Source organism: Protomyctophum bolini (assembly GCF_963924005.1).
Source record: "Protomyctophum bolini genome assembly, chromosome: 9".
Lineage (NCBI taxonomy): Eukaryota > Metazoa > Chordata > Actinopteri > Myctophiformes > Myctophidae > Protomyctophum > Protomyctophum bolini.
The window spans coordinates 25209318-25353496 of record NC_137870.1 but is presented as its reverse complement, the minus strand read 5'-3'; the positions used below and the strand labels follow the sequence as shown (position 1 = coordinate 25353496).

Below are 144179 nucleotides of genomic sequence, written 5' to 3'. Positions count from 1 at the left end.
TACTCTCGACTTCCGGGGCTCACATGAATGCAGACCAGCCTCTCGTCTTTAGCGTAAATAAAAATAACGTTTTTGCTATTCACCAAAACAAAACAAAGGCGTTGTGTCATTAGAAAGCCTACTTTCCTTATTGGAAGCATTCTGAACCACATGGGATTTTTTTTCACCAGAGGAAAAATATTCTCTATGAGGCAATTCTATAGGCAATATCGGTAGAAGGTGCAGTGGAGTAACTAAAAGTATTTTTCTCCGGTGGAAACAAAATCCCCTTGCAAAAAGGACCGTTTATACGTGTGGTTGGGGGCTCACACGCATGCTTAACAGCACAGCAGCTGTTTGTTTTACTACGGTATCAGTATCAGTGTCATTGAGTGACTATGTTACTGTCTCACTCTTGGGTCACAGTGACAAAGACATAAAGATTGTGGAAACATTCTAAACATTATCGAATGCCAACCACAAGAGCAGCCGTTTGGAAATTATCGCTGTGTTTGAGGAAGCATGTACCTCCTAAATGTGGAAGCTGGGCATTGTTCTGGGCATTGTTCTGTTAGAAGCCTTGTCCACATGGCATATCATTCATCTGGTTGGTTCAGTTTCGTTTGGCAGCTGTCGAATCACACAGGCAGATTATGAGGGGGTTGTAAAAGCCCCCCCCCGACACTGACTTGCTGCCAACAACACAATAACTTTACCTGAACGATAGCTAACAGGATCAACAGTGCGCACATGCACACAATTAACTGCGAAACGTATTAACGAATGCCAATTTATGCTCCGTTGTACGATGGTGTTGCATGCTCACAACCTGTCGTGAATACAATGCGTTTTGAGCTGGTAGATCAGCTAAAGTTCGGCACCGTCATATGACGAAGTATAAATAAGACTTAAGAAACACTCAACTCTCACTTCAATGGTATCATGATTTGTTTCTTGTGACATGTTCAAAGTGAATGTTTAGGCTATTCGGTTTTCAGTAGCTCTGTTATTGAATGACTAAGCCCTTTGACAAGAAATCTATTTAATAACCATGACAATCAGGCAAAGGCTGTGGCTTATAGGGACCCGCTGAACTCTTGGGCCCCTGGGCCAAGGCCCCTTCAGTAATCCACCCCTGGTCTGGATAAACAACCAAGGATTTAGTTACTCTGTACTTTAGTAATCGGGAGTAATGCTTGTTCTTATGTTGGATATCATATTGAAATATTGGCTCTATCCATGATTAGCACAGCTTGCATTACTCAATTCGTTTTTTGAAAAACATTTATTTTGGTGATCATCACAGTTGGGTGCGCTATTTTAAAGTCCACTTCCCCACTATGTCCCCTGTTGTGGTTTAAATCCTTTCAAAAAAACATCTCTGGTCAACAAATGTAAGTTTGTTTCTGCCCCCCAAACATCCCTACAGGAGCTTTAAAGTATCCTCGTCCTCATCTATGAACGAGGCAAGCCCCCCCCAGTCTCATTCATATCATAATCAATAATAATAATCCCTTTAGGAAATATTCAAACAGAAGAAAACAAAAATGAGACAAAGACCAAAAGCACTGTGGCAAAAGATCCTCAACCTATTTTGTTTTGGTTTTGTAGAACACTGTAGGCTAATGCTTTGGAGACGTGCAGACTGCAGAGACATAAACAAAACAAACAAATAAACAAAAAAGATCGTTGGAAGAGCGGGTCTTTAAGAGAGGTAATAAGTATTAATGACACCACCACTGCAAAACCATTTAATTCAATAATCGTGCTGTCCCTGTCTCTTAGGCTTCCTGGGTAGCAGAATGGCTCTAATGTCATTCGTGAACGTAGCAGATTGAATTTGTTGGTCTGTGGGGAGAAGGTGTGGGTCTAGAAGTGGTCAGAGACAACATCCTGTGTAATATAGGTCACCGGTTTGGCGGGTTGACCCACAAGACAGAGCCAATATTATTCATCAACAACAGTTAAAGAATGAAGCGTCCTTGAGCAACACACTGAACCCTGAACCCCTGCGCCCCTGGTGTAGCCTATGTGGCTGGTGTTGATAAGAGCCAGCTTCTGATTAGGCTACTTTACATTTTACACTTTACATTCAGAACAAGTAATGTAATCAGGATGTTTTGTCAATTAAACAATGATGACCATTACTATTACTGGAGTGCCAGAGTTCTCTCAGTAAACATGATGTTTTGACATTTCTTTATACATGTGTAGATTGCATTGCATTGTAATCAGTGAATGAGTGAATCTTGAATGAGGCAACATTAATACACATTGAAAGCTTTCGCTCTAACAGTGAAAATAGCAGATACAGTATATAAGCACATTACATGCCTCAATACGACATGTTGTGAACTTGTAGATTGGCTATTTTATGCACGACACTACAACACAAAGATAGGGGGATAAGTGGTTAATGACCTCTTCATTTCAGTGCAACTTCCTGTGAAGATTAGACACCACCAGCCACAAATGTTTTTAGTCAAAATGTGGCGTTTGTTCACACAGCTGCTGTCTGCACGCACGCCGCTTGTCCTTGTCACGCTCACTCACGTGGTCTCAGAGACACAGGAGTTATGTGGAGAAAGACCTTGAGGTTATGTCAATAGTAAATGCTGTATAGCAGCGCCATGTGCTTCATGTTATACCCTTCCTCCCACATACAATTAGTCGCCTCACTGACGCAACAAACACATTTGTCTGTGTTTTCAAAACATTTCTGTTCGAGCTGTGAGTGCCTTCCTCTGATTATATGTAATACACTAAATGCTTTTTCCTATGGTACAATGCAACTTTCAGACGTTCAGAGTGAACTGTCCTTTTTTAGATGTTTGGCATGCAGGCTGTACGGATCTGTGATGGATTACACTAAACAAAAGCGTGTTGATTTATTGAGCAGACATTAGATGTTACCGTTTTAGTATAGGGAGGACCACACGTGTCAAAGTGGAGATATTAAGTGCAGAACACCCCAGAGAACGCTATGTCCTCGGGAGTGGGGGGGCAGCACACATTAAGTGATGGAATTCTTGTCTAAGTGACTTTGACATGAAGTAGCCTGTTAGTTACTGCAGGGCTTCAGTATAGTGCACTACTAATCTATTGTGTAGGTTTAACACACTTATTTTTTTATCTGCACCGACTGAGCAGTGCCTATACACTCTATCACTGTTCCTAGCTGCCTTAACAAGATTGGGGAGGGACTCGAGAGGTGTCACCGGGAGCTCTTTTACACACAGAGCTCACATTAACACATTGTATTTATATTTCATGCATTTAACCACATGAACATCCCGATGCCTGGGGACCCTGGTCAACAAAGTATACTGTATATGTTAGTATAGTACAGGTATATTCATATCATAGCAATAGGCCTACATGTGTCAGCAAGCGTGACCAGTTTTAGCTGCCTGATAAGCAAGCTGATTATTTGTACTGCTTGCAATGAGATGTTTTTAAAATATGGAACATTGGGTGAGTCAGTGTTGAACTGTTGATAAAGAGGTGGTTGAGTGTGGCTGAAAAGTTTACTTAACTCTTGCATGTGATCTTATGTGTATGTGCAACAAATGCACGCACGCACGCACGCACACACGCGCACACACACACACACACACACACACACACACACACACACACACACACACACACACACACACACACACACACACACACACACACACACACAGTTTTTGAAGGCCTGGCCTGGCCACACAGTACTTTTTACCATATTTATATGTTGGCTATTCAAAAATAGCAGATATACAATCTCATAGTGTGTCACTTCGTGCCGTGCAATGAGGTTGTAGATCTGCTATCTTTGAAAAATTGTGAAAGATTGTGCAAATATTTGACTCTATTTTATTTTTAACTGGAACAAAATATTTTGAGACCCCAAATATATATATTTTTGGGGGGTCCTTGACATGAAAATATTTGAGCACCACTGAATAGCAATACATGTTTTTCAGAAAAACAGTTTGATTGATTTAGAAGATATTTTGTAGAATTGGCCTCGGGATCATGAAGCTGTTGAGTAGACTATTGTACACTACAGTATGATGCCATATATATTTACAACAGTGGTGCAATTATAATAGAACAACAAGAACTTTGGACATGGCCGTCTAAATGGTGAGGTCATTGTCACCCTCTTAAGTAATAGTGCATAATGTATGTCTGTCTGTCAGGCCGGTAGGCTAGGCCATGCAGGACCTCATTTAAGGGCACGTGTTGCACTGTCTGGCAACTGCCACTTTCTCTTTGTGTGTCAGCAATGGTGGACTTGGAAGAAGTACTCAGTAGCAATACCACAATGTACTGTAGAATGTAAAAGTCAAGACTTGAGTAAAAGTACAAAAGTATTGTCCCACTTAAGTTCTGTCAAAGTTATAAATTTGTCAAAATCTTTTGAAAATGTTTTGTTTCACTGTCTATGCTGACACTGCTGCGTCCTGTATTCTTCAGTGATGTGTCTCCATTTTGTATTGTTTATTTATTTTTTGTTCTTGCTATTTTTCTGTGTTTTACATATAGTGTATTTCGTTTTTATTTCACTTGTAAACCTTGAGTTGTAAAATGTACTATATAAATAAAATTGATTATTGGAATGGATTAGATTGTAATAACCAAAGTCTTCTAAGTAATTCTAGAAACTAACATTTTCAAATAACTGTAGTGGAGTTAAAAAAAAGTACAATATGTGCCTCTGAGATGTAGTGGAGTAGAAGTATAAAGTATTGCAATACTCAAGTAAAGTAAAAGTAGACATCTAAATTGTACTTGAGTACAGTACTTGGGTAGATGTACTTGGTTACTTTCCACCACTGTGGGTCACAGACACACAGGAGCTGTGGGATGGTAAGCCTGAGACTGTCGTCCAGTTTGTAGCTCGGCTATTTTAAGCGCGTGACACAGTCGTGTGACGGAGCATAAATGAAGCATATCGTTGCTGTCAGGCAGAAACCTCTTATCTGCATATTCTTACTTTTTGTTTTTGCATAAATGAATACCCCTATATTACTATTAATGCCCTCGATCAAACTACAGCGTCACACAAAAGCACCAAAAGTAGGAGATCCACAAGCTCCAAACATGTGGATCTGCTGAGCTTGTAGATCTGCAATACTGTTGCATTTGAAGCCTGAAACGTTTTGGACATACGGTATTCCCTTCCACCCCGACAGAGACCATATTCAGTATGTGCTCATTTCCATACATACAAATGATAAAGAGTTGCATCTGCATGTTGTGAAAATCCATATTATCAAGATTCCAAAAGGTATGCCAGCAGGATAGCATCTATAACTGACAGTGAAAAAACAACAAGGATTCAGACGGGGTTTATGTTCCTATTTTGCGAAACAAGTCTTTGTTAGGACAATTACATGTTGTGTCTGTCTGTGTTCATCTGATAGTTGGAACAAAGCAGGCTGTTTTTGTCATTAGTTAAAGCCTAAAGGCAGCATGGTGTCATGTTAACCTGACTGTCTTCATGGAATGGAATTTTGTTTTAAGTCATCTGTGTTCTTTCAAGTAGGTTAAGTAACAGTCAGTCCAACATTTAAAATGACTTGTAGCCTATACTTTCCCATTGTAACAGCAATTCTTCATTTGACTGACAAAAGGTCTCATATGCATTATTTCTTTTTTCTTCCAAACAGTATGTGACTTTTATTCATTATTGAAGCATGAGTGCAGCATTTCGTTCTGTCAGTGCATTCAATTGCAAATAAGGATAGGTTCTATAGTTATGTGCACCCTATAGCAAAATAAAGGCACTTCCGAGACCATTCCATTCAAGATTCACAAAGCAAACCGGTATCAGATGTAATAACCTACTGTATAGCTTGATATTACTTTACATTTAAATTAATACATACTGGAGTGAGCACCACAACTTACCACAAAAACGCACAGATACATTGGTACATGACATGATATAGCATTCACTATGATGGAAGTCCTGCTCCTCAGTGTTCACACTCCGTTCCAGTTTTCTGGCACAACACTGCTCAAAACACCATTTTATTCCACCAGGTGTGTTAGTAAGTGGTCATATTAGATCCATTAATGTGAACAAAAAAGAAAAGTCAAAGTACAGTGTGCAGCAGAGCAGGCAGGATCAATAAGACAGATCCGTGCGTTTGCCCTGAGATTGAGATTGGAATCATAATACTTCTTTGGCAGACATGTGCTTTACAAAGCACTCAATAAAAATCCACTTCCGCCTCCATTTGTCCTAAAAGTCCAAACCACTTGGATTTGAATACCCTGTGTACTGTCAATACGAACCCCTAACAGTCAGACTGAGGACTCGTTGTGAAACACCTTGGCTTTCAGAGTCTTCAGGCTGCAATGCAGGTGGGAGTTGTTCTCCGACTGCAAGGCCTCTGAGAACTTGTGGTCGAAGGACCGGTTTCCCTGCTGTGATTGTGACTTCCGCTTGATGGAGTTCTGAATGGTCTCTGAGGTGAAGTAGTACACGATGGGGTCGAAGCAGCAGTTGGAAACAGCGATGCAAAGGGCCACGGGGTAGATCGTCCGCACCACGGACTCTGCGAAGCAGCCCTTGAGGGTCTTGGTCCGGACCAAGGCGTAGAAGACCAGGTTGACGTTGTACGGGATGAAGCAGAAGCAGAAGATGAAGAGGTGCACGATGATCATGCGCAGGATCTTGGTCTTGTCTAGCTTGCTGCCGCGGCTGATGGTCTGCGGCCGCCGGAGGGTCTGCAGCACCATGAAGGAGCAGCCCACGTTGAGCAGCAGCGGGATGAGGAAGCCCACCGTCTCGATGAAGATCACCACCTTGGACAGGTGGGACTTCCACGCGCTGGACGAGAAGTTCTCGAAGCAGAACGTCCTGCTGTGGTTGTTCTGAGGGAAGGTGGTGTCCAGCTTGAATCCCGTAGGGAGGCTGCCGGCCAGCACCAGCACCCACACGGCAGCGCACACGATCTTGGCGTTGCGTTTCGTCCGAATGCACCGCGAGCGCAGCGGGTGCACGATGGCCAGGAAGCGGTCCACGCTGATGCAGGTGAGGAAGAGCATGCTGCCATACATGTTGGTGTAGAAGAGCGACACGGACAGCTTGCAGAGGACGGGGCCGAACGGCCAGTGCTGGTTGATGAAGTAGAAGACACGCAGCGGCAGCGTGAAGACGAACAGCAGGTCGGACACCACCAGGTTAATCATGTACGTGGTGGTCTCGTTCCGCAGCTTCAGCGAGCAGGTGAAGATGTACATGGCTACCAGGTTGGTGATGAGGCCCACCACGAACACGATGCTGAACACCGTGCTGTACAGCGGGTATTTGAACCCGTCGTTTTTGGTGCAGTTGGAGCCGTCCGGAGGGGTGATGTTCCCCAGCAGCGGGGGGAGACTGACGCCGTCCCCCCATCGTGGGGGGAGACTGTAACCGAGGGTGGTCATATTGTACATTATTTGATGGGAACGAGGCGGCAGAGAGGGGCGTCTGTTATGCAACAGCTATACAATGAGAGGCTTGCCCTGCACCATGAATGCACCATGAATGGACAGCGGGACACAGCAGCACGTCCCCCGACACAGGATGCCTTGAAGCCCTGCAAGATGTTCATCCAAGAGCGTGGCCCGTTACACAAGGAGGTTTCAGTCCAATGCTAGGATTCATGATATTGAAGAACACACATTTTCCTTCTCCATCTCTGTTGATGCGTTTGCTGGGGCAAAGTTAAGTTGAGGGTCAGTTGCTCATGTTGAAAGGACCCCCCCTCCCTCCACATGAGGCCCAATACCCTCCCCCTTACTCTCCACCCCAATGTTGCAGAAGCAGCTTTACTTACTCAAAATGTCACTCATTCAGTCAGTCAGTTGTTCCCGTTTTGTCAAACCACAGCACAAAAATACCGGGAAAATCCACAGATTGATATATCCAATTCCACTATGCAGTTTCTTGATGGGAAAACTCTTCTTTTTGAAAAAATAAAAAGCTAAACAATTGAACAACTTAGCTGTATCCTTGAGAGAAAGCCCAGTGCCAAGAAGGTGTTAGTCCTGGAGATGTTGCGTCAGTGCAAGTCACTTAGCAGGATCCATAGGTCCTTTTTCTTTAAGCAAGGGTTGGAGTGAAGCCTCAGCTCTCTGTCTGTCTTGTACTTTGACAATGTGAGAGTGTGTTTCACTGTTTCTGTCCAGCCTCTGTTTCCTGCCCCCGCCCCTCTCTTGACTCATTCAGCATCATGCACTCCTCTCTCTCTCTCTCTTTCTCTCTCTCAACACACACAGACACCACACGCTCTGCACTGACAGCCCCGGGCGTCTCTCACATCCAGGTTGGGGAACACGGTCAGACAGACTGGCTGCTTGTCAGTTTTTATTTTTTATGTTTCTGGCTGGAGAGGAGGAGGAGGAGGAGAGGCCAGTTGTGGGAACTCCTCCCTCTGCTCTGCCTCTCCTTGTAACTCCTCCTTCCCTTTGTCTGTTGCTCCCGAGGAGAAATGAAGCGGGCCACGGGGTAAACAGGCCTGTGTCTGTGTGCAGTCCATATCTGTCATGTATTATGAGCAACTTAGTGAGGCATAACATGCATTCATTATTAAACCAGTTGGTTCTCACACTTTGCCATGTCAAGGACCCCCAAATGAACATGTATTTGGCCGTGTACTGCCATTGGAAAATATTGTGTGCCAGGGGATCCCCATATAAGATTTGTGTTATTGTTAAAAATGTTTCATGAAAAAAGAAAGAGAGGTTGCACAGTTCGTGGTCACGATGCAAAACACTTTTAATATGAAACCAACGTTTCGGCAACAAAATGCCTTCTTTAGGGTATGATAAAATGAAAAGAAACCCATAAAGGGCTTATACATGGTTCTCACCTAAAATAATAAACAAATAGTAAGTATAAATCAATCAGAGGTATATATGTCAAACAACAAATACACTTGTGTGCAGTTGAATGTGGGGGTACGTGAGTGTGGTTAAGTCCCCAGGCAGACGCCACCATTATGGGGGAGACAAAAAGGGAGTTGGGGGGTGGGGGGTTTGTCCGTCAGATCATCCGTCGCTCAGAGACAGTGTTAATTTCATCGACTAAAACTGTGACGAAAAATGTGCATCAATATTTGTTCACTGACGAAAACTATACATAAAAACTAAGCTATGACGATGACAATTTCGTCAACAAATAACGACTAAAATCTTAGGGGGGACTACTGGAGAAGAGAACTAAAAGACAATTAATTGTATGTTTGGTTGCGCTCCGAAAATAGAAGATCTACAAGCTCACAACGTGTTGCGATTCAACACTTTGTGAGCTTGAGGATCGGCTATTTTCAGCATGCAACCAAGTGTAAAATCAACCATTTAGCCGACTAAAACTAGACAAAACCAAAACATTTCAGATCACAAAAATATGACTACAACTAAATGAAATGAGCTCAACCTTTTAAACACTTTTATAACATGTTGTTGTGATGTGGAAGGTTATGCAACGTAACAGCCGGGAAGGGAAAGGGGGGTACAAGTTCACACAGTCCAGACTGCAAATCAATACAATGACAGCCTACTGACAGCTACATTATTTGTGGAGTGAGGTTAAAACATGCAGGAAGAAGTGGCGTAAAGTAACCAAGTACATTTACTCTAGTACTGTTTACTTAAGTACGGTTTTGAGGCACTTTTACTCTACTGGAGTGTTTCAATTCCCTGATGCTTTATAGGCCTACTCTACTCCACTAAGTAAGAGGCAAATGTACTTTTTACGCCAGTACATTAAGTTGGAAGCTTTAGTTAGGTAGGCAAGCCTGTAGGCTGTCACCTCATTGTTTTAGTACAGATTTTTCTTCTACCCGTTACATTATGCATAGGTGTGGTTTGGTTTCATAGGTGGTGGTTAATTCACAATAATGAAACCAATCACTGTGCCACATGCCATTGCCTTTGAGAGAAGACTGCGCAATCCGTTATGCATTACCCATTATCCCCAATGCAATGTTGCCTTACTTACACTATGTCCCAAGGAAGAGCCACACGTGTCGCTGGCTTTGAATAAATGTATATTTGATACAGAGGGTTGTTTTGTGTGTCTAGTAGCTCCTCTATCTATCATCCACTCCGTGACCAACCCCCCCACGAAGGAGAGCGCTGCTGTTTCCTCATGCAGGACGAGACCTGTGAATGTTGTGCCTTCATCACGCACAGAACCATATGGATGCATAACAGCCAAGAACACTCGTTATTTCATTAAGCCATAATTCGGTCAAATCTGACAAGCTCTGTATAATATATAAGGTTTCAGACAGTTTTCATTTTTATTTGGACGGTCTACAGTATACAGATTGTATTGCTTCTCTATGAAACGGCATCAAGCGAAAAGCAAAGTTTGGATTAATTAAACCGACAAATAACATTGGAAATGACACCTGTTGCTTCCTTACCATCTAGCCTTTAATTACCTTTCAATAAAACCACATTTGGTTGACACAAGTATCATCTACGTGTTACTGATTATGGGGAATTTCATATTACTGTAATCCATTAATTATTTGCTGCGCAATGGGTGGAGTGATGAAACTGAACGAGTGAATGGAATCCAGCACAATGCATGGAAGAAATCTAATCACTTTTTTGAATAGACAATGGACACAACGAATTGACACTGCTGATTATAGTAAAATTACTATAATGATGAAGATCAGATTCTCAATAAAGAACGTATTTTTGTACCTGTGGTGTGCAGGCTTTTTTCATCATCTGCAAAAGAAAATATTGAACCAATGACATAACCAGCTAACTCCATTGGATCCTCAAACTGTCTGCTAAACCAGCAGAGGAGTTCCCCCCAGAATATGGCCATTGGTGTTCAAGTGGCTAACTCTAAAGGCCTTGACACACTGAACTTGTCAGTCACTTGCATCATCAAACATTGTTTTTAACGGCCGTATAGCCAGACTGGTGCAGGCGTCGAGTGGACGCGCCAAAACCTGTCGACTGCGCGTCATTTCAGAGCATGGCTGCTATGTGGCACAGACCACCGGCACCAAAACACAATGACGCCGCTTTGCTTTCAGCATGTCAGCTGGTGCTTAACCACCACATCAAGTTGATTACTACAGTATGTGTTTAGAATGTTATGTTCAAAACATGACAACAGTTAATTTCCATTTCATACTCAACCTTTGGTTTGTGTGTGTGTGTGCGTGTGTGTGCGTGTGTGTGTGTGTGTGTGTGTGTGTGTGTGTGTGTGTGTGTGTGTGTGTGTGTGTGTGTGTGTGTGTGTGTGTGTGTGTGCATGTGCGTGCGTGTAAACTCTAGAGAGAGAGAGAGAGAGATGTGTCTAACTGAATAGGATAATGAATCTTTTTAATGACAAGGTTTCTGATAAGATCCTCTTCGCCAGACTTAAAAACAAACACAATATACATTTTAAAATTGTGACATTCACAAGTTCATACAACGCACGACCCCACCCACCCCACACTTTGTCCACAACCCCATACAATCCCACATACATATAAATCCCATACTTTCATCCTGATTCTTCTTTCTTTTTTCTTACACTTGAAAATAAAAAATAATATTCATGTGCACTCGCACACACAATAAATGAATACAATTACAAAATCCCTAATTTACCAATAATTATACAACAAATCTTGTGTTGACCAAAATGTATCAAGCCTGTTCTTAAAAGTATTAACTGTAGGAGCCTGGACCGTTTATTCCATGCTCTGACAGAAAGTGTAAAGAAAGGAATTGCATTTAACGTTATCCTTGTTTTTAACTGGCTTGCTTGGCTGTGCTGGCAACTGCTGGCTTGCAAAAGAGGACACCCCCCCCTCTTTTACTTTTCATCTGAAAGGAACATTTGAAATAATAGAATAAAGAGCATTTCTATTGGGCTCAGTCCTTTGTCAGCCAGTACTCAGTAGCCCACACAGTTCCAGAAGGCCCAGTGAAAACGGCCCGGTAGTGTTCTTCTTAACAGAAAGTGGCTACTTTGCAGTCCGTAAACACATTGGTGTCTTTGTTATGAATGAAGTAGCTTAGGGCCGGAGGGAGGGAGGGGGGAATTCTGGGTTTACAATTAATTAGTCCCTCAGGCCTACTTGAAAGTATCTTCAGCTTCTTGATCTACATACAGTGTGTGACTGTGAGTATACTGTAAATTGTTTGAGCTGTGTTTGTGTTGGATTACATTTTATTTTTGTCACATGGTGAATGAACACTAGCTGCTCTATTCTGCTTCCGAGCAGGAATCAGGCCACAGGGTAAACAGGGCTACATCCTTTAATGTAGCCTACTACTGTATACTGTATAATGTTTAGTAAACAGGATCTGTATTTAGGCACTTTTCTCAACCTACACTGATAATCTTTTCAGCAAAAACAGCCGATCTACAAGCTTGTGACTTGTAAGCTTGTAGATTGACTATTTTTGGCTAATGTTCCTATGGATGTGGCTAATTAAACCAGTAATTATAATACTTTTTCATTTAAAGGTCCTCCAATTTGATATACTTGAGGCCACAGCATTTTTGAATGAAAATCTGAAGTTTTTCAGAAAACTGGTGGTGGATTTAGAAGGCCTCAGGTCTAGATGGGTTAAAGGGTTAAAAAGCCTCTTTCTAATTTTCTTCAAACAAATGTATAGCAGTCCTAAAAGGAGTTGGTTAAATACAGTAACACCACATAATGATGTGTTATGAACCATGAACCCAAATAATTTTGAATGATAAAAAAGGCAAGTATATAAAATTCAACAACAACAATATGACTGCAACTACAAAAGTCCAGCCTCCAAAGAGCGAGGGATGTGATCGGTTTCAGAAGAATGTTCCAGCATTTGGAGGCTGGTATAGTAGTAACATTTGGTTTCTGTGAAGGGGTTGATTTGGACTTCACAGAAAAACAAATGAAGGAACATAATCTGCAGACGATCAAAGAGACAGTGGGTGTTTTATGACCATTGTCCCCCCGGCCGCTTTGTTGCCTGTCTGCACCAAAATAAACATCATCAAGGCCACAGCCAAATGTTCAAGACAAATAGAAAGGCATACACACTATTGTCCCCTCACACACAGAACTCTTCCATCCAGCGCATAAAAAACATGTTCTTGACATGCAAGCATGTGGCCTGCTAAATAAAAACATTATGTCGGAATCCCTGGACTGTTGGAACATCCCACAATGGCAGGAAACTGTCGGTGGAACCCCCTGCCCAAGGCCTTCAAATACCAACATGCATCTCATATGACATAACGTCTTATTATGGGGCTGTCACTGCTGCACCGTGTGGGCCAAAGCAAATCACTTTTATAGATCTGAGACTTCAGCTATCAAGTGTTTCTGATTTGGATTCTGAACAGTGTGAAAGACATGCTTTCGTCTCTCTTGTGGGAATAGATCTGAGAGTGGGATCATCTGACCCACCCAGCCAGATGTACATTGATATATAGTCAGATCAGATTCAATAAAGCTGGGAAAGATGCATGACAAACACAAACTCCCTCGTTACAGCATCTGGGCAGATTAACTGACTGGATATTCATCATAGGCTGAAGCGATCAAACTTAATTATTTTGAGCCACTCTCTTAGTTAAATTATGGATTTCGCTGGGTACCCTCTACTTTTCTTTTTTGCATTCTAATTTGCATAGGCATTTCTAGAATGTTTGTCTTTTATGTTGTATGTATTTCATTCATATGAAGCAAACTGACGTTGTCTGTTTGACTTGGCTGTCCAGGTTGAAAAGGGGCTTGTTTTCATGCAACTGTGACCCTTCCAGCGTCTACCAGGTAGATGCTGAAGTTAGACTCTACGTACAGTAGAGAACTTAATGTGTAAATGTGCAGAGGCAAACGCCGACTGTTTCAATAACACAAGAATACAGAAGTATGGAACTTGAGTCTTACATAAGAAGAGGCTGGTGTGTGTGTTTGTGTGTGTGTCTGTCTGTGTGTGTGTGTGTGTGTGTGTCTGTGTCGTGCAGGCGTGTGTTTGTGTGTCTTTGTGTGTGTGCGTGTGACTGTGTGTGAGAGTGAGAGTGTACATGTCGTGCAGGCGTGCGTGCGCGTGTGTGCAGTTGTGTTTGTGTGTATATGTCATACAGGCGTGCGTGTGTGTTTGTTTGACAGGGGCGACAGGATATGAAAAGAAGAACCCGAACTGAGGCGTTTTCACACGTACATCTTATCACCAACAAAACAAACTCAGCATTTCGAAAGTAAATCGAAGAGAAACAGGAAGATCTGCAGCGCAGAGAGAAAGGTATGCGCCACACAGGCGCATAGTGTGATTATCATGCAGTAACCTGGAGGTAAAGGTGTGTGACGAGGCCCTGAGCTAACATACATGGAAGGAAGTGTGATTTTGTACACTAAGTGCAGTAACCTTTGCGTGATTACAGGCCTTGAGCCACCACATTCACATCACAGGAAGTGGGATTATGCAGTAAATGCAGTGACCTTCGTGGAGAGTACCTTCTTTCAGACACCTACGGGTATTTCAGGGCGTGTCCGAATCAGCCATTGCTTCAAAGGGTGAAAACAAGTATTGTAGTGCAGGTGATTGTAGTGCAACAACCACCAATGCAGTGAAAACTGAAAACGGTCCCGCCAAATATTTTATACTTTCCGTGATTCTGCCAATAATCATATTCTTTGAGCCACACATCCGAGTATCCAAGTATGCCATGTGGTGATAAGCTAACTTGTAAGTTAACAAATGGGGATAAGTACCTTTGAAACTCGACTGTGTGAAAATGTAGGGTTTAAAGTGAACAACTAATTTGAAAGAAACCGATTCAATGCCACTCCAATAGGCGGGATCGTGAGGCGAGGGCCAGTGAAATGAGACAATGAAATAATCAAATAAGAAGAGCCACATCCGCCCGACCCGACCGGAAGTGATAGCCCTCCATATCTGTAGTCTAGCCTCACTCTGTTGTGTATTAAGTCGTGGACAATTTCTTAGCACGAGCTTGGATTAATGATTCATAAGGTCCCAAACATGGTACTTTTTATATTGGTATGGTATTTTTTTAATCAAATCTTGTGTTTCTCATGGATGGCGCAGATGGTAATAGCTTTCCTTGAGATATCTCGTGGATGGCTTGGATTGGGTTATAGAATGAATGGATCAGATGCATTAAAACTTAGTTAGAAGAATGCTGAATAAGCTACATTACACATGGTACCAGTTAGCAAGAACTTGAAGGTGTCAGTTATTAAACTGTACTTTGCATTAGGCTACCATCTGCTGAAATAGTATACTGTAATAAATATAAAATATATTCACTCCAGTAATATAATCAAAACATTCCTGAAATAATGTAGTCCTTTGCCTCAGACCAGTAGATACAGTATTGTAGCCAGAAAAAATAATTTGGGTGTGCATCAGAAAAACAGAGTGTGCCACATAACATTTTCTCTATGATACAAAAACATTCATTTGTATGTGTGCGTGTCTGTGCACGATTATTACAACTATTTGTTACTTTATTTTTTACATTAATGTTTCCCAAGGTCATCGGGGTTTCGGGTCTCCCAACATCATACCCCTCACTCAGGTGACCCAGCCGGGGTGATTAAGTCCCGACTTACGTCCCAGTAGCTACCCTCGATCAGTCCCATTAGGGAAAAACCAGGGCCACACAATTCGTTCCTCCTGAACTACTCTGCCGGGACCAGGTCCGCTCCTGCTCTCACCAGGTCCAGCCCCTGTGCGTTGAACAAGCAGATAATAATGGCCAACTAGAACTGCACTCTGTCGAGTGCCTACTTGCGTGTTGCACACAAGTAGGCCTAGTGCGCAAGCAGAGCGCGCAAGTACTGTCGACCGCTACGAACTTTCAAATCTCAGTCTCTCTGTGAAATATTGGTTTCAATAATGAATTATTAGGTTTAGCTATGTGCTACGTACCTATAACCTGACTCCACCAGATTGCGGCAGTACTGAGTTCACAACTCCTCCTGCCTGCATTTGGGATCTCTCAGGCGGAAACGATTAACCCGGAAGCAGCGGGACAAAAATCTGATATCTCCATAATAATTTTGAGTTGTAGTCTTGTTTACATAAAAATAAATGTTGTGTTTACATTTGCACTGTGGCACAGCTTCAATATGTCATAAGTATCGCGTTGATCCCGCCTCTAGCGGCCCCATACAGCTGCATATAGACCGATTCAGAAACGGGTCTCATGGTCGCAGGCAACGTATTTCCTGTAGGCGGAGACGAGTTTAAACCCTCTTCTACTACAGTGAATAGAAAAGTGACTGATGTTAGTCTGCCTCAAACGTTACTCTTTTACCTGCTTTTCACTAACACTAACACTACAAAGATGCCCAGAACATCGGGATGAACCTGTGTAGTTTATGGCTGCTCCAACAGTAGTGGCAATAAAAAAACAAATAAAAAAAACAAATGTAAAAATATCTACTGCGGTGGCTGAGCCCAGAGCCATAGAGTAATGGTTGAGACAAAGCAGTGAAAGGTCCTGAAAGATACATAACGTCTTACCCAATACCCAATCTTTCTGTCAAAACGTTCCTATGCCTTCCAGTCCCCCTGATGCTCTTGCACTTTTATACATACTGTATAGGATATGTTTGCCGTACTGCTTTTAAACTGCTCTTAACGTCTCTCTTGTCTACTGTACCAAAACTATGCATTGTTTTATTTTATTATTGCTTCATTTTACACTGGTGTATTGTATTGCACTGTATTGTATTGTTTTCTCTGTCCTGTGAAGCACTTTGGTACAATGAGAGTCGTTTTTAAATGTGCTATACAAATAAAATTGATTTGATTTGATTTTCAATGAGTGAGTAACATTTCGTGTATGTTTGTTTGTGTGTGGTGTGGTGTGCGTGCGTGCGGTGTGTTGTTTATGTGTGAAGTCATCAAGGACCTCCTCATGCGTCAGAGATTCACGCCACCACCACCAAAGCCACGCTCACACGTATGAGAGGGAAGTGTGCTGCGTATGAGGTCCACACACGTGGACCGTCTCAGGATGTCATGTATCGTCTCTCTCACCGTCTATATACCAGTGGTTCTCAATCTTTTTCCCAAACACTTTCAATATTTTTTAAAAGCCAATTTATACAATAAATGGATGAAGTGGTTAAAATGATTGTGATGCTATATTACCGGCGGTAAGTAACTAATCTTGCTGGGGACCTCCCAGGCTAACTTTGAGAACCAATGATCTACAGTATGTATGCACTCTTTCTCAGTATAGGATAGGATAAGACTTCATTAATCCTTCAAGGGGGGATTATATTATATAATATACGGTCATATATCGATGACATCAGGGATGTCCATCTATTATTACAACTAGAATTCGACCGGCCTTCGGCCCGTCTCACTCTAGCACTGAGCCTCGCCATCCAGGTGGCCAGTGTTCTGTACCATACTGTACCATACTGTATTGTTCCATACAACTGTACTGTACTGTATTGTTCCACTGTACTGTACTGTACGGAACTGTACCATAATGTACTGTAGCAGACTGTACTGTACTGTGTTGTAGCAGACTGTACCGTAATGTATTGTAGAGCAGACTGTACCGTGCTGTACTGTGCTGTGCTGTACTGTACTGTACTGTACTGTACTGTACTGTACTGTACTGTACTGTACTGTACTGCAGCAGACTGTAATGTGCTGTACTGTATTGTACCATACGGTACTGTACTGCACAATACTGTAGCATACTTTTCCGTACTGTACCATACTGTGCTGTACTGTAGCAGACAGTACTGTACTGTATCATACTGTACTGTACAATACTATACCGTACTGTACTGTACCATACCGTGCCATACTGTGCTGTACTGTACAATACTATACTGCTGCGCCCTGTGTGTGTTTGTGCACAGTGAAATGGGGTGTGGCCTAAAATGTGATGTAATTTGCATCACTGTGAAATGTTTCATGCAAATGCAAACTGTACAGTAATTATGACAGTTGCATGGATGCGTTATGTCTGGACAGGCATGCCGTTGGTGTTGTGCATGGTGAGATGTGGGCAAACGGTGTGGTTTGGTAGGAGTAGGCGGACAAAGGCAGCCAGATAAACGGGGTGCGTGGGTTTTAATTAGGGTGGCAGGATTCCCAGAATTCCACGCCCACAAAAAAGTGCGTCAGTTCAGGTCGCCAAGTCATAGATTGCCAAGTCGTAGGCGAAACTTCCGTTCGCAACTGTGCTTTCTGGTCCATAATGTCACTGGCTTGCACTCTGCATTCTACCAGTTCTATCTCTACACGCGATGGCACTCTGCGTGCCTCCACAGTCCACACCCCTTGCACGACATTGATCTATGCTCTGACACCAACATAGACTCCTTTCACCACCTTTAATGTGCTTGCCTTCTTTTATTTACTTAATTTTCACCAATAGTACCTGCTCCCCCTAGCATCGTGCCAGCTTCCGTTTCTGAAAGCCGCCAGTCAACATTACTCACGCCATCCGTCTACACTCTACAGTATACACGCACATTTCCACTAGGCCGAGGACATTTCCACTTCCGCCAAGGACGACATGCCACTTCGTTTTTTCAAAATCAGCCTCACGGTGGCGCTATAACAGGCCAAATCCTGTTTTTTACCTAACTGCATTTTTGGTACTTGGTACAAAATGCTGCAAATCCCACTAGGCTGAGGAAGCAATGCCACATTTTTTTAAATGAGCCTCATGGTGGCGCTATAACAGCCCAAGTCATGTCTTTACATGCACCGATCTGCATAAAACTTTGCATGCACAAAATGTGTGCACACTCCCTACAGCCTAAGGAAAAACATCTGGCCTTCATTTTTCAATTCTGCCTTTATGTGCAACACTTTATTTTAATTAAATTTACCAGAACAAAGTTGTCTCCCAGTAGGTGCGCTGGATACTTCTTGGAGGAAAACAAGAGCTGAAAGAGAGCTACGCGTCACTGCCTGGGATTCGAACTGGAGTCAATTAGGAATGAGGAATGAGGAAGCTGGTCCTGCCAATTAATTAAGTCTCTGAGATTGGTGGCCCAGTAATAGTGTTGAAATACAGGGAGTGATAGCCCCCCACTTAACTTGGGTTTCTGTGAATGATTATTTGAGATACGGTTGGTCTTATAACCCCAAATAAAAGACAATATCATAGAATCGATGTTTAATTGGGATGTTTTGGAATAAATTCATAAACCTGGGGAGAGAGACCATCTTGATCACATTCACTCGCCCTATCATAGACAGGGGCAATGTTCTCCAGAGTTCGATGTCTGCCTTAAGTTTATCTAATTGCGGAGTAAAATGATATTTAAACAGATACTTTGGGGAAAGTTGCTTTCTTAGGCAGAAAGCGAGCGGTTCAAGCATTCAATTAAACAGTAAAGAGCTCGTGCAAGCCAACAAACCTGCCTAAAGGATTTCAAAACGGTGCAGAAACATGAAGTGGACTGCTGTGTTTGCTTCTTCCGATTGGCTGTGGCTGATCACGTGACATGCACATCGACACAGTGCAAGGCATGTTAGGTTACAGGTGATTTTTGTATTAATTTTTAAAAGAATCGACGCGTGGCGCCAGATGTGTAGTATACAACATTGGCATTAAATATAGACCCATATGGAGATATGGTTGTTCAGAATGATAGCCTGTTGAGGGTGGCTGTGGTGTGGTGTTAGACTCTGTGACGCATGATGATGTCCTTGAAGGCTTCCTTCACACAACAACAACATACCACACACACATTTCTGAAAACTCTTGAAAGTGTGAGAACTACTGATTTAGAAGGCGTTTGTAGAATCGGCCTCACATCTTAATGGGTTAATCTTATGTGAGAACAGCCTCATCATTACAGTATACAGAACCATTAAGGAGGGCATGTGAGCAGGTATCCTTCCTATACCAGAAGTTTATCTTCATTTATTTCTCAGCCACTGTTGTAGCGTTATTATTCAAGTGTAAACACAGCTTCGGCCCCCTGAGCTACCAGACTTGCATCAGGCCAACTCCATGCAGCCACAGTCTTGCAGGCGTTCCATGCAGTCATTCGTGTTCACTTCAGGGTCATCCAGTTTCCTGGCACCACCGGTCCACACAGAATGTGTGGAATTCAACATGACATTCCTCTCATTCTGCCAACGTTCACATTCTCCCTTGTTTTTGTATATTTTTATGATTTTTTCTGTTTGCATTGATATTAGTACTATTTGTTGTATAATACAGTATGGGACGGGTGCTTCATATTCCCCTTGAAGTACACTGAGATTTCCTGAAATATGCCATAGTGTGGGACGCCCTGATAGCTAGTGGTTACGGTACATACTATGGGTTATGGACACAGAATGCCCTGATAGCTAGTGGTTACGGTACATACCATAATGGGTTATGGACACAGAATGTCCTGATCAGCGCATTCCCCGTTTCATGATCCTGGCTGTGAAATTCCCCTACTCTCCAACTACTAAGGCTTAAATTACCTACTCTCCAACTACTAAGGCTTAAATTACCTACTCTCCAACTACTAAGGCTTAAATTACCTACTCTCCAACTACTAAGGCTTAAATTCCCCTACTCTCCAACTACTAAGGCTTAAAAAGAATGCCCTGCCCCCCTTATTCATTAACACATCAACACTGCCATCCTTATTAGATTCAAGATTATTTGAGCTCATATATACTTAGTCAAATTCTTTGAATGATAATAAATGCATATTTTTAAGTGCTTTACAATGTGCATCATGAGCCATTCACACTGTACCATGATCGCTATAGACCTACTGCACCATGTAAACAGAGCTGCTACCTTTAAACACATCTTAAATCTGAGGCTTATTTTGTATATTGTGAAAACTGCTGCTATTTGTTTCAAAAACGCGAGACATGGCATTTTCGGGGGTCCCTGGCGCCAAAAACGTTGAGAACCCCTGGGGTAGCACCCCCCCGCCCCCCCGTCTCTAATTCCATTAAATTGGCAATTATTAGAGCCTATATGACCCCCCACCCCATAGGCTACATGCACCTAATTCCATCAAAATAGCAATATATAGTTCTCTGTTGTTGTTGTTGTTTTTCTTCAAAGGTAGATGGAAATGTACTGTGTAGCTAATCTGTGCATTAATTACAAAATGGTGATATCCGATTTTTCCGATTTCATATTCTTCTCTGTTGCCTGTGCATGTTCATTGACGTGTGCGGAGTCTTCTGTGTGTGTGTGTGTGTGTGTGTGTGTGTGTGTGTGTGTGTGTGTGTGTGTTGACTGGGCAGAAGAGCGGAGAGGCGAAGGGGCAGGGGGTGTGCTGCCTGGTCTAGTGTAGAAACGACTGCTTCACAGCACAAGCAGAGAGCCAGGCCCAACAGCATCAAAAACAATAAATAATTGGCGGCCATCTTTGTTTGTATAGCATTGCAATGACCTGAGCTCTGCCCACACGAAGAACAAGCCGTGCCAATGACTATTCAAGGAATGTGTTCTTTATTGTGGCAACTGCACACAACATGACCACACAAACCAACTGAACTCAACATGAATGGGAAAAGGGAGAAGTGGTGATCAGAAAGAAAATACATCACAGTCACAGTGTTACCAAAACACATACCTGCATGAATAACCATAATACATGGGGGATCATGTTTTCAGGTCGATAATCAAAAGAGAGATTAGACGTTTTCCCGGGACCAAAACTAGTGAAAATAGCATACAAACTTGTAGTTCAGCTATTTTCACAACTTCTTTATTATTATTACTTTTATTTATGGAATTTCTTAGGTTCATTTGTTTTTTTTAAATATATCTATTTTTCTCAATGTAGGAAAAGATAATGGGATTTTTACTCAAGTAATGACCCATAATAATTGGTCTGTGACCCACTGTTTGGGAACCAGAGCTCCAATGCATTCCCATATTCAAAAACACAATAAACACACTTCCTGTGTGCTCCAGTATTACCGTGCTAACATAGTGAGCCATAGCACTGCCTGGTAAGGTAGACATCAATGTTGTAGGGCTTATTTACTAGCCTATTTGACCACTCGAGCCCCAAGTGTCCATATTCTGGGAAGATCTTCGCCGAAAATAGCAGATAAACAGAAATGACACTAGCATAGAGCCCTGAGGAATCTGGTCAGATGGCAGGGGCTGGAACAGTTAGAGCCACTCACACACACACTCATTCATCATTCCACCTCATAGCCTGAGGGGTGGTGGTGCTACAGAAAAGGTCACAGGGTCATCAAAGGCGGTTAGGGTTCATCCTCAGGCAATTCAAAGATGAAATGGGACATTCTACTTTTAGTACTTTACTAAGTACCAAATACATTTTGAATTCCGGACCTTTACTTGTAATAGAGTAGTTTCATATTGCATTATTAATACATTTACTTAAGTAAAAATGAGTACTTTTTCCACCACTGGCACCACCTAAAGTGTGACATGTCCTGTCATGCAGGAACAGTTGTAAAAAATAAAATAATAAAATAAATGCTCTCTCTCTGCTAACTCAGTATTGACAGCAGTGTTGACAGACAAGACCTGTAGGCTATGCACTTCTTTAAATCGATAGGAGTTCACCTGGTTTCACAATGGGACCAGAACTATAAAAGCATTAGTCCACGATGACATGAAACCCTTTTAACCACTTAAACCCTCTATAATCATCAGCTTATGACTGCAACTTGTTCCTGTTCGCAGATGCCTCGGCACTGCTGAAGGACACTTGTTTGACAGCACTACCATCAGTGTTGTGTATTTTCAGACATTTTGACAGTTGGCTCTGTACGGGGTGCATACTTTGCTTAGACATACTAACAGTCCGACAACACTGTCGTTCACGACATGCATGGCCAATTACAACAAACCCGTGGACGGGTTAAAACTCACACGTGGCTCCTGACATGCGTGGCAGGTTAAAAATATTCTATGGCTCCTGACATGCGTGGCATGTCGACATGTTTGAACAGTTCCTCACTTTGCTGAACCCTCCTTCCTTAAGGACACCTGTGGGTCCCCGGACCCCACTTCTGAAAACCACAGGACTAGACCACAGGTCTAATGGGCTTCATCATTTATTAAGAATATTGTCTGGAGAGTGAGACACATGACAAGAGTCATGTGTCAAAATGAGAAGTAACAAAGGCTACAAACACCTCTTCAAACAACTTTCAAAATTCTGTTCTCAGCATAGACTAAACTAGACAGGTTTAACTAGGTCATCTTTGCTCTAGGCCTAGGGGATAAACGTAGGTAGCACAGCATGCCTGAGAAACTTGGCCACAATTCCTTTGCTAAAGTTCCCATGGCAGACACTATAGGATGAAACTATCAACAAAACAAGGCATTTGCCATCATCTGAATCGTTGTCATGTAGGATGTGATGTGATTATAGTCTAGAACAGTGCAGTGGGCCAAGACCCATTGTAGATTTTAAAACATAATCACAACTTATCATCAATTAAATGAATTCCAACATACCGGTATTTCAAAAGTATTGCATGAACAAAATAAAACGAAATCATTTCCATTAATAAAAGAAAAGAAAAGAAGAAGTAGTGAAAATAGTAGCCCTGCTCCTACCTGTGAGAAGTGCAAGAGCGGTGATGCAACTTTGTTCCATCAGTATTGGATGTGTCCCAAATTACAACCATTTTGGGGGAATGTGTTCAATACTCTATCCAACATTCTACACCAAAATCTAGACCCAGATCCCTTAGTGGCTCTCCTTGGCACTGCTGGAAGGGATGACCTTCCTCTAACACGCATAGAGTGTCGTATGGTCGACTTTGCCTTATTGCTCGCTAGGCGTGCCATTCTGCTCAAATGGAAGGATGCTGCCCCGCCCGTGCTCCGTCAGTGGCTTCGTGATATAATGTCCTGTCTCGAGTTGGAGATTTTAAGGTTATCAATTGCCGGCTCTGAAAAAAAGTTTTACAAGACCTGGGGTCCCTTTATGACATTCTACCACAACACACAAACTGTATAGTGTGCCGTGCCTATGCCTCGGCCAACGCCAAACCACAACAGAAACAAAATCTGCTCTGCTATAAAAATCTGCTTTATTTTTAATTTTTTGTAATTATGTATGCATGAATTTCGTTTATATGTGTATATAGATATATGTATTTCATTTTGACTGTTTTTCTGACTATCCTTGGGATTGTGGGTGGGGGGTGGGTGGGATTGAGTTTTATTTTTTATTTTCATATTTGATATGTCTGTTTAATACTTGCCCCTGGGTTTGTCACAAAAACTTGAATAAAAAGATTTGGAAAAGAAAATAGTAGCCCTGAAACATGACTGTCATGATTATCATGACAGTCATGACGGTCATGACGCAACTGAAGCCAGTTTTACGCGATCGCTACATTTACATTGCAAACGTGTATATAAACATTTAGATTTCAAATATACAGTCCTCGCCACATGTGCCACGGGTGTTAGAATTCTGTTGTTACAGCGATGAGCATTGCTGCATCCCGCATTGTTTAATAAAAAGCACCTTTTACTGCATGTTTTTTGTGAGGGTACCTACCCTAGGGGACACGGGGAGAACATGCAAACTCCACACAGAAAGGGCCTTTCACTCTTTGTTCTGCATCTAATCTGTGATTCATAACTGCTGTAATGCCGTGACAATTGAATCTTCCCAGCAGCAGGATCCATAAAAGTCTATCTAAAAATAACTAACCTTGGTGAGAACAGAAACTGCTTGTAAAATCAAACAAGCCAAATAAAGACAGCGGACGAATATAAAAAAAAAGATAAGCACAGACAGTCCTCTTCTATCAAACTGTCAGCTTTATCCAAACAGATGCACTATTAATGGTTAATGTTTCATGCTAAAATCTAAAATGACACAGATGCTTTCCTGGTTATAAATGGGTTTGTACAGTAGTTGAAAATTGGGTGATGAACCACCTTTCTGTCTGTGCTTGTGTAAGCAAAAAACGACTTGTGTGTCATGTAAGGCTGTGTGGAATTGTTCCAATATACTCTGGCATCTCCCTGCGGTTCACCGCTGTCAGTTAACTGTGACCATGTCTACTTCCCTCTGTGGAAAACCGTTGACCAAGTAACAATAAACTGTACCGCTCAATTTTGACAGAACTCGTCTGCTTCAACTAGAGTTCAACCTTTTTCATATCAAGGCCCATTACTGTATTTATTCGGCATTTGAGCCACAGACCACCATGATGATATAGCCTCTCAGACCCAAAACCTAGAATATTTTGTTGTTGTTGTTGGATTGTCCACAATTCCATCCTGTATTGATGTTGGTACCATAGTAGAGAGTTGAACAAAATAACTCTACAGTCTGTAATTGTGTAGACTTATAATAAGTAATTAATGGAGATGTTTAACAATAATTTAACTCTTGGGAGCATAAGGACCAATTGTCATCATTTGCATTTTGCTTCAACTAGAGTTCAACCCGTTTCATATCAATGTCCATTATTTATTCAACATTTGAGCCAGAGACAAAATGCAGAGTTCCAATTCTTCTTGTAAAATACCTGAAGAATTCAATTTTTCTAAAGCCAATTGCCATGTCCAGCTACAATACTACTACTACTACTAATAATAATGGGCTATATCTTGCACCACCCCAAACAAACTCAAATGGCACAATATGTTCCCCTAAGACCTATGGGCCTACATCACAAAACTATCTACACAATAACCATATTATTAGAAAAACCATAGCAATATCCCTCAGTTAATGCAATACAACAATAAGGCCAAATATCCCTCAATGACAGTACAAGTTTGACAAATAAAATTATCACCTTTTTCACCTTCTAGCTCGGCACTAATAAAGTGGCAATAAATGTGCAAGTGGCACTTTGTTCCAAAGTTGGTTTGGGCATCCGTCCTTCCTTCCTTTCCTTTCATTAAGTCATCCTTTCCTTTATCAAACAAAACCTTTCTGTGTATGCCGTTGCTCGCTCTTCTATCTACTGCGATGGGTTGAGATTGAGAGCTTGTAGATTTGCTATTTTCAAATAAATATATACAAAACTTGAAAAGTTGGCACACATTGTGAATAATTGTAAACCATTTTAACAAAACAAATACTCTCCAATGGGGGTCCTCGCCTACTCGGCACAATGTATTTATCCAGAAGGGGGTGTATGACTAAATGCATATCAATCAGGGTGTCCTTGACATGAAAATGTTTGAAAACGACCATGCACTGCCCTCTGATCAAAGAAAAAGAAGATAAATCAGAGGGAATTATCTTTTTGCACAGCCCACACAGGTCGTCAAGTCATTTGTTTTGGGGAGTAAGCATTAGGGAGTAGCAAGAACTAGGATTATCCTCTAGTCTATGCTGCAGATCTGGCATGCATCACAGTGTACCAAAACAAAGTGTTTGGCTCTGGGACTGGCACTGAGCCTTATCATGATCCACAACACACTTACTGCCAACAGAAGCCATTACAGAGATATCAACACACAGTGGTGGAAGAAGTAATCACATCTTTTTTTACTTGGGTAAAAGCAGCAATAAAACAATATAAAAGTACAAAGTATTTCCAGAGAGGACGTATAGGGGCTTAGTCCTACTCCTCCTCCCAGCCAACTCTACCCACTGCCAGGTAGTTACCCCCCTGAGCCCAAACCCACAATTCAACATTTTGGTTTTAAGATGTTGATATTAATTTTGTATTCATCCTTAGGACCCCAAATCACACCTTGGAAAGCATGAGTGTCTATTTCAAACAAAGTGTTTTTTGACTGGGGGGTCATATTTTGACAGCAGGAATTGCCTGTCATAAACCCCCCAGTATTAGGATGTATTAGGATGTTGATATTCATTCATCAGCCAACACTCCCCACTCACAGGTAGTAAAAAACACACGTTTGAAGTGAGGGCACTCGTATAGTCATACATTACATTCCGTGCTCAACCAATCAAATCATCTCAAATTTGGTACACACAAACACAAATACTCAACATGGAAATACTCAAGTTAAGTCAATGTACCTCAAAACTGTACTTACGTAAGTACATACTGTAGATGAGTAAATGTACTCAACAGAACACGTTGCTAAACCTGTGGGCACGGAATAGGTACCACAGAGTGTGGGCTCAAAAACAGATCGAGAAATATATTTGCATCCTGACTTCATGGTTGATAAAGGGTTCTCCCCATGATTCAGATAAGAAGCACTGTCTGCAATATAGACCCAGCACTGAACAGCAAAGTTCTGGGTCTGCACTAGCCCAAGATTTAGACTCTCGTAGAGTTATTTTTTTCAGATTCTGACTAATCTCTCTACGAGAGTATAAATCTTGGGCTAGGTCTGCACACACAGTGCACACATTAAGTGGAATGGCAGGAAACCAATTTGGCTTTCATTATGAAGAAACAAAGGCACGTTGCCTTGCGAAATATTTCTTGGTACATTTTTAGGGAATAGTACCAACTCCAGCGAGTAAATGTCTAAACATTCATATCATCGGTGTCGGGTGGAAACCTTGTCCACATCATTTTTAAAGTAGTGAAAATAGCTGCGCTACAATCTTTAATTGAGCTTGTAGATCTGCTATTTTAAAATTTTAACTTTTGTGACATGTGTGTCCCATGTTTTCTCTAAATGTGCAAATATCTTATGTTCAAAAATCCATGCAAGTCATCACTTACTGTAACCACATCAGATCAATGTTTTTGTGCGTGTGTGTGTTGGGGGCGGGCGGTGGCATAGTGTGTGTGTGTTTGGGGGGGGGGCAGCATAGTGAATGTGTGTTGGGGGGCGGGCAGCGGCATAGTGTGTGTGTGTGTGTGTGTGTGTGTTGGGGGTGCATAGTAAGCGGCAATGTGGAGATATGAGGTTTCTACCTGACAGCAGCGATATGAAATGTTTCTTGACACATTTAGGGAACATCAAATCCAGTAAGACTGTGTCTGTAATAACTTGTTTGAGCAGGCTACTGGAAGCCTATTGCAAAATCTACTAATCAGGAAGCTCTTGAGCAATTTAATTGGAGCATTGCCAATGTAAAAACATGGCAACATGCACACACTGCAAGCTACCACCTGTAAGTCAGAGCTATGCAGCTATATGCATACTGCATAATGCTATGCAGTATGTCTCATCCTCTTTACAGTGGGAAACACTGCCTCTCTGTGGCTCAGAACGGTCGTCCCCCAGCTTCAATGTTTTGTTGTCAAGAGCAAAATATTACATTTACATGTAACTTTGCAGGCATTCAGTTGATGGGAGATGGTGCTTTAGCTGTGGCCTGAGGCAAAAACTCGTTGCAAAATGCAGTTATTGCCTAAATGTTCAACTCCTTATTTTAATCATTTGGTAGACTTGCCTTCAGTCAGTCAAATGCACTACGTGAGGCTAATGTACATAGCATAGGCTATAGCATTTTCAATGAGAATACAAGACAACTTAATATTTACCAAAATATTCAAAATGTTTTAATTGGCCTGTTTAAGTAAATTAAAAGCATATTTTATATACAGTGTGTAGATATATATATCATTTGATTAAGCGAGAGAGAAGCTTATGTGGAATAATTTCTAAACTGGGACAGGACAGCATTCAACAAGTTGGCAATTACAACAGACATGCAGTCATGTGGACTCAGTACAAGGTGATAGCAAGGAGAGTAATACAGTGATACAAAACAACCAGACTTATCCATGTTCCCTCCGCCCTGTTGACCCCAGCCCTAAACGCTCAGCCCCATGTTAACCAACCCTAAATCCACTGCTTGTCAATGTGGGGACGGGGGACCCCAAATGGACGCTTGTGGGTCTGTAACTCTCAGTTAAATTAACATTGTCAGTGTTTATTCAACTCTGAGAGCTGTAAGGGTCGCTGGACCCCTGGCGGTCTAATCCCCAACACTATAAGGGAACAGAGGACGCTAGGAACATAGTGACGACCCTAACATGCTATCCTGTGTAAACAAAGGGCGTGAAACCACAGGTGAACCTCTTTGTAAACATACAGAACTCTCCAAGCACATTGGTTGCATTTGACAGTGAAACATCACAGACAGGTAATACATGAAGACAGTATGCATGTGTCAACATATGGCATTTCCACCTGCACATACAGCAGAGGGTCGATTATGAACGTTGGTAGCCTGCGTCACTCAGAGCACCCGAGAGCATATTACACATAACACCTGGAATTAACCACTTAAGTCTGTACTTGGGCCCCCGTAATTTCCCACCCTCTACAATCTCTTCGCCGACAATAGCTCACAATGTGGCGTGTTCCATTATTGACATGCCCAGAATAGGGACTCTAGGGTTCGTGTGGTTAAAATTCAGGTGTAAAATACACCAAACGGCCTCCCAGGATAATAGGACATTTTGTCCATGTTAAGTGTGAATCACAATACCACATACAGCTACTGTGCGTGCATGGAAAGGGATATTTAGGCAGGAATACATGGTGCATTGCAAAGTCAAAAAGTAGCGAGGCAACTGACCAAAAACTAGGTAAGTCAATATAAAATATAACTCATCACAAACTTTTATGAGAGGACAGTGGGTATGGGATGCATCATCTTTCTACAGGATGTAAATGTGATAGTGAATTGACAGTGGGAGTCTGTTACTCTGTTTTGTGTGGGAAGTCTAATTTCCAGCTATAGGTCAGTCACATTTTAATGCTAGGGACAAAATGTCAGGACATCTTGGGGTGCAGTGTCCCCGAATTATTTTTTATCAGAAGTTCTCAATGACGTCAAAATGTAATAATCTTGCCTCCCTTTCCAAAACAATGTTTAGACATTGGAATAAGCAGTATTGCGCTTAAAGAGGTGACGGATTGACTGCAACGTTTTACTCCCAGCCTGCTGCTAAGAAAACAAAAGTGTGTGAACATTAATGGAAAACGGTGGTAAGGATGGCAAACGCAAATAGTTACACAAAATAAGTGGCTAAATACTAGACAAAAAAAAGTACAATCACATTGGTCAGATAAGACCATAATAACTTTTAAGTAAAAAAAAGAAAAAAAGAAAAATGCAATGATATTATGAAGCATATCCCTATAGTAATGAACCAGCTAGTATCACTTGATCATAAAAATGCTACTTCATTCATGTGTTTGGGAATAAAGGCAGAACAAAGTGAAGGCTCTTCCTCTAGTTCCTGTTCATATTACAGTACACTGTATAATGTACCTCCAGCTCCTGTATGCATTACAGTACAATATACAGTACACAGTACAAATATATAATGTACCCTTTTTGCATTCAAAAGATAGGGCAGTTGATAGAGGACATACAATATTTCTCTCCAATAGACGTAATCACATAAAGGATACACACCATTTCCAAAATAGCCGATCAAGAGGCGTTCTGAGCTTGTACATCTGCCAAGTATAATTTATTCATTTGATTTTTTTAATCATCACCTATGCCCAAAATTGGGATACAAATGGTTAGTGGTTGATAACTTTAACATTGATTGTTCAACATCTTTAAAGTGATTTATAGAAACTCTGAAGTCCAACTATTGTAGTCTATCTAGTATCCATCCATGTGTGGCTTCTGTGCTCTGTGACCAAGGAGTGGTGGTTCCATTCACCCTCATTGCATGGCAAAAACAATCTCAAACATTAATTTTAGCACTTAAACGAAAGAAAAGCATATTCTGACAGTATGTTTTTAAACAAGGCTGGTAAACTTAACCAATCAACCCTATAACGAACAATCTGCAAAAATAGGTGATCTACAAGATTACAATGAGTCACTATGAGAGACGTACATTTGTAGATTGGCTAGTATTTTCCCTGAAGTGATTTGGTGTAGAGGTTAATACTAGCGGTCCCAGTATAGAGCCCTGGGGGACTCCATTCAACCAGTATGTCTATAGGGTTTAAGTGGTAAAGGTCATCATTATTGCTCTTATTTTCAAAGTCTGTATTTTATAGATGTATTGGATTTTGTGGTGGTAGAAGCCAGGGTAATATGTGCAGGATTTAGTTAGACAATCTTTACTGTTAACATGACAATACTACATGTACTGTACGGGCAACTAAACGTGTTCAGAAAAGTTCCGACATCCCAATATTCGTGAGACTATTCAAGCTTTAACCCATTAAAACCGGGGCTGCATCTTTTATTTTTATTTACACATATATATAGCAACATACGTTTTTCAGAAAACTCTTAGGACTTAGCAGGCATTTTGTTGATTTGGGGCAGAAACCTCTTAGAAGAGAGCAGATCCACAAGTTTGAAACTTGTGACTTGTTTTAATTTGAATCTTGAAAAGTAACCGTTTGGACACATTAGGTTTCCACCTGACAGAGACGATATGTTGCATCGGCCTCAGGTCTTAATGGGTTAACAAAATCGCTTTCTGGAAACTAATCAGTTAAAAACTGAAAGACAATACCAAAAATCTGTCAGATGTTGCTGTAGCTTATAAAAACAATATTTTATGTCAAAATCTGGATTTTGGCCTTTGAGGGATTATGGTCCGATTTTAACCGAGTTTTGTCATCATGTGTGTATGCGTGAGAGATGATTCACATAAACAAGGTTGTAAGTTTCCAGATCCAATGACAGAAACAACTATTATTTTAAATCAAAAGCAGAGTTTTGGCCTTTGAGGGATTATGGTCTGCCACATAAGCATTTCTTGCTTGGCAACTCCAGTGACATACCAATGACATTCCAAGTTTTACATTTAGTGCTTGCAAAGTTACCACTATAAAGAAACACCAAGTTTTCCATGATTTTTCATAACTAATTAGCCAAGGTTCTGCATGTACGAGTCAAAACAACTACTTTAATTCATCTGATAATGCAAGATCAACCTTGAGATTTATTTGAAACTCAGGTAATTTGTTAACGAGGATCTAATAATGAGACATTCATGTCCAATTCAAAAAGCTTTTCCAAAATGTCATAGATAATTTATGTCCATCTTCCCAAAAATGTTCTAGGCCCCATTTAAAAATTCCATTAACTTTTCCAGGATTTTCCTGAGACCGTGGGATTCGTGGGAACCCTGCAGCTTATCAAATGTGAATATGGTTGCTGTTTTGTAATGTGGAATGGGCCATGCCTCTTTGAACCCCCTCTGCCCTCCGATGCATAAAGCTCAATTGGTATTTAGTGACATCTGACTGATCTCCATTCATGACAACTAGAACAGAAGGGTGAGTTATACTTAGTCGCATGCCAATGCTGTGCACTGACAATAGCCCATCTACAAGCTCACAACGCATCGCAGCATGTTGTTGACATTACAAAAAAAAAACATTTTGATGAACACACTGTGAGATGAAGGCCAGTCATAGTCTTCTCGGCTTCCTCTCATATTTAATGCTTTGTTTGTCTTCGTTTACAGTCATGGCTGACTGTCGCTCTCACAAGCATCAAGCTATCCACACTAGGTAACAAATAACTTGGCTTGGAGCTGTGTTATTTTCAGTGAGTGACACTGGTGAGCTACCAAGTACGGTATATATGTTACAGTAAAAGTGAGAAACCAGTGAAAGTGAGAAAACCGGTGCGAGGAGCGCTGGGTTTCGGGCCGTGGCTGGACTCCCTTGGGGGTTCCGGCCTCAAAGACCCCGAACACAGCCTCCCGGCACCCCTGTTTTTCTCGCTTTTACTGCATCACCAAAAGCCAATCCGCTGGATGTTTTAGTCTTTGGATGTTGGCTCGGTTTTGTTCCCATCCTGTCCCATGTCTGATCTCACCAGTGCCACTGCTAGTCAGTTTCTGAAGGCGCCGTAGCGGCTAGCTTTACTGATGAAGTTCTTAAGCAGCTCGTGGTCCATGTCTGCGAAAGCCTGGGTCTGGGTGACCGCCGTAAGGTGGTTGACACAGAACTTGAAGCAGAAATCCTCCAGGTCCTAAAAATGAAGAGGGCTGGACTGGTCAATGCTGCGGAGCACAACAACAGAGAGTAGCATTGGCCCATAGAAACAGCTAGTGCACTTAAAGACAACAGGGTTGTGTGTCCCGAAACTGGCCACTAGCTGTGTACATAACTATAATCTACCTGATCTTGAGGCCTACAAAATCGGGAAAAGAAAATCCCCTTATCAACTAGTACCACTACCAACAAGGTCGACTAGTGGATTTACTAGTCGACTAGTAAACTAGTCGACTAGTTGCTTAATGCCCTAAGGTGTACTGTCCAAAAAAGTGTTTCGCACAAAGCGGCCTCCTGGTGTCGCTATAAGAGGCCAATGTGAAAACCTTGGGGCAGAGGTTCAGCTGTGGCATTCAGGGAGTGTGTGTGCAGACTCAGAGTATGGCTGCGATCAAGCCATCGGTGCCAGAGATTAGCTGTCCACAGACAGACGGACAGACACACACACAAACACTGACGGACGGATGGACGGACAGAGTGCAAAACATACTCTCTCCCCAAGCCTTCGCCCTGGTGGAAAAACAGTATGTAGCTGTACCTAGCTTTGAATTGATTTCCGAAAGTGGGGGTGAACTCCTACCAGGACTCTAGGTCACAGGCTCATTTGAAATGGAGTGGGTGTGCACTCATACATGGACTCCAGGTCACAGGCTCATTTGAAATGGAGTGGGTGTGCACTCATACAAGGTCTCCAGGTCACAGGCTCATGATGCTGTCTGGGAATTGTCTTCCACTCTATTGCCTGTTCAAGGCAATGTGTTCCTCAAATAGCGCCTTTTCTTTTCAATGATCCTCCGTTGTTTCTTTAAAAAGACTACCTGCATTTAAAGAATGACTCGGTCATAACTGCCAGGTGCAGAAAGCTTTCTTTTATGAACATCTACACACTATACTGTACATTCTACAGTATAATCAGTTTTTGTGCCGCAGCCTCTGCCTCAGCTCACAGCTTCGTGTTGCGATGTTCAGAGTATGGGATCTATGCCTTCAGACTATGGGTTTTATGGTTAAGTCTCCCATTGGCTTAGAGGCAGCCTAGAGACAAGGCAGCCAATCATGAAAAAGTGTCCACTACGGTTGCTACTAGAGGTAGTAAATGTAGTCCAGGCTCTTTTCAAGCACCTCACAAAAACTCTTCTCCATTTGCTCCGATGGTTACAAACCACATCGCCCCCTTGATATCAGATTGAGCATTATTTTGGTGCATAGTCGAGGGGTGGGATCACATCTTTATGTAGACAATCATTTTGCAAACTGGTGAGCAAATGTAGTATCGCCAGATCATCATTTTAATTTATTTTATGTAAACTCAAAGAATATATAAGCTTCTCAATTTAGAGTAGACATCAGAAGACATCTTGGCATAAACGTATTCAGAGAACACACACATCATCCATTGTCAATGATAAGCTAATATAATAATTTAAAGTTGCACATCAACTTCATTTCAAGTTAGACAATCTAAATTCAGGAAACTATATGTGATGGGTGTAAACAATGTGTGTCTGTGTGTCTCTATGTGCAGGGCGTTGCTGAGCTCAGTATAGAAAGAAAAGTCCAGCCAAATGTATTGATAATGTTTTGGATGTGCCCGTAAGGTTCTTGAGCAGCTAGCCATTATGCCAAGGCTTCTCAAAGTGGGTGCTGTGTCACGCTAGGGTGCCATGATGCAAGTCCAGGGGTAGATTTATAATATATCAATATCCCTTCTGTTTAACCACTTAAACTAGGCTTAGTAAGACGGACCACCAAACTTCCTCGCCAAAACAGCTGATCTACAAACTCACAATCGGCTATTTTTTGGCAATTGCTCCTCCAGAATAGGGATGCTGGGGTTCAAGTGGTTAAATGTCAAGTCTGAAGTTAAGTGAGCACGCTGAGCACTTAATTAGCTTGAACATAAATAGTAGTTAAAACCAGTTTGGATCATGTGCCCATGTCTGATTTCACGCTATTAGAGGGATTATACATCCCATACATTTTCAATGGCACAGATATATTTATCAGATACCCAGCCTTCATTTTCCCTGGGCGAGGTAGTCATTAAAGGACTGAGCATCAGCTTGTGCTGATTGGTCAACTGCCATATCTTCCCTATGGAACACACACACGCCCCCCCCCCCCCCCCCCCCCCCGGGAGCAATTAAGTTCCATCGTATGATGATCGTATCACAGTGACAAAAGCACTTCCATCCGTGTTGTTGTTGACTGCGGTGTGGTGTGCAGGAAGGGAGCAGCAGAGTGACTCACCCGCGCCTCGTACTTGACAGCGGCACAGAGCAGCGTGATGGCGTTCTCCTCAGAGATGCCTCTCTTGATGGTCTCCTGACACAGCCTCTTCAGCCGGTTCTCTCTGTAGTACGTGGCCAGGTCCAGCAGCCCTGCAGTGAGTGCACACACAGCCAGTGGTGGATAAAGTACTCGCTTTTCTTTTTTATTTATATCCCACGATTTTGTAACTTATTTTCACTCCTGTGTCAATTATCTAATGTGATCCTGGGCTCTACACACCCTCCGCCAACCTGGGGAGAGCAACGGACTTGAACTCATAGCGTGCCTTCCACTCTTCCGGCGTACTTCCTTTCCCAGTGTAAATTCTTCCGCCCTCCCGTCAACACACATCGCTCTAACGAACTGGAGCGGCCAATGAGGCATCTATTTTTGAGTGGTGCAACCATTCCAAGAACAGCAACGTGACTATGTTTAGAGTACCAGTAGGGGCAAAAGTGGCACTGTTGTGCCAGAAACAGAGAGAGAGAGATAGTGTTGCACTGTTGCCTGCTAATTAGAGACAGAGAGAGAGAGAGAGAGGCAGGGGGAGAGGAGAGTTGCAACACTCAGTTCACATGCGTGTGATTTTTTTAAATATCTATGATCACATCTGTGATCACACAGGCTGAGGTTACCTATAGCGTCCTCTGGTGGCAGGTTGATGCTGTCAGTGTACAAGTATTCTAGGAAGGCTCTGTACACCAGGTATGAGAACTGGTGGATCTCAATCGATTCCTCATCGCTCTCATTCAGCAGTGCACGGAAATGCTCACACCTGAAACACATCAAGGGAGACTCTGAAGAGGTTATGCTGATATTGATATATAAACATGACATCACATGCATTGCGTTCAAATATGTCCCTCTATTAGAAATGCTTGTAGATTTGTTTTTTTTTGGGGGGGGGGGGGGGTGCAAATCGTTATACACTTTTTAAAGCAAACATGTTTAACTAAAATCTTTGCTTCTGGGGTTCAGATGAGGGGCTGGTGTCCTTGACACATTTTAGAACCACTGACAGAAACATACTTGTACGTTATTTTCAGAAAACTGACGACCCATTTCCAGAATCAGCCTCAGGTCTAAATGGGTTTAAATGTCGCCCGGTGCGTGCTGCTGTTTTCCTCCAACACGCTGCTTGAAGCTGCAAGAAGAATGATTGTCATTCTCCATGATTAATTCTCTGACCAGATCAAAGAGGATCAAGAAGATCATGATTGTGTGTTTGTTTGGACAGAGTGGACTGAGAGCCGGTGTCTGCAGACGGTGAGACTCCTTCCTCCTCGCAGCCGGCCGTGTGTGTTATAAAAAGAAAAAAGGGGAAACTATAGCTCTGTCAACGCATCCTCGTGACATCAACAGGAAAGGGTAGGGCGGCCATAACACCCAAAGCGGGGGCCCTTAACCCGTTAGGACCTCAGGCAGATTCTATATGTCTTCTAAATACTACGTTCTCTGAAAAACCTATGTTGCTATATTAGTGGTGCTAAAACCTATGTTGCTATATTAGTGGTGCTAAAACCTATGTTGCTATATTAGTGGTGCTAAAACCTATGTTGCTATATTAGTGGTGCTAAAACCTATGTTGCTATATTAGTGGTGCTAAAACCTATGTTGCTATATTAGTGGTGCTAAAACCTTTTCATGTCAAGGACCCCCAACATTATATGCATTATTGCATTTGGCTGCAGACCCCCACATCGCAAATATATTTTGTGCCAGAGACCTCCAGAAGCAAATATATATTCAAAAAAAATTAATTTCTTCCCGGATTTATCAACAATTGCAGATCAACGACTTTTGTTTTAAGACAGAAATGCATAAATGTGCGGGATGGTTGGGACACAACAACTAAATTGGGAGAGAAAAGTAGCTGCAACTTAATTGGCTACCTCAGTATCATGGTTTGTGTACCTGATTTTGAGCAGGGCTTTGTGAACATGGATGCATTTCCCATCAACCAGGAACTTCAAGTCTGAAATCTCTGGGCTGTCGAATTCCCTCTTCAGAGACTGAGCCACGGTCAGATAGTCATCGCCATCTGCCACACAGAGAAGGAAGCGTCATCGTTAAAAAATAAAATAAATGAAAATAATCTATTATATGCATGTTTTTTCATGTATAATAAGATGTGGGTATCTGACAAACAGCCAAAGTACAGTATATGAATCTTTCATAATTTTACAAAAGATCTGCCCTCTTTTTATGAAGACTGCAAATACATTAACGCTTATGATGTACCACGGAGAGCAGAATAAATGCAAAGGTTCAGGTTATTACACTAATTAGCACATCTTCAAGCCGAGAAGGGAGAGGGAGAAAGTAATTAGTGGAATCCTCTGAGGTTTTGTTGGAAACCATTATACCATTTAGAAACACACAATGTTTTGAGTGGAAACAATTATCTGATTCAGTGATTTCCCATGAGCAGGTTATAATAAATTATTATTGTATAACCGTTATATAATACCCATTCCAGAAGCCTACCATTTAACTCAACGGTGTCATTTTTGCTTTAAATATGTGAATCCAGTGGTTATGTCTGAAACTCTGAGAGTTGTGGGGGTCTGTGGCCTGGGGGTCCTTGAAATCCAGAACTTTGAGAACCACTGATGAGAATCATCCGCAAAGGATTAGGCCTGTCACATTTATGACATAAATCATCTAATCGCAAATATTTGAGATAAGCGTGATTCTTTTTCATAATCGTTTTCATGTTGAAAAATGCAATTTTTGAATTATTAAATGTTGGCAGTAATTCCTTTGTATATTTAATTTATTTGTAATATCTGCCCTGCGCAATTTGTAAAACCAAACAAATGACCGGTATATTTGTATTTATATATTCAAATGTTCAATGCCAAAACCTCAATTCAATGGCAATCATTTGTGTGACAATTAATCGTCAACTTAAAATTTGTAATGGTGCGACAGCCCTACAAAAGGATGCTGTACTGGACACTGTGCCACTCTTACCCACGGTGAGGAGGTGCCAGGTGACGGCCGGCGTGGCGAAGCAGGCGAACACGTCGTCCGTGCTGCTGAAGTGGGTGAGATGCGGGCTGGCCACGGCCTGGCCTCGGCACTGACCCCACATCAGAACCTGTCCGCTCTGGGTCTTAGCAGCAGATGTGTGGCTGGTGTGACACGCAGCTACCTCCACCATCCTGGGACAAATAATAAAACAGTGGTCGCCGTGTTGAGTTCGTCGACTAAAACCACAACCTTTCATCGACTACCTTTTTTTCACTAAGGAAAACTAAATACAAACTAAGCTATGATGACTAAAACTAAATATATTGACAATTTTGTCAACAAATACTAGACTAAAATGTTAGAGAGGGACTAGTGGAGAAGAGAGCCAGTAGAACAAAAAACAAGTAATTTTATGCTTGGTTCCATGCTGAAAATAGCAGATCTACCAACCAAAATTTGGTTTGTTGGCAACTTGGCATTTAATGCCTGGCCTCCCACACCAAACCTGGGCACAAATCCAAATGCCCGTTTACGCGTACCTCAAACTGAATTCTTAATGCACCATCATGCTTTTCTTCCCAATCCCCATGTTGGTGAATACTGTAAGTCAGTCATACTGTATATTCCCTCAGACACACGTAAGGTCCATATAACTAACCTCTCCTTGTCTGTGTTGATCTGAGTGGGAAGAGCCTGGTTACTCTTGTTGCCGGTCCCCAGCTGCCCGTAGGAGTTGGCACCCCACGTGTAAACAAGCCCCTCATCTGTAAGGGCCAGTGTGTGGGCATAGCCACAAGCAATCTGTATAGTGAACAATACAAATGGAATATGAATAAACAGTTATTACTAATAAACAATTGTTGTGGAATTCATGGACGAATTCACGATTTCGATGAAATAAGTTCCATGTTTTTGAGACTTTCCGGAAGACTTCTAGTTCTAATGGTTTCCGGTACGCTTGTTGATGAAATTGTCATCATAGCTTAGTTTTTATTAGTTTGTCAGTGAAAAAAGGTAGTCGCCGAAAATCATTCGTCGTAGTTTTGGTCGACAGAATCAACATCGTGTGGCACTCACTTGGACAACGTTGACGCCCTGGAGGGCAGCGATCCTGCAGGGTGTCTGCTGATTGCCATTGTTCCCCAGGCCTAGCTGCCCGTTACAGTTGTAGCCCCATCCGTAGGCCTGCAAGTCAAATGCAGCACATGCAAGGTCAGGTGCAATCAATTTAACCGATAATTAAAATAACCGATTTTTATTAATACATTACAGCGTACAAACTCACAAAGCGTCATAATGCAACATGTCGGCTATCTTCACATAGTGCATGCCTTTATTGATAGTATAGTAGTTTGACAGGAAAGGGAGAGACACGCAGCAAAGGCTGTCGGGATCGGACCCGCGACACGCTGTCAGCTTACATTGAGCCTAGGTGGCAGGCCGGTGCCCGCCTGCCCGGACAAAATACAAGAATTTTGGGGGTCCTTGACATGAAAAGGTTTGAGCACCACTGATATAGCAACCGTTTTCAGAAAACGGAAGACATTTGTAGAAATCGGTCTCAGGTCTTAATTTAAGTTGTTGCTGCGGAAGGGGAATCTATGCTAAATGCCTAAATAGTAAATTGGTATTGTAAAGAAGCGGGGTTACCTCTCCATTGTCCAGCACGGCCATGGAGCAGAGTTGGCCGCACGCTATGTTCACCACCACCTTGTTCTGCAGACAGCTGCTGACCCGGCGTGGCGTGGGCTGGTTGGCGGTGGACCCTGAACCCACCTGGCCTGAGTTGTTGTAGCCCCATGCAAACACCTGGAACATGCGCACACGAACGAACGGGAAATTGAGGCCCAATACATTACAATGTCGGCAGTGCAGACATTGCAGTTTCTCCTCCGCTCTGGTGTTGCAATCGCCACTTTGGAATACTTTTCAACACTGCGACAAGAGATTACACCCTTTTAAAGCAGATTTTCATGACAAGCTAGGACAAAGTCGGTGAAGTGGCTCTTCAAAGGTTAATGTAAACTCGGCAGGGAGATCTGGAACACGATTGTTTAATCACAGCAGGGAAACGGCTTAGGAAAGCCAGACAATATTGTTGGCTGCACAGAAAAAGTGAAACCGACAGCACTACCAACTGTGCCACTGTGCCCCCAATCTACACCATTTAATTATAACCAAGATATTCGATAAAAATAATAATATTTGAATGCCATATTTAGCCACTACGACAAATGCCCAACTGCTAGCCTAACATTGCTAACAAGTAGCGAGTGGCGTGTGAGATGAGGCTGAGCGGCAGAGCAGTGTTATCAGACCGTTTTCACTGAGACCACGTGATGTACAGTATGTATCCTATAATATGATATCTTTGGGCCGTGTCATAGTCCCTTTAATAGATTAAAAACAAACACTCATTCGAACTGCAGACTGTACATTGTACAGTCTGCAGTTCATTCTTCCATTAGTTGCGGTGTGACAGGACAGCGGTCACCTCTCCGTCTGCTGTTAGTGCAATAGTGTGATGGGAGCCGCAGGCCACCTCCGTCACTCTCTTGCTGAGGAGGTTTGTGGAGACCAGGGCCGGGGTCATGCCATGGTTGGTGGTCCCATTGCCCAGTTGGCTGTAACCATTGTGGCCCCACGCGTACACCTCTCCATCTGTAAGGGGACAAAGAGCAATCTCTCCTTCAATGTTGATTCAATGATATTTTTCTAAAATGTCATTGGTTCGAATCGCTGGTCTCATCTCCACTACTGTTTTATACCCCTTGAGCAAAGGTATGCTCATGGGCTCACTGGACCAACACAGCTGTGTGAACCTGCATTGGGTTCCACTGGAGCAAATAGGGTTCTAATTCATTTCCAGCCTTCTTAAAGAGTGGATAAACAAAGCAGGGAAAAAAACAATAGAAACTACTTTACAAGATGCAGAGTAGCTTAACACTAATCGCATTATACAACTGCAAAAAACAAAGAAAAACAAGACACTGTCTTGCCTTCAGTACAACAGCACACTATCAATTTATTTCACCTGCTGTAGCGATAACCACATGGGGTCCTGTTCCGTAGCTAAGCGTCACAATCTTTTTCCCACACAGCACATCAATCCTTCGCGGCTCGATGGTGCTCTGAAGGTCCCCAAGTCCCAGGCATCCGCTGCAGTTGGTACCCAGAGCAAAAACCTGAGAATAACAAATAAAATCAATCAATAGTACCACTAATAAAATGTAATACATCCGTTTCAAACTTTACATATATATGGTGGCACAGTCTGTAGCGATGTCGCCTCACTGCTAGAACTAGAAGGTCCCGGGTTAGATTCCTGCCGGGGATGCTGGGGCATGTTCTTTCCTCTATGTCATCAGCAACCAATACCCTAGTTACCCTCACAAAAACATGCAGTAATCCTGGTCTCTATACTGGTCAACCTGGGAGCCTGATAGAGGGGATAGGAAGTGGTTGGAATAATGTGTTCCTTCCGGGGCTACGTCCTACCGGGAAAACTCCCCCCTGTCAGGTGATGAGAATCGGCCTGCTCACTCCTCATGCATTGAAGGAAGCATGAGGTCAGTTCAGGGCTCTCCCAGGTTGGCAGAGGGAGAGTAGCGCCCAGGATTACAGTTTAGGCAATTGGCGTGAAAAAATGGGTTGGAAACACGGAAACACACACACACACACACACACACACAATCCAGCAGTGATGGGCGACAGTCTCTCAACTACGGTGAAAAGCCACTCCGAGTTGTGTTTTGAGAAGCTACTTTTTATTATCCAGGAGGAGGCAGACAGATCTGTAAGCCTGTATGTATGGCTTACATGGTATTAACTCCTGGGGGCTGTAGGAAAGATGAGGAATGTGCAGAATAAATACTAATATGTAGCAGGCTCTACTGGATGATTTAGCAGAAGACAGCACTCCAGAATGCCACAGTAGATTATGGCTGTTGAGGATTTATTGTAAAAACAAGATTAGTCAAGCCCACTTGAGCCAAACCCAGGATACTGCTCGTATCTGTGGCAGGTGCTGGATGGATGCATAGCTAGCTACAGTATGACAAGAGGAAAGCTGTTGTGTTTTGAAACACAGTGGCTCGTAAATATAATTACCCTTGATTATTATTATTGTTTAATTATTTTCAAATCCACCATTCCACCATTTTATCAGGGGAAAAACACTTTGCAATTACATATACTACTACTGCTAATCACATTGTTTTCATCATTACAGTTCTCATGTAGCGCTACAGCCAAAGCGAGCTGGATAAAACAGACTGCTCTACTCCACTGACCACAGTGACTGAATGGATTGTTTTCCTGACCCACACAATGTTGTAAAGGAAGCAGGGGAGTAAGGACACTTCTACTATAGCTTCCTGTGGGACACAAACAAGGCTCACTCGGGTATTAGGCCTCTGACTGTGACTAAATATAGCCTCATTTGATCTGCTTATACCTGTGTTTGTGTGTGTTGTGTTGGAGGGGCAGAATACCATTGAGTGAGATGCCCGTTGCCATGACTTTTCTATTCATTCATAAGTGGAAAGTACAATACAGTTGTGGGCCGTAAGGATTTTGCAAGTGGGCTCCCAAATAATTGACAAAACAGTAAGATGTATTAATATAGCTTTTTTTTATTTTCAAGTGGCCACTGATCCAGAAAAGGATGTGAATCATAGTGAGTGTGATTCACTATGCGAGTACATGGTGATGATAAAGTACTGACTGACTGTTTGTTCCATACCCCTGGTGTGTAACAACCAGTCTCAATATCAGTCACTCATGGGCCTTACCTCATCATTAACAGTGACATAGAGGGCTTCGTTTGCAGCGCTGCCAAACACACACGCCTGGCGGATCAGTCGCAGCTCCTCTGGGAGGAGCAAAGCAAACACTGGCCACTTGCCAATGTCCAGCATGCTCTTCTGCTGCTGCTGGGAGACCAGGAACAGCAACAACTGAGAAGTAATCCCAATGAAAAGAAGAACAGATCGATTGCCCGTCAAATATTTAGGAGGAGACTCGGATCCGACAGCTTACCAGATGCCAGCTGCATCCTTCATGAAATGAAGCAGTGAAAGTGATGGCTAACATTTGTGACCCCAACTTAAACAGTGTTGTCCACTTAAGGAGCAGTTCACCCCAAAAAAATACTTATTTTCTATTAATTTCACACCCCATGAAGGTTTGAATTTGTGGAGGTTTATTTTGTTTTTATCGCATTCCAAAGCCAAATACTTTGATGAACGGGTCATCGGTCTATAGGAGACTTAGTAGGAGACACTTTGAGTCAAACAGTAAAGGGATCTGCCCCCCTTCCTTTTTCTCTCGACAACAAATGTCTTCTGTGAAGGAAGTATTGGGACCGTCCACCAGTGACATCAACCATGAGGAATTCAAGCTAATAGAAACTGCAGGCTTTCTATTCCTGAAAAGTTGCATTGCCATAATGGAAGCAATCGTTCTCACGATAATAAAAAACAAAATATTATCATAAAACTGCCTAATGAAAACAAGCCATAGTGGTTTCAATCCTTTTTGCATTGTAAATGTATTAACTGTACTCTTCTGTGCTTTTTTTTGTAAACTGTTAATAAATTATATGCAATCAATGAATCAGCTCCTGCTAAAGATAAGCGCTGAGTCATGACGCTATACTTCACCCTGCTATACATTTACAAAGCTAACGTGTACATAAACGTTCAGATTTAAAATATAAAGTGCTCCCTCCGGGGCCACAGATGTTAGAATTTTGCATGGGCATGTATAATTATATAGCACCCGTGCATGCCGTATTCTTCAATAAAAAGCATTTTAATCCGACCGCTGGCCAGTTTCTCTCTGTATTTTTCGCCCTGCTTTCAACTACGCGGTTCGGTTGGGATGTGTATTGCACTCAGTGATACATTATAACTTTTTGAGAAATGGCCACCGATTGGACAAAAATGCTTTTTATTTAAGAATACGGAATGCACGGGTGCTTATAATAACTGCCCGTACAACATTCTAACACTAGTGGCCCCGGGGGTGAGCACTTTATATTTGAAATCTGAACGTTTATGAACACTTAGCCATGGTTCACATTATGACGCTCGTAATCATCATGACAGTCATGTTTCAGGGCTAATGCACTTAAATATAGAAAGGTGCCAAAAACAGGGTATACTATAGTTCTGCCATGACGAAGTACGAGCGTCATGTGAAACATGGCTAGCACCCAGGGAACAACACTAATACTTACAATGTGCTGTAAATAACTAGCAGTAGTTGTGTCTACTATACTGCCAACATAATGCATCGAGGTGACGTTTGTTTACCTTGTTCCTCCTCCTAGCTTCCAAAGCTGCTAGCGACGTTGCCGATCTCTCCGTGGCGACATTCTAAATTTATTGTTGTCGTCAAATCAAGTGTGTTACTGATCGCATCATCTGAGCCGTGTGCGCATTATAATCCAGCAGTGTCTTTCTTATGGTTGTTGTGACACAGCAGGAACATCGTGGTATGTGTTTAGTGTTGTCTGTCTCCCTAGCGTAACAGTTTGTGAGCAGCCGCACTAGAGCCTTCTGCTTTACTTCCTGTAATCCTGAACGGAGTGTAGAAGACGCAGAAACGTCCCAGCTTCCACTTAAAATGAACGCACCTGCAGTCAGTGCAACTTGAAGCTGGGAAGTTTCGACTTCTTCCTAGAAAAACTAGATCAGGGGCATACTCAGAGTCAATATACAAATTACACTGGCACTGTGGCACAAACACACACACACATACATTGCATATTATTATAGAAATCAGGTGACAGAAAAAAACATTACAATAAATAAGGCACAAAGTTGCAATAAACACTGACAGCTACACCAAAACCTATCCTATCCTATGTCAACCAGTTTTTGTAGGAGGGTTGACCTTTATCCAAGCAGGGCCGGTTCTAGGCATAGGCGAACTAGGCGAACGCCTAGGGCCTCAACCACTGAGGGTGCCTCGTCACAGGGAGAAGATTTTTTTTTTTCATGTATCCCTTACATGGGCTACTGGCCACATGTGGCCCCCACCTAGCTTCTTAATTTTGATCTCAAAGTGCACCAGATTGAAGCATTTTCATGGCAAATTTACAATTTTTATCCGGCGTGGCAAAGCAGGAGGGGGGGGGCCTCTGTATAATATGTTGCCTAGGGCCTCAAAAGGCCTAGAACCGGCACTGGTCGGGGGGGTAGGACCAAGGGATTTGGGATTTGTTTATAAACATTTTGGTATTTGTTTATAAACATTTGTGATTTGTTTATAAACATTTGTGATTTGTTTATAAACATTTTGGGATTTGTTTATAAACATTTGGGATTTGTTTACAAACATTTGGGATTTGTTTATAAACATTTGGGATTTGTAAGTCTCATGGGGGGGGTAGGACCACTACCAGTTGACCTGTAGTAAGTCTCATGGTCGGGGGGGTAGGACCAAGGGATTTGGGATTTGTTTATAAACATTTTGGGATTTGTTTATAAACATTTGGGATTTGTTTATAAACATTTGGGATTTGTTTATAAACATTTGGGATTTGTTTATAAACATATGTGGCCCCCACCTAGCTTCTTAATTTTGATCTCAAAGTGCACCAGATTGAAGCATTTTCATGGCAAATTTAAAAATTTTATCCGGCGTGGCAAAGCAGGAGGGGGGGGGGGGCTCTGTATAATATGTTGCCTAGGGCCTCAAAAGGCCTAGAACCGGCACTGTATCCAAGACATAAAGATATTATTTCTAACAAATATGCAAAGATGTCATACCTATAGGTGCTAGCAACAATAGTTGCATCTTGAATTGAATGATCCAGACGCAAAGAGACAGAGGGTTCATGTAAGACTACACCATATGTCTAGCAAAATATTCATCCAAGCCTGTATTTTAGACACCAAACACAATGAGTGTACAGTAGGTCCCTATACTGAGATTCTACATTTTAGGTACAGAGGTTGTGGGTTCATTCTGATTTGCATCAGTGCAGGATTTTTAACTGCTGCAGTCTAACATACTTGCACACTGATATTGTCTACACTGCCCCATATGACATCCCATTCATCCTCAACAACATTTATTACAACTATTCATTCATTTTTGACATATCTGGGTACCCTCTGTACATTTGACACATCATCTGTCAAATGTACGTGCATTTTGATATCCGGACCGTGGATATTCTCCTGATGAGGAGGATTCTAAAAGCCAATAGCCAATTATAAAAACGAGTTACGTGGAATTTGAACTTATCAGACTGAAAACCACCAATAAACACTAATAACCAGCACGCCACTGTCTCTCTTGTCTGTCTGCCAAGCGTTTCACCTCTATTTGACACATCTGTTATTGCTGAGAAAGTTGGCTGTCCTGTATACAATATACAATTTGCATAAACTCCAGTAGATGGAGACAGAGAGCAAAATGTCCCTAAAGCTCTGACAATGTCATGCATGATTATGTTCTGTTTGTGTATGTATAACACGCTCTAGCAAATGTGCAATATTGGCTAAGTGATACTTAGAGTACTTTAACGCCATGTCCTTTTCTCATTTATTTTTTTCTGAGAAAATGATTGAAACTGGGAAAATCTATCTATCTATCTAACTTTTATTGAAATTAACAGAATTAACCTTGAACCCTGAGCATAGATTGAATTCTGCCATCCAAATTCCAGTTACAGTCTTTATTAAAAAAATAATCACTGTGTGTGTGTGTGTGTGTGTGTGTGTGTGTGAGAGAGAGAGAGAGAGAGAGAGAGAGAGAGACAGAGAGAGAGAGAGACAGAGAGAGAGAGAGAGAGAAAGAGAGGGGAGTTGCACCACTCAGTTCACACGAGTGTGATTTTTACACAGTACATTGTGCTTCAGTATGTTGACAAGCTTCATGGAGATGTTAATTTTCCTTTCCAGCTAGATTTGGCACCTGCCCACAGAGCCAAAAAACCTACTAGTAACTGGTGTACTGACTGGTATTACTGTGCTTAACTGACCGGCCAACTGGCCTGACCTGGGACCCCACAGAGAATCTAGGTTCTATTGTCAAGAGGAAAGTGTGAGACATGAGACGGCTGTTATCAAAGCAAACATGGGTTTCCATAACACCTCAACAGTGCCACAGGCTGATCACCTCCATGCCACGCCCCATTGATGAACTAATTTCTTCAAAAGTAGCCCAGACCAACTATTAACTGCATACATTAATATACTTTTCAGATGGTCGACATTTCTCGTTTTAAAAAAATCATTTATTTTAGTGGTCTCGTAAAATATTCTAATTAATTGAGATAGTATTTTTGGATTTTCATGAGCTGTACGCTACGCCATAATCATCAAGATTAAAACAAAAAAGATTTAAATACTTCACTTTATGCACAATGAATTGAGAATATATGAAAGTTTCACTTTTTGAATTATATTACAGAAGAAAATGATCTTTTACAAAATATTCTAATTCAGTGAGATGGAGCTGTATGTGGCAAGCGTCTGGAATAGAAGGTCTGAACCATAGACTGTAGGTCTGAACTCTGAACTGAAGGCCAGAACCATACTGTACTTCCTTTGGAATAAGAAGACGTCATGCTGGTTGGTGGTGCGTATAGCGCGCATGCGCGAACAGTTCCTGTAAGTGATGGCGACCGTCCAGCCTTTTATACGCGGTGGTGGATAGAGCAGCAGCAGCAACAACAAGGGGCTAGATGGCTGGAAACAACCGTCTCGATCAAATCGGCGATTAGAAAAAGGAAAAAAAGAAAGAAAAACCTCTCACGTTGTGTATTTGCGTATTTATTTCGGAAGCGTCACGTCTTTAATTAGGAAGGAAGGAGGGAAGGATCCGCTTTTATAGTGTGCGAACTCAAGACGAGCCGCCCGCCAGTCGCCACTGAGCCACTCCGTCCGCAACACGGTTGAGGAAGAAGAACGAGCCGGAGGAAAATAAGCTCCCATCTCGCATTAAAATAAACTATTAAGCTAGGTTAGCATTAGGCTAGCCGCTACAATGTTCCCCCTTCCCGTTGATTTGGCAGGGCTTTAGCTTCTTTGGCTAAACGCTAAGCTAGCTGTCCATATCGGCGGTGCTGAAACTGCAGGCTGCTTATCAGTCTGATCGTCTCGGTGTGTTTGGGGAAGCTCCGCAAGCCCAAGGCAGGCTCGTCCCACACCGTGAGACTGACTGCTGCCGCCGACCGACTGACGAGGTAAGCGGCTGTAACTAAAGTGCCTCTCTCTGTCTTTGCTCTGCTCTAGCTGGTGCTAATGTAATGAGAAATGCTAAAAGCACCGAGCACGGTGTCTGAACGAAAATAAACTTTTCTTTTGCTAGCGTCAACATTGGCTAATTGGGTGTAACATTATGCGTCAGCTAGCATTTAGGACACACACACACACACACACACACACACGACACACACAGAGACAGACATAAGTCTGGACTACAGAGTACGAGCCAGTAACTAGTAAATACCATATGGGACAACAGACCATGGTGGCTGGCTGCTCATCTCACAGTCAAATAATCCATTTCACTCAAACCTGCTGGAGCTATAATATGGATACAATCATATTCATTACTGGTGGATGGATGCTCATGCTTGTACCCGATACCGGATTGAGGTTAACTATGTACGTAGTTAGCCAGAGCAGCCATAACAAGTTAGCCAGGCCCATACAGTATCATCATCACCACCATCATTCATCTCATGATGGAAGGTACTTAAGTCAAAATATGTTTGGATTGTAATGAAGGCAGTGGCAGGAAAGCATTTCTCCACATTTGCTATGTCTCTTACAAGGTTGACGGTTGATGGATGAACACTTATACAACAGTTAAGCCTTGATTTTTAAATCCTTATCATCGCCACGTCCATGGCCATCGATGCTGTTCCAACTCATGATGCTTAACAGTGTAAAAACATGTTGTCTTGTCAGAATGTCCCTGGTGAGATTCTGTCCCAGGTGTCCCCTCTGCTTGCTAAGTGAAATCCGTAACTGAAAAGCACTTGGTTTCAGGTTACTGGCTGCTATCTAAGTGACAGTCAAATGTGAGTTGACTGTCGGAGCAAAAACAGATGTGGCGCAAATTTGGATAGATGCTATTTTGTTTGTTTCAGTGAAACAAAAGTACTGTGCAGTGTTGAGTGAATTCTCATTCCTCATTGGGGAGATGGCACTAAACCGGCCACTGTAGACAATTACAGGTGATACAAAGGTGGTCTATGCAATTCATATTTAATAAATGGACTTTGTATTATAATATGCCCCCCAGAGACCTGTGGATCCATTATACGTCCACAGGAAAATTGTCATTAGACTATAATCCTGAAATCCTCCACCTTCTGTTTCGTTTACCCCAGGGGTCAAAGGTGTGATCCCACTCCCTCTACCAACTGTGTTAATACCGTTTAAAAAAACAGTTTTGGGCTGCAACTGGTTTTTAGCAATTATTATTTCGATTATGTTTTTGAATAGTAGAGTAATACAAAAATAACAGATCTACAAGCTCACAATGCATCAAATCATTCATGATGCGTTGTGAAGTTATAGATCAGCTATTTTCACTATATTTCACTATATTTGGATGTTTTCTTTTAACTTTTCTCCTACAATGACATGCCCAAATACTTTTATCTTTTTTCGATTAGCAATGATTTAAGTTATCAATAAATAGATTGAATCGATTATGTTTTGCTCGCCTATTCCAGTGTGTGACTTGTAGGCCTAAATGGCAGCCGAAGCAGCCTGTCACCACCACCACCACCACCCTCATCTAAAGCCAGCCAGTAATACTAGGCTAATCTCTTGCCATACTTCTACTGTAGCAGTAGCTCTCCTGAACCCAGTTCCTTGACCATCACACTGACTGCAAACTGACTTTGTTTAAGCTTAAGCAGGAGGGGGAGTGGCTAAAGCCAACAGATAAGCCAGATCACTGCAAGGTTTAGGGGCGCATGCGCTACATTATAATTATGTTCAAGGACATATGTTCCGTTTCCCCCTGCGCTTTGCTCCTTGGGACACGTTTGTTTTGCAAAAAACTAAATAAACAGAATCCTGTTGAGTAGCTTTTTGATTGGTTAGTAGTATTTAGTTTTCAGCAGAATCACCCTTTCTCCACCACACAAACTGAACAAACCATCAACATCAGTGTTACTACTAAGTACTAAATGTACTTGGCTACTTCACACAACTGCTTCCCACATGTTTTAACCTCACTCCACGAATATAGCTGTCAGTAGGCTGTCATTGTATTGATTTGTAGTCTGGACTGTGTGAACTTGTACCCCCCTTTCCCTTCCTGGCTGTTATGTTGCATAACCTTCCACATCACAACAACATGTTATAAAAGTGTTTAAGAAGGAATGCAATGGGTCAGGTTGAGCTCTGAGCAGTGTTACATTTGGACAGAAAAGTTTGATTTAGTTTTAGTCATATTCTTTTGAATAAATTTCCATTTAGTCATCTGATGTTCTAGTTTTAGTTGTGGGGTCGCTGAAAAAAATCTGCATAGTCTTTACTTTGAAATGTTTTGTCATTTTGTTAGATATGTAACTTTTAAAACTTAAGTGATGAAACTTTGGACCCTCCCCATTCCTTCATAATTTCACAGTGCAACTATTACCAATTTAAAAAATCCACCTTACTGTGGATGGACATGCACACTTGAAATAATTTGCAGTTTTAAAATATTTAACCTCAAGAGCCTCAAGGTAGCAACAGCAAAGAACACAAGTCTATTTATTTTACAATGCTCTTGTAAGCCAGATTGGGGAGCCCAGGGAGCCAAATTGCTCATATGCTGAGTTGCTTATGCCAGGATTTGATCCCACAACCTTGTGGTTCAGAGAATAGGAAGTGCTCTTCCTATTGAGCTATTCCGACACAGGAAGCAATGTAGATTAACATTCCATGAACGTGCAATTTTTACAGTACAGATATTCTTTTTACATCACCAAGTTCACACGGGTCTGCACTCCGATCTAAACTGTGTAATGTGATGTATACATTTTTAGTTAAGACTGTTAACTACTTAATACTTTGGATATTCGAAACAAGCAATATGACATGCTGTGAGCTTGTAGATCTGCCGTTTGTGTCCAGGTAGCAGTCGGTAGAGCACACTCCATATGGGTCTGGTCCCATGTGGATATTTTAAATATTGCTTTGAACACATGCATTCCATACATTCCATAGGGCTGGACAACACATGGATGACATCCTCAACCTTTGATGCAAGCGGTCCCTATTGCGTGAAAGACAGACTATTAATATAATAAATACAATATTTAAGGTTTTTTTAATTTTAAACTTAATTATTGTTTTGGGGCATTTTTCTGCCTTTATTAGATGGTATACAGTAAGGTTGGGCGATATAGCATATAGCAAAACTTTCCTATCGCCCATCGTCTGGCCCAAACTTTCCGATAGACGATATATTTGTGCAATGTGAATACAGTTTACAGCAGGTAAACTGTAAAAATCGAGAAAAAGACAGATCCACAAGCTCTCAACGCGTCGCATTAGCAGACGCGCCTGTCTCTGCAGCGCTGTTTGCAACGCGTTGAAAGCTTGTAGATCTGTCTGTTATTGACAACGTGAACGAACCCCGACACCAGCGCTGCAAAAACAAACGCGTTGAGAACCGCAGACGCGACCGTCTCTGCAGCCCGCTTGCAACGCGTTGAGACTTGAGAGCTTGTAGATCTGTCTGTTTTTGCAGCGCTTGTGTTTGTTCACTGCTGCTGAGACTCTGGGAGCATACCATTATAACAAGAGGAGGGGGTTTCCGCCGTTACGACTTTGCTGGCCCAAATTGATTCGCATTTTGCTCACACTTACATTATTTCGCTGTAGGTTAATATTATTTTGCAAAAGAAAAAAACGCTGCGAAAAATCGGCTAATAAAAATAATCACCTATTGGACTCGTAAAATCACGATTGACGATAGATTCGTATTGTCACCCAACGCTAGTACTGTAATTTCCGGACTATAAAGCACATATAAGCCGCACCAGCTAAATTTAGGGGAAAACCCAAATGTGTACATATACAAGCCGCACTGGACTATAAACCGCAGGTGTTTTAACCCATATGCTGCCACCTGTAGGACGCATAGCCAACCGCAGACTGCTGAGCCCATAGGCGGGCCGAGCCTATTTACACGGAGCACACACTAGCACTGTTTCCTGTTCGGAGCGTCCATCTTAATGCTAAATAAATAGCATCAATGCTAGTGAGTTAAAATTAAGCCATCCTTGCTCTAGAAAGCGCCAATGTTTGCATCTAAACCACCGGATAATCAGCAAAGACCTCCGAACATCGCACATTTTATCCAAACCATGGAGAGCTCCGTAGATTAGGAGTTATTCAGCTTTTTAGTCAGCCTGTATAATGGTCGGACGGGATCGTGGTTGCGCAATCCATAGATTAGCCGCACCGTTGTATAGGCTGCAGGGTTCCAAGCATGGGGAAAAAGTAGTGGCTTATAGTCCGGAAATTACGGTATACAGTCTGACAGGAAATGGGGAGAGAGAGATGGGGAGTGACGACTCAGAAAAGATCATCAGGATCTTGCAACACGCTGTTAGGCTAGGTGCCCGGACCACTACGCCAGCCTTCCAGGCCGTATAGGACAATTACGTTATAATGTATTAACTATTAGTATTAAGGCTTATTAGCCAGGGATTCGTTTATAGTCAGGAAAAGACAACACATTAGGAGTGCAGTATTTATCTCACAATGTGTCGTGATGTGACACATTGTGAGCTTGCAGATCAGCTATTTTTGGGGTATACTGTTGTACACAAAGTATACAATATGGCTTAATTATTTGACCAGACTACCGGTAATCAATGTAGTCTAATATGAAAATCCATATCCGAAGAACTCTCTTCTCTGACTCTATTATCCCATTCATCGATAAAGAAATCAATAGAATAATTACTAAGAAGATAATTGATTGTTACAGCCCTAGACAACATTACCGCTATCATCGTTTTTTCACATCTGGTCTGGTTTCATCATGAATTCATGATATAGCTCTACTGAAAATTATGCTATATTACCTACCGTAGTTTCCCTTTTCTCTTTGCTAAAGGTGAAACTAAGGTGTTTCCAGGCAAATGTGCTAGAGTTGCTCACTCTTACCTGACGACATAGTCTCTGGTACATTTATTTTCATTTCCTTTCCTCCAACTACTTCCTCCAACATGTCCAAGTCACTGGACATGTTTTCAGGGGAGCTAGAAAATGCAAAGTTGAATAAATAATGTAATTTTAAGTTGTTAAACCTTGTTTTAAATTGCTTGGTTGAGGCTACAAAAGAGTGCTTTAATGGAGGTTGTGTTGTCTAGACTAGAGGCGAGTCAGGCTACTAGACTGCAAGCATAAATACTAGTAGTGTTTTGTCTCACACAAACCCTGGCAAAAAGGATTGCAAAACTCCCCAATGATTTTCCAAACCTAAATGTCACTTGTTGGAGACGACAATCACATTTACTTAAAGGGGCATTCCACTCATTTTCAACATTTTACTATGTCATTAATATACCTTAGAGCTGTTAATAAAAAAGTCCCCCCATTCTGTGTTTCCTAGAACTGGAGGTCTGAAAAAAAAATCATTAACATGGTGAATCACATCTTGATGATGTCATTATGACATAGTAAAATGTTGAAAATGAGTGGTATTCCCCTTTAAGCTTTACAATCATTCCATTAATACCATCAGCTCAGTTGTTTTTATTACCTTGCGCATTATTAAGCTGACCTTTTATTGAAGTAGGATTTTGGATGCTATTTCTCAAAATGCCTAAGAAAGATTTTACATGTGAAAAACCCAGTGAGCCTAATTTATATTAATAACAGCCCCCACCCCCTCCCCCCCAAAAAAGAAGAGAGAAATCAAAAAGCCTTCTAGTGCTTAATTAAACTTGGGCACATATGGATTTGCTTAATTAAGCTTGGGCACATATAGATTTCCAATAGAGCCATTTTTCATGGAAGCCCAGTGTGCTACTTGCCGACCGCTGTCTTTTAGGAATTGGTCTGGTCCCATGTGGAGCCAAATCATGTGTTTGCTCTTGCTCTGCAGTACATTATCTATTTATATGTTAACTTGCATCATACAAAATGGATACTCCCAGAATGGAAACCTACAATAGGCTCAATAACTGAAAGCTAATTTAGACCTATTTAGGTGTTTAGCCTACAAGCTCACACAACGCATGATGTGTTTTGAGCTTGCCTTGTAGATCTGCTATTTTCGGTGCATGACACTATGCGGCTGCGCAACAATATATGTATGAATAAAAATATGAAGACCGGTATAGGTCGAAACAAAGTTTTTCCTCCTTTTTTAACTATTTTGTGTGCCAGAACTCGGGCTTCAGAGACGCTTTATCTGACAGTGACTTCTAGCTTCTCCTGGTATTCCTCTCTGGTAAGCCACTAAGCCAGAAGTTGTCCTTGTCCTTCATGATGTCAGCAAGCACTGCTCTGCCCAGAAATATCAATGTGTTTACGCCTGGGAGGGTCCTCGATGCGGATCTTGAATTTCGACAGCGTATCCACATCTTCTGATGTGGATAAGACAGACCTGTGGCCTAGCTGATTTTTATTTTAAGCAAGCCTAATGACGTGCCGGTAGCCTGTGGTACCCCTCTTAATCATGAGAGTTGTACCATAGGACTTTAACGTTGACTGTTCCGTTAACAAATGAATGACATGTGCCGGAACCCCTCTTAATCATGACATGCGCTAAGCCTTTACTGTTCTGTTAATAATCTCTACATGTCCTTGTAGGAGTACCTCTTCAGTGGTGTGAATGAGGGAAACATGGCAGACCACACACCACCTCTGGAGTCCGGCCAGCTTCTCAGCCCTGAACTCCCTCTCCTGGCCTCACCACCGCCACCAGCCATGGTCAACGGAGAGGGTCCCCAACAGGTAGGCTTAACCACTTCCACCTGGGGTTCATGGGGGGTTAGATTTGATTATACCGAAAAAAGCCAAACTTCAGGCTCACAACGCAAGCTTGTAGGTCAGTTATATTCATATAGAATTGGAGCTTAAGTAGCTAAAACTCCTGCTCTTTACTCATCACACACTTTGTTTGCAATGATGATACATTAATTGAATAAATTGTCTTGTTCGGTTGAAAGATTTGGTCTTATTCGTATTGGGCTCAACCTTAAGTGAAACAAATATTCTTTCTCCAAAACTATCTTTGAACTTTGATTTAGGGCAGACAAATACCAGTATGTTGAATTTAAATTGCACTTAAAGGATGAAACCACATAATATTTTCAAAGCACATTTTGTCAGTGTTTCCTGTAAATTAGACGAGGAGAACCCTGTTACTGACACAAACACTCTATGATTACTTTAGAAATGTAGAGCTATTTTACTTTTTTTTCTTCTTTTTTTAATAAACATCACAGCACCTTAAAGGGACATTTCACAGCTGGAAGAAACTCCAGTCACTCAATGTTAATAGTGGTTGTAGTAGATAACAGTAGCACAATTAGAATTTTGCACTCTATTGCCAGAAAAATTATGTAGTACGTATGTTTGACTAGGGTTTGGCTGGATTGCTTGATTACTACAATGACCATAATGCTTTGGTGCACTCACCCCACTTTGTGGAGAGGGAAGTCCAGGAAGTACGTGAGACCAGTGTCTGTGACATCACAGACACTTTGAAATATTACAATATCTAAAACACATTACCTACATAAAAACCACAGAAAACTGTTTCGTGTCTCCCAAACATCATTAAAACAAGATCTGGTTGCAAAAGGTGAAGTGGCCCTTTAAATGGAATAGTTTGATTAACTGTTGCACAATTAATCAAAAATAATCAGAAATAGTTATTCTGTTTATAATCATAATTGCCAATTAATAACCTATTTTGTCTAGTGTCAGCTTTCTCTCATCTCTTCACCATCAATTAAACGAGCATCAATAACTTGTCTCTCCAATCAGGCTCACAGAGGAACAATAAAATCAGTGAGGCAATTACATGTGACAGTATGTGACCAAAGACATGACACTGGGAACCACAATGAGCAACAACTGCATTATTGCTATTTTAAATCTAGCTTTTTACCCCTTTTTCTCCCCCAATTCACACACATTTCTGATTTGTCACTGCTGTTGTATCTTACTGACTCACCTACCAGTCCCGCCAACACTCAGCCTGTAGGAATACGTACAGTGATGTTTGTCACCCTCCCTGCCCGGCTTTCCTGCCCCAAAACACGTGCTAATTGTGTTTGTGTACTGTAGACGCTCGGACCACCTTGGATTTGAACCCACAAACTCTGCAGGGGTTGGGCAAGCACTTTTCCACTGTGCCACCCAAGCGCCTACTGTATATATTCTAAAATATTTAATTCATCACCAAAAGTCACTGATCAGTATTCACCAATAACCGTGATTAATAATCAGGATTACAATATTCCACAATAATAATCTGGAAGATTGTCATTGCATTTGCATTCTGAACATTGTCCAACCTGTTTGTATGACTTTAGATTGCCCCAGAGTGTGGGTGTGATGTGTTGGGCCAATGTAAATGAGCCACCTCTGGGGAATTACACATGAAACCTGATGCCTTTTGGTGGCCTGTCTGTTTCAGGTGTGAACTAGAAATGCTCACTGCCTTCGGAGAGTTCCAGAGTGTAACTCTGTACCGAAAGTACCCTCATGTGATTCTCTGTCTGCTTGACCGCCTCTGCAAAGTAGATTTGAGGTGACAGGTGCTTGTTGACTATCAGCCCTCTCTCTGTCTGTCGTTTTTGTCCTGATACTAGCTGTCAACCGTCTGAGTTAAAGATAGAAGGTGATGCCTCCCGTTCATCTCCCTTCGGTGTCTGGCTGAGATTGAGTGGCCATGACAAGCCTGGGTGATTTCCCTGTCATTTTGACGCTCATCACTTTGATTTGCTTAAGTGTCCGTGACTGCCTAGGGGCGGCCTGGCACCCACAGTGGGGGAGTGTCTTTTTCCACCATTTGCCTCTCCCCTGACTCGCGTTTGCACAGATAAGGCTCTCACTAATATTAGCATTGCCACAACAAACATCATTCTCCAACTGCCTTGTCACCCTGCCTCCGAAAGGCCTTTGTTCATGTAGATATCAAATTGTGCCTGTTGTGTTGCTTTGTGATGGCTGGTGTTCCTGCATGGAATTTAGATACCCCTTATCTCTGTATGGTCACGTGGCCCCCGCCTACATAAATGGTTTACATTTCTACAGGGCCTTCAAAGTTTTTAACAATAGGTGTTTCACATTCAGCCACCGAAGGCAGTGACAATATGCATCGGAGCAGTTAGGGGTTCAGTGTCTTGCTTAAGGACCCTTTGACATAACGTTGTCAGGAGGAGCCAGGGATCAAACTGGGAACCACTCTACATCCTGAGCCACTGCAGTCCCCAGGCCCATAGCTATCAAAGTTTATTGGGAACTTTAGAAAATGCAGAAAAGTGAAGCTCTCTCTTTCCCTGCCGTGTACAATTGCTGCACTTGCATCTTGGGGTCATGTATATTTATTATTTACATCATGACTTGACAAGACTTCTGATGAGGAGGAACAATTCATGCTTATTGCATTTTTCAAAACAATGTTTTTATCAACGCAGTTTGTTTGTTTACGACTACTGGTGGAGAGTTTTTATTGGCAACACCAGATAAAATATTGATGATTTAGGCTGCGAGCTTTTCACTGCTGATTGCATGGTGTATGCATAGTGCATATGGGTTTTGTTTTGCGGAAGACCTCAGAGCTACAAGAAGAACCAGGCGGAGACCTGACCTTAGCACCCACCTGGCCCTTGTCTGAGGTCTTGGGAGGGTCTTCTGTTTGTCTGAGGAGGCGTGTGGATATAGTGACAGCTGGGGAGTGAGGAGTAGGGACCACCGGAGGGCTCTGGCCCCTGACAGAGTGATGCAGCACTGTAGTGACAGTGAAGAGAATTCACAGCGATAGCTGACCCCTCCACCTTTAAGCTTTTTTAGCATGGGGACAGTGCAAGGACACCTCATTCTTTTGAAGTATAGATCGTAGAGCTTTATTATCGGTATCAGCCGAGAGCATGGGAGTCTATCCCTGTTACAATGCGCTAGACCCCTGGGAGATGGATAGTTGAGGTGGAGCGCCACACAGCTCTCTAGGACTTACCGCACAACTTTCTGCACACAAGCCCTGCTAGTACTCATACACTAAATTGGCGGGGCCCGGGATCGAACCATGATGACCTTTTGTTCCAAAGACGAGAGCTCTACCGACTAGGACACTAATTAATCTCTTTGTACCTGGTGCCTATTGCAGCCTCTGGCTGGTATTAACTAGAGACTGGACCAACTACTGTGAGTCATGGTAGGGTAGGGTTGCACGAATACAACTAAAATAATGATCACACTTATTTATATATAATATATAATATTGTAATCCCCATTAGTTATGATTGATGTGATTATCACTCATCAGTTTCATATCTTTGGCCCAATGATATGTAATGGCCTCTGTGATTGTATTGTTCCTCTGTCAGTCTGATGGATGAGGTGATGGGCTGTACAGTGTTGTGGTTATAAATCTTTCTTTAATGGTGAAGAGACGAAGGTAAGGCGCAACAGCTAGCCATATGAGATATTTGAGTAAAGTTTCATGATTATTGCATAACATAATGGAGATTTTTGTTTTCTTTTGATCAGTTGAGCAACCCTACGTAATGGAGAGAAAGCTTTGCCAAGGGGGTCATTACTTGAGATAATTGCTTTTTTTATGACTTTGGCCATGGCATGATTCACTGTTTCCATCCATTTAATCCTCCCCCAGACCAACATTTCTCCTGCTCTGGCCTTTTAGTTTGTGAGCGAGTTGGAAACTGATGAATCTGTCTGTTTGTCAATACTTGTGTCTAACTAATGCATTAGTCACCAAGCTGTTTTCCCCTGGCTGGTATGGGCCCCCCCAGTCCCCGCTGCCCTTTTACTCTTGAACTAATGTATACGACAGGAATGTCATTGTTTCGTCTTGTGTGCATTTGCATTAGTTGTCCAACGTTGTGAACCAACTTGTCGCTCTCTCGCTTCATGTAAAGCTCTCGTCTTGACACTCGTTATTAGCCAAGTAAGAGTCTTAGATCCCCAACGTGGGAGTTTCTGCCAAGAGTAATGAAAATTACATTGTGACAAATTGTTAACAGGTACAAGTTGTTCTCTACCCGATTATAAAAAACACCTTTCAGGGAATCTAGTACAGATTTTCACTGTGCTGCCTCAATCCAGCTTTGAGACGCATTCAACTAATCAGTGAAACACTCCTGACACTCCCTAGACCAGGGGTTCCCGTGTCGTAAATTTATTTTGGGTAGCGAGTAGCCTCCCCCAGGAGTACGTAGGGCCGCCCCTTCGTCCTACGTCCTCGTCCTCCTTCCACCTAACAATCCCTGCTTACAGGTGCAGCCCCGGCTTTCCTATAGCTCCTCTGCTAGGAAAAAGGCTTGAGCCAGACCATTGCCTGACAGCTGACAGTATACTGAATCCATAGGATGCACAGCCTGTGGGAGGAGGTAAATAAAGTGGGGTGTGTACGACATGCGTTGCATCGTGCTTGCGGTTAGGGTTAGGTTAGGCCGTTAGGGTTTGGTGTAGGATGACGGTCTAATGACTGTCGGACTGTCAGTATGTCGGAACTAAAGCCGGTACCCAATAACGTAATGTGGATGTGGCGTGCAACACGTGTGTCTTATTTGAGGTTTGTTGGGCGAATGGTTCTCGCTGGCCATTCAAAAATTGCAGATATACAAGCTCATAGAGGGAGGTAAAATAAGAGTTGCAGGTTGATTTGCGCCCTACCGCCACGGAGTTGGCCGCAGCCTGCTGCTGTGTTTTATTACCCCAGAGAACAGGGCTGCTGCTGCTGTGCACATTCACGGCTGTTAGGCTCTGACGTCCCTCTCTCGCCGGTGACTCAAGGGCTCAGGTTTCTCACTATTTGTTCCTCTTTAATTGTTTACCGTGCGCTGATGTGGCACGGCAGCTGGGCGGACGGGAAACGACAGGAAGCCAGTGACGTGTGTGGACGAGTGCTACCTACGTAGGAGCCCAGGCAGGAACTAATGCAGTCTCTCTGTCTCTGTATCTCTCTCTCTCTCTGATGACATAAGCTGACTTAATGCAAAAGTAATTTAGAGCAATTTAATGAAGATAATTTGAAAATAAATACAGCCTGTTGAGTGAAAGTGGAGAGAAACTGGGGGCTGTGAATACCTATAGTACAATGTGGACACATAGTAACACCAAGGTGTGAACTGCAGGCTTGTTAGTGGCTGGAAATGTTTTTAACTGCATGCCTTATGACTGCTGACTGTATCTAAGGTTTCAGATTGTTTCATTTTCATTTAGCGATCTCTCTCTGTCTCTAGTCTTGCCTTTGATTCTATTCAATCATTGGTTTGTATGTATTGCAGAGTGACCACCAGCCAATCGGAATCAAGGATTGGGACTAACCGTTTCTGGGATTTTAAGCAAATATTATTTGTTTTTTATTATTGTTTTATTCGATTAGTCCACCACAACCACTGTAGCGGTCCAGTTCATTAATCTGCACCGCTTCCTGTTTTGTATGTTTGCAAGTAACCACAGAGTTCTTGTCATAAACTGGAAGACGTGAAACTACAGTAGCAGTGCTTTCTTAATCCAAATCCTCTCCCCATTGTTGACCGTGACAATGGGGGATGAATCCAAAACAACCCAAGTCAACAGCAGAATGGCTATTTGAAACCATTTAGCTGACACAGAAAAAAAGGGGGGTTGCTTTATCTGGTGTAACGTTACATAGACGCTAGCCTGCACTTACGAGTAAGACGCGTGAACGCGGGAAGCGAACGCAGATCGTAAATTGCAATAACAACTCAGCTCCATATATGGGCACAAAAGGGGCCAGGTCCACAACAAACAAATCACTGGCCCCTTTTGTGCCCATATATGGAGCTGAGTGGACCTGGCCCCTTTTGTGCCCATATATGGAGCTGAGTGATTGCTGATGCAACACACTCCATATTTGGATAGCGGGACAGACAGACAGACAGACAGACAGACAGACACACAGACATGATCTGCTAGGTCTCATAGTAAGTGCTCACTGCATTCGCAATAAGGGAAGACATTTCTCTATGAAAACGTTACCTTCATTTCAAGGCGACGTGCATGCATTTATGTATGCATGCTGTGAGACACACACACACACACACACACAGACACACACACACACACACACACACACACACAGACACACACACACACACACACACACTCGGTTAATCAAACATAATTGATTATAAAAGTTAATTGCAATGCATCAGGTGAGCTTGCTTGTAGATTGGCTATTTTCTCTGTTAGACACACTAGCCCTTACCCGTTGTGAGATATTGCCCCCCCCCTTGTGGCCGTGGGGGGTACTGTTCCCTGGGTGCTTTTTCGCATTTTTTAAATCACTAATAAATACATTATTAATTTATAATTTGTTAAATTGGAAGGGCTTTGTTAAGACCTCCATATTATTATGGTCAATGCCTGTGTGAAAAGTGGGATATATATATACATATATAGTTTTTTAATACAATTTTAAATCTGTTGCAAAGGCTATATTGTTATGGGCCCATAGTAACCACATTTTAGAGGATAGCATTTATTTTGTTAGCTAATGTTATCTGTTATTAGCCTGTCTGATTGAGGCAACATTTAGATGGATAGCAGAAACCATCGTTTTTCACACAACTGATGCCCCCCCTCCGTTGACTATTGATTAATCGAGTAATCGTTAATATTACATTTTTAATAAACTATTTTCATGCTTTGAACAATGGACAGATATTAACAGAATATTACACAACATTACTTACTCCCTCAGCTCGCCTTTTGATGTCTGTTTTACAGTAAACATCTTGCCAAGTTGCGAGTGGGCTTGTTTGCAGAGGGAAGAACTCCCGACAGACGCATACTGTATGTGATTCTTGATGCCTCTGCTTGGCCAAGCTCCTAGTAGTATCGTGGCATTCTCACATTCTTATACAGCAATAAAACTCCTATCTGCGTTTTATGTGTGGTGGGGAGCTCAGAGTGCGTCCACTAAGGAAAGTAGGCTTTCTATTGACACAACCCGTCTTTTTATTGGTGAGTAGGTCAAACGTTTGTGAGATTTCCACAAAAGAGGAGAGGCTGGTCTGATTTCGATTTGAGATTTAATACTGATAGTCACATAGCCTTACTGCAGGGCAGAATCGAAGCAGTAGAAGGCTATGGACCAGAGCTATAGCCTACTATACCTTAGTCAGGTCTAGGTTAAGAGTTTTTTTTTAGTTACTGTATTCAACCCTCTCTTCATTCAACACTTTGTCTGATATATTGAAGCAAAAAAGCTGATCGTCCCCCAAAAACGTGATCGGAGCACCCCTAGTCTCAAGTGAACTTGAGCCACGAGAGACACCACTGATGGCGTGTCAAACATTGTGAAGTTTGCTTGTGCTGACTCAGTCCCGTTTGAGTTGCAACCCGATATGGATAGAATAGTAAGTCCTCGTCCCCCAGAGTCCTGCAAGTAGGGAAAGTCGCAAGGGAGCCATCATCATTAGTGGTATAGTGATACCGGCAGAATTTCCATGCTCGCGAATGTGACACATGACTAGAGGCGAAGCAGTTCGGCTTGCGTCACAGAAGGGGACGTTTGGTAGTCCAATCAGAGGCAGGCGGGGGCGGGTCGTTACACAAACATCTCGGTATCTTGAATCTTGAAACTCCACCTTCCGCCAACTTGTTTTTACTCACACCTGTGAAAAGTATTAGTACAAATTGTATGTATGGCATTGTGTTCTCTGAATGGAAGTGTGTGTGAGCTGGGGGGGGTGGGTCAGAGGAGGAGGACAAGAGGAGACTGTTAGTATAGTTATATATTTCAGCCTCCGTAGCTGCGTGGGTCGCTCAGCCGCGTCTCGTCATTGTCGTTGTCGTAGTGGGCGGGAGAGAGAGAGAGAAAAAAAGGCAGAACAAAGGACTCCCCAGGAGGCTACAGTAGCCTATTTTTTTTCTTCTTGTGCTGGCTCTCTTTCTCTGTGCCGTTATCAGCCACCAGTGGAATACTTCTGAAATCAACCACGTTAATGTACACAGCAGTCACTCCCAAGAGCACACGCAGTCGCCGCTGACAGAGGCAAAGGAGGAAACTGAATAAACTGAAGCAGACCCCCAACCCCCCCACCCCCACCCACTCCTACAACCTTTTCCTGAGGCTTCGTCCTCTTCTAAGCTGCGGTCCCTCCTGTGACGGCGCGGTGTGGTGCGGACATCGCCAGGGCTTATTTGTTGAAGGGGTTGCCGGGGAGACTGGCTGTGTGGGAAGGCTGCGTTTTGAAGCCCGGAGGGAGGGAGGGAGGGTGAGAGTGAGAGTGAGCGAGCGAGCGAGAGAGTGAGAGAGAGATAGAGCCGTCTGCCGCTGCAGAGAGCAACCATCGCCGTGGAGCAGACGAGGGGCTGAGCCAGGCTCCGTAAACATGGGCTCCACGCCACAACACGTTCCGTGAATGCTGCCACCGCTGCCAGCCACGCAGCCTGTCCGCGTCCTCCTGCTCTCCTGCACCATCACCACTACCACCACGCGGCCCGTCAGCCTTCCTGGACACTTTGTGCCAGAGTCGGTGGAAAGCAGGACGAGCAGCAGTAGTGAGAGGTTGAACCCGGTAGGGTCATGTGGTTTCCCATGAGGGCTGCGTGAAGAAGTGAAAGAGGGCGTGGGGGGGACGGGGACAGGGGTCTGACGGACCCAGGAGCACCCCTGGTCCTTGTTTCGCTGTGACTGCATGAACAGCCGCATCTGAATGAGAAAAAAAGCTATGCGGGCAACAGTAAGTAAGCAGAGAGATTATTTTGCGACAATACGTTTTACTGTCATTTCCTTTTTGTTTCATTATCTACTGTATGCCGAGGAGCGGCACAAGGTTTATGTCTCTGATTAGTTTCTTAGTGCAGGTTAAACTGGAGAAGAAAGCAGAGGCATTTTCTTCACGTGAGACGTAGGGATGATGGAAAGAGATTCAATCAGACCTCCCTGCCCTGCCCTCCCCTGCCCTGCCCAAATAGCTAATTTACACACACACACACACACACACACACACACACACACACACACACACACACACACACCCCGCACTGGTGATGTGTAATAACCTTTAGAAAAAGCGTTGGAATGTTCTTGATTATGCTATAATCGAAAAGGCCTTGGATTTTGGACAAAGAGCTAGAGATGCTTGCATTGGTAGCAATTTGAATGCTACAGTACAGGAATCTCTAGAGAGGTGTGCCTTGAATTGGTCTTGGATTGTGTTCCGGGTTTGTGACGTGAACGCCATTCATGAATATGAACAGCTGTGTTTGGGATAATAGTTGTGTGCCTAAAAGCTGCTTTTGTGAAATTGAAATTGAAAAAGAAAAAAAGTATCATACTTTGATAGTAGTATTGACACCTTTAACACCTTTTGACACCTTTTATAAATGTCTAAATTGTAATTATAAAGGTTTTGTTTGAGGCTGGAAACTCCATCATCTCATTACCTTGTCACATGCAATGGTGTTAGATTCCATTCCGGTGATAGGGAGAACTCCAGGTCGTGATTTCTGTCGGTACAGTTTATTGCCATTGACCACATGAATGGAGTTGAATGAACCTTACTGCTTCAATTATTTAAAGGGCCATTCCAGCACTCTGTTTTGTGGTCATTTGAGCATTGAATTGAATATGAAAATAATATTGAACAATTGGCTGTTTTATGAATAAAGCCCTCTGCATTTTCCATTTCATAGATAAAGAAAAACCTGTATCACTCGCTCACTCACTCACTCACTCACTCACTCCATTCCTCAACTACACTTCCACTTCCCTCCACATCTGCGCAAACAAATTATTATAATGGAATAAAATAACCATCTTACTTGTTTTTCTTTTGTATGAACATGCACTTAATGAATATTGGTTGGTTGCATCATGTAATATAGTCATCCAACATTGCCACAGTGTTTCTCGACTGGAATCACTTATCACACTTTACTTTTAGTTTGGATTGAGACCCACTTTAAAATAACAGACTTGTTATAACAGAGTTGTTTGGCTTGCTGACCAATCACAGCTCATTGCGCTCCTTAACCACACTGGTAGCTCTCTTTACACAATTCCCCATCCTTTGATCAAGAGGCTACGCAATCAACATGTCACTGTAAAGTAGTCCGATGCCTTCATGTGTCGAAAGCACAGCTGTCTTGAATAAATTGAAATGTTTCATGGTATGAATGGTTAAATTCCTCTCTCAGACAGTCTAGCGCCCTTCAACGCCACACAATATTCATGAGCACAATTTATTATGGCTTAATTGATACCACTATGAGCTTCCATATTATATATTGTAAATATCGTTATTCACTTAGTTCACACTTCAGAATATCCAAATATCCAATTACTCCTTCACTAAACCCCACCCCAAAAAGAGATTGTCCAATGCCAATCCAAATTGTTTAGCGACCGTTGCCATGCAAGACAAGCTTTCGTCACCTCATAGCTGTCGGTGTTATTTTGCATGGCTGTGTTGTTGAACACATACAGTAGGCAACTTAACGTCAGGAAAGTTACACGACTGACCTGCCCAGGTGATGGCAATTATACTAATGACCGTAGTCTTACCGTGCAACATGAAAACTCCTGTCGTGTGGTCGTTAAAAGTTGATGTTGGTTACTGTTTTTCCCTCTGTCATTTCCTCGTATGTCTAGTTTCAATAAATGTAGAGAACACACCAATATGGAATAAGCAAATGTTTATTGGAAAGATTTTGGCAGCAGTTTAGCAAGGAGAGATTTGGCAGCAGTTTAGCAAAATGGCAAACGGCAATTATTTTGGCGATTAGACTCCAATTGCATTTTTTTAATAAGATTAGCTTTTAATAGGGAGAACCCCCCCATTGGAGCATTGAAGCCTAGACGCTGGTGGTGGCAGCTGAGCAGATGAACCTCCTTCCTTCTCAACACTAGATGGCAAGGTGGAGTTGGGGATGGAGGTGGGTTGCTTGTTGCAGACTGAAAAGAGATATTTAAAGGCGGAGTCAAATCACCTGATTGGCTGCTGCAAAGTGCTAGGATTTGAGAACAGATAATGATGAGCCATGATAGTGCTGAAAGGCCGAATGAAAGCGTTGGTTAAGATCTTCCTTATTGAACCTATGCTAAAAGCTACATTTAAATGTCATGCACATGTGTCCAGTGCATAATTTAGAAGACATTTTGATGCTCTTGCTACTGGAATGATCAATTATTTATATGGAGAAATCCCGTTATTTAACATGCGTCTCAATGGGTGAGAAGGACAGCTTGCCTTGTCTCCTGGCTGATAACGTGCCTATTGGACAAGGACTGGTTGGGTACTGGGTAGGGACTTTGCGAAGGGCTAATTAGGAGTAGGCCAAGACATTTTGTGAAGTCAATTCATTGAACGCAACACAAAGCATTGAGGCTGTAGCCAATTCTCTTCACTGTGGGTGCTTTGCTGCCACATGAAAGTATTTTTGCCATGAAAACAATATAATATACAAAGACGGTTCTGTGGTTGTATAATATTAACCCCGATAGCATTTATTGAAAAATTAGGATCTAATTCACGCCAGCATTTTTTCCAGTTGAGCTCTTATTTTGAAAAGCCACAGTTCCAGTGTACCGGAAGTAGCTTATCCTAGGACGCTCAACGGAGCCGAGACAGGCCTTGTTTACAATGTGAATCCTCCCCACTTCAGTTTTGTTGTTACAGTCGCGCAAATGTATCCTAATATGAATAGAAAACCTCTAAGCATATATAGCTTGCTGCTTAGCAGAAATTGGAAAAAAAGGAAAGTTAAAAAATATTTTAAAGAATATTAAAAAAAGAAAATCGTGAACGGAAATGCCAGCTTCCTTACTCAGATTGGTGTACTGTAGTTCCAGACTCTATACAGCATACAGCAGATTGGTGTACTGTAGTTCCAGACACTATACAGCAGATTGGTGTACTGTAGTTCCAGACACTATACAGCAGATTGGTGTACTGTAGTTCCAGACTCTATACAGCAGGTTGGTGTACTGTAGTTCCAGACTATACAGCAGATTGGTGTACTGTAGTTCCAGACTCTATACAGCAGATTGGTGTACTGTAGTTCCAGACTATACAGCAGATTGGTGTACTGTAGTTCCAGACTATACAGCAGATTGGTGTACTGTAGTTCCAGACACTATACAGCAGATTGGTGTACTGTAGTTCCAGACTCTATACAGCAGATTGGTGTACTGTAGTTCCAGACTCTATACAGCAGATTGGTGTACTGTAGTTCCAGACTATACAGCAGATTGGTGTACTGTAGTTCCAGACTATACAGCAGATTGGTGTACTGTAGTTCCAGACACTATACAGCAGATTGGTGTACTGTAGTTCCAGACACTATACAGCAGATTGGTGTACTGTAGTTCCAGACTCTATACAGCAGATTGGTGTACTGTAGTTCCAGACTATACAGCAGATTGGTGTACTGTAGTTCCAGACTATACAGCAGATTGGTGTACTGTAGTTCCAGACACTATACAGCAGATTGGTGTACTGTAGTTCCAGACTATACAGCAGATTGGTGTACTGTAGTTCCAGACTATACAGCAGATTGGTGTACTGTAGTTCCAGACTATACAGCAGATTGGTGTACTGTAGTTCCAGACACTATACAGCAGATTGGTGTACTGTAGTTCCAGACTATACAGCAGATTGGTGTACTGTAGTTCCAGACTATACAGCAGATTGGTGTACTGTAGTTCCAGACACTATACAGCAGATTGGTGTACTGTAGTTCCAGACTATACAGCAGATTGGTGTACTGTAGTTCCAGACTATACAGCAGATTGGTGTACTGTAGTTCTAGACTCTATACAGCATACAGAGACTGTGGAATAGTTGTCTGGCTACGCAAAACTACACGGAAGACAACATGTGCCTAAATTGTTACAAATTTAACCATAACCAATGAATGGATTATTTTTTATATATTATTGTTGTTGAACTGTCCCCTCTGCGTCTCTACAGGTAATCCTGGTGCAGGTAAACCCAGGTGAGGCCTTCACTATTCGACGAGAGGATGGTCAGTTTCAGTGTATCACAGGTAAGAACGTTGTCTTACTAATCTTATGTTTTTAATGTGTTGCCTCCATACAGGTGTTTGTTACGTTACATCCCCTGGTCCATTTTGGTGGTTGAACGGCATTAAAGAATAAATACAACTAGAGTGAGTCAGTCATCTATGCACAGTATGCAGTGGTGAAAAGTAACTAAGTACATTTACTCAAATCCTGTACTTAAGTACAATTTTACATTAGTGGAGTATTTCCTTTTTTCTTTACTCTATTTCCACCACTGCATCTATGACATATCTATGATGTGGGCAAGCGGGTTTCAGCCTGATCAGAGCTCTTTCGACTTCCACATTTCAAAAGTATTAAATATGTGTGGAAAAAGAAGAAACATTAGTGGACGTACTTCTGTAGCCTATTGGTTATTGGTAGGAATGGAACGACATGAAAATTACAAGTCAAGATTATTATTATTATACCACCACGCCTACTCGGTATCGGAACCAGGCCCGATACTTTGAGACGAGTACTACAACATTCAATTGACACTAGGCTGAACGATCAATGCAACGGGAGCAAGTCTGACCCAACACGGCAGCAAAATTAGCAAAGCGCCCAAAACAGCTGATCTACAAGCATGAATGACACGGAGATCCATCGGCATCTATGTTTATATTCAGCGGGCGACACTATCAGATGAATACATTAACATTTTGATAGTTATAGTTGTCCTTTCTTGTAGCAGGAGCACATTAAAAGTATTTATTTCATTTATATCCGACCACCAGGACAAAAAAAAGTAAGTGTAGATTTGTGTCTGTGTATATTCAGCGGGCAGCATTATTAGATTAATACATTAGCATTAATTAACCTACGTTGTGACTCTCCACTTGTCTCGACGCAGCCTCGGGTCATTCAAAGTTATTTCCATCAGACGAGTTCCAACAAAGTAATCCATCCATGAGTTATAAGCACAACGTCCTTAAAATCCTTAAGATATAAAAGCCAAAGTTTATTTTGCCGTAAAAAAAACTAGCATGTGTTGTTTTTCTTTGCGACAATACCCCCACCCCTCCCCCCACACATGTGCAGGGACTGTGACAGGTGTTTTTTTTTGTTGCCTCGAGTATAATGAAAGAAAGGCAACTATACATTTTTCTTTCAAAACGATGATAATACTAGAGTGTGTTTGAATAGAAGTGTGCACAACGCAGACGCATTGGTAGGCACCAACAATGTTTATTGCTAGTGTGCCATGCATGCACTGACACTTTATGTATTATTGCTAGTGTGCCATGCATGCACAGACACTTTATTTTCGGTCATGCGTGACGTGATAAAAACGTTTTTGTTTTCACATCGGTAGGTCAGGAAGTGAGTTAGATTTATGGAGGGAACTAAATTTGAAAATTAAAAGATTGTCAAATGTTTTCATGTTCTGACAGCCCCTAATGCAGTGCCACGGAATGTGGCACTGCCCACTGCATACACTTTTCAGAATATGGCACAGGGTTTCGTTCACTGCATGCATACACTGTTCAGAATATGGCATTGGTTTTCAAAGCATGCTTCTGCAGGAGTCTATGGACTCTAGGCATCTATAAGAGGCTTTTCCTGTTTGTGTGTTTGTCCAGAGCTAATCTGAAACAAACCGCTGGCGCTGGACCAGTCAACAAGCACCTAATGTCTGCAGTATATACTTCCACAATGTTTCTTTCACATACCAAATGTTTTATGTTTTTGAGGGCGCTAGCCCCTCCTATACCCAGCTTTGTGTGTCTGTGTGTACCACGGAATGTGATGATTTGATTGGCTGAGCACGGAATGTGATGATGTATGATGAAAGAGTACCCCTCACTACACACAAGTGTGATTATTCTGAAATATTTAATTTAAATGTTATGACTGAAGTCAATGAGGTCTGAATCGAGCTGAAACTTTGCCCACATATGAAAACAGCAAAGCATCACACACTGGCCACGTGAAGTCTGGGATCCACATCAGAGCCACAACGTTTAAGCTGATACCATATGGATTCCTAGATCCACACCATTCCATTTGTTTTTTCATCACATCCAGGCAATAACCAAAACAAACTGCCATCCATCCCATTTCAGTCACCGACTCTGCTTCCCCCCCTATTGTTCGGTGCGTTTAATTTGACAGATGATATGGCAAGCTGGCCGCACGCTGATACACTATCATGATGTAAAATCAACGTTTGCTGTAATTGCAGTGTGCCATAAAGGATGGGTGTTTGAGTGAGATGTGTTACATGCGGTTATTTTGTCCTGATGGCAATCCACACAGCCCGCTCTACCCGCCCCTGGATGTCTGTGAGCACGCTGGTATTGTGACCGTGAAGTCTTGACGCCTGACAACAATGTTGGCACAGTCAATGGGGAAGGCAGCCGGTGGGGAGTGGCGGGACAAGTGGAACTGCAGGGCCTGTAATTGTAATCGTAAATAAAGGATTATGATGAACTGTAGTCGTCGCGCCCCCACTGGTATTGATTCGACAATGATGTGTTTTGTGCGGATGATTTGTGGCAGTCCTTTTTGTCTAACCCATTAATATAAGACTGAAGCCCTGCACCCTTTGTCGAGGTGCGTGTAAATAGGTATGCTCTACAAAATAAAAACATCTAAATCGATGGTTCTCACACTTTCAAGATAAAAAATTAATTAATACAAATAATCCAAAATACTTCTGCTATTGCGTTAGTTCAATGCTGCACATTGTGTAGAAGCTCAAGGAGGAGCTGTGTCTGGAATCTTAAGTGTACAATTATTTGCAGGGTTTATATTATCAGTCGCTCCAGTCGCATTCCTCCTCGTATTAATGTTTCACCAGCCTTTTTTTCTCTATCAATCTGATTTAATAACACGTGTTGATGAACACGAGGCTTGGCATTGCTTGACAGCCTCGACATTCCTCCGAGCTCAGCTCACGTTGATTTAGATTTAATTTAACCACTTTAAGCCCTATGTATACATAACTCAGTTGATTGCAAATGTTTGCTGGGGTGCTGGGGTACAAGGAGTTGTTCACCCAAAACATTACTTGTTTTCATTAGTTCTTTTTAATAAGGGGAAATCTGCGAAATGTGTGGAAATCTGCAAAAGAAAATGCTTACCACTAGCTGTGGTATGTGTTCATAAAGGGGTCTGTCTACCATCACCTATCAATTTGTTCCACATTTTGTGACGGCTGCTGAAAGTTGAGGTACCACTTAACAACCTACAAGGCAAATCTTCACATGCAAGCATAATGATATTTTTAGAATTTTGCCTTTTATATAGGTTGATAATGGCACCCCTTTCAGCTGTCACAAAGTTTCCCAAGGGAGTTGGCTTGGAACAAATTGATAGGTGATAGTAGACACCTTTTATGAAGACATTTGTTGAGAAAGCTAGTGGTAAACATTTATTTTGCAGATTTGCCACACATTTAGCAAATAACCTTTTCCCTGTAAAGTTTTATCCCACACATTTGTAACCCTTTTTTCACCCAGTGTGAATTGTCTAATGTAATCCTTGGCCCCTTTCCCCTCTATCAGGCGCCCCGGCTGGCCAGGGGGAGGCAGTATAGAGACCAGGATAGGATGTTTTTTGTGAGGGTACCTACAACACCCCATGAAGCCTTGAATTCATGGAGGATAGTTTTGTCTGATGAACGGGTCATCAGTTAGTAGGACTCCGTGCCTGCGTTGGTGTTTTTTGTGTCTTATAGCTTATATTATTATTATTATTATTATTATTCAATGACACACAGAGAAATGGATGAGTGCCACAGTGACACCATGGTAGACGATGTGTTTTGTGACTGCTAGGGAAGAGGAAGACTGTGAGCAATGTGGGACTTTACAGAAGGCAGGTACGAAGGTTCAATGCAAAACGTGAAGTGACAATGAATGCAGCATTGCAGCCATAAATAGCCAATAACACAGCCATAAATAGAGACTATTTGACGCTTCCAGGGTGAATACTTGATGAACGTTAGGATTCGTAACAATGACGCTTTCAGAGCCTTTATATGACGCAGTATACAATTTAGCTGGTTCATGCTGTGCTTGTGCTTTCAAGTGGTGGTGATTCGACTCCAAAAGTCGGGACGAACCCTACTTGACTTTCTTTTTGTCCAAAAATTCCCCAAATGAGCTCACGTGTTGTTCCATCGCGACATGTTGGGAGCTTGTAGATCGGCTATTTCCAATTAGCCAGTGCATATAGGATAGGTACTGTGTTGTTGTCTTCATTCAGGCATGTTTTTATAGAGCTGCTTCCTCGCAAATTTCTCTCGCTCAATCTGGCAACAAGGCTACTGGGCTGCAAACACACACCTCACCCCAGGCTCAAGAGTTCCCCCCAGTCCTCCCTCCCCTGCGCTCCCACGTCAGCCCCCCGAGATGAGCTGGAGCAAAGCTCCCCTAATAGGGATGACGGACATAAAACATGGCCCCTCCATCGGTGAGCTGAGACAGCAGGGTCCTGAGAGAGGAAGCCTAGTACACCCTGTGTGACTGCCGCTAACTGGCCTGTCACAGGGTGCTCTCGTCTCTCTGTGACGTGTGCGGAGCGATGACTCACCGCTCGCTGTGTGTGTGTGTGTGTGTGTGTGTGTGCAAGGGGAGGGGGAAGTGTTAACGTGCGTGGTACGAGTTGAATTTATGGGAATTTCTGTGTGTGTGTGTGTGTGTGTGTGTGTGTGTGTGTGTGTGTGGAGTAGGTGTTTTGTGCACGCATAATTGAACCTTTAACCCTGGAATGGTGAAGCTAGAATGAACTGGATCACACCGGCTTCTACACCCCCCCCCCCCCCCCCCCCACCCCTTACTGTTCCATCCTCCGCCTATTTGTGTATTCATTCATGTATTTTTAGCAGCTGGATGTGTGTAATTGGTACGTGACAAGGTTGCTTAATGTGAATAGGCAATCTTTTTTAACCCATTAAAACCTGATCATAATCCATTAAGAGGCAGATTCTACAAATGTCTTCTAAATCCTTTCCGTTTTCCGAAACACTTATGTTGCTCTATCAGTGGTGCTCAAACATTTCATTTCAATAAGCCCCAGGATTAATGTATTTGGCAGCCAACCCCCAGCTCAAAATATATTGTTCCAGGGACTCCCAGAAGTAAAGATTTGAGTTAAATATGTTTGATTTAAAATAATAAATTAATTCAAAGATTTGCACAAATTGTCAATTTTTGAGGGGCGCTAGCTAATGTCTCGTCTGGCTTTCGAAAATTACGTCATATGGCAGCTAAGTCAATGGATTAAAAAAAAATCCATAGACTTGGATGGTGGTCCCTCATCCCCAGAAAAACCCAGCACCCTACGTAACGTTACGTCATGTGGCAGCCAAGTTTATGTTTTCTGTAATGTTTTCTTAACACTAAAGCCCTAACCACCCCAAAGGGTCACCATGCAACTCCTTGGGTCCAAACGGTTGCAAGGAGTTAACGCTAAAACCGTCTTGACCCTTTGGTGTGGTGTGGGCCATTGAATTCCATGCGTTGAATCACTATAGGGTCAATGTTGGTCAATGTCTAACAAGACATATCACACCGCAGGGACAACGCTAAAACCGTCTTGAGTTGACTCTTTAGTGTGGTTAGAGCTTTGGACAGCTAAACACAAGAAGCCGAGTTTTGTTTTGTTGAGACATATGTTTTCCGCGGTGTGGATCACATGACCCCCCTGCCTGTGGGAGCCAGTGGAAACCCCCCACACAATGGAATCCTATGGGACGAAGCGGCACAATATGATCTCCTCTGTTTTTCTAACTTTATTAAAAGAAAATCAATTTTCTAACTTCATTTTTTTCAGTCAAAGGGGGTTAAAGATTAATTAATTAAGCAGTTAAAGTGCTTGAAGGAGCACTTTTAATCAAACATTAAAGTGCAGCCAAGTCTATGGACTTTCTATGTTTGTTTTAAAGAAGTGAGGAGCCCCTCACTTCACACAAGTGTTATTTATTATTATAATCTTTTCCTTTTTCAAAATAAGCACATTTACAGCTTGTGGCGCGCATGAGATTTTATATCTGCTATTTTTTTATAGCATAATATAATGGTTAAAGTGGTTAAAATAAAAAATGACACAGTTGCCTTCCCTGGTCCTAATGGGTTAAATAGAAACTTAAAAAGAAAAGCAACCCTTTGCCTCTAATGCTTGGGTGAGCAGGAGGCTAATTAGAGAGGGACAGTGCAGCATCCCTCCCCCTCAGGTATTCTCCTCGTCCACAAAGAGGAGGCCTTATAAACGCCCACACGACCTCACAGATACCCGGACCGTACTGAAGGACCAATATGGTCCAGTAAAGCGAAGTGAGAGAGCGTCAGAATAAAGTCACTTTGAAAAGCATCATTACGGGGTCACGGTGGCGCTGTCACCTCACAGCTCTCAGAATTAGCAGAAGAGCTTTAAGCAGAGACTTTGGGTTATTATCATTTGTCTTTCAGCAGCGGGGCAATGGCTCACTTGGGTGGGCACTGGGCAGCTGCCCGCATTGCCCAGTGCTGGCTGTACTTCTGGCTGCCACTGAGGGCTACTCGACACCGGGACCATTTAGGCTGATTAGTATCTGACTTAGTCCACCGGTGAATCACATCACCGTGGATGATTCAGCCTGCGCATAATGGCTGAAAGCATCCTGAGCTTCTATTGAGCCTGATAGAGATGTGCTTTCTGCCACAATAGCCAAGACTTGTTGAATTAGCTAAAACAAACATGATATGCTCTGTCACCATGCTGCACCTGTGATGTTCCTTTTTACTGACACCAAGTTTAAAATAAGAGTTGAATGCACAGAATATCAATACGAAGCTACTGAAAAACATTATTTGTAGATGTCCAACCACGAAACGGCAACCAATGGGTGCGAAGAAGGGCACAACAACGGGCGGCACTTGACAAAGGGTGAATTGGGCTAAAGAGAGCACTGTGGCTTCTCCCTCCCTCACTCTCTCTCTTTTTGTCTGTGTCTATCTTCATCTTTGTCTCTCTGTCTGCCCCTCTCTCTTTCTCTCTCTGTCTCTTTTGGGCTCTTTCTTTCTCAGTCTGTCTCTCTTTTTGTCTGCATGTCTTTCTCTCTCTCATTTGTCATCTCCACGGTGTGTGCAACGGCCTTTAGACTAGTATCTTGGCTGCACTGGTTCAGGGGACCACTACGGGTCCAAATGGAGACTTAACGGTTCTGTGAGTGTACAAAATGGAACTCAAATGGACCTGTAATTTCATTTGCAGATTATTTGTCACTCAAATAATTGTGATTAACGATTTAATTTAATTTCTGTCATTGAACATTGGAGTATTATGAGTTTGTCTTTGGCATTGCGGCGCATTGTGAGCATGTAGAGCGGCTATTTCCAAAATATTTTATTGTACATTTTGAACTTGTGAAATGATACATTTAGCATAATGAGAACTTTCTACTTTCATTGCGTTAAGTACATGTTGATACCAATACCTTTTGTTACTATATATAAGTCTGGAATTAAAACTTTACTTGAGTAAAAGAAGTACAGAGTATATATACATTGCAGTATTGATACTTTTAGTTTTACTTAAACATGGGAGTACGTTTTTTGAATTAATAATAGTCTACTGCCTACTTACAGTAGCACCCTGATGGACTAGTGGCTGCAGCCAGTCCTCTCCATCCATCCATCCATCCATCCATACATCCATCCATCTGTCCTCTCATCAGTGTGTCTGCCCAGTGCTCCACTCACTCACTCTGGGATACAGGCCCACTTCATGCTGCTTTCTCTAATTGCATGGACTTGGTTTTCCGTGCTTCCCTGTGTCTGTCGATAAAAGTGAATTATTAAAAAAAAAGAAATCCTTCCAAATTCTCTGTTTAGATCTATATATATATTATTGCGAACGCAGTGATTGCGAATGCAGTGAGCACTTACTATGAGACCTAGCAGATCATGTCTGTCTGTGTGTGTGTCTGTCTGTGTATGTGTCTGTCCCGCTATACGTCCAAATATGGAGTGTGTTGCATCAGCAATCACTCAGCTCCATATATGGGCACAAAAGGGGCCAGGTCCACATATACAGTAACAGCGGGACAGACAGTCATGATCTGCAGGGTCTCAGCTGCGTTCGCTTCCCGCGTTTGCGCGTCTTACTGGTATATATATATATATATATATATATATATATATATATCCAGACTCGGATTATCCAAATGTCATATGAACCACTAAGCCCTGTTTTAAAAATAACGGAAAAGTGTGACTTGACTTTTCTGCATTACTTGTGTGGCAGAGAGAAGTAATTGGAATGGCATTCTTTACAGTGTTTGATAATCGGGCAGTTTAACCCATTAAAACTGGTAAAGTATGTCATTTTAGATTTTTGCATTGGCTACCAGTACACACAAGTTGCAATGTAGCACACTCACAGCTTGTATCTTCTATTTTTGAAAAATCTTTTTGATTGTTAAAATAAATTAATAATAATAAATAATTGAATAACTTTGAATTACGAAAACGTTTGATAACTACTGGTTTAGAAGGCATTTGTAAAATGCGCCTCAGGTCTTTTACTGTAGTTGGTGGACCTGTGAATGTCATATAGATACATGTGGTGTCCGTAATGACGCCACAGTCAGAAGGAGCCAGACCATCCCTGCTGGTCCATCCATTAGGTAGACTTGAGTCTGCTGTGCGCTGCCAGGATGGCGCTGTGTTGAACACCTGCCACACTGGGCAGACGGAGATCAACCGCCCATAATGCCCAGGAATTACACCCAGTGCTGCCTGTTTAACATGAAGGTGATTCTAGTTCTACAAAAGAATGCCTTCTAAATCTGCAGTTTTCAAACTTTTTCGTAATTATTCAACTCTTTCAAGATTTTTCAAAAATGTTAAAAAATAGCAGATATACAAGCTTGCAGCTCGTCACTTCGTGCCATGCGGTGAGCTTGTAGAGCCTGATATTCTTGAATAGCTGACATGCTACGTTAACTACTTTTGCTGGGCACCCCTGGAACCCCTCCCCAAGATCCCTGGTGCAGAATCATTGTGAGAAATGCAGCACATCAACAGTAGAACATAGTTGGTCTGTGTGTGCGTGTGCGAGTTGTAGAATACGTGCGAACGCATTCCTATACAGATCAATAAATGCTGGAGTGTATCAAACGATTAATGGTCGATAACTTGGAACCGCGTAAGCATACCTCAGGGTCAACATTCTCCGTTAAGCATTGATACTCCCTCTGGGCATGATTAAAAGGAAGCCTCCCATTGACACTCCCTCTGGGCATGGTTAAAAGGAAACCTCCCACTCTCTTATCGCAGTCTTTTCTCACGATTCTCAGGTGTTTGTGACTTCAAAGATGCTCTGCAGAGGTATTGATCATGGCGATATTTACCGTCCAACAGACAATTAGACTTGTTAAAAGACCTTGAGTCTCTCTAAACCCACAATGAAGCAAAAATGATTGCTTCAAGTTCTAGAAATGGTAATAAAATTAAGTGATAACAATAATAACTGTAAGAATAATCATAATGACGTCAATACAATACACAATTTGTAACAATGTTACTTAAATGGCAGTCCATAATAATAATAATGACAACAATGACAATCATAATTAGAAAATAATTAGTCTTCCTCTTGCGTTCACATTCAAAACCCCTTAATTATCTGTGGTAATTAACCACAAGCATTCCGGTCGGAACATTAGACAAAAACAGCAGGTCTACAATGTTACACCAAGTCAATACTGTATATTTCAGTATTCCTTTAGTTATGAGGCAAGCAAGACCGGTTTGAGTGTTACAAGGGATACTGAACTGGCTTTGTGAAAACAAATTGTCGTGTGGCTTAGTTGGTATTTCAGGACCAACTCCAGGAGAGTTGTTGTTGTTTGTCTCTTATCTGTCATTGTGTGGTGAAAAACATCGTTTTAGCACATACACACAAAAGGTGGCTTCTTCCAGTGTATGCAAATTACTTTTGAGAAAGTGAAATGGCGCAACACATGTTATAGTACCTTTAAAATAAAGTTGCACTGAAAGATGTGGCACAGAATAGCAATTATAATTAGAAGGCAGGCCCACTTAACCAGAAGGCATGCAGTGTTTCATTGATATTCAAGTTTAAACCAACCAGCCCGAGTGTGATTGGAAGACTTGACCAAAATAATATAATAGTAATATCATATGATATTCATATCATATATGTCTTGTTTTTCCTTTTTTATTATTATTTTTTATCGTCCAGCGATCGATTCGGAAGCCCAGCTCTGTCATCAGTTCAGTTTCGAGGAAAGCCACATTGTACAGGCTTCTTAAGTTCGTTCACCTCACTCTGCCTTTCGTACCACTGGGGGATGCCTTTAATGCGTCACAGAGGCCACGAGGAAGTCATGGAATATTTAGCATTCAAAGTTTACTTGCACCTGACTCACAGAGCTATTTCTGTGTTTTTAAATTGTTCTGCTGTTTACAGAAAAGCTTTCTTCCTTCCCTCCCGGCGGCACGGCTAAACCCAGCAGATGCCTGTCTCATCACTGCCTTCCAGTGTTGCCATTGCCATGTCCGCTTACTAGGCATGTAACGATTCACTCAACTCACGATACGGTTCGTATCACGATATGAGGTTCACTATACCATTTTTCACGATATAAAAAAATGTATATATTTTAAATAAAAAATATTTTTTATTTATTTTATATACTTCATCTTCCCCCCCCCTGAGATTTTTTATTTAACTACATTGCAAAAGAAGTAGCATTACTTTTGACGGTGCAGAAACATAATTGCCTTCCTTGATGAGTATCAACGACCATCATCACCTGGGTACAGTCACAGACACGCACATCTACAGTGCTCCACTACTGAAAGTGACCATCATTTCTCTCCAAAAGCACTTGAATATGATGGAATATGACTAAAGCTCACACACTAACCCCCTTAAAAAAAAAGAAAGAAAAATAATTAATCGATTCATATCGTCGGGATTACTATCGATATATATCGATATAGGATATATCGTTACATGCCTACCGCTTACTGTATTAGAAGATGTCTCATCACTGCCTTCCAATGTTGCCATTGCCATGTCCTCTTACTGTATTAGAAGCGACACAGGGCATGTTTATAAAGTGTAGTTGTTTATTTGGGGCTTGCTTCCTAATGTTTAAACAAGTGGTTGTCAAACATTTTCATGTCAAGGACGATCCAACCATCTACAAGTATTTTGTGAGCCCTTTCCCAGATTTGTGTAGTTTCACAACAAATATTCAAAATGTTTCACTTGTCTCCAAGATTACTTTGGACTAAAGCAAATCTACAAGCTCACAGGCGCATCGTGGCTATGTGTGAAACGGTATACCGTATTACGGTAATACAGTGGCAGAAACGGCCACGGCGTTGATACCATCAGATTTCCGAGCTTACTGCATTTATATATTTACTATTTTATGCGCATGTGAGCGCAACTCCGCTCGCACGAGTCACAACTTGCGACTGGAGACACTCAAGAGTCATGAATGACATACTAAAACCCTTCACATCCACACACTAAGATAAGTGGTCAGTCACATAATCCAATGATTGACGCATCAGCTGCAATCTATTGAATGAGCGACGCGTTTCCTACCTGCTGCTGAAAAAAAATAAACATTGGCTGTCGTCTAGGTTTCGTCCACTCAGTCCAAACCAGCACCCCCATTAAAAAAGGAAACGTATAGTCCGACTATAAATGGCTATCCAACAATGACCCAGGTCCACAACAGTAATGGATCTGCCCTGTCCGTTGGTAGACCCTTACGGGTCCATTTGGTTCCACCGGGGGCCGTAAGAATTATGTTTCAGACCATGCGGCAACCATTCCACACGAACATAAACAGCTGATGAAATGAAGGTAAAATGCAAATAAATCCTCTGTTGTAGTAACAGTCATGTTGTCTCATTGAAAAGAGTGACCGTCATAACCTAATATGGTATATTGCAGATCTCCAAGGTATCGGCGCGTAGCGCTGTCCATCTGTAGATCAGATTTAGATCTCCAAGGTATCGGCGCGTAGCGCTGTCCATCTGTAGATCAGATTTAGATCTCCAAGGTATCGGCGCGTAGCGCTGTCCATCTGTAGATCAGATTTAGATCTCCAAGGTATCGGCGCGTAGCGCTGTCCATCTGTAGATCAGATTTGTGGTGCATGTCGTCAATTACGTGAACAAGTTCATATTCTCTCACTCATCCAACTCTCATCCAAACTTCCACAGTGTTGCAAGTTGTATGCTTGTAGATTTGCTATTTTTGGATAATGTTCGCCACAGAATATGGATGCTGAGGTGGTTTACAAGAGTGTCAATTTTTTGGGGCATAATTTGATTATATTGGCTGCAATGACTGACTGTGACGTCACATGAATGTTCATATTATCGTCCCATCCCTAGTGCGCAACGTGCTTCAGTTGTGTGTGCTCATGTGTAGAAAAACAAATGGGCTACATAAGCCCATGTGTAATAAGTGTTTGGTTTTAAGGCAATTTACGATTTGGCAATCTTGTATTTGGGTTTTACACAGTAAATGTGGTCATTGAGCAGCAAGCTGTTGTGCATCCCATTTTCCCTTTGAACTTGGCACTACATGCATAGAAACGCACAATAGTTTACTGATGACAAGTAAAACGAATATTTTCCCCCTCCCCCCAGCGCAAATGTGACACTCCACCACATCACTATGTGATTATCATGCGTTAGTCAGATTTCAGTGAATAAAGACATGTTTTCAAATGTCATCCTACCGTTGGTCCTGCTAGGCTGTTTCATTTGTCACATGCATCACAGATTTTCAGGTCAAATCAAGTGTATGAAATTGTTTTGCACGCGCATTCCATCTCTAGGTAGGAATTTGGAAAGGGAAAGAGACACCAGATACACACATAAAGATGGTGATTCAGCACAGATCGTTGCCATCATCTGCTGGTTGTGTACATATGTTCTTATAGAAACATTGCAATAGCATCAATCGTACTGTATGCAGGTGTGTGACATGTTACATTAGCATTGTGTGCGTGTGTGTGTGTGTGTGTGTGCACACATGCTAATTGGAATCATTAGCCTCACATACAGGTGTATACAATTTAGGCAATCCAGATGGTGGTAATACATCAAATCACAAATATCTCTCAGATAAGGGGTTTTTGGCCTGACAAATCTCTCTCTCTCTGTGTATGTATATATATATATATATATAATGTATGTGTCTGGGTATGTATACTATGTGCTCAGCTCTACCCCTCCTCCGTGGACATGATTAAAGTGCACCTCGTCTTTCAATCTCTTTATCTCGTTAAGTTAAAATGTGCCTTTATCGTCCAGACATGCGCGCTTCGCTTGCTCAGCTCAGCCTGTTGAGCCTCTCTGGCACTGATAAGTACCGTGGGTAAGGGTAAGACGTGCGTGTGTGGCATACGTGCATACACACACACACACACACACACACACACACAGATACCCACTGCAGCATGTCTCCTGCAGCATATAGTCTGCGTCGATCCCTTTTTTTGAGGTGCAGTTCACGAAAGCCTGAAAGTGCCAGGTGCTCTAAAAAAGCTTCTAAACACCCTACCGTAGTTGAAATTATTTCAACTCCTGGTAATTCAGCACCTTATCACGCAGCTAGCAGCATACCAGCATAGGGTAAATGCGCGGTGCTCCCATTGAAAGTAAATTAAAAACATGTACACTGCCCTCAGGGAAATAACATCTTGGTGGACACGGAACCTGGGTTCTGAATGTGGGGCTGCAGCCAAAGATGGTTCATTTACGAAGATGCGCCATCCCAATTGGAGACGCTAAAGCCGAAATGGTACACAAAACCGCAGATGGCATGTCTTAGCTTAAGCACAATCTGACATTCCACCGAACAAGTGTTTGTACTTAGTAGTTATTGTATGCACTACACTGTATGTAAGCTGTAACACTCCCCCTCTCAACCCGGCACACTGGAGGTGGCGCACTGTCGGATAGACCATGTTGTCGATGCCAACTCCCCCACCACCACCCTCCCCCCGCAACGTGTTGCAGCGCTCTGCCTGTTTACACGGCCGGGAGAGAGAGGTGGCCCGGGTTTTGCTTTTCGTTGTTTGTTTGTGGCTATTCACGGCTCAGTCTGGGAAGCACTTCACGTGTGTGTGTGTGTGTGTGTGTGTGTGTGTGTGTCCGATGTGTTTTTGTTTTGGTGTTTTTTTCTCTCTCTTCCTCCTGGCTGCTTGCTGGAGCTGATGGCCACGTCAGCTCCAGGAGGGGAGGGGTTATGTGGCCTTTTCTGTCTGATCCCTGTCAGCACTCGTGCGTCAGTCTGATGTAAAAGAGCGTGGGTGGGTTTTCTTTGTGTTTTGGTGGTTTTATTTTCTTCCTTCCCTCGTCGCCTCCTCCCAATTCTCTCCACCCCACGCCTATCCTACTCCCCACCCCCAGTATTTTCATAACACGCTCTCGCTCCCCCACCCCCCTACCCCCACCATCACAAACAAAAGTGTACAGCCTTCTGACCTGCAAACAGAAGGACTGCTGTACTGGTCTGCCGGCTGAGTTGCATTCACATGGCCTGGTTAGGCATGCATCTACGCTGCTGATAATAATCATGGATTTATTTGTAGCATGTATATAGTCTAGATCAGTGAGGTTAGATAGATGCAAAACTGGGCCTTTAACTATTTAAACCTCTTTAATACTACCAACTGCTTACTGCTTAGTTGACTGAGATCCCCCAGGGATATGTACTTGGCTCCATTCTGTTTCCCTCTTGACCAAATCTCCTCCAGAAAATAGTCAAGGCCCAAGGGTTCACGTGGATAAGCCTAGTTTGATAATAATAAGGAAACGATAATGAACTGATAGTCCTGGTAGACCATAAATAATGATAAACCTGATTATAGCACCTGTCATACATTGAATGCTACTCAAAATACTTCAAATCAGAGTTAGTACAGCGGCTAAGAGTAACGATTTTGTGAAATTTGGCATGAACATTCCTCTGGGTCATCTCTTTAATTTTGTTACCCAGGCCATCCAGGTGAGGGAGAGGAGAAAGGGGGTACTGTAGGTACAGTATAATCCTAAAGGAAAGGTATATCAACAGCTTGAGTTGAAGAGAACGTCAGACTCTCTACGTGTGTGTGTGATGAGCATTTGTGCTCAGTGGGCAGAGCTCTCGTCTTTGGACAACAAGGTCAAAACAGGTGGATGGATTAAATGAATACCTGCCACTCAAAGAGTTAACTCCCGTTTGCAAATGTTCAGAAACATACTATGGGAGTGCTATTTGGTGATTGACATAAAAGTATAGCCAAAGATAATCTGCTGAAATGCAAAATCAGTCTAATTTTGGCGGCCATCTTAAAAGAAATGGCCACCATCTTTGATTTTCACGTGCCCTGGCAAATATATTATATATAAAGAGGCGATACTCTCATTAAACCCCTTAGTAACAACCAGCGCTCAGTGCCTCCGCCATATTGGTGTGATGACGCAACTTCCGGTTGCTCTAAAAAACATTAAAAAGTCATTTTCATTCTATTCTACTTCTAATATTATCCTTCTACAGGACTTCTACAGCGAAAAGGTATTATAAATATGCATGCTACTTAATTATTTACTCATTATTTATCATATTTATGAATGGATCAAAGCTGAAATTACTTTAGTAACATTCATTTAGAGCAGACAGCAGAGCATATATAGTTATATGAGCAGAGCCATATATAACTATATGATCCCGTTATCACTGAATAAGTAGCGTTCTGACAACAGTTTTTGGAATTACCACTAGGTGGCGGGAGCGGCAAGGTGCCGCCATCTTGGTGTGATGAGGTTAAAGCACTACCGCTGCGCCATCTAGTGGTGATTCCAAGTATTTGAGGAGTGTCGCCTCTTTATATAGAATCTCTTTGGCCCCGGTTTCTTAAGTCGAAGAGTGACCTTCAAAGATTATTTGTACCAAATTTCACGCCTGTATCACCATGTGAACGATTCTCCCAAAATATGGCTGTTAGCCGCTGTACTAAGTCACCACTCGCCAAAGTAGGTTTGAGCGTTATTTTGGCCATTATTTGACTTTATTGGCAATTACCAATGACATAATCACCTAATCGCAATTTTTTGACATCACATTTTTGAGGTGCGCTAGCCCTTGAAACTTCTGGCTTTCAGAAATGATGTCATGTGTCAGACAGTCAGGTTTATGGAAAAACATTGTGGAATTAGACGATCTTCAAGCTCACGATGTGACACGCTTTGAGCTTGTATATCGGCTATTTTCACTATACTGTATGTGTTTAAAGTTATTCAATGATGTAAGTCATTTGTCATATCTTTCTTGAAGTCTAAAAGCCAAACAGAAAAGTAATGTTTTTAATTCACATTAATGTTTCTATGTTCAAATGGCAGAAACACAATTAATCTCAATTATTTGAGCGACAATAAATCATTAAGTAAACTGTCCTAATAATGATATAATTTGGTAGGGGTGGGTTCAATTAATTGATATGGCAATTATCAATTGTATTCCTTTCCGAGTATCGTATCGTGCCATATTGATGGCAGGAAATGGTGTGTGTGTGTGATGAGGCTTTCTGCCTGACAGTTACACGTTATGTATGATTAAATCTTTTGCATGTATCCATCAAAACATTATTATTATTCATCTTTTTCCTTGCTTTTCTGTTTAAATGTTATCCACTAAGTTTTTCAAAATTGATGATTTGGAAACGTTAAAAATTCTCACTATTTGTCAAAACATGGGTAATCGGGGGGCACCCACTGGCCTTGTGGTCCAGGCGCAGCATGCCACATAATATAGGCTCTTGCCTGAAAGCCCGTTCATGAAAACCTTTGCTACATGTCTCCCCCCCTCTCACTTTCCCCTTGTCCTGTTGATCTCCACTTGTATGGCAGAAAAGCCAAAAACTAATCTTAAACAAAAACAAAACAAGAAAACATTGGCAATCGGTAGTCTAGGACTCTGTATCGTGATTCGTATCGATTGTGAGGTTGTTGGCAATATCCAGCCCTAATGGTCATTATTTGGAATCAACGTATCAATCGCTATATTGATATATATCGTATCGTGGCCTCTGTATCGTGATACATATCTATCGTGAGGTTGCAGGCAGTACCCACTACTACTATGCGGCATCCATCCATTCCTTGCCCGTCCATGTTATGGTGTTGTGTGCTGTCCTTGCAGCGTCTTTGTTCTCAGGCCGTGTGGTGATGACTCACCGTCCATCAGTGTATTGACTCAGCCCGCTGATACGGGCCTTCAAATGTCGGCCCTCGTCAGGTTTGAACTGAGAAATCCCATCAGTGGTTTTCCGCCTCTGCACGACAACGGCATTTGGGTATCCGTAGTGATGACTCAGTCCCTAAGTAAAAGATTATTTAAAATAAAAAAACATGCATGGCCAGGGACCACCTGCAATACCTCCGGAACACCGGTTGAAAACCCATGCCTTAGTTGGGTATTGTGGGTTCTAGGGCTGGGCTAAGTGTGACTTCAAATCAATATCACGGTTATTTCAAACTTTGCCTTTGCACCTCCCTGAGTACTTGTAGATTGGCTACATTTGTGAACATGCAATGTGACAAAGTATAAAATTGGGCATTGATTTATGAAAAATGAAAATATAATAGTCCATATTTCACAAGGGCTATGCCTAACAGCAATGATATTATTCACTTTGGTAATCACATGAAAAGTGAACAAGACACAGGCATCTAAAATTGCCACACATTCGCTCAACGCGGCATTTTGTCTGAGTTCCATTCGGGCGCTAACGGAATCTCCAGTGCTGAAACTGGCTGTGCTAGGACTGGGTTCATTCTTTTTTTTCTTTGCCGATCAAGTCTTAATGGGTTATTAAACCAGTGGTTTTCAACCAGTGGTCCGGGGACCACCAGTGGTCCGGGGACCACCAGTGGTCCTTTAGGGGCTTCCAGGTGGTCCCCAGCTAAATGATGAAAAGTATGTAACCAAATGGACCCTTACAGATCTGTAACTCTTGAGAGTGTAAAATGAAAGCAAATGGACCCTACAGGTCCATTTGGTTTCATGTTATGCTTAATGCTCTCAAGAGTTAAATGATTGTTAAACATTGCATTTATTAATTTACAAGAAGGCACACAATTAGAGAATTTAGATTGATTTTATTTTTGTATCAACGTCTGCTAATCGTACCAAATCAATACTGCATGGAATTGTGGACAAAATCATATTCAACGACAACAAAATAGTTTTGGGTTTGAGAGGCTAAATCTCATCAAATGGTGGTCCGTGGCTCAAATGGCGATTAAATAATGGGCCTTTATATGAAAAAGGTTGAAAACCACTTTTTTACTGTATGTGTTAACAGTGAGGTTGTCATCACACCGAAATTGAATAATAACCATTAGCAGAATAGTCTCATCTTAGTGAGAGGGAGATAAGCAACAATATCATTCATCATCCTGTTCTGGATGGCTTGGCCATCTAAAGCAAAACAGGGCTGCACTGAGTAATCCCAGTCCCCTATAGGGTAGGTACCCTCACAAAAAACATGCAGTAATCCTGGTCACTAAACTGCCTCCCCCTGGCCAGCCGGGGCGCCTGATGGAGGGGAAAGGAACTGGTTGGAATAACGTGTTCCTTCCACACGGCACGCGCTACGTCCAACCAGGGAAACTCCCCCCTGTCAGGTGTAAAGGAGCAACTTGGACACTCAGGCATGAGGGAAGCATGAGTTCAAGTCCATTGCTCTTCCCATGTCCCCCATATATGGGGACTAGGTTGGTGGAGGGTGTGTAGAGCCCAGGATCACATTAGATGATTGACAAGGGGTGAAAAATGGGTTACAAAATCGTGGGATAAAATAAAAATAAAAAAACAAAATGTGTTTTCGAAATAGTTTCCGTATACCCTGGTTCCTGGTTCCATGATGTCTGGAGTTTTGAGAACACGAACAGTGTTATCATCATCCTTGGTTTGGTTGTATGTCCGATCTGTGCCGAGGTGCATTTCCACGATCGCTTGTTGCACGTTTCTGTTCCACCTCTGGAAGGTGGAGCCTGTTTGTCTCTTGTGAGAGTGGAGAGCTGGAAGGGGAGGGCAAAGTCTCCCGTTGCAACAGAGGCCAGTGTGTGCCTTTTTAGTTTGTAGGCCCACACTCACTGATTAGCCACCCCTCTGCTCCTCTGTTTCTAAGTGTACGTTCACTCAGCATGAAGGAAAGCCCTCAGTCTACCGGAGAAGCCGGAGGTCAGTTTGAGCGCCTCTCCCATGTCTTATTAATCTGGACGTCGGGCCTCCGGTGTTTCTGTCCCCGGAGGTGTTTTGGGAAGAAGAGGAACGTGTGAATGTGCGAGCTTGCCAAAGGCCTCCCTCTCTCCTAGGCTTTGTGCTGAGCTGTCACTTCTCTGAGGCTGAGCTAAGCTGCCGCGCTGGCTCCCCTCTCTGCAACAGAGGAACTTTGTTGTTTATCAGCACTTTTGTAAAGTTGTCTTATCCTTGTGTTTGTCAGGAGTTTTTTTTTTTTACTTTTCTTTATAGGGATAAGGGGGTTTATATTGCAGCTCATTCCCCTCGCAGGTATTTTCGGAATGGAGTTTTGGGGCATGGGGCAGAAAGCGCTGAAAGGTGCACAGTACATCGGAGGGGTGTTGTGGTATTGGTAATGTTGTTGGCTCAGAGATTTTGCCTGCTGCCTTTTAAACATCTGTTCATCTGCACACCAGGTCTTTAACTAGTCAAGCAAACTTGACTATCCCTATCATTTGGTTATTTGGCATCACATTCATCAAGTCCATTTGCATTTGTGGTTTGCTCTGTGTCACTGCTCCACATGTTCCTTAAAATGTCAACATATGCAAGCGTAGCCTGGGCAGCATTCCTTTTCGGGTTTTCGGAGGAAAGCTTGGTATGTGTTACTAAATTGATCCGGTCGGGAGCGGATGATGTCGTTACGTCATGTTGTAGTCATTAGGCCGGAACCCTCTAAACCAGAGCATCCTTTCCCTCAAATCGGAAGATTAATACACAATAAAAGCTGTGATGCTGCATAGTGCGAGTCACACTTTTATTGGGAAGGTTTTCTTCTTCCGGTTTGAGGGAAAGGATGTTCTGGTTTAGAGGGTTCTGGCCTGATGACTACAAAACAATGTATACAACATGCCGTACCGATATCATCCGCTCCCGACCGGATCAATTTAACACAGACCGGTATTTTAAAATGTCTGTGATGTCATGGACACTGGTCTCACAGCTGGATTACTACAATGACCATAATGTTTTGCTGCAGTCTTGTGGAGAGGGAGAGGGCTGACTTACTGAGACAACATGTAGTCCAGGAAGGACCAGTGTCCATGTGTTTCTTGTCTCCCAAAAATCATTAAAATAAGATCTGGTTGCAAAAGGGGTGAAGTGGCCCTTTAACAACTTCATCCCTATATCATTTGTCGGTCCTTTGACAATTGACGATATTCAGACAGCGGCCATCTTACCAGCAGCAAGGTGCTAACTAGGTGCAACTTCCCATAGACAGCCCATTCATCCAAACAGAAAAGTCCTATCTAATTGTATTAAACAACATCAAACTCACCAACATTGCAGCTGTACAGAAAGCTTGAATTATCCTCTTTCAATCTGTAAAGTTTTTCTTTCATAGAAATCCACTGTAGACATGTTATGAGCTACTTCCTGTAAAGAAATCCTGTAAAGAAATTCCTTGCAGGTGATTTTTTTTTCTAAGTATTGTAGTTTGGAAGTTTTTTTCGTAAAGCAACCTCCTGCATTATGTGCAAATTCTGGGGTGATACGGGTGATACGCAGGGCTGTTGAGTGATATCCAACGAGCGCTCCCAAACTGAATATCGTCAGTAGCCGATCTACAAGCTCACAATGCGTCACGATGCAATGCATTGTGAGCTTGTACCAATACCTTTGTACTTTTACCCAAGTACATTTTTTATTCCGGACTTTCACTTGTATTTACATTGCAGTATTGATACTTTTACTTGACTAAAACATTTGATTACTTATTTTCCCCCCACCACTGCAGATATCCATGGACTAACGAGACATTGTGGTTGTGTTTCTCTTCTCCAGGTCCTGCTCAGGTTCCCATGATGTCTCCCAATGGTTCAGTGCCTCCCATCTATGTGCCTCCTGGATACATCTCACAGGCACGTCCTCTCCACACACACATTCAACCTGTCTGTCACGTATCTGCCCTGCTGTGCACTTTCACTTTAAAGAGATATTTCACGTAAAAATAAATGGGGTCATTTTGTCGTCTACTCAGGCTTTTTGGACCATCCTAGACCATTTTTAATTTGCTAATGCTGAGTCATGTTTTTATTTCATAAAAGCAAAGGTTGAAGCCTCAATCTGCGATTGTGGTTGTACTGTACGTAGAACATCAGGAACATACTGTAGGTTTTGATTAGAACGATAATACCTAAACATCATAATTATACATATAGTGCCAATTGTTTAGGAAACAGAATGCTGAGTGTACTGTATGGGTCGGGGACGGATGGACTCCTGTCTTGCTGTTTGACAAATCACAGATTAGGACTTGACCTGACAAAAGGTTTCAGTCGTGAGATTCCATTGAGCCTTATTCCAAAGGCTAGGACTTGACCTGACAAAAGGTTTCAGTCGTGAGATTCCATTGAGCCTTATTCCAAAGGCTAGGACTTGACCTGACAAAAGGTTTCAGTCGTGAGATTCCATTGAGCCTTATTCCAAAGGCTAGGACTTGACCTGACAAAAGGTTTCAGTCGTGAGATTCCATTGAGCCTTATTCCAAATGCTAGGACTTGACCTGATAAAAGGTTTCAGTCGTGAGATTCCATTGAGCCTTATTCCAAAGGCTAAGACTTGACCTGATAAAAGGTTTCAGTCGTGAGATTCCATTGAGCCTTATTCCAAAGGCTAAGACTTGACCTGATAAAAGGTTTCAGTCGTGATATTCCATTGAGCCTTATTCCAAATGCTAGGACTTGACCTGATAAAAGGTTTCAGTCGTGAGATTCCATTGAGCCTTATTCCAAAGGCTTGCTAATGTCCCAACCCACCCCCCACCCCCCATGCCTTTCCCACTGGCAGGTCTTAGAGGAGAATGGAGTTCGCCGGGTTCTGGTCCTACCTCAGCAGCCGGAGTTCCACCCGGGCGGCCACTCGCCTCTGCACCACCCGCCACCCCACGCCCACCTGCCTGCCTTCATCCCACACCCTGCCATGATGCCCCCGCCGCCCCACCTGTACACGGGCATGGCGGGTGGCGTGGGCGACATGGGCTCCCAGTACATCTCCCAGTACCACCCGGCTCACATCTACTCAGAGCAGAGTGAGTGGTCTCTCTCTGTTGCTCTCTGCATCTCTCTCTATCTCTCCCTCTCTCTTTCTCTCTATCTCTCTCCCTCTCTCCCTCTCTCCATCTCTCTCCATCTCTCTCCCTCTCTCCCTCTGTCTCTCTCTCTCTCTCTCTCTGTCTAAATCTCTGCCCCTCTCCCTCTCTCTATCTCTCTCCCTCTCTCTATCTCTCTATCTCTCTCCCTCTCTCTGTCTCTCTGTCTCTGGCCCGCCCACATTTATCAATGGAGTGTAAATTCTGCCTTAAATTCGAGCGTGATGATGATGTATTCAAATCAAATCAAGCGCCCCTCCATTTTTTTACTCTTGCAGTCTCGGCAGATTCCCACGGCCAACATGGCCGCCCGCCACCGTTCGTCCACCGGGACGAACGGACGAGCAAAACCTACGAGCGTCTGCAGAAGAAGCTGAAAGAGCGACAGGGAGGGGTTGGGGGAGGTGTTGGAGGAGGCGGAGGGGGGCAGATGAAGGACAGCCCCCCGTCCTCGCCACAGAAGATGCGCGGCAGCCCCACCACCACGGCGGACATCCACAATGGGGTGGGAAAAGGACCGGAAGGCGAGCATGGAGGGCAGGCCGCCACTGGCTCCGACAAGCTGGCCAGCAGGGGCAAGAACGGCGAGTCGGAAGGTAAGGAAGGAGAGAGATTAGTCATAGTAATAATGATATATACAAACCCATATTTAGAAGCACACAGAACCAATATGTTTTAGTGTGTAACGAAGAGTCAGAATGTCATTTCAGTGTTTGTCATGTGTTTTCAGTGCTGGATGAGGAAGCCCAGTCTCTACAAGCGCTACTGAGTACCATCCCTAAACCAGTGGTTAGTATTCCTACCCACCATTTGCATCATATCTATCCCATAATATTTGATTCATCACATCTTTACAATTTAGGCAGAGCGGTGAGGGGGGGAGAGAGCTTGTTAACTTTTTCGCTGCCATCTACGTTCATAAACATAGCTAGGTTAACGGTACCTACTGGTGTTATCTACGCGTATGTTCGTAGACAACCGGATACTCCACAAGCTGAAAGGTAACAGCTTTGGACATACATTATGAGGTTTCCACCCGACAGAGACGATATGCACATATGATGATCACTAAATAAACAACTGGTACGTTAGTGAAAACTAAGGTTCTCCTCCGTCCACTTTCATGGAGGGACATACAGTAGGCTGACAGGAAACAGGGAGAGAGATGGGGGGGGGGGGGGATCGGGACTCGAACCCGCGGCACACTGCCAGACTGGATTACCAAGGTGCCTCACTTCTATCCCTTTAATCTTTTCCCAGTTTTGATAAAAACTACGATGTTCACAACTCATAACTAAAGCATCGCTGGGCGCAGTTACAAAATGTACGTTTACGGGAAGGGACACAGACTGAAACAACAAACAGCAGTAAATGATTTAAAGAAAGCTACTTAATGTTTGTGTTGGTTTGCAGTGTAATAAAAAATAATGGAAGTAAATGAATCTGTTTTTATTATGGATCATTAGAAAGCACTTTGTCTGTTAGTCACACAGCGAGCTGCGAGGGGTTAATAAACCGTGTATTGGAATTGAGATACATCCGTAATCGACTTATAATCAAATCGTAGCCCTCTGAATCGGAATGGAATTGTCAGGTACCTAGAGATTTCCTCCCTAATGATCACACGAGCTGTTCATCCAGCCATTCATCATTTAATGTAAAATATGCTAATGTCTGTCATTAAGTATCCTATCAGCATCTCTGATGAATTCTTGCTGACGGCTCCAGTAGCTAATGATTCAAACCTGCTGACTGCAGTCCATGGGAGAATATCTATTCCCAAACATCTGCATCTGCTAATCTTTCAACGGGATGGTCATTATTTACAAGTTCTCCACCCCTCTCTGTCATGTTACACCAGTTATTTTGCAGCGAGATACAATGACTTTAATATAATATATAGCTCCTTCTCCAAAAATTTGAATATCGTGCAAAAGTTCATTTTCTTCAGTAATATAATTTATAAAGTGAAACTTTCATATATTCTCGATTAATTGCACAAAAAGTGAAACACCGGGATTTAAAACCCTTTTCTTGATGAAATATTAGAATATTAAAAGAGACCACTAAAAAACTATGTTTTGCTACAGAAATGTTGACCATCTGAGAAGTATATTAATGTATGCAGTCAAAGTCTGGGCTACTTTTGAACAAATTATTTCATCAGTGGTGCGTGGCATGGAGGTTATCAGCCTGTGGCACTTTTGAGGTGTTATGGAAGCCCAGGTTTGCTTTTATAACAGCCGTAAGCTCATTTGCCAAATGCTGCTGAAAAAGGAAATCTGCATCTCCATAAAGCTTGTGAAAGTGAAACACCGGTATTTAAAACCTGATGATTATAGCATACAGCTCATGAAAATAAAAAAGAAGCAAAACTAAAATCTCCTGGTAGATGGCTGTGATACTTTTCAGATGGTCGACATTTCTCGATTAGAAATCATTTATTTTGTGGTCTCGTTTAATATTTTGAGATAGGATTTTCATGAGCTGTATGCCATAATCATCAAGTTAAAAAATAACCATTTTAAATACTTCACTTTATGCGCAAGGATTGAGAATATATGAAAATTTAACTTTTTGAATTATATTACAGAAGAAAATGAAAACTTTCACAATATGATACTATCATTGCTAACTTTTCATACCGTGTATAAAAAGTTATTCTCAGCACTCCACCCACGTGCATCGTTGTGTGTTAGCACCATCCCAGTGAGATACTTTTCTCAGATAACCAGACACCTATGTGACCATTGTTGTTTTGTTTAGTTTTTTAAGATATTTTTGGGGCTTTTCTGCCTTTATTGATGTTATATACAGTCAGCGGAGATAGACAAACAGGGAAAGACACGCAGCAAAGGTTGGTCACCGGGGTCGGGATTTGAACCGGCAACACACTGTCAGGCTGCATTAGAGAATGGTATGCGCCTGTACCGCTAGTCCAGCTGTGTTGTTAAGTAGTCTGATGGGTGGGCTGTGTGCATTCCGTTTTTTTTCTCGTTTTTTTTATTGGATCAGTGAAACTGATGTAATACGTTCCTAATTATCACAAAGAATGTTCATTAGAAAAGGTTTCTCAGGTCATACATAGAGCTAATGTTATTCTAGTTCAGTCTTCTGTTTGTCTGTTTTGTGTTTATGGAGCTGATTGCACAGCTGTGCTCGGAGCAATATAAGAGGCGTTCGATCTGTGAAGGCCAGTTGTAGATGTTCCCAGTTGAGCTAGTAGAAATGAAACGCCATTGACCTTATATAAGATGTGATTTGTATTTTGTACCACTCCTCACCCCCGCCAAGGTCCGTGGGCTCCTTGTAAAAGTACGAAAACAAGTGTTTTTGAAAGGTTGTCGGGGGAAATGGTGAAACATGAAATGACATCGAAGGGTTTGCTTTCATGTCACATCACGATGGTGTAGCGGAGTTTGATGTGAACCGTCGGGAGGTGCAGAGGAGGTACTGGGCCCCTGGGACGGAGACGCGCACAACACACACTTGACCCGGTTGAGTTCAAATGGAAGAGGCTATTTTTAACACACACACACACACACACACTCACCCTCTGGAAGGTGTTTTCACCACCCGATAACCATGTTGCCGTCTAAACGGATGGCACGTCTGCTATTTTATTTAGCTGTTTTCTCTACAGACCATTGTCTTTTAACAGATATGCAGAAGTGTAGCTTTTCGACGGAAATCGCCGTTTTTAAGCCAAATGGGGCACCTGTGTGATTCATGCAAATCCGTGTACAGATACAGAAATGTATTTTTGAGGGACGCCAGCCCCTCCTATACAAAGGTTAAATGTTTGTCTTTAGTTCAATGTTTGTTTTGCAAACGCCATTGACAATGAAGGGAAAATGTATGCCATAATGTCCCTCATTACGTCATATTGTCTCTTTATTGTTAATGGCGTTTAATGTTTGTGTCGGCACAGTTTGTTTTACATCACCATTACCTAATCAACATGAGTTAGACTTTAATATATTAGCGCCCCTCACTTCACACGGGTGTGATTTCTGGTGTTGGGGCACCCGGATCAACTAGATCTCAACTAGACATCATGCTGCCATAGAGTTAGCCAGAGTGTGGAGTTAGCATGCACACCATAGAGTAATAAAAGGATAGAGACCGAACTGGAGCGTTAATTTCGATGGGTTGTGACATTGGAGATCTGCAATTTTCGACCCGTCGTATAACCTAAAATAAATGTGGGCTAAGAAGATTTTAGAAGACGACGATGTGCGCAATCTTAGTATACTATTTCACACGTTATTGTAGGCTATTATTATTATTTTAAAACCTCAAATACATGTAATGTCATGAACATGAGGCATTGAACTCACCCAGACACCTCTACTGCCTAGGTGTCGGACATCCAGGCCAGAGGGGTGTCGCTGAGTTGGAGCGCCCCCACCAGGCCAGAGAGTAAGGAAGGCTGCGCAGACGATGACGCCAGCCCCCCGGAAGCCTTCAGCTACGAGGTCTGCATCTCCGTCAGCGGAAAAGACGGGAAGTACAAGGGCACGTACAGGTGAGTGGGAGCCATCGAGCCTGAATCCATCTGATTAGTATTTTGTTGCACAATTCCGCTGTCTTGTAGGTGGGTTGTTTGCAGTGCACAACAGAGCCTACATTTGTGCTCTACTGCTAGCTGCTCTACAAGCTCTAAATTTTGAGTAGCCAATTATTTTTCACCCCCCTTTCTGCCCAATTTAGTCGTTAAGACTCGTTATGCCAATTTGTGTGTTGTCACTGCTGTTGTATCCTACTGACTCACCTGCCAGTGAGGAGCCCCCACCGGGAGGACATAGAGCCTTCGTCCTACTCCTCCCTCCCAACACCCACAACCTCGTTGGTGGTGGTCAGGGACTTTATACTGCACCACCCGAGTGCCGTAGCTCAGTTTTATAAAGAATTAAATCAGAGTGGGGCAACGTCGTACATTAAAGGTAGAGTAAGTGATTTCACTTAATTCAAATATCACTTATTTTTTTGTTTTGTTGTGATAATCCTCTCTACTATAGAGTGTGCTGACCATATAAGGAGTTCCTCCCTGTCCCCAGTTAACCCCTGGGGGTCAAAAAACCTTAGGTTTCGTTTTTGACTCTCTATCCTGATTGGACGAAGGCTTAGGTCCCACAGCCAAAAACGAAACCTACGGTTTTTTGAGTGAAATCACTTACTCTACCTTTAGAGTCACAAGAGGCTGAACAGCAAGTAGCTGTACTCCACTGCTGAGTTTAGGGTTGCCAATCCACCGTGGTGCATCCGGCTTGGACGAGCGTCTAGATACAAACACACATGCGTCTTCCATGGGCTACGGTGTCGCTGTTAGCGGGGAATGTTGCATGGGAGCAGTAAGACTCCCGGTGGGTGCTACTCGCTGGCAGGTGAGTCAGTACCGCAGTCGCAAAGAGGGGTTAAGGTAATTGGTTACTCTAAATAAACAAAACGATGATCTGCCATGTTTGACTTATTGTCCCTACGACTAACTGGCCTGATATAAATACTGTCCAAAGCATAATGTTGCTTGTTTGCTTCTTGAGGAAGTATTCCCCAAACCAACAGTAGAGGTTGGCATGGCACTGCCAGCCATTATGTACATAAAGTAGGAGGAAGAGTAATGACGAAGAGAGAAATTGGGAGAGAAATTAAAAAGATCAAAAGTAGTTAAAAAAAATAAGTTATGAGGCCTACATAGCAATTAGGATCATTAATTTAATGTGGCCTATGAGCTGGTGTTTAAATGGAATTAAACCACTATACATGTAGTAAATAATTTAATGTGACAACGGATTACCGCTGTGCCCTGAATTTCAAGCGGCCGATTAGGGAGATGTGTGACAGTGTTCATCTCCGCCTTAAACACTGCACGACATTTAAATGCCTGGCACTCACGTCTCAACCAGGCGTTGACTGTCCTGTTTTTGACGCGACCTCGATGGAAATGAAAGTTCACTGTTGCTAGAAAGACAGCATGGACCTGTGTTGTGTTGACAGCTGTTTGTTTTGACACGCCCCTTTGGTGACGGACCAGGTGCGAAACGGGACCGGCTGATTGACGCTTGCGACGCACCTATCCGACCAGTCAGTCGAGGCAACTTGACTCGCTTTCCAATTTGCCGGGCTGTAGGCAGCACAATCGCCACCACTTTTCCCCAGGAAAAGTGTACACTTTTTTTATTTTTCGCAAGCCTTATAGTCTTATTACTGCCGGAGTTTCCCTTGAACAGTGGATCACTGGGTTCTCAACCTGGCTCTCGCAATGTCTGAAGATGAGTCATAGACCATTCCTTTTGGTAATCTTAGTTCTTTCTCTCTTTTCTTTGGAATTCTTTTCCTTTGCAGTGGAGAAGATCTAAGTGCAACATTAGAAGACCTTCGACCAGCAACAGACTATCACATCAGGTTGGCGTATAATCCAAACGTTGATGTCAGGGTTCATACCGCTGATGCAAAGCCTTGACTTTTTTCGGGTGTCATTACAGGCAAACTATAGTAGTAGTAATAATAATAATAATAGCAAAAATAAGCTACTTTTTCTTTTTTTTTATTTGAATATACCATGTACTGTATGCTTTTGTGTGATCAAGTAGAGCGTTAATAATAGGTTTCTGCCCGACGGCAACAATGTCATTACTTTTGGGCAGAAACCTTGCATGTCCAAAACCATTACCTTCCACAAAATGGAGAAAAGAGTGTATTTAAATTATTTGTCATATCTGCCTGGTGAAATTCTTGATTACGAAGCCTAAAAGGCAAACGGAAATGTAATTTGATTCATATGTTCCAGTGTTCAATGACAAAAACACAATATTAATCTCCATGTAAAATGTCATGATCGTGTCCCCCCCCCCCCCCCCCCCCCCACCAGGGTCCTGGCCATGTGTAACTGTTTACAGGGGAGCCCCTCGGAGGCGGTGAGCTTCACTACACTGAGCTGTGAACCAGAAGCCCCCAACGCGCCGAGGAAGGCCAGTGGGAACAAGAGTACCCTGGTCCTCCAGTGGAAGGTACACAACATGCACGTTCAGCATTGTTCATCCTCTAATACAATTTACAATTTAGGCAATTAGCAGACGCTCTTAATCCAGAGCGATTTACATTAAGCAATAACAAAAAAGCATGGGAATACATCACATAAAAAGCATTTATCATGAAATATGCGTAAGCTAAGAAAGTAACAGTGGAATATCTATATAATAAAACACTACATATAAACTATACATAGATATATACTATACTATGCTATACATACAGTATGTACTATGCTATGACTACATACAATGCAATTATAGTGCTGTCTACATAACATGCTATAAGTCTGTATCAAATGCTATCTAAGTCTACAGAAATGCTATCTAAGGGGGTAGGGTAAGTGCTATGGGCCATGATGGAGTCTGAAAAGGTGGGTTTTCAGACTACGGCGGAAGATTGGGAGTGATGCTGCAGTTCTGACTGCAATGGGAAGTGCATTCCACAGTTTTGGAGCCAGAAGGGAGAAGAGTTTGGGACGTGTGGAGCGTTGTCCCGGCGTTTTTAGTGAGGGTACTTCCAGCTTCCCTCTAACCCAGGGATACTCAAATAGCTGAACCTGTGGGCCACATTATGAAAATGCTAAGGGGCCAGTTGATAAAAAGACAACATTTATGATACTTTTTTGCTTTATTTAAAATTAAATTAAATTAAAATAAATAGTTAAGACTATATTGCTAAATAAAATAAAATACATTATACTTCTACCTGGAAGTATACCCAGCTTTCTGTCTGTTTAGCTACCATGCAAGTACCAAGTGGTTAACATTGATAATACAATCTCTCTTCATTTGCATTACAATGACAGTCAATTATGACTGGGCCCACATTAAACTAAATTTCTCAAATCCATCCTGCCCCCCCAAAAGAAATTGGCGATTTAAATATTTGATCAATATGTAGCGGTTTGAAATGGTACCTTTTAAATTGGTTGCTGAGTTGCCAGTCAGGGCGAGGCCTGACAATAATAGTTTCATAAAGTATTAAATAAAAATAATCAAACGCTACAAAGGGTGCATGAACGCTCACATAAACCCGTACAAACTCAACAGCAGAAAACCATTCTACTCCACTCCCATGCACCCTGTCTGGGTTTTGACGTTTGCTCAGTAGCAACACACAGAGACAGCACTGGTGTGTGCAAGAGACAGCACTGGTGTGTGCAAGAGACAGCACTGCACAAAGCCTGATGATCTGTGTTGCGCTTGTTCTGATTCTGAACCAAGGCTGTCCTCTTGAACAAGTTGTTCAGGAGAACAAGTTGTTCAGGAGGACATTGGAATGAATGCAGCAGATCCTTCTGGCGAACACGCAACACTAGAGCTAATACTGAAGCTAACTAAACACAACATGCAACGCCGTTCTGCAGCGTGACTCCCCGACACTTCCTGCTCCTTCTCTCCTCCCCCTCTCCGGAGGTGTGTGTAAATGGGCGTGCGTGTGAAGTTTGAGTGACAGGTTCTAGGTTGCTCTTGAGTCTTAAAATGACGGTGGCTCCAAACGGATCGCCACCGTTTTGGTCATTATCTCTGGACCGCAAGGTTCTCTGCTCCACGGGCCGGAAGTGGCCCGCGGGCCGTAGTTTTTATACTCCGCATATTCATTCATTGTACTGCTGCTTTTGTGGTTGTTCTGTGTGTCCATGAACTCACACAGACGCATACAGTACATTGGCTTCTGCCATTTACTGTTAATCAAAAAAATAGCTACAGCTGGTCAGGCTTATTACTAAATGCATTCATCACAGTCCCCTTCATGACGTTTGCGACGACCTCACTTTGTATTTCCCATTTATTTAAAAATAAAAGACAAAAAAAGAAGTTTGCCAATGCGCAACGCACCTTCCCGCGAGCCCACTTTGGGTCATGAGTCATGACCCATAGTTGGAGAAATGCTGCTCTAACCCCTTTGCGTCAGCATTAGTCTTGCGTAGCCAGACAACTATTCCACAACCCTCGAATGCTATGCAGCGGTTCCCAAACCTTTTTGGCCATGCACCCCCTGTTACCTCCTGACCTAGCTGATGCACCCCCCCACATGGAAATATAATTTGCACTATCTAGAGACATATATTTCCTTTTTATTCACATACAGTATATGCACATATATGAACCTGAATATGACATAATATATGCAGCATAGGCATTACTTGTCATAATATGTTAATATATTTAAAATAAAACCATAGCACCACCATTAGACATTTCATGTCGCGCACCCCCTAGAAGGCGCGTTCGTAAGCATTTAAAATGTGTGTGAGGCAATGACGGAAGCATTTAAAATGTGTGTGAGGCAACTATTAACTAAATAGTCCAAATACAGAATCACACTATTTTTGAAATGGGGTTAAAATGGTTCATTAATAATGTTGTTGTCTTTTAGGTTTGGGTCCTGGAGAGAAACTAAATTTGTATTTTTGATCTCCAGATTAAAAAGTTTGGGAAACTCTGACTTACTGTATATGTTATATCCACAGGCTCCATGTGACAACGGTTCCAAAATCCTGAACTATATTCTTCAATGGGATGAGGTATAGTTTGCTTTTCTTTTCTTTTTTGTGTTTGTTTTTGTAGTGGAACTGTTATGGAGTTGCTGTCCTGTCCTGAACTAAAACACTATTTCCTTTCTCCCCCTGAAGGGCAAGGGCACCGAGGAGTACGAGCAGTGCTACTATGGAGCTCAGAAGCAGTACAGAGTCACCAAGCTCTCACCAGCCTCCAGATACTCCTTCCGCGTGGCGGCCAAAAACGACATCGGTGTGAGGTAAGAGTCTCCTCAGTGGCCATCTCCTCACTCTCCGCCGTTAGCGCTCCAACCGTAGTGTCCCCATTCTGCCCCTCAAACATCTCAATCAATCATCTGATTGATTGAGATGTTTGAGGGGCAACGTCTGGCTTTAGGAGCACTTTAAACTTGGGCTCTAAACATGGTACTTTATGAAAGTCCGTCACTCAACACAGCGTCTCTTTACTTCCGCTTTATGTCTCGTGACCCGTGGGCCTTCAAAATAAGGGTCTGACTCTTCACTGAAAAAAAAACACTTGGTAGTGGCGGAAGAATTAATGAATGCCTGGCAGTGAATCTGTTTAACAATGGTTTAAATCAATCCAATGTCTTTCCCCTTACGCAGTGAGTTCAGCGAAGCAGTTGATGTGTTCACCTCGTGCAGCGTGCCGTCTCCACCCCTCCCTCCAGAGCTGGTGAAGGCGGGGGTGACGTGGCTGTGTGTTGCGTGGCAGCGGCCCACCGCCTCCCCCAAGGAGGACGAAGTCTACTATGTCCTGGAGATGGAGGAGGAAGACTCCGTAAGGAACACTCTGTTACATCCCACACCTTTTCAATGCTGTCAGTGTTGCTAAATTATACGAAGTATGTGGGTGTGAGAAACTAGGAACCCAGTGGTTCTCAACAGGGAGTCACCCCCAGCGGGGTACCTACAAAAGTTAAGTGACAATTTAATGACTTTTTATGACCTTTTTAATATCTTCCAGTTCAAATTATTTTGGGGCATCACAGCCTGAAAAGGTTGAGGAGCAGTGTGGTGGAGGGTCTCGCCCATACTTTTTTCCTAAATCAATGCCTTATTTCTTCATGCTAAACCAAGGAAAATAGCTGATCTACAGTAGATCTGCTATTATTGTATGCTACCTTTAAAACATTTTAAAAGTGAAAGTATGTCTGGGTTTTATAAATATTGAATCAATGAAAAAATATTAACAAGAGCTTGTGACTACATAGAAACAACATTGGATCCATTGGAATTTAGAAAAGTAACAGTTTTGAACATACAAGGTTTCCTCCTGAGACCGACATCAGCCTGTATACCTGGTCTGGCCCATATTTGGGTCTGGCTCTGGCTCTACAGTAGACTATGAGGCAGATTATATTGCTCTAACTACTCTAGACTGACTATAAGGCTGATTATATCACTCTAGAGCCTTCTTCTCGGTTTTATTCACGCCGCTGTTGTGTATGTGTGTGTCCCAGGGTTACGGCTTTCAGCCCAGCTACGACGGAGACGAGCTCACCTGCACCGTCAGGAACCTTCACCGGAGCACCAGGTTCAAGTTTCGGGTAAGAGAAAAGAGAAATGGGGGGGGGGGGGGGGGGGGGTAGGCTGACATCCACATGCTGTAGAGTCCCTAGTATGACTCATCTGTCTGCGGGGCTCTAATGGCTTTCATTCCCCTGGTGCCAACATGGTGGCAGGTTGATCTGACAAACACCAAGTCATTCATTCCCCTGGTGCCAACATGGTGGCAGGTTGATCTGACAAACACCAAGTCCACACGGCTCATCACGCACTGGCTCAAGTCCCAATCAGAGACTTCAGAAGCACTGGGAAATGGATTTTTTTTTTTTGTGGACTGCATTGAAATTGGGAAAATGTGATATACGTATAATCATGGGTCTTTTTGACATTTTGAAAACCTCAGAAATAGTCAGAACTATAGTGATGGTGTGCAGTAAAAAAATTTTTTTAAACATTTAATCATCACTGTAATCCTCATGTTGTAGAAAGCATTGCAACAAAGAACCAAACCTCTCACTTGGAAGAAGATAGACGAGACTTTAAAGCCTGTAAAAGTTGAATAATAGCACCTCAGCATGTTACTGTTGTGGAACTTGTTTAGAACGATGATGATGTCATAACTGAGGAACGTCAGTATAGTGACGTCCCATTATATGATATATACAAATAATTGGAATGACGAAACTGTCTACCATTGTTCACGTGTGGTATTTTTGAGGGGCAGCTTTTTGTCATAACTCGTGTCACATTTGCCATTGACATTGAAAGGAGAACTTACGTCATACCGTATGTGTCTGAGCTAATCGGCTTTTTGTGCCAACACAAACATTGAATGCCATTGACAATGAAAGGAGAATTTACGTCTTTACGGTCTATATAATTCTCGTTAATATTATTTGCCTCTGTATAACATGACTGAGAAGTGGTATAGTGTGGGGCATTATATAATGCCTTATCTCAGTGACGTGAAAGAACTAGGACATGTCGGGGAGGTCGGCGGAGATAAGAGCGCCCCTCACTTAACACGGGTGGGATTTTTCTTCTGAATAAAGGCACTAGATCGAGTGGCAAGCATTTTAGAGATCCCGTTTTTATATTGATAAAAAATAGACTTGTCCACACGTCTGAGGCACCCCGCGGTTTTATTTGAGAAGACGTGCAGACGTCCTAGGCATCAAGTGTTAAAAAACAATAATTACTTTGTCACAGCTGTCGTGCAAAAAGTTAGAATATCTACAAGCTCAGTGTGTCGCAGCTTGTACACCTGCCATTAATTTGATTAATTATTTCACACACTTTGCACCAGCTTTTCCAAGGCCATTCACATACTGTATCTGTCATTGTTTTTCTTGTGCCGTTTTAAGATTGTTCATTGTAAGGAACTGGCCAGGATTAACTGGCCAGTTCTTTTCTTCCATCTGCGCAGCACTCAATTAAATGCAACCATAATTAAAAAATTACCGCTTATCTCCATAGTCTAACCTTTTGTGTTCTTTCTTTAATCAACGGCCTACTTGATCAAACGACAGCGTCACATAAAAGCATCAAAAGTAGCAGATCCACAAGCTCGAGCTTGTAGATCTCCTTTTTTATACTTTAATTTGAATCCTGAAAAGTCCACTTTTGGACTTACTGTATGACTAGCAGACAGAGACGATATCCACTTAAGAGACCAAGTTTGTTTTTGTGAAATGTGATGGCCTCGAATCTCATTTTCTCTCTCCAAATAAGCTCTGGGGACATCCAGACGATTTCATCGCGGTCCCCAATTTCCCACGCTGTGTGACACAGAGGGCCTGCTGCCGTGCACATGCATCTCCCTGTGCGCTACAGGGATGAGCTCCCGGCAAGCTCAGCGTGGGTGGGTGGGAGATTTGCATTATGGCAGCAAATGTTGCCACGCCAAACTGCCGACACACACCACTGAAGCACCATTCCCCTCATTGCCTCCTGCTCTATTATGGCTTTTGTTAGGTGTGACTAAGCAGCTCTGTGTCTGTCAACAACGTATGGGCGGAGGAGAGAAAGGAGACCAAGCTGTATGATGGTGATGATGTCTTGTCTGTCATGTCTCACTCCGAGTCTGAGGCTATTATTACAACTGCTGGCAAACACACAGACAGAGAGAGAGAGAGAGAGAGAGTCTTGGGGAGAAATAAATAAATGGTTAGTGCAGTACAGGACCCTCAGGGTTCCTTGAGATAGTCCCGGCATCTGAATGGTTCCTTACAGGTCTTAAACCCATTTAGACCTGAGACCGATTCTAAATCCGGTCGTCTAAATCCTAAATTCTTTCTGAAAAATCTATGTTTCTATGTCAGTGGTTCTCAAAATATTTCATGTCAAGGACCCCAGGTATTATATGTAATTGGCCGCCGACCCCCATCTGAAAATATGTTGTTCCAGGGACGCCCCCGGAAGCAAAGAATTTAGTTAAAAACGTTCGCTCTGAAAGAATATATATTGAAAGAAGCCACATTTTCAAGACTTTTCAAAAATAGCAGATTGAAATAAATAAATGACAAGTTTGAGAACCAGTAAGATAAGAGGGATATACATTTTACAAAAGCATACATATAAAGGCTTAAAAGCAAGGGTATACCCATCTCCCCCCCCCCCCCTCCAGGTGGCAGCGTACAATTCCGAGGGGAAGAGCAATCCCAGCCAGGTGGCCGAGTTCATCACGCTTCCTGACCGGCCGTGCTGTCCCTGCAGGCCCGTCATCAAGGGCAGAGTTCTGCCCAACAGCTTCAAGATGGCCTGGGGTGAGTTGACCACCACGCAACCCTCTCTGCAATGCCAATGGGCTCTGGCTCCTCTTGTCAAACATACAGTAGAGTTAGATGCAGTGGTGGGAAAATAAAAAAGTACTGCATTTCTTTACCTATACAAATTAAAATCTACAAAGTAACTAGTAACGGATTTTTTTAATAATTGTAGTGGAGTAAAAAGTGCAATATTTGCCTCTGAGATGTACTGTAGTGGTGTATAAGTAAAATGATTGTATTGGAGTAAAGTAAATGTACCTCAAAATTGTAATTGTGCTTACCTGTAGTTTACGTTCTTCCACTGAGTAGATTGTCAGCCTTTTATGAAGGAAACGTAAAGAACTAAGCTGTGTTTCTCCTACAGAGCCACCAAAAGACCACGGCGGTGCAGAGGTCACCAAGTATGTGGTGGAGCTGTCGGAGGGCTTGAGTGGTATGTCACAATTATTGCGAACGCAGTGATTGCGAACGCAGTGAGCACTAACTATGAGACCTAGCAGATCATGTCTGTCTGTCTGTCTGTGTGTCTGTCTGTCCCGCTGTCCAAATATGGAGTGTGTTGCATCAATCACAAACAAATCACTCAGCTCCATATATGGGCACAAAAGGGGCCAGGTCCACATATACAGTAACAGCGGGACAGACACAGTTAGTGCTCTCGCAAAAACTTTACTTAAAAAAAAAATCTTAAAAAAACCCAAATATGTACGAGCTGCGTTCGCTTCCCGAGTTTGCGCGTCTTACTTGTTACTTACATTACATTAATTGAGATAATAGTCATAATTGTTTTCCATGTTGAATGTTCAGACATTTTCAAAACAATCCAAAAGATACAGTAAATAGCAGATCTACAAGCTGTCACTTTTTTAAGCCTAATTTATACAAAAAAATAGCCTTTCTGATCTTGCAGAATGGGCTATTTTCAGCTTGCCAACGTTTTTTCTTTGAAATGGATGTCACAAAGTGAACGCGCACATCCTGTTCTGCTAGGCTGGCTGCTGGATCAAATTTTACATGAAATTACAATAAGATCTGCACACCATGCTGCTCCCATCTTGGGTATTTTTTATTGGTAACGCAACACGAGTCGGGATGCTCTTCCTTAGACCTTACTGAAAATGTAAACTTTTCTTTATCATCACTATCGGCACTGTGAATAGATTTGTCACTTTCTCTCGTACCCAGGCGTGTCGTGGGAGCTGGTATACTCCGGACCGGCCACGGAGCACGTATGTGATGGCTTGAAGCCAGGCTGCTCCTACCAGACCCGCATTTACTGCATGAGTGAGGGAGGGCAGAGCCCGGTGAGTCATACAGCATCAATATCACACACACCACACACACACACACACACACACACACTAAACGCATGCATTCACAACAGAAACATACGGCACACCATAATGCTTGTATACAGTAATCGTAGAGACATTTCGTGCAAGATGCTGTTTGAAGAGAAGAAAGAATAGAACATAAAAGGAGAAAATACAAATCTAATGTGCTCTCTAATAGAAGGTTAGGCTTGAATAAAGGCAATGATAGCTGTAGCATTTATTTTAATTTTCACCCAGGAGCATTGATAACGAGAGGTTCCCTGGCATACAAATGTAGGGTGTGGAGTGTGAAATTTGGTATACTGTAATTTACGGACTATAAGCCACTACTTTTTTCCCATGCTTTGAACCCTGCGGCCTATACAACGGTGCGGCTAATCTATGGATTTTTACAGCTAACGGCCACTAGGGGACCTTCTAAATATATCTCTGTCTATGGCCTCTATGCGGCTTATAGTCCAGTGAGGCTTGTATATGTACACATTTGTTTTTTTCCCTAAATTTAGCTGGTGCAGCTTATATTCAGGTGCGCTTTATAGTCCAGAAATTACGGCAATTTGTTTATATTGGCCTAATATATTTTCTATATACATACATTCATGAATGCACTTGCTGAACGATTGTGTCAGCATTGAGCATTGATTTGTTTAATAGGGGTTTATATGCGACCATACCATTAACATCCTATATAAGGCAAAAATGTCAAAATGTCATCATGCTTTAAGTAGCAGGTGTCGTGTCAAACTAGGGAATCAATTCCATTTGAACCCATTCCATTTGTTTTGCACAAAAATACTCATTGGGCTAAAAACGAATGGAAAAAAGTTTAAGAAGTAGCTAAAATTGCAGATCTACAAGCTCGCAACGCAGCATGGAGTGATGTGTTGTGAGCTTGCAGATTTGCTATTTTCACTTACTTTTTGGGTCCTGGGCAAATATAATTTCTCCTTTTGGTCTCGAGCTAAAAGGTTTGGGAACCGAGCTGTTACCCCCACGACCCAACTACGGATAAGTGGTTGAAGATGGATTGATGGAAAAATAATGCGTTGTGAGCATTGTAAATCAGTTGTTCCGCCTGACAATGTTGTACAATGAGGTATAACATAGGGCTGGAAGTGGTTAATCAGTCTAAACGATTTAGTCAATTGTAAAATCATCTATTCACATTTCTTTCCATGTCAATTTGTTGATACTAAAACAAAACAATAAAATACTGAAGGTGTAACTGAAACAACAGTTTATTGTCAAAGTTCTGAGGGCCATACAGGGAGTCTGCTTTGGTACATACTGTATGGTAGCATCAGAAAGCCAGCAGCAAAGTGCATGGGCGTGTATGACATACATACGTACATGTTTACAATGCAGTGCAATCAGGCAATTACAAGGCAAGGAAGGACAGTATATCACAATTGAGTTGTGGGCGGTTGAGTCAATTGAGGCAATGGGCGGTTGATGTTTAATTTTCTTCTTCTCTGTAACATGTTTCTCCCTCCATAAGTCACAGACAATGCCAACGTTTTGCACAGCACACACATCCTGTACGCACGCATTGGTGGACTCAACATCCCAGCGGCTCTCGCCTGATATATTAGACATGAATAATTCTTGGTGTCCGCTCTATTTATGGCCCCGATTTTAATAAGAAATCCTCGTTCAGTGGGGGGAATTAGTCTCCACTACTCTGCGTGTGAGAAGAACAAGACCCCTAATCGATTATAACACCCTCCACCACACACACACACACACACACACACACACAACTCTCCATTCATGTGGGCTCATGCATGTTACTTGTGAGGAAAAATTACTCATGTTGGTGATGCCTCCGTTTGCCACGTGCCGCCACATGACATAAGCCTCACATGCCTTCCTACAGCTGTTCATGCCCCCGATGGGTCGCAGGGATGAGGCTCTCTGGGGAAAAATGGAGCTGCATGACATTAAAGACATTGTATGTTGTGTGTTCGTGCCTATGTTATTGTACTTGTAAGGACCAGATGAGCCACACAAGTATAGTAGCAGACGTTGTGGGGACCCCTTTCTCCTGGTTCTCACAACCCCGAAATGTTGTGTTTTATGGTTAAAACACATTTGGGGAGTTAGGCTTACAATTAGGAATTTAGAGGTTAGGGTTAGGGTTGGAATTGCGGCTAATCTATACTGAGTTGCACCAAAAATATCTACTGCAGTGCGGTAGATATTGTAGATCGGATATTGGAGGCCCCAGGGTTTAGGTTTAAAAATAGCACCGGGGGAAAGAAAATCCTAAATGTCCTCACAAGTATAGTACGGTAATACAAACGTGTGTGTGTGTGTGTGTGTGTGAGGGTCTTAATTAGTTTGTTGTCTTCCCCACTAGCTGTCGGAGACCCTGCAGGTCCAGACTCCCGCAGTTCCCCCAGGTCCCTGTCAACCGCCTCGGCTGGTGGGCAAGCCGAAAGCCAGGGAGGTGCAGCTGCGCTGGGGTGAGTCATAAATCATCGCGCTCTCCGTCTCCCCGACTCGGATAAACGTGTGGGTTGAATTCCAGCCACCGTTGATGCATTTGTCGGTGTTTTGTAAAACGATGCCTTGGGGCGAAGTGCAGTACGTCGTGTTTGTGTGAGCGTGTGTGCATTTCACATCGTGTTACCGTTTTTATTTTTGTTTTATTTTTGCTTCCGCTGTGCCACTTCCTGAGTCAGGGGAGCCCACTTTATTTGAAGGATGTTGTGCCTGTCACTCACTGCCTGACCATAATGTTGCGGTTCATGCGGCTTTTCAGGGAAAGCTAAACTCAAGCCTTAAACCGTCACCCTGTCTGTCACTTTCCCTTTTTGATAAGAGGGCATTATGCCTGATGTGTACTTGGTATTGATGCGTGTCTCACACCCGGAAATAGCCGTTCTACAAGCTCAGAATGTGTCGCACGACACTGCCACGCATTTTGAGCTTTTTGAGTTCTTCTAAATTCAGTGCGCGACACCCACACCACCCACACCTCACCCACACCTGAGCTTGTTAGATCTGCTATGTACCGCAGGCAACACCAACGTGCAACTAAATATAAATCAGGCTTTGGAGAAGAAGGTTGTTTCCCACGCCTTCAATTTGGTCGTTGTACTGACTCCCAGTTGTCGGGGTTGTTTCAGGGCCCCCTCAAGTGGACGGTGGCAGCCCAGTGTCCTGCTACAGCCTGGAGGAAGACGGCAGAGAGGTGTATCAAGGCTCTGAGCTGGACTGCACCGTGAGCAGCCTGCTGCCAGGCAGAATCTACAGCTTTCGGCTCAAGGCAGCCAACAAGGCTGGGGTGAGAAACAACACAAAATCCTTACCCGAAAGGATTTTTTTGTTAATTTCTTTTCCAATAACGGGGAACTTGAGAATTTACACCTTTTCGGCTAAAGCCGCTATAATATGCACCCAGACTGTTGCATACTGTGCATACTGTCCAACTGTCCTTTTTTATCCCACGATTTTTGTAACCCATTCTTCACCCGGTGCCAATTGCCTAAGCTGTAATCCTTGGCCCTACTCTCCCTCTGCCAACCTGGGGAGAGCCCTGAACTGAGCTCATGCTTCCTTCAATGCATGAGGAGTGAGCAGGCCGCTTATCTTCTTATCACCTGACGGGGCACGTTATTCCAACGTGCATATATTTGTGAGGGTACCTATCCTATGGAACACAGGGAGAACATGCAAACTCCACACAGACAGGCCCTTTCGCCATTAATCTAACTGTTTGCCTGTTTTGTCACACTAGTTGTCTGTAACAGTAACAGGCAGGCTGCACAACTCCAATCGCTCGAATAATGAGATGGAATATATTTCTGGCAGGGTCATATAATTCATCGTGATGAAGCTTAATGAACATGAGTCAGAGCATCGTGTTCAGAGACACATCACAACCACTTATCACATCTGCAGTTAGAAGATTTTTTTATTCTATGAATAACTGATGATGGATTGGCTTTTGCTAAAGCTAAAACATGACACCGCCGCATGTTGGGATCATTAACACAATCAGTGCCGGGATTCCTTCAAAATAGAAGCTCTGGGGTGTGAGGCTAGTGAAGTGGTCCTTTTAAAGCACAGGTTCCCAACCTCTGGTGCTAGTACCACCGGTGGTACTTGAGCCCAGAGGTGTATCTACAATAAGGCAAGGGCAGGCGTCCGCCTGTCCAAATCCATTTCTGGCCTGGCCAAAATCCATACAATGAGAAAAAACAAGACCTGAGAATTATTGATGGACAGCTGATTGGCCGTTGCGGTAGAGCGCGACCCTCAATCACCCTTTGGAATGTAAATGCATGCCTTTCAGCCTTTGTATCCTACTCGTCTGGCAGGTATATCTCTTTGAAAACCTTTAGTGCTATGATTGTGCGCAGAGAGACGACAATTAACACATCTTGCCTTCCCAAAACGTAATTCCTGGCTATGCCACTGCTTGAGCCCCCCTCAGGTGGTACACATGCAGAGGAGTCACCCAAAAAAGGAGAAAAAAGACAAAAGTGGAATGAAATATTTATATTACTACAGGTACTGGTAGTTCTTCTGACCAAGCAATTGGTAGAAATAGGTTATCCAGCCGTGCTGAAGGGAGCATGACAAGCACACCTAGCCGTTAATAGAACATTTGAGAACGGATTAATCACATTAGAAATATCATTAGTTGTGCTGATTAGTGATTAGATAGAGTTTTGTCAGAGCAGCAGCATTATTGGCTTAGGAATGGAACAAAAAGGGCAGGTACAGTATACGCTCCTGTATTTTAATACAGGTCTGTATCTCTGAGGGTGTACAAATGGAACCAAGTGGACCCTTATAGGTTTGTATCTCAGAGTGTAAAAATGGCATTTGTTTCCATTTATACACTCTCAGAGTTATGGTGGTCCTTGAAATTAAAACATTCTGAGGACTACCCAAATTGTAATTGTATAGCAGACGTGAAGTCCACATATACCTGGTTTCCGGGAAACGGTTTACAAATGTGATTCCTGGATGTTGGATGGTGTTCGTCCGGGTCCAGATCCTGACCTTTTCTTTGGCCCCACAGTACGGGCCCCTCTCAGAGCGCTGTGAGGTGACGACAGGACCCGGGGCCCCTGAGGCCTGCAAGGCGCCATGCACCACATGCAAATCGCCCAGCTGTGTGGTGATCAGCTGGGAGGTAAGACATGGCCTTGCCTCGACAGTGATCCATAAGTACCAATAAAAAATATATATATATTATTTCTTTTTAATTTTTGTTTTTAATCTAGATTAATCTCACTGCAATCCTGGAGTTAATCTAGATTAAAATGGCCGAAGGGCATTCAAAATATGTGTGTCTACCTAAGTAATGACCAGAAGTAAGTCCTTGAGAACGGGTTTCTCAGGCCAGGTGGCCTAATTATGGAGCCCTAATTATGGATATTAACAATACAACTATTCTATTAATACCTTATATTTCATATTGTGAGTTAGTAGAACTGTTCAGTGTTGCCAAGTCTAGCCATTATAAGCTACTTTGGACTTGATTATCTGTACAGCTTCTTTAAAATATTGGTGGTCCTTGACATGAAAATGTTTGAGAACCACTGCTCTAAAACAATATTGGACAATGATGTTTGACAGTCGGCACTATAGTTGCTTATTTTAGACTTTTCTGATTTTCTGACTTTCTGCTTGGTGCAAAAATAATTTCCGCAAGGTCAAATAAAGCATCTATCAATCTAGACGTCTGGGGACAGGTGTTCTGGTAGAGGTAGATCATAGTGTAAAAGGTTCCGTGGTAGCTAAACTGGTGACATGCTCTTTTCTTCCCTCAAGGCTCCCACGTGCAACGGAGCCCCCGTATCGGAGTTCCGGGTGGAGTGGGGGGCCGCTGAGGGTGTCATGCAGTCGTGTTACAGCGGACCAGCGTTCAGCCACGAGATGAAGGGCCTGCTCCCGGCAACCAACTACTTCTGCAGAGTACAGGTGAATATTCTCCCTATACAAGCTCCCTGTGTTGCACTAGTAGGGATGCACCGAAAGGGAAATTCTTGGCCGAAACCGAATATAGGAAACAGTTGGCCGAAAACCGAATACCGAATAGCCGAATACATCTTTGTTGTAAAGCTACCTGATTATGACAAAAGACATGATTATGGCAAAACCTAACTTAAATAATAAACACTTATGGGTCCATTAAAAAACATCTAAATAATTGGAGGCTTTGTGATTAATTAATCTCAATTAATCACATTTTAATCGCATATCAATAGGCCTATTTGACCTGAGCAGTGAGCTTTTTTTTCTACATAAGCATAGGCAATAAAAACAAGTAGTAATAATAATAGTGATAATATTATTTATATAAAGCTTCTCTCAGTACTTAAAGACACTTTTCAAGGAGAACATGAGAAAACAAATAAAAACAACTTTATTAGAGAAAAACTAAGACTATGAAATAAAATAAATTAAACTGGAATGAGATAGCAATATTCCAGAGGTGGGTTTGAATTTATAGGTGGTGGCATGTCTTTTTTTGGGAAGTGCATCGTTTTGACAGGTCTACCTGCTGTGGACAGTGACCCTGACCATTAAACACGGGACACAACGATACAGTCTATCATTCATTGTTAAAGCTCCAAATGATATTCCCATTCGTCTTTGTGTCTGCCCGTGTAAACGCAGCAGCGAGTGTGAGGTGTTGGGGAACGGATGCAAAGTACATAGTGTTAAAACTAACGTTAGCTCCCATGCTAGCTACTAGCTTCCCTTGTCAACAGAACACCACCACAGATCGGGTGGAAGCTGCTAATATCACGTTGCTTGTGCCCGTGGATGGGAAATAAGATTTAGAAGGCTATGGAATCGTGGATGAAAGCACAGATATGTGCAATACAGTTGTGTCGGATCTGCTGATCTGCTGCTGCCCGTGACTGCTGCTCGTGTGTTGTGTTGCGACTTGCGACTGTCGCTGACGGCTGAATGATGCATAGTTAAAGAGCGTCATAAGCATGCGCCCTTCCTGCGCTGAAAGTAGCAGATCTACAAGCTATCTACCCGTCGCAATGCACAGCGCGTTGGGCTTGTACATCTGTGTTTTCCTCGCAGTTTAGTTCGATTCACAACTTTAGGACCACTACTACTATTCGGTGATATTTTTCGGCTTATTTGAGCCGAAACCGAATAGGCCGAAAATAATTTTTTAGCCATTTTCGGCCGAATATTTTCGGTGGCCGAATTTTCGGTGCATCCCTACTCTAAAGCACTGATTCCCAAACTGAGGGTCCCCAGATGATTTGGTTTATGTGCAACATTTTTTTCTCACTCAACAGTAAGCAAATCAACATACAGCATAAGTGTATACAGGGTTTGACCGTTAAGACCTTTACCAAATTGGCAAAATGGTCAAATATTATGTGAGAAATAGGCAAACATTGTGAAAATAGCCAATCTCAGTGTAGATCTGCAAAAGAGTAATTAGGGTGAGGGGGGGTATGTGTACAGTGTAGCGATGGCCATGGTGTGAATGACATGAACGAAGCAGTCACAAAGCAGCAGGCTTGCTATGCTAGTCAAGTGATCTGAGGGGCAACAAATTGTGCCAAGCCGATCCTCATAATGATAATTTTCTCCACGGCTCCGCCGCTTAATCACGACTGAGCATCTGTGTGTGCACGTCCACTCCTCAGGGCTCAAACAGCCCCTCTTCAGCCTCAGCCTGCCCTGGTCTAGCAGTGAGAAGTGTTATTAGGACCAACAACCAACAGGACATCAGGACAAATCAAAGTTATGAAACGGCGAAAGTAGCTGATCTGCATGAGGAAACATTTTGCGTTACGTTGAGTGGTAATGTCTGATGTGACCAAGGCAGTGTATCCATATACGGTAGCAGCATGTCTTTGTGATTAGCAGTAGCAATAGCACTAGTTTCACATGAAGGTTTCAACAGGTTACATTTGACGTTGTTTTAACATTAAATGATGTGTATGCGGCTAGCTCTCGTCTGTGACCCGTGCTTTGAAAACACAGCTGTTTGTCTCTGCATTCTGCTGCTGTTTTTAGTAGGCTACTGCGACCGGATGTTACTTTTGTTACTTATACTGTGTGTGTTGTCGGACAAATCTGGATCTACCGATCAACGATGAGAAAGGCTGACCTGATTACAGCGTTGGCTATCGTTCGTAGAATAAACCTTGTTTTGACCAGAAATGCCATCTGGGACAAGGAATTGCAGATAAAGGTGATCGAAAGAAACCGCTCCATTGCTGTTGACAACATCACTTAGCAACCCAATGCTAATTTAAGTATAGCATTATGACTTGACTGATCATAAGCACTAAAAGACCAATTGCCGTACATCTTCAGTAATGGCGCTTTGTGTGTTTATATTATCTTGGTTGTCTTTTTGGCCAAACTGCGAAATCTGAAGTAACATACGGTAAAATTTACCGATTTTTGAAATCCTTTCAAAAAGTGTCTCGGAGGAAAAACAACCAATTCTCCCTTGGCCTTTACTGTAGGAAGCCAAAGGAACTGAATTAAATGTATCTACATTTTGAAAGTAGCATATCACAAAAACACAAAGGTAACAATGCAATACTTACACTGATGTTTGCAATATATAATGGGGTGTAATATTATTTATTTGGCCAGAAAACGAAAAACAGATCCCAAGTGTGGGAACGGGAACTCTTAAAAGATCCCTGGGTGTTTGACACGACACCTCCACCTTGTGTTCCTTTGGGATCACTGCACGTGTGGACATTCAGAGTTCAGATTAAATTATGACATTTTCCATTGCTCACTGATATTTATTCATGTTAAGTTTGATACCAAGCCCTACCTACACATTTGTTCTTTACCTATTCGTTTTGTCATTTCTAATACAAAACTGGCCTTCATTTGCCAGGTTACATGTGTGTATTTTCCAATGAGCAGTTTACATTATTTGGAAGTTGTGTTTTTGAAATGTTTTGTCACAATGAGGCCACTACAGAAGTAACAACCCTTTTTGGATATGTGTGAAAAGTCTTTTGTTTGTTCTTGTCCCCCCACCCCACCCCTTTTTTCCATTTTAATCTACTACCTACCAGCTACTCTCCCTCTGCCAACCTGGGAAGAGCCACGAGCTGAGCTCATGCTTCCTTCAATTTCATGAGGAGTGAGCAGGCAGCTTCTTATCACCTGACAGGGGGGAGTTTCCCCGGTAGGATATAGTGTGGTAGGAACACATTATTCCAACCAGTTCCAGGCTGTCCAGGGTTAGGCAGGCAGGGTTAGGCAGACCAGGATTACTCCATGTTTTTTGTGAACTTTTTTGTGAGGCCCTTACGCCAAACCCAACTAGGGTATGGTAAAGAAATAATGTATATATACATTCTGACCTCATACACCCTTGTGTACAGGCTGTGAACGTGGCCGGCGTGGGGCCATTCAGTGATGCCATCCTGTGCCAGACGCCGTGCTCCGTGCCTGCGGCGGTCAGCAACATCCACGCCCTGAAGGAGGCGGAGCTGCTGGGCTACACCGCCACATCCGCGGATGTAGAGGAGGAAGAAGAGGAGGAGGAGGAGGAAGAAGATGATGACGGTTCACGGGGTCTGGCGGCTACGCTCTACTCTCCCTCCACCTGCCTGGGTCTGTGGTGGGAGCCTCCCTGTGACCACGGCTCTCCTGTCACCTCCTACCTGATCGACCTGGGAGAGAGGCAGCCTGTGTCTGTGGGCCCCGTCACCAGACACATCATTCAGAATCTGCAGCCCGACACCAGCTACAGGTATGAATGTCCTCCGCATCAAGGGAAGACTACGATGGAATAGCCTCCCAGTTACTCTAAGGCAGTACGTGGTTTTCAACCTTTTTCACACCAAGGTATTATTTATTGGGCATTTGAGCCACGGACCACCATTTGCAGACTTGTCAACCTGAACACATTTTGTGTACCAACTACGCAATTCTAGGTCTCGGTACACAGGTAAATTGTCCGTATATTTAGTCTTCATTTTAGACATCGTAGCGAGAGGAGAGGGCGGATATTAAATCAAGGTACTTTATTACAGTTTAAAACGCCAACATGAGTATCATATACTTCGCCTGATGAAGACTTGTTTGAGTCGAAACATGTTGGCGTTTTAAACTTTAAAGACCCAGTGAAATGAAAAATACAGGCATTTTATTTAGAAGTTTCACTCTGAAAAGGAAAGCTGTGTGTTTTGAACCAATCAGAACATCGCATCCCTCCAGCCAATGGGACGTAGCTCTGCCTCCGTCTTGTGGTTTGTTTACATGTCCCAGAGAGACGGGCAGCAAAGCTCATGGCTTATTTCTAACCTATAATGTTTTCAGATACATATGTTAACGTGCTGATTAAGTTTAAAACGAGTTGATGCTGCTTTCTGGATGTCCTCTTGAATGAGACAAAAATAAAATCGAGCTACATTTTTATTCATGTGAGCCTCTACACGTCATCACGCATCACGTTTTTGTTCAAATGAATTAATTAAATTAGATTTGTATGGACTTTTGATATAAAAAATACACAAAAATGGAAATGTTCCCTTTTTTGGCATCCATTGTTGGGTATGCCCATATGATGAACACGGATATGGTCTAAAAGTGTTCATTTCACTAGGTCTTTAATAAAGTACCTTGATTTTATATCCGCCCTCCTATTTCTTTTTAACTTTTTGTGAGTGCTCTGATCGCCACTCTTTCTTCTGCATTTTAGTCCCTTTGATCTTTGAAGAAACGTCCGTACTTTTTAAACTTTTTGCACCTCCACTGAGCACCTAGTTGTTTTCTTTCTTTTTTTCCACGTAGCTTAGTTTTCATTTAGTTTTCCTCAGTGAAAAAAGGTAGTCGATGAACATTTTCCGTCATAGTTTTAGTTGACTAGTTCTCTCTGTGTGTTGTTGTTCTCAGGATCCGGATCCAGGCCCTGAGCAGCCTGGGAGCGGGCCCCTTCAGCCTAGTGACTAGTTCTCTCTGTGTGTTGTTGTTCTCAGGATCCGGATCCAGGCCCTGAACAGCCTGGGAGCGGGCCCCTTCAGCCTAGTGACTAGTTCTCTCTGTGTGTTGTTGTTCTCAGGATCCGGATCCAGGCCCTGAGCAGCCTGGGAGCGGGCCCCTTCAGCCTAGTGACTAGTTCTCTCTGTGTGTTGTTGTTCTCAGGATCCGGATCCAGGCCCTGAGCAGCCTGGGAGCGGGCCCCTTCAGCCTAGTGACTAGTTCTCTCTGTGTGTTGTTGTTCTCAGGATCCGGATCCAGGCCCTGAGCAGCCTGGGAGCGGGCCCCTTCAGCCACAGCTTCAAGATGAAGACCAAGCCCCTCCCCCCTCCGCCGCCCCGCCTGGAGTGCACGGCATTCAGCCACCAAACCCTCAAGCTCAAGTGGGGCGACGGTCCAGCCAAAGCAGCCGCCTCCGACGCCCTCCAGTACCAGCTGCAGATGGAGGACAGGAGTGGCAGGTACAGTATACACTATACATTATGTCGGTGGTTTTCAACCTCTTTCACATCAAGGTCAATTTTCAGCTAAAGCTTTCCCCACTGTACGGACGATGGGTTTTAAAGTCGGACTGCAATGGCTTTTTTGGTCATTTTATTTTGAAGTTTAAGTCTGAAACGGAAGCCTATATGTTTCTGAACCAATCAGAGCGGTCCATCCCTTCAGGCTATGGGACGAATCTCACCCCTGTGTAGCAATTAGTGTTTGTTTACAAATGAGAGACAGCCAGCCAAGCATACTTGCTTTGCTTAAAATTGGCTTTTATGGACTCCCCATAATGATGACCACGGATATGCTCTAAAAGTGTGAAAAGCATATTTTTTATTTCACTGCGTCTTTAAGTGGTTAAAGATGGGAGGCTTATCGGTTATTCATCACCTTCATGCCACTCACCTCTCTCTCTCTCTACCTGCCCTGTTCTTGTCGTTACAGATTTATCTCGTTGTATAAAGGACCATGCCACACTCACAAAGTCCAGAGGCTTAATGAGTCTACCTCGTACACGTTCCGCATCCAGGCCTTTAATGAGGCGGGCGAAGGACCCTTCTCAAATGTTTACACCTTCACCACCCCACGCTCTCCTCCTGCCCCCCTCAAAGGTACAGTACCCTCACCACCCCACGCTCTCCTCAAAGGTACAGTACCCTCACCACCCCACGCTCTCCTCAAAGGTACAGTACCCTCACCACCCCACGCTCTCCTCAAAGGTACAGTACCCTCACCACCCCACGCTCTCCTCAAAGGTACAGTACCTTCACCACCCCACGCTCTCCTCAAAGGTACAGTACCTTCACCACCCCACGCTCTCCTCAAAGGTACAGTACCCTCACCACCCCACACTCTCCTCAAAGGTACAGTACCCTCACCACCCCACGCTCTCCTCAAAGGTACAGTACCCTCACCACCCCACTCTCTCCTCAAAGGTACAGTACCCTCACCACCCCACGCTCTCCTCAAAGGTACAGTACCTTCACCACCCCACGCTCTCCTCAAAGGTACAGTACCCTCACCACCCCACGCTCTCCTCAAAGGTACAGTACCCTCACCACCCCACGCTCTCCTCAAAGGTACAGTACCTTCACCACCCCACGCTCTCCTCCCGCCCCCCTCAAAGGTACAGTACCTTGAGGGTTGGGTGACGATACGAATATATCGACAATCGTGACTGAAATAATATACAGTTACACCAGAATGCACACTGCTGTCTCGTGTCTCTTCACCCGACGTGCTTTAATGCACGGCCGTGAAGTTGGGGGGGGGGGGGGGGTGGTAAATAAAAAAATAAAGAAAAGGAAAAGACAAGGAGCGAGTGACAAAGTATTAGCTTTGCAACAAGCTAAGCTAACAACACTGTCACCAGCCATGGTGGTGATGTTAGCTTAGCTTGCTGCTGCTTGTCTGTTCAACTTCACTTCATCTCCGCCTGTAATTTATCTTATTTTGTTACCCTGACACCGGCGCTGCAAAAACAGACAGATCTACAAGCTCTCTGTCACCAGCCATGGTGGTGATGTTAGCTTAGCTTGCTGCTGCTTGTCTGTTCAACTTCACTTCATCTCCGCCTGTAATTTATCTTATTTTGTTACCCTGACACCGGCGCTGCAAAAACAGACAGATCTACAAGCTCTCAACGCGTAGTGAACGGCGCTGCAAAAACAGGCAGGACGCGACACCTTGATATCTTGTAGATCTTGCTGCAGTAGATCTTGCTGCAGTGAGCTGTTCACTTTACTTTTATAACACGAATATATCGTCCATCTGCGATTTTTGGACAGACGATGGGGCTGGTGGTCAGTGGGGTCGCATTTGGGTGTGTGACCCAAATGCGACCCCAAATAGCTGACTGCTCAGTGTGAATGGCCCGGCTGCTTAACAGTGTGACCCGAACGCAACCCCAATCATCTGCAAGGGTCAATGGATCGTACTATAAACAGACAGAGTCGCACTCTAAATAGACATAGGGACACACATTGCCCTTCATTGGAGCATAGTATGGTTTTGCTTTAAACCTTGATACTGATAAATAATAGGAACTTTGACTGTAGTTTCGTTGATCCAAGCCAAAACACAATTGATTGATCATTAAAATAAACATGCTCTGAAAATGCACACAGCACTCAAAATCCCAATGAGACCTGATTCAGAACAGGTTGCCAACAACCGCTGAATACTCTGAATATCTCTCAGACCATGATGCACTGAAAGCGTCATCGACGCAAGTGTTCCTGACGTGCGTCAAGCACTCGTCTCGTGTGCCATCACATGTCGTTGCTGTTGGGCAGAATTGTAATTTGTTCTTTGTGTTTTTTTTACTGTGTGCTGTCTGACCTGTATGGAGTGGACAGCTCACTCTTTTATTAATGCTATGTCCCTCCCTCAGCCCCAAAGGTGGAGCGTTCTGAGGACAACTCCTGTGAGGTCACCTGGGAGCCCCTGCCCCCCATGAAGGGAGACCCCGTCATCTACACCCTGCAGAGCATGCTGGGAAACTCAGAGTTCAAACAGGTATAACCACCTTGTTGTGCATTATGAAAAGTAGGCCACCATTATGGCATTTTGCTTGACGATTATTTGTCACTCAAATAATTGCGATCAATGATTTAATTGTGTTTCTGTTGTTGGCCTTTGTCCAGCAATGTCCGTGTTCACCTATGTGCCTATGTGTTGGTTAATGAGACTGTAGCTGTTTCAATTGCTATTGTTGACAATATAGTTGAACCTTGACCTACACATGCGCTAAGAGGCATGAGCTGTCTGACTGCACGTGGATGAATTCACCCCTCAACGTCTTCTGACAGACATACTATGGGTTGGAATACATGTCAGATCAAAGCAAACTTAACTTTATCCGCAAAAAAAGTACACAAAAATTATATGATATTAGGATTTGAACCCACTCAACCCAGGATATATGGATTTAAAGTCTATTGCCCAAACTAGGCATGCTACGAGCTGGCTGCTGGAATGCTTTTCTAGAGTCTACTTCATTATAATATGCCCAAGTCATGTAAAAGAAAAGGAAAAAACCCGCCCAGTAAGGCAAAACACTGCCCAGTAGGGGAGGGGAGGGTTTCTCTGAGATATCGCTGAGGGTTGATTTCACCCAACACCACTGAAGCGACTGCAGCCCATGGCGCCATGTCATGGTGCTCTGTATCGGTCATCGCTGCCTTTAAATTGGCCATTATGTAAAGGTCATTGGTCCACGAGTAGGCCCAGGTGTCTAGCGTCTGACGACAAGCTCATCCCTCTCCGTAGCCCCCGGCGGTCTTAACCAGGAGTAATGATCGCCGGCACCAGCGTATGTACGTACCATTATGCTAATGTCAATGTATCAGACAGCTCAGTGGATGTGAGTGCGTTGATGTATGACGTTGTCATTCTGCACGAGTCCCCGTTTTATTTTTTGAGTGGGGGGGGGGGGCACTTTGGATGTGGATATCGTTATCTGGCAGAAACCTCTTATGTTCGTATTGTAACTTTGTGTGTGTGTGTGTGTGTGTGTGTGTGCAACAGTGCCATCCAGCGGTATTGCGATTGTACTTCCGTTTGCAGATTTACAGTACATTTCAAGCACAAACGCAATACAAAGACTGTTAACTGTGAGTGGACGACCCAATTAAGCATTACACTTGTTTACAAGAGGGTCCACCATGTTCAATGCATCAAAACATTTAGAGACGTACAAATAGACACTTCTATATAGACAAAGAACAGGAATTCATCATAAAGGAGGTAAAAAGGGAAAATAGTACAGTGAGGGGAAAAGGGTGGTGGTGGGGGGAATTTAGAATTTCAGCCGTACACAGAAAGTCACGTAATGGAGTGGTTGGAACCACTCAAAAATACCTCCGTTCAATTGAGTAAATGTACTCACTTTACACCGCTGAATAAAACATGGTCTCTCTCTCCCTTGACTCTCTCTCTCTGCCTCTCCTCATGGTCTCTCTCTCACTTGACTCTCTCTCTCTGCCTCTCCTCATTCTGTGTGTTGCTCTCAGGCCTACAAAGGTCCCGCCACGTCGCACCACGTCCACGGCCTGCAGCCCAACAGCGACTACCGCTTCCGGGTGTGCGCCATCAGGCTGTGCCAGGACGCCCCGGACCTGATCGGGCCCTACAGCCCCACGGTGACTCTCTCCCCCCAGCGCAGCAGCGACCCGGCCGGGCAGGGCGGCGGTGCCGTGGGCCCCGCCGGGGCCCGGGGCGCGTCGGAGGCGGGCCGGCCCCGGCGGAGCCTCAGCGACGAGCAGTGCGCCTTCCTCCTCCTCATGGTGTTCGCCGTCATCGCCATCCTCATCGCGTTCATCATCCAGTACTTTGTCATCAAATGAGGTGACGTGTCCCCCCCCCGAGCCACCACGCGGGTTATTAGCTTTACTTTCCCCTTCATTTCTGTTTTGATTTATTCGTTTTTTACGTACTTTGTATTTTTTTTTTTTACTGTAATGTTTTCCAACGTCGACAGATTTGATAGCGTTAGCCGTACGCGAGTGGGAGCTAGGGTATAGAGGCAGAAGCAGGATGGTAGGGGAATTGTACGGAACACTTTCTTTCCGAAGCCTGATTCATACTAAAGTTGCGCATTGTGTCTCACAACGAAAATAGTAGATCTGCAAGCTCACAACTTGTCGCGGCGCGTCACTTTGTGAGCTTGTAGATCGGCTACTTCTGTTGCGAGTAAAACACAGCACCCACTAAAGCCGTGACTCTTGTGCTCTGATTCACCCCCACTGGGCAACACACCAGTTTTCAACCAAGCTCTCTATGATTCCATTCTGATGGATTGCCTGGTAGGATTCCATTCCCCCTCACATGGGCCCTCGGAAACAGGAGGGTCGAGGTTAAAACGCCGAAAACAAAACCTTATGCAACATAAACCTTATGATGTGTGCATAGAAATTAATAATTATTCATAATTATCGTTACTAGACGTGTTGTCTAGTATGAAACAATGTTTTCGATAGATCCAAAAGTCTATGTGTATGTACTATGTAGGCATGATCTCAGCCCATGTTCTGTTTGATGGTGGGGCCGTGGGGGGGGGGCTAGTGCACAGTGGGGGGATGTCCAGATATGTAAGTGTAGTTTATGCCACGGAGGGTACAGCACATGACCCTCAGAGGCTCCGGGATCAGGTGAAGGGAACTGCCTCCCCCCCTCCCCCCACTGGAGGCTTAACCACTTAAACCCTATACGGCCAGAGTCCCTCTGGGCTCTATACTAGTGTATTTTCTGTTTTCTTGTTATCGCGGGGAAAGCATTCGCTCCTGCGATGCGTTGTGAGCTTGTCGACCTGCTGTTCTCTGCGCGATGAGGAATCTATTATTCTTGTTCGCATTATAGAGCATTCATTTAGCACTTTCCAAACGTTTGTGATGTTGAGAATGTTTAAGAATGCAAAAATGACTGGAGAAATGTTAGTATATTTTTGTACAGTAAGACACGAGGACCTGTACGTTTGGAGAGAAAAACTAAACAAAAAAATCGCTCGGTAGTGAGTTGGGAAAAAAAAAAAAAAAAACTAACACAATAAATCCTAATTACTTTTACTATCATATAGTTATACTGTAGCTTCTTTTTACAATCATGCAGCTGCTTTACTTCAAAATTACCTTGTTCAGCACAAAAAGATTTATGCTTACATGTATGTTCTGTTTTTTTCTTTTTGTTGTTTTTCGTTCCCATCAATTGATTTTGCACCTTAGTGAAAGAAAAGAAGAACCATGGCTGGTCGTGTCTTGGTCTTGTGATACATTTTATATAGAACACATTTTGAGATTGTGCAAGCCCTCATATTTTGTTTTTGTTTCTTTTGGGGGTGGGGGGGGGGGTGTTTTTAAACGTCGTAGTATCCCATCACGTGTCACTGAAACAGCAATCTGTCTCAAGAAAAGAGAAGCGTATGAGGAACGGTTGTTTCAGAGGCCTTAATTGATTGAAGAGAGGGGGGGTGCATCTTGGGAGCATTTTCTTTATTTCTCTTAAGTTTTCATAATTATTACTTTTATTTAAATATTTTTCTTTTTGTATTTAATTTTGTTTTTTATTTTTACTCTTAAGCAAAACATTTATTTCATGTTAGTGAAGGTGCATAATCATGAGAATATAAATTTGAAAATGTAGGTTCTAGGCATTCATTTTGTTTCTTTTCTTTTGTCAGGTCATACATGTGTGAAGTCTATTTTTTATAACGTGGAAGTTAATATAAGTCTGTAACTCTCCAGAGAAAAATAATCCTCGAGTACTCATGCACCATGGAAAGCGAACGGCAGATTACAAAAATTGTGTTATCTCATGTGCTTCATGTGAATCTAAATTTTTGCCTTTTTCTCTCTGTGTGTTTAAGTATTTGTAACAGATTGCTGACGCTGAGTCTTCAGTAGTAATCTGACAGTAGGGTCTAGTGTTGTGTTTGGTTAATGGGCAGGAAAAAAAAACTATTTAAAAAATAAAACTGCTGTTGCAACCGTCAATGAAATGCAGGTACCTTGCAAAACGTGTTGGAGAATTACATGATTTGGTCTTTTCAAGACATTCTGCAAAAGGAAAATGTCTTCTCTTTGTCATTTAAAGAATAAACAAAAATCCTATTTTTGATAGTGATTGCAACGTGTGCCATTTTAATATCTCCTCGCCCCGGAGGTGAAACTTACCTTTTGGCTGTGGAGACGTACAAAAACAAAACGCTACAAAAAAATAATTTATATAAATATATATATAAATATAAATATAAATATATATATATATATATATATATATATAATAAAATATGCACAAAAAGAGACCATTTTTATGTAATTTTAATGTTTGCAGTTACCTCATACACCGTACATTCCAATGAAAATTTGTTATACTCTACATAATACCAGACATATCACTTTAAAATGTTCGTTATGGGAAAAGAAATGTATAATCATAGGTATGTATCTAAAGTGTATCTGTATAGCCATGATATTGACAAAGGATCCATGCACAATAAAAGATTTATAATTCTTAATCACCTTTTGAAGTTCTGGCTTTTTCTTATGTTGGCGTATTCATCAATGTGGCAACATGGTTTCATAAGACATCTGTGGAAGTTGATGGAGGAAAAATAAATCACACTTGTGTGAAGTGAGTGATCATGATACATCATGGTCATGATGTATGTCTGATGAAGTAATAATCAAGTGTCATCAAAGTTTGGTAAAAGGTCCATAGACTTGGCTGCCACTACGTCATGGTTTACTGTGGCACCCACTACGTCATGGTTTACTGTGGCACCCACTACGTCATGGTTTACTGTGGCACCCACTACGTCATGGTTTACTGTGGCACCCACTATGTCATGGTTTACTGTGGCACCCACTATGTCATGGTTTACTGTGGCACCCACTATGTCATGGTTTACTGTGGCACCCACTATGTCATGGTTTACTGTGGCACCCACTATGTCATGGTTTACTGTGGCACCCACTATGTCATGGTTTACTGTGGCACCCACTACGTCATGGTTTACTGTGGCACCCACTACGTCATGGTTTACTGTGGCACCCACTACGTCATGGTTTACTGTGGCACCCACTACGTCATGGTTTACTGTGGCACCCACTACGTCATGGTTTACTGTGGCACCCACTACGTCATGGTTTACTGTGGCACCCACTACGTCATGGTTTACTGTGGCACCCACTATGTCATGGTTTACTGTGGCACCCACTATGTCATGGTTTACTGTGGCACCCACTATGTCATGGTTTACTGTGGCACCCACTACGTCACTTAGTGATTGTATCTTGAATTTCTTCTAAATTTGCCAGATGGAAATTAGAAGGAGGCTGTTTAACCACGGTGGACCCTGGGTCTCCCCTGGGGGTCTATACTCCCCTTTTTTGAGTGGTGCAACCACTCCAAGGAACAGCAATGTCCGTGTTCACCTATGTGTTGTTTAATGAACACTTGAGCACCAGTATGACTACCAGTTGGGGTGCTGTTGTGCCAGAAACAGAGAGAGAGAGAGAGTGCTGCACTGTTGCCTGCTAATGAGAGAGAGAGGGGGGGGGGGAGTTGCACCACTCAGTTCACACAGGTGTGATTTTCCTCCACACCGAATCTCTTCACCGAAAGGCATTAACTGCGATGCATTTGTGGGCTTGTACATTTTCTTTTGTCAGTGGGGAGTGTTGGCTGGGAGGAGGAGTAGGACTAAGGCCCTATTTCGTCCTCTCTGGGGGGGGGGGGGGGGGGGGACGACTACCTGTCAGTGGGGAGAGTTGGCTGGGAGGAGGAGTAGGACTCTATGCCAACCTGGGAAGAGCAACGGACTGCAGAAGGAACAAGTGCATTCTCCGGCAGCGGCAATGAGCCACGTCTCATTGTAGCAGTGGCAGTTGACAAATGTTTCCACTCTACATGCTGCTTAGGTCTTGTTGATAGACGGATTGGGAAAGCATTATTCAAGAAATGGTCCTACAAGCTCTGCTTGTCGTGTCACTCTGACCTGAGTAAACACTCTCTGTCTAACAAACAGAGCTTCTGAGGTCAGGCTCATGCCATGTGGGACATGGCTCTGGTAGGACTCAACCATCAAACTGTACATGTTGCTGTGAGTGGTGGTGTGAGACCAATTAAGTCTGACCAGAAGCAGATATAAAACATATCCTCACCAGTGATATAAAAAAAGTATGATTGGCCAGTAAGGGGGTATCAAAAGCAGCCCCCACCCTCACCCCTCCCTCCAGCAATTTGAATACAGGTTGCTCTTTCACCCTTCAGCGATTCAACTTCCTGAACCTTTTCAGAGTTTTCATGATGACGGGCCTGACGGCTATAGTTGGACAACAGAGATTGACCTTTATTGTATGGATCTGTGGGGTCACTCAGTGGGTCTCTATTGTCGTATGTATGGAGGGAGTGATTTGACTCCGTAACATGGTGGGACGGTGTCGTTCACACTAGTGCAAACAGTGCTTTCATTTTCAATGGCTACTTCCTGACGCGGCAGACATAGGACTGGATGCCCGCTATAACTTCGCATTGCAATTCCGACTCACCGCAATACTACTTATTACTCTGTAACGCTAACCGCACACAGAAGCCACGTACATCGGAATGGCGGTGCCTCGGAATGCCACTCTGTTCCCCTGCACTAGTCATCAGTCATCAGTATGCATCATCTTCAGAACTCAATCAACTCATCATCAAAGTCGGTATGGTGACATACCTTGTCAGATACGGTACTTGAATGTGTCCTTATATTATCATCACTTTACCCAAATAATGCTCAAGTGGAGATATTAATGTGGTAGTTTCCCCCCCAACACCCAATGCATCTCCTATCCCTCTTATAGACAGTGGCAGTTTAAATCGTTAAATCTCTTGTGTGAAACCATATTAAACATATTTTCAGATTTGGACCTGTGGCCAAATACATATCCATTTGGACCTGTGGCCAAATACATATCCATTTGGACCAGTGGCCAAATACATATCCATTTGGACCAGTGGCCAAATACATATCCATTTGGACCTGTGGCCAAATACATATCCATTTGGACCTGTGGCCAAATACATATCCATTTGGACCTGTGGCCAAATACATATCCATTTGGACCTGTGGCCAAATACATATCCATTTGGGAATCATTGGCATGAAACTGTTTATCTTCATCTCTTAATCCTTGATTGATTGATTTAATTTGGTGACACTTTCCCCACATACAGCCAATGCATCACAGAGGATAAACACACACTATTTATTCACAAACACTAACACTAACACACACACACACACACACACACACACACACACACACACAGGGGCTGCTCCTTAACTGTTTAGGGTGCATTCGAGGAGGTGCTCTATCATTTAGCCTCTAGTCTCGCCAGAGCTCGGCTGTCATCTCAACACAGCGAATCGGCTGTGCCAGCCTCTCCATTCATTTCTCTCACTCCCACTCTGTTCATCGACACACCGAAAGGGGAAGACCACCAGAGACTAGGGGGGAACAAAAAACCTTGTTGTTTCTCAAAGGTAAAGCCTTGCTTTTGTGTGTGTGTGTGTGTGTGTGTGTGTGTGTGTGTGTGTGTGTGTGTGTGTGTGTGTGTGTGTGTGCCTGCATCTGAATTTGTGGTGTTTTGTTTATTTAAGGGGATCACGGTTCAAGAGTTCTTTATTTGTACTCAAAGGTTTATTTGTTAGGGAAATACAGCAGTCCAATTACAAACCAGATATGACAATAATTATAGACCTCAGACATTAAAAACAAGACAAATGTTTTAAGAAAATCTATCTAAAAAAAAAAGAAACCATCCTAAAAAAGAAGGTGCTTTTAATGAGTAACATCGCTAGCGATAGTTTTTTTTAATTTTATTTCTGGTTTGATCTCACCTTTCTGTCTTTCATTGATTGTTGATGTGGAGCCCTTCGCACATTAATATTGTGCGAAGCAATATTAATGTTCGCAATATTAATGTTCCTTCTCCACAGCTCGAAGGTTCCTCCCCGTAACCTTTGGCCCTGCCATCCCAAGCAGCATGCCCTGGACCCGAGCCCAGCTGGAGGTCCACTCCGGCGGCCCAGAAGCCATCGACCCCTACGCCTACGCCATCGACGCCCACCACTACGAGGGCTCGCTGTTCCCCACCTCCACCCTCGTGCCCGTCACCATCATCTGCATCCTTATCTTCGCCGTCGGCGTGACGGGAAACACCATGACCATCCTCATCATCCAGCACTTCAAGGACATGAAGACCACCACCAACCTCTACCTGTCCAGCATGGCTGTGTCCGACCTGGCCATCTTCCTCTGCCTGCCCTTTGACCTCTACCGCCTGTGGCGGTACGTGCCGTGGCTGTTCGGCGAGGCCGTGTGCCGCTTCTACCACTACATCAGCGAGGGCTGCACGTACGCCACCATCCTGCACATCACGGCGCTCAGCATCGAGCGCTACCTGGCCATCTGCTTCCCGCTGCATGCCAAGGTGGTGGTGACCAAGCGGCGGGTGCAGTACGTCATCCTGGCGCTGTGGCTGTTCGCCCTGGTGTCGGCCGCGCCCACGCTCTTCCTGGTGGGGGTGGAGTACGACAACATGACGCTGCCGGACTACAACACGGGCCAGTGCAAGCACACGGCGGACGCCATCAGCTCAGGACAGCTGCACATCATGCTGTGGGTGTCCACCACCTACTTCTTCTGCCCCATGTCCTGCCTGATCTTCCTGTACGGCTCCATCGGCTGCAGGCTGTGGAACAGCAGGAAGGACCTGCAGGGCGGCCCGTGCGCCGTGGCCAGAGAGCGCTCCCACAGGCAGACAGTCAAGATCCTAGGTGAGTGCGGTGGTGGTAAAAAGTACTTGCTTGTTTTACTTAAATAAAAGTATCAACGCTGCAACGTAGCCATACTCTGTTACCAGTTAAAAGTCTCAACGCTGCAACGTAGCCATACTCTGTTACCAGTTAAAAGCAAGGTATTCAAAACGTATTTGCGTAAAAGTATAAAGGTATTGGCTATATACTCAAAGTACCAAAAGCAAAAGTAACCAGCAGAATGTCCCATTTCACAGGTTTCAAAGTTTAAATATGGTGGTTATTAATCTATGTTTTTTAAAATAATAATCCAAATCTACAAAGTAATTAGTAACTAAAATGTTCTAATAATTGTAGTGGAGTAAAAAGTACAATATTTGACTCTTAAGACGCAGTGGAGTAAGTGTATATTAAGAAAAGTACTTACTGTGAGTGATTATGAACAGTAGTTCTACAACCGTTTATTAGGTTAATCGATGTATTAAATAAGCACTATTTTATGCTTTTGTCGCATAACACTGTGGAAAGTGGAAACAGTAGATCTGCAAGCTCTTTCTATGTGCTATTTCCACAATGTTTTTATTAAATTATCGATTATTTTCTATAATCGATTAAATTGATTAGTTTAGTTTATTTATTTTTTACTTTTACAAGTCCATAGACTTGGCTGTGCCATATGACGTAATTTCGAAAGCCCCTCAAACAAATTATGGATGTACATTGTACATCCATATACATATACAAAATAAATACAAATATGTGAGCATTCTCTGTGACTGACACGTGAGCTTGTAGAACAGCTTTTTGTGTTGAAGAGACTTGGTGTAGACTAGAGGGAAAAATAAAGGATAGACCTTGGGGAACCCTTGGCTTACCCAGTCAGGGAAGTACAGTATATACAGTAGGGTTTAAGTGGTTAATGGCTGCATTACAGTAAAGTTGTCATTTTCTAAGATTGCTTGATTGATTGATCGTGATATTGCACATCACCTATAGCCACATCTTAAATGGCATATCATGGTTACCAAATTCAGTCCAGAGTTTCCGTACTACAACATGTTTACTGCACAGTGAGACTGAGTAGACAATTGGAGTATAGCAGTCTCTTTTTGAGTTTCAATGAACACTGCAGATATTACTGTGCTTCCCCCAATATCCAGTTTCCTCTTGAGTTTGAAGCTAAATGATTATGCCCACTTTTGTAGCTCTGGCATGTTGTGCAGGACAAATGCAACGCTTTTACAGTAACAGGCTGTAAACAAGCTAATTCGTTTTCGTCAACTCTTTAATCAACTTATGATATTAATGTGGCTCATTAGCACAGAGCTCATGCCGTCATCGGGCCTGCTTGCCTTTATGTCCACATTTGTCGAATCCGTAATTGGACTGTCATCAGAGGCCTCCATGAATCAACCCTAATAGAGAGTGTTCCAGAGTTCCTCGGCTGCTTTTTAATGATGTGTCGTCACGCAGCCGTCATCCATCCCTCAATCTTAAAAAAGGGAGAGAGAGAGAGAGAGAGAGAGAGAGAGAGAGAGAGAGAGAGAGAGAGAGAGAGAGAGAGAGAGAGAGAGAATGGGAGAGCTAGGGGAGATTCTGGTATCAATAATTGTGTGTTTGATACCAGTGTTTCTATTTGTCAGATAAAAATATATTTTAAAAACTTTAACAGTTTGTAAACTATTTCATATTTTAATCCTTAATGTTGAACTCTACACTTGAAACATATTTATCCACACTTTATGACCAGGTTTATCTGTAAGATTGTCCAGTACAGGGGAACAAGGCACCTGCTAGTATTTTTATGTTTTTTTATTATGCAAGGCAGGTTCTCTGTTTTTCTAAATTAACCACGTTTATATCCTGTCAGGTACTGATGGTCACAAACACTGCAACAGGAAATTAACATGGACCCATTTAGAATGTTGTTGTTGTCAAGTGTGAAGAGGTTTATTAAACAGCACCGCTGTTCTAAGCCAAAAGTGGTTAATTAAATTTAAATAGCACTTCTTCAGTCAGAGAGGGAATTAAAAATGTGAAAGCAGGTGGTGAAGATTAAAAGTGCATACTTGTCCTGGTTGCAACTCGGCACAGTAAATTTGTCTGTTCTCCTCGCAACATCCATCTGTTCATTAGTCGTTTTAGGGACGGAAGTGAAAATGTGTGGTTTCAGTTGAAAACCAGTTATAAGCGTCATGCATGTTGTCTGTATTGTCTATTCAGAGTATCATCACAGCTCCATTATAGTGGGCGGGTTGTTGGCAACATTTGGTGTCCAAAATGCGGAAGTGCTAATGAGTTTTAAACCCCAGCTGCGCGGGGGTTAACTCGTGCTACATGCATGGGCAAAAACCGCCCACCTGCAGTTCCAGCTTTGGCCAGTAGAGTTTGGTGGCTTCAATGTTGGCCAGCCGCTCGGGTGGCTTGGCACGCACGCCAGCAACGCACGCACACACACACACACACACACACACACACACACACACACACACACACACACACACACACACACACACACACACACACACGCAGACTTACACAGTACACCCTTCTCACCTTCCTGTCCCTCATGTCTCCTGTCCTCAGTGGTGGTGGTGCTGGCCTTTGCCATCTGCTGGCTGCCCTATCACATCGGCAGGAACCTCTTTGCTCAGGTGGACACCTATGAGACGGCCAAGCTCAGCCAGGACTTCAATGTGGCCTCCATGGTTCTCTGCTACCTCAGCGCCTCCATTAACCCTGTGCTCTACAACCTCATGTCCCGCAAGTACCGCGCCGCGGCCCGACGCCTGTTCCTGCTCCACCAAAGGCCCAGGCAAGCCCATCGCGGCCAGAGGCAGCTCTGCATAATAGACGACACCACCACAACCCTCAATGAGACCACCTTGACTGGGGTGTGAAAGACGTGTTTATTGGCCCGTGTTTGTAAATTGTAACAGGCCTGCTCTGCCCGTCGCGGTAGAGGGTGTGACTGTGTTAAGGACACGATTTTCGGTTGTTAGGGGAAAATGTGGAATGACGTTATTTAGTAGGCTACTGCTGGCAGCAGACTGCACAAGAGGGTGGTCTATTTGTGTTGTGTTTTAGTAGGTCAGGTCAGTACGAGGCTAAAGACATATGGAGCACAATCAAATATTTCAACCTAGGCAGTTTAGCGACCCTTCTGCCCCTGATGTCTTTGTTATCAGAAAATACTTTCCAAAACTAGTTTCTGATAACATTTTAGGTAAAGGCCATGCAGTTGCTCTATACTGATTGTTTTCACATTAGTTAGTACTTTAAAAGCAGAAGCATGTGACATTTTATATCAACAAGATGCAAATGTCATTGACTCAACATAGTCTCATTTACTTTCATTGCCAAGTACTACTGTATGTATGTATGCCATTCTGAAATAGATAACGGATTCTCACACTGTTGGTGCGCAACTCGCCCCTGTCTGGGTGTCTGTATGTCTGTCTGGGGCTAATCTCGCAGGCTGCTGGACCGTTCTGTGCCAGATTTCGTATGCATGCTGCCAGTAGGCCACGGAAACTACCTCCATGCATTTAAATGTCTAACTTTTGTTTTATAATTATTGGAGTCAGTGGTGTTTGGGTTATAGGTTGAAACCTTACCCAATTGTGGAGTCATATGTCGTAGATAAATAGGAGAAATATGGAGTTCAATCTAGCCTGGCGGAGATATGCGTTCCACTGAGCGTGCGTGTCCATCTAGTTGAGACATTGTCAACAAGTAGCTAGGTGACTAGGGGTCTTAATTACCCATGAACACCAGGGTCTCTCGATGGAAGATTATTGTAAACTAAGTATAATATAAACATAGGCTACTCTACCACTGGTTGGTTAAAATTAGGTTTTATTCATTAAATTAATTTATCAGATCCCCATATACTGTAGGTCATCCCTTCATCCTTACACCATATACTTCATTGTATGACCTATATAGTGTCATATTGTACACACATCATGACACATTGTGAGCTTGTAGATCTTCGCTGAGGGGAAAAACAATTCATTAAATAGTTTTTTGAAAAAGTTTCTTTCTTTCTTTCTTTCTTTCTTTCTGGCTCATTCTAAATGATGGCTAGAATACAACCCATTAAGGAAGACTCTGGGAATCTCTGTCCACAGGGCCACAGAGCCACTGCTATTGGGGCAAAAAATTCAAATGAAACATGACAAACTGATTTTCAAGTGTGTTTTTCAGACATATATCTGTCGTTAGTGGATTATCATTTGGTCTTGTAATGCAGTTTCTGTCATTTCATTGTTCATAGTCGATGTAACTGCTTTTAAGAGCAGAATTATTATCAAGAAAATAGATTTTTATATTCATAAAAGATCGTCTTTGTCAGTGCTACGGTATGTAATGTTGAGGTATTTATATATATATTATGCACTGAGGCATATTTCCAATGCTTTTTGTCAATGCTTATTGACATTTGTACACTAGTCTTAAGTTTCCGAAAAGTTACATTTAACACTGGTTTTACTAAACACCATTTCACATTTGCTATTCTGTTCCATTCATCCACGTCTATGAACTTTCAAGGGGATCCCCCTTCATTATGAAATGAATGATCATTCATTTGATAAACTCTTAATAGCAGCCTGGGTGACGTTTTGATGTAACGTTGAATTGATATGAAATTGTAGCTCTATGTGCATCTGTGGTTAACGGTAGTGCATACTGTATGTCCTTTGTTTGGTTGTATCTCATACATTCAATCATGGAAAATATACCAGTATACCCATTAGCTTTGGCTCATTGCTCGTGTTGATGTGCTTGTTGTGTGGTTCTGCAAACAGATAGGTGTGTGTGTGTGTGTGTGTGTGTGTGTGTGTGTGTGTGTGTGTGTGTGTGTGTGTGTGTGCGCGTGCGTGCACACACACACACACGCACGCCTACTCCCATGCATTAACGTTTGCAGCATAAACTCAATAAAGAGCAGATAAATATGAAAATGTGATCATTATCGTCTAGTGTGTGTGCGTTGATAATACATAGGCCAGCTGAGCCCTGGGGTTTTGGCTGGCTGTGTACAGTATGTGCTGCTCATTTGATGTAATCTGCCACTGATATTATATTACCTGGCCCCCTGAGCTAGATTTACACGGGCAGCAAGTGTCCCCTACATCGTCATATTCAAAATAATGGTCGCTCTAAGTGCATTTCACAGAGAGAGAAAAATGGCGATGGCAATTTGTCAACCGCCGGAGAGTTTATTGCCATTAGGTCGATCACTGGCATAATCTTTAGGCTACGACACCCACACATGTTTCTTTGGGTCTTAGATTATAAATCTTTCTCTAAGAAATGGACGGCTTGTCCACCTGTACTGTCTAGTGTCTACTGTACACGTAGCCTCTCAGGTTCGAGCCCTGCTTGAAGCCCATGTTCCCCTGAGCGCATGCACGCACGCACGCACGCACGCATGCACGCACGCACGCACGCACACACACACACACACACACACACACACAACCAGCAAGCATGACTTCACTCTTTGTTATTCTGCTTTTTATTTCAGGAGTAGGATGACCTGGATGACAACAATGTTTCGACCCCAAATGGGTACAACATCAAAGTAGGCGTGTTATACACATAGGGGCGAGTTTGACAATGAACAAGCCATTTTTGCAATGAGGTAATTAAACTGACAGTCAGACACACCCACCACAACTATGGAGTCAGGCTGAGTAGAGTGGTGTCAAGCCAAGAACTCGTAGAATAGAGCTAATAGTACGTGGCACTAAGGCCAACTGTTACATTTTAATACTTTACGGAAGTCAAGGGTAAGGTGGTACAGAGGTGCAGGACAATGGATAATTTACTCTTACTGCAAACCAAACACAATAGGCCTATAACATTGCAAAAGGGTAAACAAATCTAAACACAGCCTACAGGAAGTGACCAGAATAAAGAAAATATATGGTAAGGTGGGCCTACTGCCCTACCATCAAGTACAAAATAGTACAAAATAAAAAAGGACACAGCATATGGACAAGAATGGTGGCATGAAAACAATATCACAGAGAAGATTGTGTGCACATCTCTGCCTATATTCAGGCCAGGTGCTGGATGTCAGGCATCAAGGCAAACATCAGGGAAGAGGAAGAACATCCGCACACCAGTTTGTAGAGCACACACACACACACACACACACACACACACACACACACACACACACACACACACACACACACACACACACACACACACACACACACACACGAGCGCGCGCGCGCACACACACACACACACACACACACACACACACACACACACACACACACACACACACACACACACACACACAGTACACACACACACACACACACACACACACACACACACACACACACACACACACACACACACACACAACACACACACAGTACACACACACACACACACACACACACACACACACACACACACACACACACACACACACACACACACACACACACACACACACACACACACACACACACACACACACTCTGCTCAGATTCTGCTCCCCGAATGTGGAATGCCCTCCCTGACCACTAGAGAGCACCAAAGTCTTTAAGAGGGAATGGGGGGGATGACTTTCCTTTATTAACAAAACATTCTTTACCTTACATTGAGGCCTCAATGTGATTTCCCCCCTTCTTTTTTCCCATTTTCTTCATGGTAGTATGTTGTTTTAGGTCAATTGTTTTACTTTGGAGCAAACATTTTCAATCTTCTCATGGTTGCTGAAAGACCCTTGCCCAGTGTGGTTGTCAAAGTGGGGTCTGGGGAGCCTCAAGGATCCGTGAGGGGGTTCCAGGCGGTCGCCAGCTATAGTTTATATAGTATAGTATCAAAGTATGTTTAACCACTTTAAAGGCATGTAACTTTGTGCTTACATTAAACAATTATACTTTTCTTATACACAATATTTCCATCTATCAACAGTCATCAGCCACTGGGGTAGTGTGGTGTTTACCTGCAGAAACACGTTGCCCTCTCACTGTCTAGTCTAGTGTCTACCAAAACAAACAGTGAAAAAACACATGCATAATACAGCAGGCAGTGTGTTTCTATATATAATATATAATATTATATATAGTTAACACAGGGCAAAGTATGCGTATATGTACTGTAACTTGTATTTTGTTTTGCAAGACTGCTGACATGGAACTAAACAACAACCACAGACATTCTGCTTTTTGCCAACCGCCAGACACTTCCTCAAGTTTGAAACGCATGAAATGTTGTACCATTTCCTGTCAGATATGATACATCCACCTCAAGACTATTTCTTACCGTTGTGTAAAATGTGATTTTAGTCTTCACTAGGACACTAGCCTATACTTACAGGTTGTGGTGACGGAGAAAATACACTTTCTTTATACCTTTACTCAAACAACGTGCTCCATCGGTTTAGTAAACACATTTTGAAATGTTCTTTTGATTATATTACCGGTATACTTTATTTCTAATTATTCCCTAATACTAGAACTATAAATTGCACCAATAAATATATTTTAAAATAGGAATATTTTCAGAAAATATATTTCCAGTCAGTCTTTTCTTTTTCTTCTTCTTTTTTTGTAGGCTGTGTGTTGTAGCCTACCAGGCCAGCTGTTGAATGACTTGACGAAGAATATTGTATTTCCCACATTTCCCACATCAAAGCAGTAAGAATCCTCTATCTATTAACAAAATAATTATGTGTATATGTCTGTCTGTCCGTCCGTCCATCTGTCCTGACCTTGTGAACACATTGTCTCGAGGCCGGACTGACGGACTCACACATTCGCGAAACGTATCTGGCACGTTGCCGGTTGCCGCTCGTCGTGGATGTGTGAGTCCGGGCTGTACGGCCCAGCAAAACCCTTGAGGGAATTTGATAACATTTGGCAAAATGGCACAACACCCAACCATCAAGGATGAACTGATTAGAAGTATGTTGTCAAAGGTCAAGGTCACTGCATGTGACCATGTCCAAAGTGGACAAATGTCCACTTTAACTGTGTGGGATGTTGGAGTGATCACTGATCACGAGGTATGGTTATTCATTTTTTCATCAGTTTCATGGTTAAAAGAAAATAACATTTATTTTCTTTTAGAAGGGAGATGACTAGCTATGGTGTTGAGTTTCAGTTTCAAATAATTTAGGCCTACATATTTTTCTATGCACGCACGCACGCACGCACACACACACACACACACACACACACACACACACACACACACACACGCACGCACGCGCACACACACACACACACACACACACACACACACACACACACACACACACACACACACACACACACACACACACACGCTTCCTTTTCAACTATAGCTCCTCCTCCGGCGTGTTCCCGGCTCAGCTGCAGATATAAACATACCCTGCCCCTTTTCAAGCACTTTGGTCGGTGTAAATTCATACACTAGCTCACTCTCTCTCTCTGTCTCTGTCTCTCTCTCTTCAACTTCAGTTACTTCACTCACACACAACATCCACTCCAAGACCGACGCAGTAGCAGAGGAGAACACATCTAAGGGATGGAGGTAGGCCTACGTTACTTTTTATAGTGACCATTATTTTCAACAACTTTTAAATCCTGTTCGCGTGCAAATCGGCTATTTTGGCGACCCCCCCCTCTTTTTTTATTTCATTTTCCTTTCTTTTTTTTAAATTGGACATTCTATCATTCTATTTATATTTACACCTGGTGTTTTCATTAGGCTGGCCGGGGGACAATATTGGTTTAGGAGTTTGCACCTTTCATCAGAATTGAACATGATACATTAAACATAATGTAAATTGTGTTATTATTTTAACTGTGACGAAAACCAATGTCCTATGAATTTTGAAAAGCGGGACATTTGAGTGTTTTTCACCCAGCTTGAAACCATGCTTGAAACTTGAAACTGCAGCAATGAACTATATTTATGGATCAAATGTGCTAAAACAGTAAACATAGCATGGCATAGTCTAGGCCCATATTACAAAGTTTGCAGTTTCTTATCCATAACATTAATCCCTCAATGACACACAATCTTGCAGACTAAGATTAAGGTCATTATTAGTAACCTGTATAAACATTGTGTTAATTATAAGCCTAGGCAATGGTGTGTACATATGCTACTTTGCAACAGTTTTCAAAGTAGCAAACCACAGAACATGTCAAATGGGCCACTTTGACATGCTGGAATGCATTTTTTCGAATGTTTTGTTATGTTATGGTTAAGTGTTCGTCACAGGCTATCTTGTTGGCATTAATAAACCACGATCTAGGTTTATGACTTATAATATAAAGTATGCATACAGTATTTACAGCAGCAAATCAAATGTGCCCATGCTTCCCCTTTTTTCAGAGAGATCTATCTTTCTTGTTATTGTCAGATGGATGTTAGTCAGATTACTCAGATAGTTAACACGTGTTGAAAAACACATGCACAGCTGCTTCATGATGGCAGGTTTGTGGCCACACGCCTCCTTAAGCAATGCTTATAAACCACAGATTTAAATCACATGTGAAAACAAAAGTACAACTATTTTGTCCAGAGCGTTTAAATAGGCCTATAGGAAAAACGCAGAGCACATTTCTGCCTGTCATATTTATAGATAGATTGAGAAGTTCACAAGATCATTCTGAATTTATAGGATGCACGTTTTATCTGTTTTCCCCATGGGCATATGCTGTTTTAATTTGTCAACATTTGCCACAGTCCACATGCAGACCAATCTGTCAGATGGGTGTTGGTAATCAATTTGAGAAGTAAAACAGAAAAATGAAAGAGACTATTCTCTGGTGATCGATGCAGATTATCTTTTCTGTGCACCAGTGGTTCTTTGAGAACACTATACAGAATGAAGACATTTCATGTCCAATGTCAAAAACAATGGTTCAATGTCAGGGTCTAGGCCAGGACCACCAATGGTCCAAATGTAACTCAGAGTGTGTTAGGAATGGAACCAATTGGTCCATTTGGTTAACTTAAATCTTAACATTCTCAATGTTAAATTAACACTGAGGATTTTACACAGTGTAGATTGAGGTCCCAGAGATGGAAAAAGGTTTGTCAAATGTGGGTCTGCGCATCTCAAACATTTAGAAATTCAAAAGGTTGAGAATGACTGAGGCAAAAAACAAAACAAAAACATCACACTCGTGTGAAGTGAGGGGCACTCTATCATACATCATATTCCGTGTTCAGCCAATCAAATCATCACAAAGGTAAAGGTCATTACACACTGGCGAATTGGCGATGGGATATATTCGTGCGAATAATTCGCATTTAAAAAAAAAACAATTGAAGTCCATGCAAGCTTCCACATCAGTGGCAAATGTGCGAAAATGCGACCGTTTTCGCTCTTTATTTGTTCGCTCTGGTGTCGTATTTTGCAGAGATTCGCAGGCGAACTGCAACATGCAATATTTCGCATTTTCAGATCGCTTATTTGCATCGCGTCGCTAATTCGTAATGACCTTAATTCCGGCCAATCACTGTTGGCGTCTTCACTTTTCTCCCCTCACTTTTATCTTCAATGTACTTTGCTCAGCCAATCAAATCATCGCTATGGGTGGGATCAGCCAATCACAAGCCATGTTTGTCTTCACACAGATCCGGAAAGCTGGGCATAGGAGGGGCGCCCTTAAAAAAACATTGTGTGAGTGCTGGAAGCCTTGCGCCTATCCACCGTCAATGGAAGAGTTCCAAGGCTGTAAGTCTAGATGAGATCATAGATCACTGCCCTGGTGGTTTTGCTAGCATTGGAGGAGAAGTGTGGGTCCATTTTCACTTTACAGTGGGTCCTAAAAACGGGATTAGGACACATTTTTGTGCAACATATTTATGTGGGCACTTATGTTGTGGCGTTTTCGATGTTATGTTTTTTCCCCTCCCCTTTAATAGCTCCTTTATTTCTCTCTAATATAACAGAAATATGTGCCCACTGTGCGTCCAGGCTGTTTGTCTGAGCAGAGTTTTTGTGTGTGTTTATGAGAGAGAGAGAGAGAGAGAGAGAAAGAGAGAGAGAACCTGGTAGAGCAGGCAGTGGCACAGGCGAGTGTGAGTGCGTGTGCGTGTATGCATGTGTGTGTTGGCTGTTGGGTAGTTTATTTTCCTTTCTTTTTTTTTACGAAGAACATGCAGTAACTGTAGAGGAATGACTGTATGGGTTTGGCTTGCCAACCATATGGCTTGCACATTTATTATGTAATCCATAGTGAAGTAAGGAACGCAATAACAAGCGAGAAATCCCTCCGCTCCACCCATTTGTTGACATGTTTGTTTCATTTCTAGTACAGTACTTGGAAAACATCTTCAGAAACGTGTTATAATTTATTAGTAGCATAGTGGTAGTATTGTTCCTACCTCTATTGTAGTTGCAGAAGTGGCAGCAATGTTAGTGTCAATTAGAATGGCATAATTTGGCACGTACATTGACTGCTGTCAAAACAGGCCGCCATCACTGACTGACTAACAGTAACCGTAGCATGGAATTAATCTGATTCTCTGCCACTTGTTGAGTGGCCCAGCCTCAACCAAATTCCTGAGTGCCTAATAAGTGTCTTAGCCTGAGGGGGTCAACATGGGTCATATTTTGGCGGTGTCTCTTTTAGTGTGCAAGGAATCATGTGCTCTGCTGCGCCGAACATAAAAATAGACACTGTATTTGTTGATCACGTAGCTCTGATGGTCCAGTGGAATGTATGCCATCATCATGCCGCATCAAAGCCGAGTCTAGCCTACAATTACATTACATTTGGCATTTGGGTCGAGGCTCTTGATATCCAGAGAGACTTAGAGTGAGTGAGCTGGCAGGGGGATGATGGATCCAGTGTCTTCTTCTCACCCAAGAACACATGCTGTTGCAGGAAGCCTCTGATTGTGTTGCATTCAGAGGTTGTGCTCCCTCGCCAGTGCCACAGTGGGCTCTCACACCAGCTGAGCTCACAGTATGTTATACCGAAGAACACATTGGGAAAAAACAAGATTGGAAAAACTTCCATTCATCTTTGTCACGTGGGTTTAGGAGACCAGAAGTCAACACACACTAACCGTGTCCCCTTATGACACCATTCATTTTTGTTATTTTGTTTAAGATTGGCTATCTTGGTAATTTCAAAGCTCTTTGGTTATACTTACTTGCTTACAGCACTTCTTCGGCTTGAGTTATATTTTGCTGCGCACTGGTAATACAAGCTCACAACTTTGCCCTGTAGATAGCACTGGTAATACCAGCTCACAACTTTACCCTGATGTGCTACTTCCGGTGTGCAAAACCGGCAGTCGTATAAATCACCATTTCACTTATGTTTTTGTGTGCACATTGTTTTCTTGCGGATGTGTGAAATGTTGTTGCCCGCAGGGCCCCTGTTGGTTGTGTCACTGTCACTGCAGTCCTTTAAATAAATGTTATTTTGTTTAGCACCTTCGTAAATAGAATGTGTCTCACAGGAGCAAAACAAACAAACAACATCAGCTGTGTGTGTGTGTGTGTGTGTGTGTGTGTGTGTGTGTGTGTGTGTGTGTGCGCGTGTGAACACAGTTTATGGTCAGAGCCTTTTAAGGAGAGTTGCTGAACCGGAAGTTTACAGAATGCACTAGAGTCTAAGAGCGTTTGTCACTATTTCGAGTTACATGAGCCATATGACCGGTGCCGTTTTCTGCCCCCGGGTCGGCGTAACTCTAATACAAGGCTCTGGTTTGTTGTGCACACATGCATGTGTGTACAACATGATGAGCATAAGGGTGCAGACAAACCCTGGGGGGGGGGTTAGGGTTGACCCTGGTTGGAAACACTTGATTGGTAATAGTTTTGTGGTAGCCCTTCATGGCAGAGCTGTCTCTAGCCAAGATAACATCTCATGACTATTATTATTAAAGGAAAAGTAAAAAGGTATTTTGAGTGCTGAATTGGGGTGTATATCACACAGAGAAGGAGCAGAACCGCATGGCATTCCAATTTGAGAACTCTCGGTCTGCAAGCTGATGAGGGCATGAGGAGGATTCAGGCCTCTACATGTAAGCGTTTTGTTTACATACCATCATGTTAAAGAATCCAAACAGTATCCCAACTTACAGTGCACTTAGTTTTAATTCTGAGAACCTCACAAACAACCCACTCTAGAGCTGCAACTATATCCATTATTTTCTTAGTGATACTTTTATCGATTACTTTTATGATCAGTTTTATTTCCTTCAATGTAAATAAAAAAAGTTTAACATAACAACGAATCGATTAACCACTTAAGAAGTGCTATTTCATTGCACAATAGTGTTGTGCAAAATAGTGAAAATACCAGATTTACAAATAAATTTTAGATTTTAGTTTTTTTTAGTTTTTGTAAAATTGGGATAGATTATTAATCAATTATTTTATTAAATGATTATTTCTCATGATGGGTTAAATAGATTTGTTTGATTTAGTTGTTGTACTCATCCCAACAGTATCCCAGCACTTGGCGAGAACATCCCAACCCACACACAGTTCATTTTGACATGTGATTGGGAGGGCCCACGCACTTCCTGTTAATTCTTGACAGGATGTCTTGAACTGTGTGTGACTTCATGCTCTTTGAAGGTGGGGCATTTTTTCAGACATGCCTAACTTTTTAGTTTAAAAGTAGGAACAATGCGAGGTACAACACACCACTCAAAAGGGTTCAATATCAGGAGAGGAACTGCCAGCACTCATATCACAGAAAATGTCCTTCGTGTACTCTTCATTAATTATTTGTGCGCCGGGTCCGTATATATACGGACCCCAATGTATACTCCGTCTATCTAATGGTTCAGGGCCATAGCTGACCATTTGAAAGGAGGACTCTTAAAGTGAACGTGTTGGTGGCACTGGAACTTCATAAATGCTAACTGCTAGCCGGCAATAAAATAATTAAAGATAGGCATGGGCAAACCGTGAACGCGTTTCACCAATAAGCCTTCCTTAGTGTGATACTACTTTTGAAACTTTTTGTTTAGACAATTATTGAGCACAAATAAACAAAACATTATGCTTGTCATTGCTATTCATGAAATTCTGTTGAATTAATATTTGAAATATAATTTAAATTTTCTAAAACGCAGTGTTTTTCTTTTTGAAACTCATTTCAAATAATAATAATTTGTAAACGAGAAAACTGGGTATTTACTCGTCGAGACCCATAAAAATGGGCCCCCGGCTGCACTGTTTGTGAAACACTAAACCGTAATCGGCTTCCTGCTTTCTCAAGGGTCTCTCAGCCGGTCAGTGGACTCGGTATCATGGCTGCTCTGTCTGTCTGTGTTGCACACGCAGGCTGGCATGTGATGTGCTTATCTCCTGAATGACAGCTACTTGTGTCTCCCTTCTGGGGATGTAGGCATGCACTGCAGGCATGCCATCAGCCCGCCTGAGCAGGGCATGGCCAGCATAGATAGACAGGGTGGAAACCACAGAAGGGGGTGGTGGTAGATATCTGTGGTGCAAAGTAACCGAGTACATTTACTCAAGTACTGTACTTAGCCGCTGTACAATCTCACAATGTATAGCACAGATCTGCTATTTTCAAAAGATCTTTTGTCTCCACCAGGTCGAAAGCATGGGGAGAGGGAGAAAGTATGTTTTGCCCTCCATCCGTGTGTCTGTCCGTGTGACACACACAGTGTGTGTGTCAGTCCGTCCGTTACCAGCTAATCCCCGGCACCGGTACCCCGGTCGATGCCAAACTTAGCATTTTTCCAGAATGGCCTGTTATAGCAGCAATGCGGCATTAAGAGGCATATTTTCCACATTTTTACCTATAACTGCACCGATCTGAAACTTGAAACGTTGAATGCACATTCCCTAGAGGCCAAGGAAAAACCTTTGACCTGCATTTTTCACATTTTCCTTTTATAGTGCTACCAAGAGGCCGACTTTTGTAAAACACATTTTTTGATTTCATATTCAATCTTACTAATTGGCTAACATTGGCTTCCAAAGTTTGCAGGATTGGCCCATTTTGAACTAAAAGCCTCATAACATGAACGCAGTGTGCAATTTTGCTCGCACTTTCCTACTAGGCTGAGGCATAAATCCCACCCTTTTCACATTGGCCTATTATAGCGCCACCAGGAGGCCACAATAACCTGACCTGTCCTGGTGGAGACATGTTATACAGTAGGTACATTCTACATTACATTTGAAAACATGTGAAATGGGACATTCTGCATACGTAGTTTGCTCAGACTTGTAGATTGACTATTTTCAAATGGCTGAAATGTATAGAGCTGAAGTGGTTAATGTATGTTTTAGTAACCACTTTGCAAGTAACTAGTAACAAGTTAACAATAAAAGTTTTCAAATGATTGTAGTGGAGTAAAAGTACAATATCTTCCTCTGAGATGTAGTGAAGTTGAATTAAAAGTATTGGAAATTTGAAATACTCAAGTAAAGCACAAATAAGTTAGTACAGTACTTAATGTACTTAATGTACTAATTATACTTTTCCCGACTGGAACCCTGGTACTCTGACAACGAGTATAGACATCATTACCTAGAGGCCAGAGCCAGTGATGTCATAGTAGTGATGTCATAGATGACTCACACCATAGACTGGCCTAAACATGTACCTTTTATAGGACCATTAC

The 144179-nt window shown here is 42.8% G+C and overlaps 5 protein-coding genes across 9 annotated transcripts in view; 3 read left to right on the top strand and 2 right to left on the bottom strand.

The window, feature by feature from the left end:
* Nucleotides 1-5317: 5317 nt before the first annotated feature.
* lpar6a (lysophosphatidic acid receptor 6a) lies at nucleotides 5318-8291 on the bottom strand. The gene has a single exon (XM_080771501.1). It carries the CDS (start codon nucleotides 7417-7419, stop codon nucleotides 6283-6285), a length of 1137 nt encoding a protein of 378 aa, XP_080627627.1. The 5' UTR covers nucleotides 7420-8291; the 3' UTR covers nucleotides 5318-6282.
* Nucleotides 8292-28355: 20064 nt separating this feature from the next.
* On the bottom strand, nucleotides 28356-44630 carry rcbtb2 (regulator of chromosome condensation (RCC1) and BTB (POZ) domain containing protein 2). Of its 3 annotated transcripts, none has more exons than XM_080772804.1 (12): nucleotides 44377-44630; nucleotides 42853-43017; nucleotides 41094-41244; nucleotides 40554-40720; nucleotides 39710-39868; nucleotides 39137-39244; nucleotides 38718-38860; nucleotides 38060-38250; nucleotides 36998-37124; nucleotides 35719-35858; nucleotides 35063-35193; nucleotides 28356-32789 (listed from the first exon to the last, which is right to left on the bottom strand). In XM_080772804.1, exons 2-12 carry the CDS (start codon nucleotides 42976-42978, stop codon nucleotides 32649-32651), a joined length of 1584 nt encoding a protein of 527 aa, XP_080628930.1. In that variant the 5' UTR covers nucleotides 42979-43017; nucleotides 44377-44630; the 3' UTR covers nucleotides 28356-32648. The 3 variants fall into 3 exon arrangements, with proteins under 3 accessions (XP_080628930.1, XP_080628931.1, XP_080628932.1); XM_080772805.1 differs by having other exon boundaries at nucleotides 42853-42993; XM_080772806.1 differs by having other exon boundaries at nucleotides 32704-32820.
* A 3075-nt stretch (nucleotides 44631-47705) lies between these two features.
* On the top strand, nucleotides 47706-122502 carry fndc3a (fibronectin type III domain containing 3A). 2 transcript variants are annotated; one of them, XM_080772536.1, is made up of 26 exons: nucleotides 47706-48263; nucleotides 54862-55005; nucleotides 68196-68271; nucleotides 89354-89430; nucleotides 90359-90599; nucleotides 90938-91255; nucleotides 91390-91448; nucleotides 95021-95187; nucleotides 97005-97064; nucleotides 97531-97669; nucleotides 100168-100221; nucleotides 100330-100454; nucleotides 100822-100996; nucleotides 101679-101765; nucleotides 104351-104489; nucleotides 104857-104925; nucleotides 105678-105796; nucleotides 108186-108291; nucleotides 108958-109115; nucleotides 110862-110975; nucleotides 111617-111766; nucleotides 115186-115556; nucleotides 117034-117246; nucleotides 117719-117885; nucleotides 119667-119791; nucleotides 121288-122502. In XM_080772536.1, exons 2-26 carry the CDS (start codon nucleotides 54895-54897, stop codon nucleotides 121618-121620), a joined length of 3753 nt encoding a protein of 1250 aa, XP_080628662.1. In that variant the 5' UTR covers nucleotides 47706-48263; nucleotides 54862-54894; the 3' UTR covers nucleotides 121621-122502. The 2 variants fall into 2 exon arrangements, with proteins under 2 accessions (XP_080628662.1, XP_080628663.1); XM_080772537.1 differs by lacking the exons at nucleotides 47706-48263; nucleotides 54862-55005 and adding an exon at nucleotides 63872-63962.
* A 5302-nt stretch (nucleotides 122503-127804) lies between these two features.
* On the top strand, nucleotides 127805-131476 carry mlnr (motilin receptor; the record flags this gene model as incomplete). Its single annotated transcript, XM_080772539.1, has 2 exons — nucleotides 127805-128597; nucleotides 131163-131476. 2 exons carry the CDS (start codon nucleotides 127805-127807, stop codon nucleotides 131474-131476), a joined length of 1107 nt encoding a protein of 368 aa, XP_080628665.1.
* Nucleotides 131477-136991: 5515 nt separating this feature from the next.
* LOC308321587 (capZ-interacting protein) overlaps nucleotides 136992-144179 on the top strand; it is a 27188-nt gene continuing 20000 nt past the window's right edge. Inside the window, exon 1 of one of the 2 annotated variants that reach the window (XM_080772541.1) lies at nucleotides 136992-137126. In XM_080772541.1, coding sequence (XP_080628667.1) covers nucleotides 137121-137126 — 6 coding nt within the window. In that variant the 5' untranslated portion in view covers nucleotides 136992-137120. The remainder of the gene's footprint in view (nucleotides 137127-144179) is intronic. The other variant, XM_080772542.1, reaches the window with a different exon arrangement.

Coding starts and splice junctions, on each gene's coding strand:
- fndc3a (XM_080772536.1), top strand. CDS start 54,895: ATGGCAGACCACACACCACCTCTGGAGTCCGGCCAGCTTCTCAGCCCT. Junction 104,490..104,856: donor CAGCTTCAAGATGGCCTGGG/GTGAGTTGACCA, acceptor TTTCTCCTACAG/AGCCACCAAAAGACCACGGC. Junction 104,926..105,677: donor GCTGTCGGAGGGCTTGAGTG/GTATGTCACAAT, acceptor TCTCGTACCCAG/GCGTGTCGTGGGAGCTGGTA.
- lpar6a (XM_080771501.1), bottom strand. CDS start 7,419: ATGTACAATATGACCACCCTCGGTTACAGTCTCCCCCCACGATGGGGG.
- rcbtb2 (XM_080772804.1), bottom strand. CDS start 42,978: ATGCTGGACATTGGCAAGTGGCCAGTGTTTGCTTTGCTCCTCCCAGAG. Junction 38,251..38,717: donor ATCAACACAGACAAGGAGAG/GTTAGTTATATG, acceptor TATTTGTCCCAG/GATGGTGGAGGTAGCTGCGT. Junction 35,194..35,718: donor GCCACCAGAGGACGCTATAG/GTAACCTCAGCC, acceptor CACTCACTGCAG/GGCTGCTGGACCTGGCCACG.